This window comes from Lonchura striata, chromosome 9 (assembly GCF_050655825.1).
Source record: "Lonchura striata isolate lonStrDom1 chromosome 9, ASM5065582v1, whole genome shotgun sequence".
In the NCBI taxonomy this organism is placed as follows: Eukaryota; Metazoa; Chordata; class Aves; order Passeriformes; family Estrildidae; genus Lonchura; species Lonchura striata.
The window spans coordinates 18,035,681-18,179,859 of NC_140711.1; the positions used below are offsets into that span (position 1 = coordinate 18,035,681).

At 39.4% G+C, this 144,179-nt stretch overlaps 3 protein-coding genes across 9 annotated transcripts; all 3 read right to left on the reverse strand.

Annotated features, from left to right (window-relative positions):
• Positions 1–17,745: 17,745 nt before the first annotated feature.
• On the reverse strand, positions 17,746–28,112 carry LOC110473889 (phospholipid scramblase 1). Of its 2 annotated transcripts, XM_085587175.1 has the most exons (10): positions 27,966–28,112; positions 26,272–26,387; positions 25,649–25,677; positions 24,825–24,893; positions 23,963–24,120; positions 22,900–22,942; positions 21,747–21,967; positions 20,864–21,025; positions 19,450–19,611; positions 17,746–18,576 (listed from the first exon to the last, which is right to left on the reverse strand). In XM_085587175.1, the coding sequence occupies exons 3-10, from the start codon at positions 25,653–25,655 to the stop codon at positions 18,547–18,549; spliced, it is 852 nt and encodes a 283-aa protein (XP_085443301.1). In that variant the 5' UTR covers positions 25,656–25,677; positions 26,272–26,387; positions 27,966–28,112; the 3' UTR covers positions 17,746–18,546. The 2 variants fall into 2 exon arrangements, with proteins under 2 accessions (XP_085443301.1, XP_077641788.1); XM_077785662.2 differs by lacking the exon at positions 26,272–26,387 and having other exon boundaries at positions 27,966–28,100.
• Positions 28,113–28,186: 74 nt separating this feature from the next.
• LOC110473888 (phospholipid scramblase family member 5) lies at positions 28,187–60,521 on the reverse strand. 6 transcript variants are annotated; one of them, XM_085587174.1, is made up of 10 exons: positions 55,448–57,512; positions 52,326–52,583; positions 51,407–51,609; positions 48,717–48,868; positions 44,619–44,661; positions 43,546–43,766; positions 42,461–42,622; positions 41,681–41,842; positions 40,719–40,801; positions 28,187–29,907 (listed from the first exon to the last, which is right to left on the reverse strand). In XM_085587174.1, the coding sequence occupies exons 3-9, from the start codon at positions 51,417–51,419 to the stop codon at positions 40,763–40,765; spliced, it is 792 nt and encodes a 263-aa protein (XP_085443300.1). In that variant the 5' UTR covers positions 51,420–51,609; positions 52,326–52,583; positions 55,448–57,512; the 3' UTR covers positions 28,187–29,907; positions 40,719–40,762. The 6 variants fall into 6 exon arrangements, 5 of the variants coding, with proteins under 5 accessions (XP_085443300.1, XP_085443298.1, XP_021392489.1 ...); XM_085587172.1 differs by lacking the exon at positions 28,187–29,907 and adding an exon at positions 35,016–39,421 and having other exon boundaries at positions 40,723–40,801; positions 55,448–57,513; XM_021536814.4 differs by lacking the exon at positions 28,187–29,907 and adding an exon at positions 35,016–40,644 and having other exon boundaries at positions 40,723–40,801; positions 55,448–57,511.
• Positions 60,522–60,562: 41 nt separating this feature from the next.
• Positions 60,563–66,355, reverse strand: LOC146766640 (uncharacterized). The gene is made up of 6 exons (XM_085587477.1): positions 66,294–66,355; positions 64,167–64,311; positions 62,878–63,490; positions 62,152–62,520; positions 61,054–61,178; positions 60,563–60,756 (listed from the first exon to the last, which is right to left on the reverse strand). The coding sequence occupies exons 1-6, from the start codon at positions 66,353–66,355 to the stop codon at positions 60,616–60,618; spliced, it is 1,455 nt and encodes a 484-aa protein (XP_085443603.1). The 3' UTR covers positions 60,563–60,615.
• Between the last annotated feature and the right edge of the window lie 77,824 nt (positions 66,356–144,179).

Consider the following 144,179-nt stretch of genomic DNA (forward strand, 5'->3'; position numbering starts at 1 on the left):
ATAGACAGCTCATTTTTTATCCTAAATGTCTCTATGGGCTTAACAGATGTTCTTTTTTGGATCTATAGAGAACAGGGGAAAAAAATAAAAAAGAAGGGGAAAAAAAAAAATTAGAGGGGGAAAGAAAGGGAAAACTTGACCTGGGATCCTACAGTTCTAAATGTGTGCTGTTATTTGGAACCCAGGGCAGAAATCAGAGCCTGCATTATTCTCCCAGATGCCTTTATGGTTAATTGGAAGAGCTCATTCTTTCTGGATCAGGCTGCACAGACAGGAGGGATGGACAGTAAACCAAATAAAAGACTGGGTCCTTGGTCTGGAGGAGCTTCTGCAGCATACAGGCTCATGAAAGCAGCAGCTGGGAACTAAAAATGTAATCATGCAATTGATGGAGAAACAAAAATGATCCTTCAGTTCTTGGGAAATTACTCATTATGTACTTTTTCCTCCCACCTCTTCCAGGCACACAGAAATTCACCAGAGAACAAATATGTTTTGAATGCAGACAATATGACCACATTACTGCTCACATCCATGAACAGCCTCTGTTCACTCCTCCAAGAAGCAGCACCACGGCTGCTGATCACCTCACCACATTCACTGAAAGTGAGCAAATACCATGACTGGGATGATCCTGCAAGTACATCCATCTTTGGTTTTTCAATAAACAAGTTCAAGAAATTTGGCTAATGGAAAATGAAGACAGAAAAAAATATCGCAGCTGTAGTTTTAAAATAGAAAACAGTTTAAACAAGCATTTCAAAAGAGGTCCTCAACAGATCAAACCACACCTCAGATCCAGAACAGCTTATTGGTAACACTTGTACTCTTGAGATAGAAAGTGTAATTGCAAAGCTGAAAAAAAAAACCTCATTGAGAATAAATCACTAAAGACATGTAGAACACACTTAGTACCATAAACCCTGAAGGAAATCACAGATTTCTTCAATAAATTCTGAGAGGAAAAAACAGGACCATTGGGTATAATTTCAGAATACCATGGAGATGATGTCATGGCTCCCAGGGATGGAATGGAAATAAGACAAAGCTTCAGCCCCTAGAATTGAGAATAAAATCAGTGGCTGATGGTCACGTACATACCCAGTGCTTTGAGAAATTACAGCCATAAGCAGCTGCTTTCACCAGAGAAAACACACAGGTCCTAAAACAGTTAGGTGGAAACCAATGGGCATGAAGAGGAGAGAGTGTTCAAGAGGAATCCTAAGAGGCATTTTGTTATCAAAATGTACAAGTAAACAGTAGCAGGGAAGAATGAAAAGAATTGTGAGAGAACTCTGTAAATATGCAACAATGAAAGGAAAGGAAATAGCTGGCAAAAACAGATTTCTAAAGTGGGAGGAAAATGGGTTGAGGGAACTGTGATATAAACACAGCTAACACAGGTCATACCTGTACGTGCAAGCTCAGACTTGGAATAGAAATTTATGCAACTTCTTGTTATTTTCCATGGTCTGTTGAGGGCTAGTTTCAATTTTAGACTGCTCTTAGAAAATGCAAGCTTTGTCCCCAGAGAGAAAACAGAGCTGAAAGCTACCCAAAGTACTGCTTTCAAAGTGACAGATGTGGTCAAGACTTCTCCTACCCCCAGAGGCTTCACTCGGACATTGGCTGATGGAAAGGAAAATGCTTGTGAAACTCCAGAACTGAGCTGCACCAGCTGTGCAGTGCCCAGGGGCTCTGTCTTGCCCTGCTCTCACAGACACTTGGGTTGGAAATGCTGCTTTTGTGCACAAATACCAACTTTAGGCCTGAACTGGCAGCTGGTGGTTAGCAAGGTCTTCAGCTCTCCTGATGCTTTTGCAGGCTGCTTCAGGATGGTATTACTGGTGTAGCAGCTGCAACACTTAAAACACTTCGATATCAGAGCTCCTAAACTGAGACTTACCCTCAAACCAAAACAATTTTAAATAATATAGGCAATATTCAGTGAAATGTCCAAGTATGCCTGCTAAGCTATGGAATTTAATTCCTGAAGCAGCTCCTATGGATGTTCCAAGACACAGGCTCACATTCTTGTGATTCTCACTGTTTGTTCCTTTGATTTTTGGCTTTATTGAGCCTTTTTTCCTTTCCTCTGCAAGAAGGTAATTCTTCATAAGAAATGAATATGTTTTGTTAAGTAGCATGGAGGACAGCAAAATTTTAGTTGTGAGGCCTTGAATGTGGGAGCCTAAGGAGTTTTTTGTCCTAAAACTACATCTGTAGTGGAGAAAACAAGAATGAGAGCATCTGCAAGCAGTCCTCACTTCCAAAAGTAACTGTGTACACTTATTTTCTAACCTCATAACCAGTTACCAAATTTATTTATTTTTCAGACCCTGTGCATTTTCAGCTCAGCAATAATATTTGAATGAATAATAACAAATACAGCTGGCAAGTATTTGGGCAAAATTCTAGAGGACCTCTGCAGAAGACAACAGCTTCCTGAATTCTTTCTAACCATAATTCCTTTGGTAGGTCTTCCTCGATATTTAGAGAGTTCTTTTACAGTCTCAGTAACTCCCTGTCTGTATCTGCCCATCTGTACCTCCTTTTCCCTGTCTCCTAATTGTCTGTAGGAAATTATCATGAGGTTAGAAATCCATCTTACCCAAACCACCACCAATTTTATATTTCAAAATGCATGTAGCCAATGCCACGTGGAATGGAAACAAAGACAGTTCACTGCAGTACCAGCCCACCACTGCAGTCAAAGGGAGAGAGAGGTCCTGTTCCAGAAAGACTTCTAAACCACAGGAACTCCTTATGAGACCTTTTTAACATCCTCTAATTACTCTACATCTTACTGTCCTTAAAACAAAAACCAGTCTGTGCAGTTGCAGTGCTTTTCCTCTCCTTGAATTTACCTCACCTTTCATCTAGGCCTCAAAAACCATTCTGTTATTCTGGACCCCCACTTGATTAGCTTTTCCACAAATGCTAAAATGGAAGAGCATTGCTCACATGAACTTCCTTCCCTAACCTTGTAACACTGAAATTATTCATTATACATTAATTAAAACAAAAGAAAAATAAAAATATTGATGAGTGGAAAGCTACAGACAGAAGATATTTTCAGCAATTCCCCAGCTGCAGCAGTCCAAGAATAAAATAAAATCATCATGCAAGGATCCCAAGTCCCTAACCTCAATAAAGATCATAGATTTCTAACAGACAATAAAGTTTTGTCTGGGCAAAATCAGATATTCCCCATGCATTTTCAATAGCAGGAGTCATTAGTTATTTGTTATAAAGAACAAATTGATTAATCTCCTATTCCAGATTTTCCTCTCAAATGTCATTTTTGTTGCATTAATTTTGTCCTCTTTTTGTGTTACAGCAGTAATTCCATAGCAGCGATTTCACTGCCTGGCTCAAGTAGATATAAACTATAAAATTAAATAAAAGTTTTGGCTTTTTGTTTATATCATGGATCTAATTTATTAATCAGAGTAGTTACATGAGTTTATTTTTGAGATTAGGTTAGTAAAAGATCTTTGAGATAGTAAGCCATACAATTTTTTCCAGTTAAATTATTTACCTAGTGTAATTTCTTAAAAAAAAATACTATTTTTGAATTATAAATTCAACATATATCAGTATTTTATGTGAGTCGGGGGTAGCTGAAAATATATGTTTGCAATTATAGAGTAATACTAATAGAAATTGACATTCCAAATTAATTTAAAAAAATAAAAATCCCTTGTTAGTCATAGGAAAAAGCTTTCTTCATATATATTTAGTTAGATGCCTGAAGTTGTTTAAATTTGACCACAAGCCAATGAAACACTTGCGTTAACTTATAATTAGTTTTTCTTCTTTTTCAAAAAGATATCACTAGGGACATGAAAGTCCATCTGGCAATAACATGGCATTAAATTGTGCATCGCACTGTCTGACTTAGTATGTGTGTGCAAGCCTGTAATAAGGCCTCTTAAGTACTTCAACCCTAATAAGAACTCTTCCACAAACAAATTATTTCCAAAGAATCAGGCTAAATGACACTGAAATTCTAGTCTCGCTCTCTGAAAATAGTTTCTCTTTGGTTGCCTCCCTTTAATTTATCCTGAGTTTCAACCAGAATATTTCTCTGAGCTGCTGCCCCAGTGGTGTGATTATGGGCATGATCCAACCATGGCCAAGAGCTGCCAAGTGCTCCTCAGGGGTGCTGAGCCCCGCTGGTTTCCATGGCTGCTCAGCACCTTTCACTGGGGGAACCTTTTGGCCTGGAGTCACGGCTTCTTTCCCAAACCACCCAATCAGAAATTACTTAATTTCATTCACTCGTTTATAATTTTAGCTATAAACAACCCATATGAGCAAAAGATTAATAGGGCTAGCAAGCATTTCCAGGGTATAATCGGCTGTCATCCCATAATTACTCAAAGAGATTGAACGAGTGGCTTTGAAATTACAAGGAGAGTTGCATTCTTTCACTGAGATGGGAGCAGCAAAACATGAATACCCATGAAAAGCCCTGCTAAGTTTTTGTCTGTGGTCCATCCTTTAGCATTAAGGACATTGTTGCTCCAGCCTCAAGGGCCTGTCCTGTGGTACAGAAGTCAGTGAGCACCATAAGAGTATTAATCCTGCTGATCTGGCCTTAAACCAGATGCATTAGACCCTGGTACTGCTTCTGGTGGACACAAAGGTCTTATCCTCATTTTTCACTTCCATCACATTCATTTTTTATGTGAAAGGAACTGAGAATTAAATCCTGCAGCGTAATCCCTGCTGATCATGGTTGATCTTGTAAAGATTTCACTCCCATCACCCAATAAACTATAAAATGCTTCCCAGAGCCTCAAATGAGAGGTGTTGAAATGCACAATTAATCAACATGACTAAAGTGTTGCTTTTGTTATAGTTTGGGGATGCAGAAAAGAATATAATAGAAAAGGAAGCAACATTCAAGAAAACTGGCAAAAAGAAAAATAATTTTAAACATTTGCTGTGTGGGATTAATAGAAACTAGCAGAAATAATGCCTTTAAGAAATTTTCTGGAGCTGGGAATCGACTGGAGTTTTCTGTCTTTCAAAACTTCCTCACTGTAGAAGTGTTCCACTGAAGTGAGCCTGTGGGATTGAGCAGGCTGAAGGGTGCCACACGTGTGATCAATAAGGGAGGGGAGCTCATGATGTGTTTTACAATAGCTCCCCTAAAGCTGACTATTTTTGTGATTTCAGAAGATCAGGGGAGAGTTCTATAGTGGCAATTTGGGAAAACCACTGGAGCAGAGAACCATGCTCCACAAGTATTCCCCTATGGGAAGACATCAGATTTCATACCCTCTGTTACTGAAATGGTTTTGGTTAAAATTTCTTTTCCTCCTTCCCCTACTCTGGGAGTTTTGTATCTGCTCTGTCTATCCACAATGATCTCATTCTCTCCAGCTGACTTGTTTGAGGTAAATAGAAACTGCTGTCCTAATTTTGACAGGTAGTTTTTTAGCAATTTAGTTTGATTTATAACAAAATTAGTCTTATTCCTACTTCCTGTATGATGCAAATGAGGAATCCCAGATGGCCCAAAAACAACTTCTGGCAGCATTTCTGGAGCACTAGATTCAAGAGAGAAAAGAAAGGAGATGGACTGGATGTTATTTTGCTGCTGCAAAGTCCCTTTCCACAGAGCTTTTCAGCTTCCACTTTTCAGCAGGCAGTGTCTGAAAGAGCAGCCTCAGGAAAGGTGAAGGAAAGCTAAGAACCACAGGTTTTTTTAAATTTAGTGGCTAGTCAAAATATTATATGGTTTTTAAATACCAAACCATTTTGCCTCTTGACAAAAAAACCTTTTGCAGGGAAAAAAGGTGGCAGCCAATAAAAACAAGGAGAGTCAAAATAGCATATTTAAGTGAACAGTTAAATACAGTTACCAGGAAAGCTGAGGTTGTGAGCAGTGTCCCTGGCACAAGAAAGGAAGCAAGAAAATCTCATGACTCAATCAGTAGGGGAGTGTGCTTTCAAACTTAGAAACATTTAGGAGCTTTATACCTTTGAGGGTTTTTCCTCATCCTCTTCTCCAATCTTGCACTGTGTGTGTACATAGCTTTATTTGATAACAAGGGATATGAAGGGATGTTAGGCTCAGATCACTACTAGAAAACTCTCTCTGCAGAGCAGGCATCACAACTGTTAGCTCACACTTGTGTGCTCAGTCACTTCCCTCAGTGCCTGCCAGGGCAAGTGTGAGAACAAAACAGATTCAGAGCTTTAACACTGAAATGGCCAGGAGTTACTGAAGGGGTGAAAAAAAGTGTTAGGTTACAGGCTGTGTACTGTGAAAGGGAAATGCATCCACTCTGAATGGTTCTTCTCAATTGCATTTTTTAGGCCAGTGAGCAAAAGCACATATCCTTTTTTAAGGCTGAGAGCTTGACTGTTCTCAGCTTACACAGAAAGGGGCACAGAGGATGCAAACTTTGAATAGCACACAGTTTTGATGAATGTTATCCACTCTGTGTTCAAGATAACTCACCTGTCTACTATTCATAGAGAGACTGAAATAAATAGAGACCCTCCAACAGAACCTCAAAAGAACTCTTTTCAAAAGATTTTGAAATTGAATTATTTTTTAGCACATCACTCTACAGAAGCCAGGAGGATGGCTACTTTGAATTCAGAGACTGCAATTTGTGCTTATTTAGTTTAGATGCTCAAGAAGATGAAGTCTCTAACTAAAATAATTCTGATGACTTGTCAATGTTGATAAAACCTGACATTGGGAGTGCATTTGGTTCTGGCTTTAGGAGGGTAGTTTCAGGGGTGATCTGGCTCTTCACATCCAGACAATCCTAAGCCTCTGGAGTTCAAGGCAACATACAGATTGATTCTGCATTAGGGAATATGATGGAAAGAAACCCCTTTCTATTTAAAGAAAACTAAACAAACTTTGTGTATTGGAAGGCAGCAATATCCTGCAGAGTGGGGAGAAAATTGTGATGGATAGACAGCAGAAATCCCAGGTAGGCCTGCAGTACCCCAGCACTCTGAATGGCTGCTCATAAAGTTCCAGGCAGAATTAAGCAAGTGGTCAAAATGGCACATAAACTGAATATCAGGTGCTGATGAACCTGAGTCTTTGTCTTCTTCTGCTTTTCCCTCTTCCTCAGTCTTTTTTTTACTCCATCAAAAGAATATGTGTAGTATAAAATGCTGCAGCCAAAATCACTTTTGTAGAGTTTAGAAGATTGAAAATTACAGTACTAAACCTAACTAGCCTCAGACAAACTGTGCAGGCAGCCTCTGCTCCAAGGTACCTCGAGGAGGAGAGACACTTGGTAGGCACAGAGCACACATCCCCAGGAGGCTCCTACTAAATGGCCAGGAAAAAGCCAAATTGTTGCCATGGCAAAGAAAAGGGGTTGACACAAGTTCCTTTTCCTTGTATCCCTGTACCAATGTAAGGCTATATTTGCCTTTGAGACAGTTATACATTAACAATGTTCTTTGATACAGCCAGAATGAAATAAGGAAAAACCCCTAGCCCCTATATCTAACTCTGGCAGGCAGCTACCTAGCAAATTATCACCTTTGCAAAACCCTGACATACAGGAAAGTCTTATTTATGTGGCTGTCCCATTGTGCTTACATTCTGCCTGCTACAATTGAGAATTTAGATGAAAATATGACTGGAGAATTCACTGTGGCTCAGCTATAATGCTCCCCACATGTAGTGAGAATACTGATTATTACTTGCATTCAGGTTCTTGGAGTGGGATTTATACATGTGATTCAGGAAATACTGAGGTCAGTAATACTACTTTTGCTACTCTGATTGGAAAAGCTACATAAACATTTGTGTTAACCTACTAAATTCTTCCTAACCAGAGATATGTGATACAAACTATAAACAAAAAATAAAAAAAAAAACTATATATCAGTTATTATCATATTATTTCCCTTTCATGTATCCTCGTTTTCAAGATGCTTCTTGACAGAAGATTTTCAAAGATAAAAAGTTTTTAGTAAACATCTTTCCTCAGCAGGAACATTAAGTAATCTTAGCAGATTATTACTAATTAGATTTTACTATGGGCATCAGTTTGGTAAATATGGTATTGTTTGACTCCAGAGAGGGGTCAGACACATTGTGCACAGTATTGTAGTGACAGCCCAAAAAGCCTACTGAGCACTACCTGGGCTAGCAGGGGGCTAGCAGTTTGAATGATAGTGTTGAAACTGATACTAAATATTTACTGAGCCATCAGGACTCCTCAAATCACTGTATAAAGCTATTGTGAGCTATTATTATTGCCACAGGCTATTCATATTACCCAATTTAAAGGTTCACCCCCCACGAGGTAATAGTGACAACCTCCCCAGATTTCCAGTCTAAAGAATAGAAATCACTTGCTTCCAAAACAAAATATAATCTTTAAATTGGACCCTGCTCAAATAGTACCAAAGCCAGAGAGAGCACTATCACAAAATTTCCAACACCTAGCGAAGACAATATAAAAGCAGGAAAAAAAATCACCTCTAAATTACAGATACTCAAGAAAATTTATGCACTGCTAAAGTCAGGCTTCTACAAAATCTCAGCGACAGCCTCTTTCTGTTCCTGATAACTCATGTGTCTTTTTCCAAATGAGTATTAGAGAGAATGAAGACTCTTGTTGTTTTAGTAAGACCAGGCCATTTAATCCTGCTCTTCATCTCTTCCTTCTGCTGTTCATGAGCAGCCCAGATTGCTGTTTATCAATACACATTTGTTCTGTTGAGTTATTACAAATAATTCTCCAGTTCTCAAACATAATTCTAGCTTTTTATTCCCTCTGTGCTGTAACTGAGACAGCTGATGATGTATGTAGCTGAATATAAACTTCCATAAACAGACACTGTGAGCTGGAGCTCAGCTGCACGTAGGCCATCCACACACTTTTTCCACTCTGACTCTTTCTCCCTGCATCCAGTTGGGGAAGATGTTTTGGCTGTGACTCCCCTGTGGCTTATTCCACGTCACACCAATGACCAGCTGAAGTGAGGAAAAAGCTTCTGGTTAAATGTCCACAGTTCTCAGTCAGCACACCAAGAATCTCAGGTGAGATTAAGTCCTTTTCTCTTCTGAAAGGGATCTGCACTCTCCAGGCAACCTTCAAAGCCTTGCAGCTCTGCTTGTGGAGCCTGTCCTCTTCACCTCTCCAAAGACAAGGAACTTACTGCACCAATCAAAACTTTACTGGCTGTGTTTGTTTTTCATATAGTGCAGACAGGGGATATTAGGCAGGAATTTTCTTTACAGTCTCCGTTTATATCATTTACTCTTATTCTTTTCATCCCAGAGAAAGCCTAACCTTTTCCCATGGTTTCTGTAAAGTGAGTCACAAAAGTCAACTGCTGCCCAGGCACTCACAGGAAAGGAGGATTTACATTTCATATGTGTTTTTAGGAACACTCTCCTGTCACACCATTCATCTCCATGACTAAATTAGGTCATTCTTTTGCTTTTTCCCTCTTTGTATTGTAGAGGAAAACAGATGTGATTTATCAGTCTGTCATTATGGTGGAGGCTTCATTCTGAGTTTGTCCATTCACTTCTAACTCCACGCAAACTTCAGCCTGTGATTCCCATCATTTTGGGGCTCCATAACCAGAGAGCATGACTGGGCAAAGACTTGGATACTTTGGTGATTAAATATTTATAAAACACCTAATTTAGATGGTGGGTGGATGAGAGCAAGGAAGCAACACTTCTCAGTGACGTGGTCTCCCCACAACCCACTGGAAAATATTTAGCAGTAAGCAAAGATGCAGAAAGCAGGTACCAGCAAATATGCTTTGTTTCTCCATGTGTGCTGTGCCTGTTCATGGCAGGTCCCTGGGGGACAGCAGCTGTCACTGGCAATGGGACCTCAGCCCCCCTGCACAGCACCTGGGTCCTCCTGCAGTGCCCTAGAGCAGTGCTCTAGGGGATCCTGTGCCTTTCCAGTAGTGATGAGGAAAAGAATACTACTCTTAGGGATGTGAATGCTTCTACAGCTTTTAAATTTATTGAAAAAATTCTTATTCTTGCACCAAAACTCCTTTGGGAATTGCATATGTAAATTTTTAAACCAAAGTAATCTTTTGCACTTGTGATCTACTCCATTATTAGTATGGAACTGATGGGACTTGGAAGAAAGTCAGTTACAGCTCCACAGTCACAGAAATCTCCAACAAACACAGCACTGTCTAACTAAATCTAATTTAATAATTAATTCAAGGATCATTACTTAGAGAATTTCATCATATACAAAACCTTTAAACACAAAATTGCTAGATTAACAGGACCACCCTCATTGTTCTACCTTGCCACTTTTCTTCTTTCTTTTGGGAGAAAAAAAAATTATAGTTCTTATATTTTGACATAAGAGGAGACACTTGATCAGGTGTTCTGACCAGAATGTCACACTCACTGCATTTCTCTTTCACACACTCATATTACAGCCCAAAAAGAACATGTGTTAGATTAAAACATTTTGGTCCTCAGCAGAGTAAACTGTTGATGCCATGCTGACAGCCTGTTAACAGCCATCAGCTATTACTAGAATTGCTGTGGGAGTTTGTAGGAAGGCATTTGCAAATGCTTTATCAATACAGATTTACCTCAGCAGCAAAAGGACAGACAGCATCACTTGTTGCAGCAGTGGAAAATGCCTTATTCTTCCTCCTAGCCAAAGAAAAAGCACCTGAATCAAAACGAATTGCAGGGAGACAGCTCATGAGCTGTCTGGAGTGGAAGCTAAAAATCTCAGGGAAGGAATGAAGCTTCAGGAATTGCAACAGTTTTCCAATATTTACCTGTAATCAGGCAGCACACCTCCAAAGAAAGCTCTCATCATGCTCTTTTATCCAGTCACTCCAGACTGCAGCTTGATTATTCAGCTCCCATTTCAAGCCCTGATATTTCTAGCATCATTCTCTTGCTTTTTTGCCTTTGTCAGCAGGTATATTTGCATTTTTAAATAGTCAAATTCTAACCATAAATGTAGATTAATGAAAAATCCCCCAATCTATAGCTAGATATAAATACTGCCCTGGCTGGATCTGAGCTGGGATGCAGAGATTTATCAGTGGTGTTAGGTGCCCTCTGGACCAGGGAACTCCTTGCCTTTGACTTTGTCCATCTTGGTTCAAAGGATTTTGAAGTCAAATGTGTTTTGTAGATGTTTACACCTCATTACCTCATTCTGAAAATATAAAAACTTCACTTGTGTACGCTTCTCTTTGCACATTTGGTTTGAGTTCCTCTGATAGTGAGAGTTTTTGCTAAATTTTGCCACATAATTACTGAAGTGCAAATCCCTAGGAAAAATAATTTGCTGAAAATATTTCATATTTGCAGCTTAAGAGATGCTGATTAGTTGGTGTTTTACTTTGGCATCAAATTGTAGTATCCTCCTTAGGGCATGCATAACCATTTATTCCTTGAAATTTATTTTTCATTCCTTTTCATTAATATGCAATTTTGCACAAATATTTCCTTCAGCCAGGCATATTGGTTAAAAAGTTGAATTCCATAAATGGAGCACAATGTACAAAAATTTATTTGATTTAATGAAGAGATTTTGCTTTCCTCTTTCTTGCTCTCTTCTCTACCATTATGTCAACTAATTCTCTTTTCCTTTTTTTTTTCCTTTTTTTTATGTTCTGCAACACATAGGTAAGTTCTTGTTCATTTCAATGACTGCCTTTAATTCTTGGTGCAATTTAATATTAGCTTGCCACCTCTAATAGCCCTTCCAAAGTTTGTTCAGTGGAAAGGACAGGGCACAGTGAGCCCTTGTCTGTGTTGAACAACTTTGCTTGTATTTCTTTTCTGTCCCAGTCTGGCACCAAGCAGAATACAGGCATAAACAGTGTCAGCAAGCTCAGCCTCAGTCTGCTGAAAGACCTGTATTTTCCACGAGCCACAAATTCTGCTCTCAGAAAAACTAGATAATAAAACAGTGTGCCTCAGTCCCTTCATACTGTCATATGCAAGGGAATAAAAAAAAAAAAGTTTTATACCAGTTAAAAAGCGAGATTGGCTGCAGGAGAAAAGAAGGCAGGATTTAGGTGTTAATATGTAGGTCTTTGCCAAACATACACACTCTTGCAGTATTAGGATTCATTTTGTTCAAATTCCCCAGAGCAAGTGCTGCTCCTTGTGGTTATGTGTGGCTGGAGAGAGCCACAGTAGGAACAGGAGACTGAACTTGGGCTGAAATATTGCCTGAGCTTGGAAAATATCATAAAGAACCAAAGGAACAACTTGCAGCCTGTAAAGACTGCTGGAGGGAGCTCCTCAATGGTGCACATGACAGCTCAGTTGTACAGCAAGGTATAACTAAACACAAAGCAGACCAGCACAAAGAAATGCTTGTGCAAGGTCAGGTACCCTGGGAGATTGTGCTGTTCAAATTGTGCCAAAAAACAATCCCCACATTCAGGAGAAACAGTACACTTTCACAAGAGCAGGACTACAGAGCAGGAACGTGCAGCCAGAACCTAAATTAGAAAACACTATTGTACTGATGTGCTGGTCATACACAGTACCAGAAAAATGCTGCTGTAAACCCCAAGGTCAAGGCAGCTCCAAAGTCTTGAGCATCTTCAGGGTCATAACATATCTCAGGGTCATTTAAATTAGCAAGTTACCTGCTGTTTATACTTCTCTTCTTATGGACAGCTTTAGTTCTAGCCTTCAGCACAAGCCTCAGCTGGCCTGGGAGTTTCCCCGCAGCATCGGCTGCCCGCAGCTCGCTCCTGGGGCTCTGCCAGCTCCTTAAGCACATGGTGCCAGCCCTGGCCCCAGCCTCCCTGGCAGTGCCTGGCAGCCCTGCAGGGCCTGCACACTTCCCTTTGAGCTGCACCTTTGTCCACGTGGTGATGTGCAGCTGCATGGGAATTTGCCTGTGGCTGAACATCTCCATGGCACTCCCTCTCTGCAGCACACGCAGCAAGGAACTGGAGGCTCCTGACCAGTGGTACCTGTGCTGCACCAGCCCACTGCCCCATGGTTTTTTTGGCATGCTTTTGCCCTCAGGAACTAACTTGTGCATCAGGGGCAGTGGGAGCTGCGAGGTCCTGGCACACACAGCTCTGTGCTTGCTGCTCAGCCTCCCATCACTGTCTGCCTGCTCCTTGGAAAAGGCAAGCAACAAAGGAGAAATATCGACTGCCTCAGATGCTACCAGCTGCCCTGGTTCAATAACTAGGTCAGCTAAAGGTTAAACCAGCTGAGGCATAAGCAGCAAGTTTAAATTTAACCAAAAAAAAAAAAAAAAAAAAAGGGAGAGAGGAAAAAACAAAACTGAAGTTGAGTTGGGGGGTGGCAGTCCAGTCCATGTCACATCCATTCACACTGAGCCATCTCATGTCTAAATGCACCTAAGACAAAAATCAATGAATTAAACCAGCAATGAAATCAGCCTGTTTGCTTGATATACCCTGCTGTGATATATTAATAACTTTTTGCTTTCTGTAGTAAATTCTGTCAGAGATTGTAGTCTAATTCCAAATTATACCATTTACCAAGCCTAATGCAACTTTAAGTACATTACACAGTATTCTATCTAAGTATTTTAAATCAATCATGGTTTAACATGCACGTACACATTTTTTAATTTTCCTAGTGGTGTGTAATTGCATTTGAAGTGTAAGATTTTGCTGCTTTGGTGGGAAAGACACATCTAGCTTTTCACACTCATGTAGGGAATACATACTTTGGAGATAGTGTAATGTGAAATTCCTCCAATGAGAAAAGCAGAATGACATCTAAGGAAACTGCCTGTAGATATCAGAGCCAGGTTTAAGCAGTGGAAAGATAATTTCTGTGCTAACACTGCCACCCATCGAAAAATAAGAGGCACAGCCATTGTATGTCCCTGTTTTCCCCTTTGGTGTGCTGCAGTGCTTTCATGAGTATTTTCTCCTCATTGCTGTCTTTAATAATGTAATGTTACCAGGTAAAAAATACAAATAAACTGAACATAGGTGGTAGGTCAAATATAGCTATAAACCAGATGATAAATTCTCTTCAGAACAAAATCAGTAACGTATGGAAGTCTCCCCGTGAATGGTGACAGGGACCAAACCCTCGGCACAAAAACACGGCATATATAAACACACACATCATGAAAGTACACGTAGAGCCCTGATACAACAGAATTCCACCAGCTGGGCTCTTCCTTCCACCCTGGGAGAACTGCACTTTTCCTTTGTCAGAGGGAGAATCTCCCTCTGACCCCTTGTCATTTTCTCTGATGTTCTTATGCCTTTTTTATCTCCTGCCTCACTAATGTTAAGATCAAACCACCTGGTTGCTTTTTGCTTAACATGGAACCTTTACCTGTGGTGAAGAAGCAATCACGATGCAAGCCAGATTGTGGGTTTCTTCCTTATCTTCAAGTGTCTCTGATTTCACAACTTCTACCCTGAATCATGCTTTTACCATTTCCTCTCACAAATTATTAACATCCATATCACACAATGGCTATCAGCAGTGAAACACTTGAACCATGCAATTTTACCATAAATTCCCTTGCACAAAGATTTTATGTACTTTATTATCACTTGTATTTCCCAAGAGTTACCCCTGCACCTACAGCAGAGGGAGTTAATTTAGCTCAGGAAACCAGCTGCTCTCTCCTTCCCTAACTCACCTTTGCTGTGCAGTCCTGCTCCCACTCAGCTTTTGGTCAAAGTTATTCTTGTTAGTAAAGCCAGCATGAGGTACATGAGGGATGTAAAGGATGTCCTTGGGTCAACAAAAAGACCCAAGGAGACCTTTTTATGAACTTTGCAAATATGATCTGAAATGTTTTTAAAAGGCAAACTCTTATACTTTAATCCTTTAAAACAATGCTCTCTTTTCCAATTAGAAAGGTTATTAGCAAAGCCCCATCTTGTTTATGAGTAAAGTAGGAAATCACTTCTTTTTAACACTTACATCTTTGTTTTTGGAAAATGGAATTAATTATGCTTTTCTATTGAGAAGCATCATATAGATTACATTTTTGTGTGCTATATGGACCCCAGGGTTTTATTAAGTGACCCTATCTCCTGTGCAACTGGAGATGAAAAACTTATCAGGACAGCACAGATGGAAAGGTCATTAACAGAAGTAGAGAAATCCATCTGCAAATCTCACTCTGTAAAGAGTTTTATGTAACAGCTCGATCTCACTGAGATGCTATTGAATAAAAGGAGGCATGATGGAAATTTTTGAATGCTTTACACAGCCTGGAATTATGGGCAGGGGGTTAAATCACTGTATTGCTTATTGTCTGAAGAATGAAGAGTGGAGAGTTCTAGACCGATGAATTATTAAAAATGGATGCTGTTACGATCCTTTAAAAAAAAAAAAAAGAAAAAGCTCAAAGAATGGTTTATTCTTCATTTAACACAGTTTCAGAAATGAGAAAATCTCCAGAAGTTCTTGAAAAACTTAAGGACTAACCATTTTTCAATTAAATAGCAACAGAAAAAAGAAGTGAGGTGACAAAGGCAATAAGATATTGTTTGGGTAGCTAGAGAGTTAGCCCTGGACAGCTTTAGTTAGGACTTCCTAATATTTTTACCTTCATGAGAGAATGTGAACTGTTTCACAAGACAAAAGTTTATGGGGTGCGTAACCAGTGTCAGAGTTATCCAGTTCCCCAGCTGATGGAAAGTTCCTCCAAGTCCAAAGCTCTCTCTATTGTTTTATGATCTGAGATTGCAGAACTTCTTTCCAGTTCTTACCACAATTCTGGCAAATCCAAGATGCTTAGCTGCCACTTCTTCCTTAGCTGGATTCACTTATTCTCCCAGGTTATCTAAATTTTCACCTTATTTACTAATTTTGCTAAATACATGTTAAAGGAATAAACTGCAGTAATCTGACCACTAAACTTGAGCAGCACAAAATCAAAAAATCTAAATGGGCAACAGCAAAACTTACACAACTTCACTGTTGGATTTCACTGCATTTGAGAAACCTGTGTGTAAGCACAGATTGCTTGGAGTAGGTTTCACTCAATTGTTACTGCTTGCAACTGAAATTCTCCTCATGATACAAGAATTGCAACATTGTTTTCCTACACATCTTGATGTGAATTTGATCATTCTTAATGATTTGCATTCTCCCATTCTTCCCTTACTGCCCTACAGAGATTAATTTTTCTATGCAATTTTGTATAAAAGGTTATTGGAACAATGGAGCTTCCAGGACTTAGGATGAATAACTAAGAAAAAAATTTGAATGAAAAAATTTTAACTACTTGGAAGAATGAAAACAAGGTCTCCTGGTTATGTCCTATAAGGCCAACCTCCTAACACACCTCACTCAAATTTACATACCCTCCCCAGTTTATTGTCAGCAGATGAATTTATGATACAAGAGCCTTTTCATCAAAGGCAAAGGTTGTAGCTGTTTTGTCTACTTGAAAAACATGATTCCATCCAGTCCTCAAACAGTCATGGACCTCAGTCTAATGCAAATTGTAAATTTAAATTCTATGCAGCACCTGCCATGGAAATAAATAGATAATTTCAAATACCTCCCAAAGAATGTTTATGAAATATTTGAATAACTGCTGAAGTGCATGGATCAAATGTGCTTGAACCTGGGACTTCAGAGCTACAGACAGAAATGAAGCTGTGTGCCAGCCCTTGCAGGAAAAATAATAATAATGGACTTAGTCACATGAATCCCTAGAAGGCAGGTCTGGTTTCTAATACATGAAGCTTCTATTCCTAACTCAAGTAGCCAGAAACTTTTGGCAGATTTTAGTAAGATTGGATTTCTGGTATCTCATTAATAGATGGTCAATAAAGCACAAAATATTTTTTAAAGTTATAATATTATGTTAATTCCCTAAGACCAGTGCTGATGAATCAAAAATGCACCTCCAGCAAGTCCATATACAAGGAAATTTAGCAGCAGAAGCTAATTTAACAATGAACAAGATACAATTTAAAGACTTTCAGAACAATCTGGACTGTTGTCCCAAATTTGCACAATTATTCCAACATTAAAAAGAATCCAAGTACACAGGAGCAATGGTATTTCTCTTTTCTTTTGCTTTTTGACTGACCAGAAGAAACCAATAAATTTAAAATACTGAACAAAAGGACTCTTCAGCAAGAAGAGAATGCAACTGAAAATACTGATAAGGACTTGGCTGGATCCCAAGAACCATTCTGTGCATGTGCTTGTATACTGGGGTAAGAAATTGCAACTTATCCATTGCTTGGACATTTAAATAAAATATTTAAATAATTTAAATAAATCTATAAATGCTAAGAAGTTGACCTGCTGTTTCATGTGTCTGCTTTTGAAGTGAAACTGTTCTGTTTATGCAGAACACTCGTTCTGTTTACTCTGTGGCCTCCAAACAACAGACAGACTCACAATCTGTGCAAACTATGGACTGAATGAGGAGCAAAAAGCACTGGAGAAACTGAGAAGTAACTAACAGTTTTTTCCTTGCCTCAGGTCACAATTGTGCACAAAGAAGTACTAAAGGATTATTAAATAGAAGCAGGCACAGACAGTGTTATTTCCTGTCACCTCTACCCTTCTGTTGACAAACATGCAACAGATATATGTTTCAGATATATGTTTCAGAACAGCCCAAATAAGAAAATTAGGTCATGCTCAGGAGGAGTCATATTTGAGAACATATTCATCACTAGATGTGGTGGGTTGACCTTAGCTGGGAGCCAGGTGCCCACCAAACCACTCTATGCCTCCCCTTCCTAGAGGGACAGGGGAAATAAAACAAGACACAAAACAACTTGTAGGTTAAGATAAAGCAGTTTACTAAAACAAAAAGCAAAAGTTTGTGTGTGCACAAAGTAAAAAAAAGAGAAATTTTATTCTGTACTTCCCACCAGCAGGCAATGCCCAGCCACTTCCTGGAAAGCAGGGCTTCAGCATGGAAGTGATTCTTTGGGACAGTAAACACTATAAAAATGAATGCAACACCTTCCTCCTCCTTTTCTCATCTTTGATATCCAAGCTGATGTCACATGGTATGGAATGCCCCTTTGGGTCAGCTGGCCTGGTTGTGTCCCCTGCCAGGACCTTGCCCTCCCCAGCCAAATCAAGGCAGGTGGGAAGATGGAAACAACAGAATGTGAACAACAAGGCAAAACTACCAAAGAAGAATACCCAGTAAAACATCAGTGTCTCCTTATTTGGCTTAGGTTATTATTAATATTGAATATAGAAGTAGTCCTCTTTTTTAGGAATAAAAGTGTTAGTATAGTATTTGTTTATAACTACTATACTAGTTACTTTAAAATTACAGAGTTCTTGGGGGGGAAAAAAAGGCTGCTATAAATTTCTCTAGTTTATATTATTGATCTGTACAGATAAAAAGTACTTATTTGAATACTACAGATTATTTCACCAGATTAAACAAATAATAGAAAAGATCATAAAGCTTTTAGCTTACAGAAACGTAACTATAACATTTACATTTCTCATATTCTTACTGGAGGTCTGCAATTCATTGGAAAGTTGGGAGATTCATGTTCTTCTTTCTTCCATAGAGAATATCTAGACTTCATTACTAAACTCCTGCTCGTTGATGCTTATTTACTATGCTCAAAAAACATGAAATCCTAAGGACAAAGCAAACAAAACAAATAGTTACAGTTCTTAAATGTGGTTCTTAGTTCTGAAATCCCCTGGCTGCATTGCACCTGATGTAAACCTTCCTCTAAGAAACCTGAAAGGGTGAGAAGAAGATGGAGGCACATTTGCCATGCCCTCACCACCTGGGTTTCTCCGAATGGGACATCCACAGACACAGAAAGACGATGAAAGACCAACATGGGGACATTGGCTAATTTATCACTAACCAAAGCTATGCTTCCTTTACTCAAAATTTCTGCCCTGAATTTGTTCAACCTGATTTATTCCCTCTCATTTCACCTCAGACTGGAGTCTTCACAATAATGACTATATTTAGTTTATTGGTGGGAGCCCCATTTCTGTGCCTGAAAGCCCAGGTTGCTCCCACTTGCTAATGCTGCCCTTGATGCACTTGGTAGCACAGAACACACACAGCTAAATAAAACCCTGCTCATGCACAGGGCTGTCAGAGGTTGGAGAGACTTTCCAAACTCAAGGTGCTTCACATGCCCTTTTCCTGCCCCTCAGCAGCCCAGCCAGCACAGAAGCAGTTCTGAAGTGGGACCTTGGTGCAGAAATAAATTTGCCTTCCTCTGCTAATGAGTCTGTAAGAAGTCTTCCCTATTCCTTTTTTCAGTCCCACCAAATATTAAACTCTTCTTAAATACAATTATCACTGCATGTAGTCTATAATAAGCTTATTGTCCAATTCTGTGTTGCTGTTTGTGGTCAGTTTTACACACAGAAGTTGACAAGCTGTAGCCCAATTGAAGGAGCACAAAATTGACTCCTTTACCATCATGATTTAAACATGGAGATGAAAATGTTAGTTTATGGTCATGTATTAGTGAATAACTTACGATAAGGAAGCAAGCACCAATCATGACAGCTTTCATTTTCACATCGAGGTCCATTGGGAATGAGATTCCAAAGTTATCTGAATCCGTAAACAATTCCCGTGCAAGACCAGTCCACTGCTTAGAAATCTTCCCAACAGGACAAGTCTCATCCAGCGATTTCACCTATAGTTTAATATAAAATTTAAAAATGCATCATCAAACCTGTCATTCATAATATTCCCAAATCCATTTTGGAATACATCCCTTGAAAAGCTTCAGACTGTTATTTTAATTAATACAGTATTGAGTGCAAGGGTTTGTACCAAAAGGCAATCAGACAATCAGAAAGTTGGTCTAAAGCATTAGAGGCAGGAACTTGATTCTGAATCTGACTGGGAAGTTCAGTTCCTTGATGGTGCTGGGATAAACACTCTCCTGAAGTGGTGTCTTTTAGCCAAGACAGTGAATTAGTTTCTCCTGCCATGCATCAGGAACCACTCCAGTGAAAATTAAACAAATTACATTCTTCTGTTCAAAGGCAGAGATTAGCCCTCTGGCAACATTAGGTTTTCTAAAGTTAGAGCCAGTCTTCTGGGTCATGTGAAAGATTAGTTTCCAAAATAAAATTATATAAATTTGCTGTAGTAACTATTTGCAATATAATTTCAAATATTAAATTGTAGCTTTGTATATCTTTTACTTAATGTCCACAAAAACAATGTTGCATTAATCAATATTATTTTAAAAGGAAAGTTATAACTCTTCAGTCATTCAACTCTATATTTCATGTCTAAATTATCTTAACTTACTAGTTCAATGAATGATTATTAGGTGATTAAATAAGTGGTTGAAGGAAGTAATTTGAATAAATTCCTGATACACCTGACTATATTTTTCTTAGAGCCTGCCATAACAAATTCAAAAATATTTTGCTGCTAAATATATCAATTAAGTGATTTGTGTGCAGCCACAGGGAATTCTTAGTGATCACTGATGAGTGGCTTTAATATGTAATTTCTGGAAATTTGTCTGGTTTATCTACAGTAATTTAGGTATCTAGAGAAGTAATTTGATTATATCAGCATGAAAAGATGATGTAGAAATTACTTAATATATTCTACAATATATAATATTAATATATAATATATTAATATATACTAGAGTAATTTAGGTATCTAGAGAAGTCATTTGATTATACCAGCATTAAAAGATAATGTAGAAATTACTTAATATATACTACAGTATACTTATTATATACTATTTAATATATACTATACTACAGAAATTACTTAATATATATACAGAAAATACTTAATATATATACTACTACTTAATATATACTATAGTTCAATTGATAGGTAGTAAGTCAAGCAACAAGCTAATACCAAACTACTATCTTAAACAGATACATGCAAACAGTTTTTACATTGCATACCTCAAAATGAATGTCCTCACAACACTGGCACAAAACACATGGGCCAGTAATTTTCAGAATATCCCTTCTTTTCTCATCTTGAATGGTAAACTTTGGCAGGCAGACATGCCAGTTCTGGACAACATAACCAACTGTTGTTCCTGGAGGTGCCTGGACTTCCAGCTTCACAGGGAAGAGAAAATATCCAAGTGAATGATCATGCTTTCATATGCTAGTGAGACAAAAACCATACCAGCAAACAAATAAAAACAACCTGTTTTTCCACAACAATATGGCCTTACAAAGCATTTTGCTGTGAGTGTTTTCAGAAGACCACTCAGATTGCAGAATAAGAGTCTTATTCAGCTTTTGCCTTCAAGAAAACAGTAAGAGACTCCTCAGTCTCTGGAGCACACAAACTATGCATCTACAATATAAAGACCAAAGTCCAGCGAAAGAAAGGTAGTGAATATCCCAATGGCATTCAGTGAAGGCATTATAGGGTACAGCTACTACAAATGCCTCAGCAGGAGCTCTGAGTAGGCTCAGATTTAGAGTTTCAGAAGTTTCATCATCCCAGAATTACGTTAAAGTTTTAAAAACCTCATGATCTCCTATGTTGAATGCCACTGTAGCTTTCAGAGCTGTAAAATGAAAACTAGCTATTATTTTATGAAAGCTGTTGCCTTACTCTTCCATTCCAAGCCCATCCCCAGTGCAGATTACAACACCAGCCACAAGTTCCCCGACATGCTGCTCAATCAGGTTCTTCATTACCACAACCAGAACTGCCCAGTGAGCCCAAGTGTTTCACCTCCCCTCCTGACTCAGGACAACGCCACCATAAAGCTGCACAGGAGGTGCCTGTCCCAGGAGAAGGGAGGCAGTGAGAGGCAGAACTCACCTCCTGCAAACAGCAGGGGCAGCAGCAGGAGCCACAGCGGAGAGGCCTGTGCAGCGTTATCACCTCACGGCCCAGGTTATCAGTGATCTTTATGGTGAAGGGCCGTGTTGGCCCACAGCAGTTCCTGGTCAAGCAGTCAGTGTCCTCTGCTGCAAAGTACACCCTTTGCCCCAGCACGTTCTTCAGTTCGTATTTGTTGTTTTCTTCAAAGCCAGTCACAACTGGAAAATGGGGGAAAACCTGCTAAATTCCTAGGAGAGTCTGGTCAGACTCCCTGCTCACTCTGCAGCTGCTCTTTGGGAAGGTAAAGCCTTTCTCAAAGGCTGTCAGAGGCACCCTCTGGCAAAGGGACACGATAGGAAAGGATCCTCAAGCAGCGAAGCCTGACAGAAATGTTCAAGGGAAGAAGCCACCGTGAGCAAGGACATGTGGGAAGAAACTGAGATTCCCATCTGTCCCCAGTGTCCCCCCTGGCCACAGGCACCTGCTGCCTGAATAAGCACCACCATTACCAATAACAGCAGGGAAGGCTCTCAGAGGAGAATTGAATGGCTAAGAGTTAAAGAGAGCTGTGAATTTAGGGGTGAAGCCAGAAAACAGCACTAATACAATAAGAAAACCACAAAAAAACCCTCTCAGTCAAGATTTACAGCAGCACGCATCAAAAGCAACAAGAGTCAGGAGAGACAGTTTAATTCATTTCTATAACAAATGAGAGCACTCTTAAAAGTTTTAGAAAGTATCGGAAAAAAAAACGCAGCAGCAATGTTAGGGGTCAGCTGGGAAGTATGATCCACTTCATTCCTTCTATTTGAAAGACACTGATGATACAACTTGGATATTCTTAAATCACAGAATGAGGAGAGCAGAAGGAAAGCCATTCAATGTGCTAAAACAGCAAGACTGCCTGTAAAAGGGATCAAAGCTACATGCCAGTCCATGGAATTAGGTGGGATATGACAAGACAGAAAACAAGATCTATAAGTAAGGAAGAGAGAAGAGTAGAAATCATTGTTAACAAATAACATTGGAAATGTGTGACTTCATCTATAAATAGCTATTTATCAACTATATTTACTATAACAAGAGTGACACTCAAAACTCAAAACTTCACTGTTCTTGGGATTGTTAGATTTAAATACTTTGTACTTACTCTCAAGAACCTCAAGTTGCTGATGAATTAATATCTGGTCAATCTGCTCATGGTTGAAAAATTGAAGAGAATAAACAATTAACAAGTTGCAACTAAGAAAAACTGTCATTTTAAGAACTGCTGCTGTTTCATTTTAGAATAAAAGTGTATGGATCAATACACTGTGTAGAGGCAGATAATCTCCCAGGTAACTCTGGGAATAGCTCACTCCTTGGCCTCTCTTCTGTCAGTTTAGCAGGAGAGTGTTCCAGGGCACTGGGGCTGACGGGGGGAGCTGAACCCAAACTGGGCTGGTGACAAGCACACAGGGCTACCACACCTGTGATCCTTTCAGGACTCAGAGCCTGAGAGAGCTCTGGCATCACGTCCCAGAGACTCCACACAGACAAAAGCAGGAAATTGGGGTATTTAGAGTAGAAGCTCAGCTACTGCTCAGTTCTAAAGAAAATTCAGGGGAAAAGAAGCCCCTCCTCACTAGTGCTTTTTTTTTTTTTTCCCTTTTTTTTAAGCACTTTGCAGAAGTGGAAACAATACATCAGTATTAATCTTTTCAGTGCTGAGATGAACTGTATTTTACAGTACAAAGACATATTCAGTAATGTGGAAACAATTCTTATTTTGCTATTAGCATTCCCTATGCTGTGAAGTCTGACTGGCAGCTCTACCAACACTATTAAGAGGTGTGAAGAAAGCATCATATAGAAAATTAAGTGCTCCTAATGTGCTAGAGTTGCCCATATTATAGATATTTATTCTATACACCTTTCCAAAGGACATTACATTTCCCAAAGAGTAACTTCAGAAATGGGAAGGATGTATGCCAGCCCTCTGTCCCTCATCCTTTAGCACCCTACTTGGCAGGAAGGTACTCTATGAACAAGAGCTACATTTCTAACAGGTATCTCTGCATTCAGACATCACAAAAGGCTTCATTTAGCAGCCCACAAGCAGCAACCCTTGCAGCTCAACACAGCCAGATGCTTTATTTAGCTATTTCATGGATGCAGGCTGCTTCCCAGAGCAGAATGCCTCATCTCTGGGGAAGGAGCAAGGGTGCAGGTACCTGTGTGAGGTACTCCAGTCCAGGAGGGCAGTTGGGAACAGAAGGAGGGATAGGCATCCAGATTGTCCCATCCATGGTGGGCTGGTTCTGCACAGGTGGAGCGACAAATCCACCTGGGAACCCCATGGGCTGTGGCTGGAATCCATAGTTTCCTGCACCTGTGACATTTGGCATGGTAGGAGAGATACAGTTATGAAAGTTAAATGTTGGAAAATAATTGCCCTGTGCATCTTCAAAAGAGTAATTTATCGCTATTTGGAACTATGGAGACCCTTATACCTTATTTATTTCAGTTATGAATACAATAACACTCATGAAGGGAGTTACACTGCTTTGGGAGGTTCTGATGCCTCACACAAAACCAAACCAAATAAATTTTCAAAATGCATCATTCTTGAATACAGAAGAAATTTAATTCACATAGAAACAGGCGATTCAAAAAACAGAGTAAATAAATTAAGGTTATTTCTAAGTAGAGAAGAAAGAATACTTTAAATTACATGAAAAGCATTGGTACTTATATGCTGTCAGTTGAGCAAATGAGAAATTTTAAGACAAAGTTTTCCTGGAACTATACCTTCTACTTTTGTGAAAGGAAATGTCCTTTTAGCAAAGTTCATCTACATTTTTCAAACCAGATGACTTGTAGACCTTCAGGCCACACCAGCTCAGCACCAAATTTCACATTACATTACAACACATGAACCATTACACGTGAACCACAAAGGAAAGAAATGTCTTTTCAGACATTCTATAGAATTAATAGCAGAAAATTAAATTGGAGATGATCACCCTTTTCCAACCCCATATTCCCCATGCCTATTTCCTAATGGTCTCACAGATCTGTAATCAAGCCACCCACCTTGGTAAGTCCCAGGGACTGACTGAGGGGAGCCATAGGGCATTCCAGGTGCTGTGGCAGGTTGAGGTCCTGGAAAAATTAAAATATGCTCTGAGTATGGATCATTTCCTTCTGCCCTGGGTGAAGGATCCCCAGCACTGACTCCCTTTCCAGAGTAAACATAGAAAAAAATCTAGGGAGCTGTTTCCTGTATAGCAAAAATATGCATCAAGATCATATTTATGAACAATGCATGCATCAGCAAAATTTAATGGAGTTCTGCACAGGATGTCACAGAATCACAGAATCATTGAAAGGGACCTCCTGAGATCAGCTAGTCCAAGCCCTGCCCAAGCAGGGTCAGGTCACTCTGCCTGGGGCAAAGATGCCTTTGTTCATTGATATTTAGAAAGTGGCTGGAATTCAAAGCATTGCCAGGAACTGACAGGCTGCCCTCCAATAGGATGACAGTGAGCCATTCCCCTCTGTGAAAAAACCTTTTCTCCCAGCTCCTTCAAGTTCAGACTATACTAATGCCTCACCAGCAGATGAAGAGTGTTAGGGATTTAAAAACATTTACCAGCTTTAGTTTATAACCAGAAATAACTTGAATTTCAAGATTTCTAAATTATTTATTATTTTTACTTAACTTCAGAAATCAAGATCTGAAATATAAGCTCTGCATTTTGTAAAATATTCCATTTTAAAATGTAAATAATTTCAAGTTAAAACATTCATACATATTTCATATAATTAGAAGGTAAGCTAATAGCTAAGCTAATATTGCTTGAATGTGCTGTCTTTGATGTTAGCAAAAGTTGGCATTTTGGTTATATTTTACTCACCTTGCATTGTCACAGATCTGCTTGCAGTTCTGCAAAACAAAATTTTTGTTTCATGATTTTTTAAATATATGATTTCATACAAGAGCTATTCAGAGTTCTCTATTATTGATAAAAGATATTTGCCTCTCTAAACTGTATGGGAAGGCAAAATTACAAATACTAGCAAAAGTAAACTTCAATATGTCAGCTTCCTTCTAGGCTATGTCTGAACTACTACTTAAGTCTGAGCTTTCTATGCCTACAGTCATGCCTTGAGTACCCTGAAATCATCCTCAACTCAGAAAAGCATTGGGATGTGCAAGACTCCATTTTGCAGCCATTCAGAAATATCCTGTAATTCATATGAACAATTTACTGCAGTAATTTTAGGCACCTGGCTCAGTGTATTGATGTTGACAAAATCTGCTCAGGTAAGCCCTGCAGCAGCCATTCTACCACCTATTCAGCTCTTTAAGCTACTCCATTTCTCTAGTTGTACTACAAAATAACACATATCCAGTATTTGGATAACAAAGTGTAGTTGCCAAAAGGAATTAAAAAAAAAAAAAAAAAAAAAAAAACCAAACACAAAAACAACCTAACCTAAAACAAAACAAAGCAAAAGCATACAAAACCCCACTTACTGGTATGAGCTTAAACCTTGAGAGTTATCTCTTTCTCTGGGATAATGAGTGAAGCAAGACAACAGCAGCAACTATTACAGACAGATCCAAAACACTCAGGAGGTCCAAACATAGAACTGCATAAAAGAATAGTACAGGCACTCATTCTTAATAGGATTGAAAGATTTAAAATTAAAAAATCAGTCTAGTTGTTCTCTAAAAATAATCCAGTTCAAGTGAAACCATGAATATAATTTGTTGTTTCTTTCAATGAAGATGGTTGCTCAAAGCTGGGAAGCGAAACTGAAAGCAATTCCTTCTTGCTTTTCTTTCCACTTTTAATGCAGATCTCACACGGTGATGTCTAATGCAGATTCAGTTGCTCTTAAAACATTCCTTTTTAATATACTTTTTCTTCTACTTCACGAACTCTTCTTTACTAACAAAACCCCATCCTCTTACACATACTTTAATTGGGTTCTGGTCATAGGGTAGATTGGAATGTAGTCACTGTATGAATGTAGGAACATCACAAATTATAGAAGAATAAAACTAGCAAAAGATCAGTTTAAGCTGTGAGATAGTCCAGCTACATGAACATCAGTGAAATACTGAGAATTACAACTAAACCCTTTGGTAAAGGGAGAATAGAGACAGACTCACACAATTTATTTAAAAGAAGGGCTTTGTAGTCATCCAGAATCTTTCATTGTCCCTACAACTACACACACAAGCCATTGTACAATCAAGTATTTAGAAAAGGTTATTATGCTCTGTAGTAGGAAGCAATAAAAATTTTACAAAGCTCAGCCCTCATTTCATCCCTGGATCCTTTTTTATGAATGTCCATGTTTCTTTTCGGTCACTTTCTCATTTTCAGAACTACACAACACAGCTACAGGTCCCTTAGCCTGATGCATGTCACTAGATATACTGCAAGTAATTTAGACATGTCATAATTATGTTAACTATAGGGGGCTTCTGCTCTTCATCAGAAAAACAAAATACTAGGCATGACAAGTAGTTTCATTTCTTATCCAGCTCACTAAAACAATGGAAGGAGCACGTTAATGTAATGTAAGGTCCCAGGAACAAACATGCTTAGTTATATAACAAACCAGGCCCGGCCCTTTCCAAGTTGTAATATTCAAAAGCAAGGACGCTGAATAGCCAGGAGGTATGCAATAATTCTGCTTTTGAAGTTTTGTTTGTTTGTTTTGGTTTTTTTTTTTTTTTTTTATGTTGCATTATATTAGACTGGATTTGAACCCTGACTGCTGAAGTATGCTTAAAAATCATCTCAGCAATCCAATTAAATTAGTTCGTTTTGTCCAATGCTAACAAAATATTATTCAGAGAAGGAATTACTCTTTTTTTTGGCTCTGATGCAGTTGGGTGCCCTCTCAAATTACAGTGACTTTTCTCCTGGGAGCGCCTGGGAGCGGCGGCCGGGTCGGGCGCGGGGCTCAGCCGGGCGCGCACCAGCGGCTGCGGGAGCGGCGGGCGCAGCCCTGCCTCGCCCCGGGGGCTCTCCGGGACACCGGAGCTGCACCGCCCCTCAACGCCGTCCTTGCCAGCCAGATCCTCCTCTAAAGCGATAAATTCCAGCTCAACCCGCACTGCCCAGCCGCACGAGCGCGGGGCTTCTCCTCGTCAAGCCCCTGCCCCAGCCCTGCGGATCACTGAGCATCCCTGAGAGGAAAACGCCGGGATACCTGAGAGGAGCGCCTGCAAGGAACCCCGCTCGGCAAGGAGCTCCGCTGTCCCCGTGTCCCGCTGTCCCCGTGTCCCGCTGTCCCCGTGTCCGTCCTGTGCCGCTGGGGAACTCCCACCGCTGCAGGGGTGGGAGCGAGGGCAGGGCTGGGCTCGGGGCAGGAAATCGCTGCCAGCCCTGCCGAGAAACTCCGGTAATTCAACAGTTTCGCTATTCGTGGCATTTACTTTTTTTTTTTTTTTTTTTTTTTTTTTTTTTTTTTTTTTTTTGTCCATTTCTATCAACAGCAAAGCCGATTCAGTCCTTTTAAAATTAATTAATTAATGTACTTAATTTCTGCCCTTTAGTCAGAGGACAGCAGGTTGCATACAGGTAATAACACCAAGTTCTATGTCCACCCTGAAAGGAGAACAAATGTTTTTGGAACAATTTTACCTTGTTTATAAGGCAGGCCCTCAGGAGGAAAAATATATTTGTGTGGACTTCATAGTTACAGGAAGAAGAATATACAATACTAAATTGTTTGGGAAACAAAGGACTTGGAGAAAGCTGGCCCTGATTACAAGCTCTGATGAACAGATCTTCTGCATCCTCTTTTGTACATTCATGTACAACAGATTGGAGCTGCTGGTGTCCACGTATGGCAAAGGAAAGTTTCTTCAAAGAAAACTGTATTTCATGTAAGGCACATAAATCTGATCACAGTAATTGGTGCATGCATAAAACCCAAGATTGGGGATTCAGTAAGTGCAGCTCACCTTCTACATCCTCAGTAGTCTTTGTATTCTACTTCCCAAAATAAGGCCTCCATTTCAATACTGAACTTTCCACTTAAAACAAACAAAGAAACAAACAAAGAAACAACCCAAACCTAAACCCCAAGCTATTGTTCTAGCCCCTGCACTGGATTTCACCTAAGCACCAGATTTGACAGGGATTTGGGGATTTTATTTTGCTTTTTTCCTCAGGTACATAAGAATCTAACCTAAAGCTGACTAGCATTTTCCCACACATCTACACTGAGTCCACTAAGAGGATTAATAGCAGACACCAAGAAATAGGTTTTAAACATCTCTTAAGAAATAGGTATAGAATTATTTTGACATGGTTGGGAAATTAGAAATACATGGTAGCTTTTGATACTACCCTTCTTTTTTACAGGAATATAGCATAGTTATATTTAGCTTGGTTCAGACTTATACACTGAAATTCAAATTGTATTGCTGAGCAAACATGACTTTTTGACCTAGAGATGAACACTGTTTCTTAGATGAGACTATCATTGTCCTATCAGAAAGAACAAAGACAGCAGCATGTCTCTTCATTTCACACATCTATAAGTATGGAAGAAACCTGTTCACCTGCAGTGGCCGAAAAAAAGATGCCATGATTCACAAAATACAGAGTAATTTATCAGTCTTTCCCATATCAAATAATGTCTTTTCTTATCTCGCTAGGATCATTGATATAACTGACAGTCAGTACTTTTTTGTTAGATCAGGGGGTTGAAATGGTCAGTACCTTTTTATTTTGTCCAGTGAGCAGATTTAATCATCAGGTGAATGCCTAAAACAGTAAGAAAGGAATTGTTTCAAGAGAATAAGAAAATGACCATGCTCCTAGTAATTTAGTCTTTTAGGTTTAAGCATGTTTACCTAATAATAAACATTCTTTGTAGATTCTTGATCCCGATTTCTAGGATTTCTATGTTGTTTATGGTCTGGATATTCAGAATATTACTTTCTACTGCTTTAAGTTCTGATGCTCCTGATGTTGGCTCCTCATCTGATCCTGTGGTGCCCAGCACCAGAAGTGGGACCAATTCCTCCACCCGTTTCTCATGCAGAGGTCTCCAGTAACCTGGAGCTGGGTTGATGAAAGCAGCTCTCATCTTTCTTGCTAACATCCCCTAAACAGCTTCTTTTCTCTCTTCTCTCTTCTTTCTACCTGTGTGGGGGGACACAGGAGGAAGTTCACTCAGGGCTGAACACGAGAGCAAACAGCCTTTGTACAGCTCAAACTCAGGCATTTAACCTCATTTAACCTCAGGCATGGCATTGTTTGCACTGCTAAAGGAAACAAAAGTGGTTACCAGGGGGTTTGCCTTCTGTGCCTGTGGACACAATCCCACAGAAAATTCACTTCTCCAGGAAAGCAAACCTAGAACAGCAACAGACGTGGGAGATGAAGAGAATGATAAGTGGAGAGTAGTTGTTGTCTTTATAGAAAGGACATAGGATGTGAAGTTTGAGGCACAAACTTGAGGGGGCTACCAGGAAATAAAAGAAAGAACAAAAGAAAAAGAAGTAATAGAGGCGAAAGAAAGAGGGAACAAAGAAAAAGATTCCTCCCAGTGGCAGGACAGGAAAAGCTCCTGAGCTGCACTGGTTGGAGCACCAGCCATGGGGTACTGCTGTTTTTCTGCTGTTTGCCATCCCTCACATATGCACATTTTGGGAAAACCTTTAATTTTATCGAACAGTGATAATTCCTTTAGCTTACAGTGCTTAGGCCTCTATTCATGTGTGCAAATGGTTATCTTAGCCTTAGAAACTGTGGGCCTCAGCAATTCTTCTGGAAGGTGATTTAAATATGCAGAAGAATTGGCAGGAACATTTAGCACGTCTGTATGAGTTTTGGGGAGATGTCGTAAGTCTGAATCAGTTACACAGATTTAAACTCATCTGTTCTCCCCTGCTACAGTGCAGGGGTCAGAAAAAGACATCCCCCTCATGCCCTGTGCTGAAAATAAAAATTATTCCACTTTCTCATACTGAAATTACAGTGTTAGTTTTATTCCCGACTTTTGATGACAAAATGATAATGACCTGATACAATTCGCACAATATTTAGAACTTGCTTGGAAAGTTTAGATTTAAAAGATTGCCTCCAACCTAACTATTCACATTTAAGTAATCTTCTCCAGAATAAGTTATTTACCTTTTTTCCATTTATAGTACAGGTTACATCCAAACTAGTAGTGGTTTTGAAAGCAGGTAGGCAAATAATTCCAATAGGTGAAATCTACATTTTTATACAGCGTGATGAGTCTAGCATGAGCACACCACCAATGTGACAGACATGATGTATACACAGTAAAAAGCAGTTTAAATCCAAGCATTTAAAAAACACATAAATTTCTATTCTTGGTATTAATATTACTATTTCTTTGATGTGGAACTGGAGAAATTGAGTCCATCCTGCTAACATTTGATAGACATCTGACATCCCCTGAATCTCAGTGTAGCTCTCCTTTTGTCTTGGTAGTTGGGCCTTTGATAAAATATGTATTCATGAAGCCAGAAGAAGCAGCTAACACATCATCTCACTATTAAAGATTTGTAAATATGTGAAATTGTAAACAGGCCTGTTTGCTTATTTGATTTCATTTAACAATGTCAAGTCAGTCATCAAGTCTGCAGTCTAACAAATGAGGGTTAGGTTTTCCTTCAAGAGGGAAACTGGGTGAAAATGGGTTTAGTTGTTGTAATGTCTTAGTTAATTCAACATCCAGAAAACATCAGTGGACAGTTATGAGTTCCAAACCACATAAAGTAGCATCCCTTATATTTTTATGTATCCTGAGGAGCAGCATGTCCCCCTGTGCTGTCACTAACAATCGTAATAATCACTCACAGGGGAAAAGCAATTCCTGCAGAGAGCTGTCAGCCATCACCATCAGTCCTTCCTCGAGATACTCAAACACAAGGAGAAAACAACAACTGAACAACAATGGAAGCAATACCACACATTTGGTTTTGCTACTAAATGTTTTTGTGCCACAGCAATTTCTTTCTCAGACTGAAAAGGGAGCCAAATAAAGTTTTACTGCTGCCAATCATGCAAGGTTTTGAATGTCAGCACTGTAGCTGAAGCAGCATAAGCTGCTTTGCAGACAGAAAATGGGATATTGGGAGGAAAAGAGCAACTCGACATAAAGAAATAGGCCATTACAGTTTACAGCATTTAGGATTAACTGTGGTACCAACAGTTTAAAATGCAGCTTGTGTAAATCCTGTTTTCTGCTAAAGGGATATTGCTACTGCAAATAGGTACTTACAGGGAACATTTTCCTAGGCATGGCTTTGTTCCTAAAAAGTAAAAATAATACCAGCCTAATTAATGAAATACACCAAAAAATCAAGTCAGGACAATCCCATCCTGGGCAGACATCCAGCTCTGTATGTCAAAGCTGGCACTCTGAGCTCCCAGGATGCTCAGTTACCTTTGTAGTTTTTGGGGAGAATGGAATCCAAGTTCTTTTGTTTAAGCAGGTTGAATCATACAGTAGCAGTGACGTGTTAGTGATCCTTGAACTCTCCCTCCCTGCCTCCCTCCAATGCCTTTTCTCACAAGCACACACCACGTGTGGGTGGGATTCATTGGCCAAACTACTCTAGACCCAGACTGCTGCCCCACTGTGGAGCTGGAATCATATAAAGCAGTTATGTCAGGAGACTCCCCTTGGAAAATGAACATAAAACAAGGAAGCCTGTAAGGAGCAGCCCTTTGCCATGGTGCACAGGGTACCTCTGGCCTGAGGCCAGGAGTCCCTCTGCTCCCCTTGCCCATCCTCTGGAGCCGCTGCTCACCAGTCACACCTCTCTGCAAAGAATGTAATGCAGCACCCAGGCCCATGTTTGTTTTCATTTATAGTATCTTAATCTTTTGAACACTAGCACTGCATTTGAATTCAGCGTTATGGAAAAAATAACACCTTTTAACCTTATGCTCTTGATTAGGCACCCCTGGCTTGTTCAGGAGCTGCTGATAAAGGAGAATCTGGGTTTGTTGTGCTGTGATATACACTGGCACTTTCATCAACATGAAGAGAAATAGAGCAATGCTGATGCACAGAACCAGGCTGAGGGGAGGATGTTATTAAAACCAGTGAAATCCAAGTTAATGTGTTTCATAACAGACTCATCTGACAAAAATGTACTGGGACCTTGAGGCTTCTGTTAATTAAGAAGATAATTAAAAAGTTGTAAATGTAGGACCACTAGATCTGCAAGAGTTTATGAGGTGAATTTACAGCTCAATTAAGAATGAAAATTGAGGAAGCCCAACACCAGGCACTGCTTCTTACACAGAGAGCTGGGAGATTTCGGGAGGTTTGGAAACTGGAGAGGGGAAAACATAGGAAAAGGAAAATGGAAAATATTTACATCAGATATAAATCCTGTTCACTATTAAGACTTAGTCACCCATGTCAGGTACTATAAACTCTTTCCTCACACTGATTACCTGGTATGTGGAATAATCACACATGAAGAAATTGCTCATCAAAGCAGTGGGCCCCATGCTCAGGCCAGAGCCATTTCCCAGAAATTCTGAGCAGAGCTTTCAGGAGGTTCACATTTAGTCCTATTATTTCCCAAATCAAGTTTGCCAGATTTGTTACTCCCAGCCCAGAAGGTTTTTCTCCGTGGCTGCTGTATCATGCGGTATTATAAATTGTATTTGCCATCCAATCTCTGATTCAATTTTTTAGTGTAATTGAGCTGCTGGTTGTTACTGATCAGGTTGTTACAGATGTCCTCTCCTCTCTTCTCCTCTCCCTTTAACCATGTCTCTGCTGGCAAGGCAGCAGCAGGATGATCCACGCTGCCTGTGCTGATGGGAGGGAGCTCCTGGCCAGGCTGGCAGCCCCTTGCAGCTGTGACAGCTGTGACAGCTGTGACAGATGTGCTGTGTGCTGCAGAGGGCACCGAGCCACGGACACGCCAGCAGCCAGCCCTGCCCAGACGCTCCTGCACCGCTGCAGGACCAGGTCTTGGGACCCACAGTCCCCCTGATTCTGAGGTCCAACACCCTGCGCTTGCTGGATGGGATAAGGTGGCCTACAAAGTCTGTGCAGGCAGGCTCTGCAAGTTTCTGGAAACAGTATGTTCCTGAAAAAAATTTCAAAATTGAAGTAAATTTCAAAATTGAAGTCTTTTTCACACTGGTATTTACAATTATTCTATATGGTTCTCTTTCAGTGATCTTTCCCAGAATTTCAGAGCATGTGATTTCTGCCCAGTTAGATCTATATTAGCATTAATCAGTATTCTCTACGGCTTTACAATAAATGTTTTACACCATTTCTAGTTATTCTCTCTGAAATAATAATATAAAATACTTCTGTTGGAGCTGTCTACAGTTGCACTGGACTCATCTGACAGAAGGCCTTATGACCTGATCCAGACCCTAACATTTGTTTTATCAGGCTTTCATCAAAAATCTTTTTGCTTGCTTTCATCAAAACCCTTGTCTTAATGCTTCACTGAGGTGCTGAAACTCTAAACTTTACTACATCAACCATGACTGCAGTTAAGATGATAGTTTTGCTTTATAAATTAGACACTGAACAAAGCTATTTAAAAAATTTACTTTCTGGGACATCATGGGAAAATAAAAAAATCTGAAAATTTTTATTTTTAATACTAGCTCTGCAATGATATATCTGCTTCAGGAATGGCTTCTATTTCAGTTTATTATAATGGTTTTATATTAAAAAGTTCACCAAGAAGGCTAACATATATTTGTAGTAATAAATACGTATGGTGCTGAGCACATCAATGCTGCATGAGGCATTTTGCATCTCTGCAGATTTTCTTAAACATTTTTTCTCTCTTAATCATCTCTGATCAGTTATATTCCTGAAGTACAATATAAAAGAATATTTTAGCTTGAACAGATCAGCAATGCAGTAAAGAATTATGACTTAACCAAGCTTATTTTTAGCAAAGATCCGTGATTCTTTTCCACTGAGAATGTATTTGTAAAGACCATATTAGACTTCACTTCTGACTGAAAACATTAATTTATTCTTAGAAATATCTTATTCCCATTGTGTTCTCCTCCACCTCCTGCTGATTTTTGTTCCCATACTCTTTCCTTAGTTCATGTTATCCTGTTTCCATCAGACTTCTCCTATTCCCAAGCTCTAAAATCATTTAACCTTCCCATTTGACAGGGCCAAGGGTCTTACCCAGGATGGTGACAGTTCAGCTAAAACCTCTCAAACACAGTACTGGCAGGAGAGAACTGCAAAAGACCACAAGAGTTGAGATAAACCATTTTATGGGGCTGTTTTAAATGAGTGGATCATTCATATAACTTTTTCAAATTAGTTGGGTCATGCATATATCTTTTTTATGCCCCAGCCATAAAACCACACCTCTTCATGACAGCAGAAGGTTGTATGGAAGTCCAAGGCATAAACTTACTGGAGGAGGTGAGTTCATTTGTTGATAAAACACAGATCTTGATCAGAACACCTAGTCCCACTGGTTCCAATCACTGCAGCTAAAAGCAAACAGTTTCACCTTACAGAAGATTTTGTGGATCATATGCATGTGCTTTATAGGTGCCATGCCTGCTGGCACAGATGATCTTGGCATATCAATTGCTGTTTCTGTGTCCTTATTGAACAAAATACTTGCCAAAGACACACCTGCCTGTTTGTACAAGGGCTTCTCTCTACAGCCCTGCCTAGATTTAGTGCCTCTTGTCTTTATTTTATTGCCCTAAAACAGTCATGCCATGTAAGCCGTTATAGAGCAAAGCACGGACTTAAAGCTCATCTTGTTCCAATCCCCTGCCACGGGCAGGGACACCTTCCACTATCCCAGGCTGCTCAGAGCCCCATCCAGCTTGGCCTCGGACACTTCCACAGATGGGGCAGCCACAGCTTCTCTGGGCCACCTGGGACAGGACTTTACCACCCTCACAATAAAGAATTTCTTCCTTGTGTCTAAGGTAAACCTACTCTTTTTCCATTTAAAACCATCCCTCCTTGTCTTGTCACTACATGCTCTTGTCAAAAGTGTCTCTTCAACTTTCACATAGCAATTTTAGGTACTAAAAGGTGCTATAAGGTCTCACTGGGCCCTTCTCTTCTGCAGATTGAACAACCCCAACTCTCTCAACTTATAACAGAAAGTACTCAGGATTATTAATTATTAACAAATTATTTCTAAAATATTTTCTTACTCTTATCTTATTTACTCAGCACACTATCCTATACATAATAGCCAAAATATCTCCCCCAGATTTGCAAAGTAAATAGGATTTTAATTTTTTTAAAATAAAACTGTATTTTGACGCTTTGGGTTCTTCAGGGAGCCCAGAAGAAATATTAAGAAAAAATGCTCAAAATTTTCTCTTGAATTCTAGGAAACTATGAAACATACAAGGTATTTCTACTAGAAATCCTTGTTCTGATCCAAGGCTGCATTTATTTTCTCAATTCTTGTTGCTAAAAATGGGCATTATCATGACAGCTGCTTAAAATGATTCCTGATGGCCAAATAGTTTTTCAAAGGTCTAGAAAAGACATATAGATAGAAAACTAATACAATCATTAGCCTTGTCCAAAATTCACCCAAGATTCTCCAAGCAATCCATAAATGACTAAGAAAATACTTTTGACGCAATACTGGACCTTGACACATGCACTGTGATATTTCCTTTAGAGCCTTGGGCAACGTGGTGTAGTGAAACCTCCCATGGCAGGGAGGTGGAACTAAGTGGTCTTTAAGGTTTCTTCCAATCCAAACCATTCTGTGATTCTATGATCTGGGGGGGATAAGGGAGGGAGCAGAAAGAGAAAATGTCCATGGTCATTTCTAGATAGAAACAAGTATTTCTCACAGAGCAATGTCTGTAACAAAAGCTTGCGGGATGTTTCACGGTTTGGTCGTTGCTGTGTATCGGTTTTTCTAATACAAAACATCAGAAGTGTAAATAGAGCACTTACCTAATGTGACTGAAAACGAGAAAAACAAGTCCTTCAAGTGAGTATCTTAAAGTGGAAAAGCACAACAAGTTAATGAGTCCAGATGAGATGACTTGCAGGTAACTTTTCCTTCAATACTCAACTTGAGTTGGATTAAACTAGGATTTTTGATTCTAACGTAGAACATACCATTCTAATTGAAAAGAAACCAACACAACTGAGGGTGAAGGAGGACCCTCAGGTTTTTGTTTTTTTTCCAAACAGCTTCACTTAGACAACTCTATTAGAAAAGGTGCATTTTGGACCATTTCCAGGTTTATCTAATCCAATAACCAAATCAACAAATTGAGACAAAAATAATTTCTTTTTTTAATGCAGACAGCAAAGTCTATGAAGAGAAGTACTTTTGCATCCACCAAATTATCAGACAACCAAAGAATCTCAGAATTTACAGCAACTCGGTGTCTTCACTCTCATACAGGAGATGTCTGATCTTCCCACGGGTAAAACAGCTCCTCGCCATGTGCTGGTGCCACCTGGGTTTGTGGCACTACAGGGGATTTCCCCCCTCTGTGGCACTACAGGGGATTTCCCCCCTCATGACATGACCTTTTACCATAGAAACCTTCTCCTTTTTAGGTACAGCACCACACAGCATTCTCCTTTACACATGGCACCTTCTGTTTCTGCAGAAGGTGGGGAGTGTCCTCTGTCCAGCTGCAGAAGCTGAAGAGATGCTCCAGATGCAAAAAAACTAGGTTGGGTACTGACCAGAGGTGCTCACTTTGTGGTGGACTGTATTCTGCCCGTGCCCTGACCAGATCTCATTAAATAACCAATAGTCCAGCTGTAAATCGCAGGCAATAAAGATAATCCACTATTGTGCGGCAAAGGTTTAATATCAGACAGAGAAAATAAAATCCTTCGGTTAACGGTAGAACTTAATTAGAGGTTAAAGGTATGCTGAACTTCCATCAGCGTCCTGGGTACAGCTTATGCTGTGTGAAAGGCTAAATACTGTCATAATGAACTGTTGCTGCCATCTACTGAACACAAGGAGTGTGAGCTACACAGACTTACAGTTTGGCTACTGATCAGAAATATTTTCTTGGCTGGATTAACAAAAACTTCTGTTTCTTTAGAGCAATCTCGTTTCTTTCTAGATGATATCCGGGACATAAATTTCCTTTAGAAAAACCTTGTGACCCTTTGGGAGATTCTGAATTCTCCTTTGGGAGCCACTCCTAGTCCATGGGGGAACTGTGAAATGTAGCTCCCATAACATGAAACACACTGCCATTAATAAGAAAGAGCAATTAGTTAGAGCTGCAGGGTATAAAGATCTTAGAACACATTAGCTCTTCTTTAGCAATATCATGCAAAATCCATAAACTCTGCTGAGGATGGATATCTGCCCTGTGTGGCAGCTGTGGTTTAGCTGAGTGACCTCCCATCTGGAAAAGCACTGGCATTGGCACTGCATTTCCACCAGGATGCTGAAGGGTGGCACGGAGGGCAAGCAGGCTGCTGAGGGAGTTGTAAGCAACAAGAGCTATCCCAGCCCCACTGCTTCTTTTATCCAGGGGATGAACCTGCTCTTGTATGTCCCAGAAGCTGCCTCTGAGTGTAAACAGAGGCATTCAACATACTCATATACATACATATTAACAGCAAAAAACCTCTGTATTAAAACAAAAAACAGCAACAAAGTCACTAAAGTGCAAGAAATCCAATGTTATCATCTGGCTGAAATTAACTGAAAATTATATGCACATATTGCTTACCTACAAGGTATATATATGGACACTCACAGCCAAACTCAGCCCTGAGGGTAAATAAAACCTTATTTTGTGTTGAGTTCAATAAGGCTGGACATATTTGCTTAGAGACATCTTTGGCTTGTTAGGGGCCAAGAGAACACTGGAAATTGCAGTGGGAAAAGTGGAATATAGCTGGGGATCTTGCTGATCTTAAGGCACTGAATACAGTCAAATGTTCAGACACACACAGCTCAGTAACAGTGCACGAGAGCCAAGATTATGGGCTACAAGAGCAGTGACTTTGTCTAAGATGGCAAAGGGATTTAAAGAGAAAAAAAAAAAATAATCTGGTTCTTTTCCTAAGCCTACAGTCAGGCACGTGGGAGCCGCATTTGACAGAACGACACCAGTGTGAGATTAGCGAGAAGAGCAAAAAGCATCCCGTATTCATCTGCAAATTCTGTGTTCCTCTGCAAATTCCGGGACTTCCACACGAGGGAGCGTCTTGCCCACGAAGCTCGCAGGGCGCTTCCTCCTGGGAGAGGCGGCAGCCGCGGCTCCCTGCGAGCCCCCAGCTCCTGAGCCTGATTGCACCGCTTCGAGTCACAGCGAGAGCCAGAAGTGAAATGGTTAACAATAATGATGATTGTCAGAGCTTGTTAACCACAATTATTTCCAAGACATATGTAAATCTGTATAAATACCTAAGTGTGGTATATAATCTAAAACATACTGTTTAAATCTATAAGCATTCCTGAGTTAATTTCACTATGGGAACGTTAGTTGCAACTTCCTGACTTCACTGTGTTTGAATTCATATCCATGAACATTAATTTAAAATTAGTCTAAATATTTGTTGAGAAGTAATCACCTGATAAATTTAGCTCTTTTTCATTTTTATGAATTATTCATTATCTCCTCTCTTTCCGTTGATGTGTTGGTTGTTTTCAAGAATTGAATTACTGGTTGGCACTAAAAAAAAAAAAAAAAAAAAAAAAAAAAAAAAAATCCAGCATTTCTAATGATTTGTAAAATATTCCCCTTAGAAACTTGACTGATGACTACGAGTGGAATTGGGTTTGCCACCAATATTTTATGGTACTGGTTTGCCACTTGAAGGGAATTTTTCAGAGGCATAAGCAATCTCATTCAGCAAATAATTTGCAACAAAAAATTCTGTTTCTGTCTTGCATATATATCATTCCTACAAAGGAAGTTTGTATTAGCAAAAGTTGGTGAAAATGTTTGGGAACAGTATGATGAGGTGTGGCTGCAGGAATGAGCAACCATGTGAAAATGCTGAACTGAAAAATGCTCCTTCTGCACAGTCATCATAGAAAATACCTGAGCTTGCCAAAGGAAAAGAATAACTCTATTCTAGGATAGCCTCAGGCAAGTCTGAATGAAAAATTATCAGCCACCAGATATTACAAAGAGGAACAAATCTTTTCTGGAAAGCCTTGAGTAGATGGCAGCAAGGATCCTCAGCACTGGCAAGTACAAAGGGAAGTGATTTGGGAGCCTCTAGCACACAAAAGACCGTCGTTCAAACTTTATTTATGGCCTGCCTTCAGTGCAAATAGTGGAAGACCAGATTTTCAGAATAGAACTTACATTCCCAAGTCTAGGGCTGAAAGCCTAATTTCTGGCTGCCACTCATTAAAACAATCTTTGTCACAACATTAATTTACTATCAAACAAAACTTCCATTCTTCCAACTCACTGAAACAGATAACATCTTGAACTTCCCATTGGGTATGTCTTTATATTTGTTACTTTCAAATCAGTTTGCTACTATTAATTAAATAGCAAATCAGAAAATTACTTCTAAAATTATAAAAAAGCAAAACCCCCAGAACACACCCTCATGTGGTTAGTAACTGGTACCAGCACTTGCAAAACATCAAAGGCTTCTCTAAACATAGACTTTCATCAGTGATGCTGTAAGCCTTCATCTAATCTTTCATGATTTCCCATGCAGGAACATCAAAAGAGAAAGAAGAGAATAGCACTGTTCCAAAGCAACAGTGCTCTGTGTGAAAAGTATGTGTTTAGCTACAGCACATATAAAATATAAGTGAGAAATTATTTACATGAGACATATTTTAATAAACATCATAATTAGCTCCCTGTCTTTTCATATAAGGAACACAGATTTTTACAGTTCAAAATAATGTCCAAAGCTCAAGCGATTTCTGGAAGAAAATGAAAAAGAATTAGAAATGTATAAGCCTTCAAAGCAAGGAGATCAATTTATGTTCATTTTTACCTACCGAAACACATTCTGCATATTTCATTGTTTCTGTCATCTTGTTATAATCCATCCAAAGAATTTTCAAAGAACATTAAGTCCTACAAATAAACAAACTGTGAATTAGATATGAAAGGCACAAAAATGCAAAAATTACTATCAAAAGCCTTACTTGTAGGCTTTTGTCACATAAAGTATTTATATTAGCCAATCACTTTTTAACACTGCCACTGAGAAACAGGGGTTTTGGAGGGGACAATCCAAAAATTTTAACTATCATTTCTATCCTGCTAAAAGCAAAATTTCTAAATTGTTGTTGGAATTTTAAAGCAAACACTTTTCAGTGAATAATTTAAATTGTATTATAATTTTGGTTTATAGTCTCTGATGTAAGTATCACAGATGATTTTGAAACCATTTCATGTTCACACAATTACGTTGGCAAAAGAGTTACACAGCAAATATCAATTTCTAATTCTAGAAACATGCATCTTCACTTCTCTTTACCCCTACTACTGAGTATTCTCCTTCTCATATAGTTCTTATGGTTATCTTCATGGGAGAATTTTTGTAGGAATTTTCATATGACCTGAAGGTCTTACATACAACACTCAATGGAATTGTTGAATTGGTTTGAAATTACCATTAGAAACAACATAACTTTTTTGGGTTTTTTTTGATCCATACACTTGGTCAAACAATAAAGGGTGTGGAGGAGTTTGGCAGGTTTGACATGTATGTTGAGATTTGATTCTGCCCTACAAAACATTGAACTGCATGTGTAATGCTATTCAAACAGTTTAATAAACAAAAATTTAGGAACATTAAAAAAAGAGCAGATATAAAAATTAAAATGTTTTAGCTAATTTATCTTTTAGATATTGGGTTTGCACTTCTGCAGCTCTCAGCTGACAGCAAGGGCCCCTTTGGCCCTGGTCTGCACATCCCCATAGGTCTGCCGGTCCACCTTGCAGACTTACAATGAGGAAACAAGCACCAATCATGACTGCCTTGATCCTCACGTCGAGATCTACAGGGACCTGGATCCCAAAGTTGGCGGTGTTGGTGAAGACGTTGTTGACAAATCCAGACCAATACTTGGAAATTTTGCCGATCGTTGTCATCTCATTGAGAGCTTTTACCTGCACAAAGGAAAAACAGGAACAGACATAAATGTAAACAAATCAAGTGCACACTGATGACATCTCCACAGAATTAATGACTGTGTCCTGACATGCTGAGTATGCTATAGTTGTCAGGTTCTCCTTTTATTCTTATTGCTGCAGTGTTCTATTAGTGTCAAATTTCCCTTTACGAGTGGCACGCAAGAAAGGGTCTCAAGTTTGGAAACATCAGCATCTTTAGAGCGGACAAAAAGTGGGAGAAAGCAATCTTGAATGTTGATTCCAGTTTTGCCTTTCTTTTATAAAGTTGTGGGTTTTTTTCCTCTCTCATGTTTTTTATATTCTCCTAGCCCCACTGCTGTGCACCACTGTCCCCTCAGGGGACAGGCATGTTCTCATCTATCTGCATGTTTCTTACAGCATACTGAACTTTCAGACAATACCCACTGGAGTCTTCTGATTTGGCTAATGAGTTGATAAGTTGATAAACCCTTATGATTCTTAATGAAGTCAAAGCACTGTTCACATCAGAAAACTCTCTTCAGGGTTTCTTCAGCTATCTCCCATTCTCCCTCTCACCTCAGAAATTTATTCATAGTAAAACTTTTAAATTGTTAACACTTGTACAAAACATACCTCAAAGTCAACATCTTCAAAACAGCCACAGGTTGCATATGGGCCAATTATTTTTAGCACATCTTCTTTACTTTCATTCTGTATAGTAAACTTTGGCAGAAAAGGGTCCCAATTCTGTACAACGTACCCAGCTACTGTACCTGGTGGGGACTGAACTTCCAACTAGCAAACAAAAGAAAACAACAAAAAATATTTTAGCTGATTTTATATTAATATATTTTTCCATTAGAGTGTGTTGTTTATATAATGACAAGATATTTATCCACTGAATATAGTAACATATCATTTTACCAAACATGGAATTAGATATTATAGAACTGTCTAATGGTGTTGTTAAATATAGGGGAAAATATGAAAATAAAAAGCTGAACCAGAAACCAGCATCTTACATATAATAAAAGACTTTATAAAAGCTATGAACTGGGGGAAAAAAATATTGTACTCGGGGAGTATCCTACAAGCTTATTTTAAGTAGCTGTGCTACCAAAGGGCCTTTTCTTTAAAAATCCTGACAAGGATAAGTGCTAAGAAGGTAAGTAGATGACCTAACCTGTAAAACATTTTCATAACACAAGAAAGATGTCTGAATAAGGAGAGTCAAAAAATAAGGAGGAAATATCTGATGCTCTACGAGATCCCCATTTTTCACTCCAAGCAGCTTACTTCCACGTTCTGCCATTTCCCAGAGATATATGGCCCCGAAGAGGCAGATCTGTGGAGTGAAGGCTCAGCCTCCTCAGAGATCTGCTTCCAAGTCCCAGCCATAGACCCCAGTGGCCTTCACAGAGTTTCCATCCTTCGCCCTGCTGGAGTTCAGTGGGCGATCTCTGCCTGTGTCACTGCAAGCAATGTTTTGGACTTGATTGGAGAGACATCACCAGCCACCAAAGCTTTGTGTGGGATGTCAGCAAAGCCAGGTCCCATGGAAAGGAGGAAGCACACCGGGAACAGAACTCGTTGTCTGTACCCAAAGGGCTCCCCCAGTTCCTGGGCTGGGGGGCTGTGAATTCCTGAATTCCTCCCTGCCACCCTGGAGGAGCTGCAGAGCGAGATGCTGGGACAAAGGGGGTTTGGGGCTCCCTCACCTGCTGCAGGAAGCAGGGGAAGCAGCAGCTGTTGCACCTCAGGGGTCGGATGACTCGGATCACCTCGCGGCCCGCGTTATCCGCGATCCTGATGGTGAACGCCCTGATGGGCGAGCACAGCTTGCGGTCAAAGCAGCCGTTCTCTTCCACTGCAAAGTAAACTCTTTGTCCCAAGGGGTTTTTTATCTCGTATTTGCTGGAGGTCTCTGTGCCAAGTATGGCTAACAAAGCAAAACAAGTAGAATGCTAACTTAATATAATCTTTGTTATTATTTTAGCGTAATGTTAGTGCACGTATATATGAGCATTTATTCTAGAAGTCTATGACAAAGATTGTTTAAAAAACTGTTTTGAAGTAGTAACACAAAGAAAATATACAAGTGTAAGGAAATAATAGTGCCAGGTCTGTATGTTGAAGGAATTAATTCAGACTTCGATTTGCTGTACACTAAAGTATGTATCACAACAGAGAATCCAGATCCTGAGTTTTTGGTTTGGGCTTTTTCTGGCTTTATCATCTGTGAAAAGTAGCATCCTGAGACTACCCCACCATAGAGACCTGCTGTCACCCAGCAGGTTATTTGACAACCAGGCCAAAACCATTTTGAATAGGAGAAATATATTCTATAGTATTTTACTGGTAGTAAAATTTTACAGTATTTAATATTTGTTCATTACTTTAAAACGCTGAGAAACTTTATAATTAGAAAATCTTTTGCTTCTTATGTTTTCTGACCTTCGTTTCTCCATTTGCTTTGTTTCTCATAGTATGTTAATGATTGTTAGATAAATTTTTCCATGGAAAGATGGTTAAGGTTTAGTAATACTGAGAGGGAGGTGTCTGAGGGAGAGAATTTAGGACTGTTGTAGAGACAACTCATCCCTCAGTGGTTTGCTGCAGAACAGGCAAACAATAAAGTGAGCCTTCCCCACCCTATGACAGCATAACAGCCTGACACAAGGGCAGCAGGAAGGTTCACAGTGACTTCAGTGAGTTGGGGGCAAGACTCGGATGCCTTTTGGAGACACCCATGTACCAGCACTCTTAAAGGGTGACAAAGATTGCACCATACCTTCCAGAAGCTCCACTTGCTGATGAATAATTATCTGGTCCAGCTGCTTAAAAAAAATAAACCAGATGGTGGGTCTTGGATAGGTCTGGGGCTGCCAGTGGTCATGTGTCTATTTTTATTGCTCATCTCCCTGTAATTAAGATTTCTTTCCTTACAGAGGTGCACAGGTTTGGTGCCTGAAGGATATCTCATTGTATCTCAAATTATATCCCATCTCTATAATTTCTCTCTGAAATTATGGCTGAAGAATGTGACATTAGGTGATGTGGCCATGTAATTCACCCACACACTTGGAGAAAAATAATCTTCACTGGGGGAATAAGGAAGACAACAGCAAGAGAAAGCAGAATCCACTCCTGCTCCTGGTGCTCTCTTTGTCAGAAGGGAAGCTCCTTACCCCAAATCCAAGGTTGGTGCTGGGCACTATGGCAGTGCAGGAGTGAATGAGCCTGGGCTCAAGCTCAAAATGTGCAGTGGCCACATCCCAAAGGACCTTGCTGGACCAGCCCAGAAAGGCAATCAGGGGATGCCAACGATGGCACACAGCAGCTTTAATGCTCTGATCTCAGGAACACAAGCCCTGCACCCTGAATCTGGCAAATGGTCATGCCAGGGTAACAGAATGAGCAAAACAATGAAACACTCAACTGGCTGAAAATGTCTTTCCCCACAAGATGGTTATGCAGGAGAAAACCTGCTTGCCATGATACCTAGCTTTGCTGTGCTTTTCGTCCCTCTAAATTATTCTTTCTTGGAGAACACTTGTTAGCATTATAAAACCAACAAGATTTAATTTCAGTCTACCTTTCAGTTTTATGTGACTTTTTATGCCTGTTTTATGTGACAGTTTTAGGCTTTACCAATCTCTTTTCCATAATTTTTCAGTAAATTCCTGATGAGCAAACGCTTGGCACAGGGTTTTGCCATTACTCACAGCTGCAGGCACAAAGCACACAGCAACCTTCTGAGAGCACCATGCCACAGCTCTCCAGAGCCTGGATATTTTAAAATTGATAAATCTTGCCTCGTACGTATTCAAACTGTTGCAGACATTTGTCACTTCTAGTCAGTTCCTGCAGCTAGTTCAGGATGCAAAGAGAAGCTGGTAAAAAGAGAAACTTCCTTATCCCTTTCATTAATCTCAGAAATGTGCATGCCAGTAATTGAAATAATAAAAAATATTTAGACGTAAAAATATTTAGACGTAAAAATATTCTCCCAAGAATCTTTGCTCTTTGTTGTTTGGGTCTCATGAGAGAGCTCTTGGAGGCTCATGGGAAGGGCTCTGCTGATGGAAAGAGAATCAAAAAGTTAAAGATGGTAGAGCTATTTTAATATTTTAGGGTTTTTTTGATATGGATTTCTTTTTCCCATGTAGACTTTCACAGGGAAAAGAAAATTAATGACCCTGAATTGTTAAAAGCATTGAGTGATTTTGGTATATTTGTGTACTGTGCACAATGTATAAACAATGTTGAGACAATACAGCAATACCACTTGTTATCCTTGTTTTGCCTTTCACTGATTTCTGCAGGGCAGTTATTCTGATGCATTTTTATTGGGGTACTTCTGGATTGAGGGAATCCTGCACTTGCATTTGAAAGCACCCAAAGCCCTTTGGCTTAACAAGGGCCTGGTTCCCTTGAGCTCAGATATGTTAAAATTCCTTACACACAGCTAATTCTCAGTATTCAGTTCTGTGGGCATCTGATCAGTCTAACCAACTCTAAACAAAGGAGCTTTTGACTAAAGTAGTTAAACCTGAGTGGTGGCACAACATGCAGCTGAAGAACTCAGAAAATTCTTCTCCAAAATTTCACTTGTGTATTCCTGCTGTGGAAAAAGGTTAATTTGATTTTTGTTATGGACACTGAAGTACTCTTCAAGCTATGGCTGTAATCTGGAAGACAGTAATGAGGTTTAGGTAACTTTTTTCTGCAGGAAGTTATTAAAGAGTGATAGTCATAGAAAGCTGATGTGTTTGCTGAGGCAGCAGCAGTTTTCTGCCCTTCTCTGGTGCACCTCAGCTGATCAGAACCGTTCCTTCACCTGAACTCACCACAGGGTGTGGATCTGCAGAGTGAAATGTTGCTGGCTGGCCTTTACCTACAGGACACAGTTTTCTTTTCTCTCATCCAATACTTGAGTTGTTATTTAGAGTAAGGCTGTAGGGATCTCTCTGAGACTGACTAAATTTGGTTTCTTGTATCAGAGTCAAACATGTCATGGTCTTATTGAGAAATACATTCAGCTTTCTCAAATATAGTCAGTTATCTTGCCCAATCCTGCTGGAGAACGTAATTTCTATTTGTTCTTCTGTATTTATTCACAACCACACATAATCTTTCTTCCAGTGATGTAAGTCTATAAATTAAATATGTCTCTTTCCCACAGTTTGTTTACTCTCCTAGGCACTCAGTATGGTTCCCTCTCCGATAGTGTTGTTTTTATTCTACAGATAAAACAGATGGAGTCTTGTTTTAAAGGAGGTTCTCTATTCTCCATGCACTTCCAGTAGCACCTCTCTGTGCTTGTTTCAGTTTGGACCCACCTTTCCCCAGTGCACACAGCACCAGAATGAAACACAGTCTTTAAGAAATCTTCCCAGTGGCATAAATAATGTCTGAGTTCTGCTAGAAACATCTTCATTCAAGCGTTTAATTATGTGAAAATCTCTTAGTCCATGAGGATAAATCCCAAGGGATTGCCCTAGCAGCTGTGAATCCCACATGCATTCTGCAGGCAGCGCTCTCCCTGCTGGTGGGACCCCCTTTATGCTCCCATCCACCCTGAATGAGCCCCTTTCATTAGCCACACAGCCACTATGGCTTCAGCACCACACACCAGAACGTTCTGCACCACACAGAAACTGGAGCTGTGGGAACGTGCCAACCATCAGCACTTGCACACCTGCTTCCCACTTTTCAGACTGCAGAGAAAACTGAGAATTGTTAGCAAAGGCTGCAGAACAGGCCAAGAATAAACAGGAATGAGCTCTTCAGTTCCAGTTGTAGCTCTGAGAGTGACCTGCTCTTTTGTCTTAACGTCAGATGCAAAGCTTCTATAAAATGGAGTGATAGTATTTGCTTGCTTACATTGTCTGGGTAAATCTGAGGTGCAATTTGTGTTCGTACAGGAGCCTGAATATGTAACCTGCCAAGTACTGACTATCACAATCACTTTTAGATTAAAAAATGTAGCTTCCACGGTCTGTAAGCAAATGCTTGTGTAATTGACAACACATATCATCTTGTGCTCAGGCATCTTAAAATGAAAGACTTGCTTCTGAAGAGTCTCCCAATTTCATCAGCTATCTAGGTAACTCAGTTCAAAGTATAAAATACATTAAATTTCTGCTCCTATACAAAACTAGCAGAAATGTGTGCCTAAATACACATCCTGAGTGCAGTAAATACTTCCCAGCATCACCAAAATGCAAATACAGCAGAGATGTATCAGAATCATGATCTGACTATGCTGAGGGCCCGATTCTGTCCCTGCCCACACCAGGCAGGGCATGTGACACCTTACTCAGCATGTAAGAGTGTCAAAATCCAGCCACATGTAAAATGCAAACCTCAGTCAGTGTCAAAGCAGCAGCAGGGCGTGACCCTCCTGGTAAAAATATTCAGGAGAAGATGAAACTTCTGGAGCAGAGCTGCAGACCATCAGTGCTCTGAGCTCCAGGTGCTGAGAGTTTCACAGAGAAAAAGGCACAGCCACATGTTTAGCAGTAGGATGGAGAAGACTTAAGCATTAATTTTTCTTCCCCATGTATGACCTATTTCTCTGCCTCCATTTTCAAGCATTTTCTTCTCTCAGGCATTAGCACTTTCTTCCTCACACAGAGTTAATGCAAGTTTGTAGCCACTCAGACTTATGCTCATCTAATTTCTATAAAATGAATGGCAGCAGTGAACAAAAAGCTTCTTTATCCTATGTTCCTTATCTCATAGTAGTGTCAAACAACAAAAAAGCCTCTCCATCTCAACCAACCCCTCCCCCAAGAGGAAAAACCCAAACAACCTCATCCTCCAAGGTATCAAAGCAACATAAAAGGAAAACATAACAATTCTAACATTCAAAAAGATTCAGGACCTGGTTCAGGTACTCCAGACCAGGTGGCAAATTATGAGTGCATGATGTTTGCTTCCAGAGACTTGTTGGTTCAACAGGAGTATTCTGTTGAGGAATGTCAGAAGAGCCAGGGAGGTAATCCTTAAAGATTAGTTTGGTTTGTCCCTGAGATTCTGCAGAAAAGAAAAAAAAAAAAAGACAAAAAACCCAGAAACATCAGGACCAAGGAGCTGCTAGCTTCTTGAATCAAAGCTGGCACAATAACATCATTCTGCATGTGACTGTATCAGTACTTCAGGGCAGGAGTGGGGACCCAAAAGGAACCTCCTGGTGTCCCACACATCGAGCACTGATTGTAAAGCTGCCTTAGGATTTGCAAAAGGGAATCACTGCAAAGAGGAATCACTGCAGCTGAAGTTAAATCAGGAGATGTGTCTTGGAGGGCAACTGATCTGCTCTGACAGCTGGTGAGCACAGAGCCTGTGTGGCAAGGCTGGAGCTGGCCTGGACTCACACACAGGGTGGCCAGAAGCCCCTCAGCACAGGTTGCCCAGCTCTGCTCCCTGTGAGCTGCCCTGTGTGCCAGTGTGCCCTGAGCTGCTGAGGGCTGGCTCCCAGCAAGATGATTTCCAGCATCCTGAGGGCACCCATAATTTCTCTTAATTAGGGATAACCTTTCCAGGGATCTCAGATTCCCCAAGCTGGATATTACAACCCTGATATCAAAGTCTACACAGTCTCTTATAGTGTATTATTTATTATTATCTTAATGACTGGATCAGATATCATTATACTGTGTTTTCTGGTTTGCTACCACAAGTCCTTCAGGGCACAGTGATGGTGACTTTGGCCAGTGCTGTGAAGGTAATGAGAGCATTTACCTGTAAACCCACACTGCTCCACAGGCACAGGCACCATCTCCCACAGCACAGTGACCACCTTAATCACTGGGCTGCCAAAAAATTCCTGCTAGTTTTTCCAGGTACATTGTTCCTCAGCCTTCAGCAATACTGGTTCTGCAGGAACCAGGAAGAGCAAACTGAAGCTCTCCTCATCTAAATGGCAAATCCTTGTATTGAGCTGAGCCCCTGTGATTTGGCAGGAAAGCAGTCCCCAAACTGATCATTTTTATCTCATGTGTGACCATATACTTAGACACAATGGGGTTTGAGGTCCAGAAGGAATTTTGGCTCTGAGTCTCTTTTTTGCTGTTGTGGGTTTAAATGAGATTCTTTCATATTATTTGAACTCACTGTGAAAGATTCATCATTCAATCATATTTTGATCTTAATTTGTCTTTGCAGCCACTGCTTTCTTTCAAAGTCTGAGACCACAGGAAGAAGTAACCCCTTTGAATTTGTTGCTGGCTTTTAAAAATGTATAACTAGGTAATAAATATTTTATGTGCTCGTCTGCATCATTTTACCTCACAGGGTTCTGTTACTGCCGTAACTCTTGTTGTTACATGAAATGCCATGAAGTAGCCCAGTGTTAGTGTTATTCTTGAATAATAAAGAGGAAAAAAAGACAACAAATTGCAGTTCTGCCTGTCAAATTTTAAGCTATACAAAAAACAAACAGTAAATACATTAAATATTAATGACAATTTCAGCTAGTCTGACACTGTCTATTTTTGTGTAAGATTCCCATTTCATTACTAGCATGGAGAACCTTAAAAGTTACCATATGATACAGTCAGTATTCTGTACAAACATAATTTGTAGAGTTGCATGTTCCTGAAAGAGGTGAATTGTCAAGTTTCTTCATACTAAAACTATATTCCACACCATTACTATTCAACCATTTGTACTAACTGATAAACATAAAAAGTATGCAAAACTACATTTCTCTTATATGGCTAAAGCTAAACAAAATTTGAAACAAAAACTCCTATATTGCAAGAGTACAATAATGCTGTAAAACCTGCTTGCTCCTGTGCTCTAATGCAGAATGTCTTGAGTGTTTTGAGGGCAAGAAAGAGGGATAAAAACTTTGGCAAACCTAGACAGACATTGCTAAAACTCCCTGGGCCAACACATGCCTCTGCACATGCCAACAGAGTGACCTCCATGGAGTTGCACTCAGGAGAAAAAGAGATTTGTATCCTTCTGCTTAAACATTTGAAAACCTGGAGAAAATGAATGGCAAAGGCTGCTTAGATCAAATGCTGGATGTTTGCCCTCTGCCCTGTGTACTCAATGGCTACTGCTGTAGTCAGTGCATGACAGACACACCCCGAGAGGAGTAATCTGATTAAATTCAGTTATTATTATTCTTCATATGGAGTTATCAGATCTCTGGTCATTTTTGAATGTGAAAAGCATTTGCTGATGTAGTATTTTCAAAGTGAAATAGGGAAGAACTGTGCAAAAATAGTGGCACCTTTGGCTCAGTACACACCCTTGCCAGGCATTCTGTACCGACAGGTTTAAACACCAAGATACCAACATTAAATTTTCTGACTGAATGCAGAGGCAAACATTTTATAATGTATTTTATTCAAATAACATCCTACTATAGATTTTAGTCTCCTTAGGAGACTCTTGGATGCTGGATGCTGAAAAATTAAAGGTAGACAAAACAACTGTGCTTTGACTGATGTGGTTTTATCCTGAAACACTCATTTCATCAGGCTGCTGATTGCTGGAAACACATAAGACTGTAGTTTTCTCTAAACACGATCTAAAAATACCGTCTACAGATGCACTTACCTTGAGAAGCCATGAAGCTTCCTGAGTTACTTCTTCAAAGGAAGCCGGGTTAAAAGAAAAGGCTTTTCTTGTTGCAGCAAATAAAAAAAGGCGCACAGCATGCACCAAACTTCAGAAGGTGTCTGTGTCCTCGCTGTCGGCCGGCAGAGCGCGGAGGAGCGGCGCTGTCCGCCCCGCGGGAGCGCTGCGCCGCCCGCGGAGCGCTGCGGACCCGGCGCCGATCCGCCGGGGGAAAGAGGGAAAAGAGTTCAGCCAGCGCAGAGACAAAGCGGCAGCGAACCCACCGCCTAAACGAACATGTTGGACCTCAAACCCTGCTTTATTGCGTCTGTGTTTATTCGGAGAATACAAAGATTCTGGATTTGGTTTTGTGTTTCCACTTCTTCAGGCTATCCAGAGGAGCTAATGAAGTTGTGGACAGCTCATCCCTAAAAGTGTTTAAAACCCGGCTGGATGGAGCTCTGAGCCTGGTTTTAGGATCTAGGGAAAGTTGTGCCTGTCTACATCAGGGGGTTTGGAACTAGATTTAAAGGTCCCTTCCAACCCGTTCTATGCTTTCCCTACAGCTGACCCCAGTCAACATTTTCCACACACAAAGCAGAAAAAGCTGTCTTGGGTTTCTCACTGTATTCCATCCCTGTAACATTAGCCAGATGATGTCCTCCAAGGGATGTCATGCCTACACCCAGTCCCATAAAATCATCCTGTACATTCATTCCCACACCACCATGCCCCCTACCACTCACACCACGCAGGGTTCTGCTGATCCCAGTGAGGTGTTTGAACTGGGTTTGGAGAACTAAAACAGTCTGGCAGTGCTTTGCCCCAGACAAGCACTGTCCAAAACTGTGACATATATAATCACCCCCACTACACTGGGATGAAAAGATGAGAAGAAAGGAGAGTAACCTTCACTTACCAGCTCATATTCCTGTCTTGAGTGCCCAAGTTGCTGTGGGAATCATCAGGCAGATGTGATCTGCAGGCAGCTGTGATGCATGGCTGCAAGAATGGCAGAGCCTATGCACAGAGTCCAGCAGAGCAGAGGGAGGTGCTGGGGATCATTTTCTGTCCTCTTTGCTACTGCAAGTTGCACTGGTTTGAATCTGTCTTTAAGTATGGTTGAGCAGATTAAATTCCAGAGTTTACAGCACAGGAAGATGCAGATGAGGATTCTCTGAAGGAAGAATACAGAAAACCCCAAATTATAAAGAAGCTGATTTTTATAGACTATAGTAGCAAATGCAAGAGTCTCAGATCTACTTGTGGATTTGGCTACATGAAATTACCCAGGAGTTTATCACTACCTGCTTGAGAACTCCCTGGGTGCAGTGGCAAGCACAGGCCAGCCCAGGAGCCAGACCCTGCTGTGCTCAACCTGGGAACAACCAGAGAAGTGACAGAGACAAAGATTTTGATGACTGAAAAATGGGTACTGAACAAGTCCTTCTGGATTAGGAGGAAGTTTGACATAACTGGAAATAAAAATTAAGAATGACCAAAAGTTTTTCTTCGTTTCTCCCTGTCAAGGATGGGCTTCTTTGGAGCAGAGGCTCTAATCAAGAGAGCAGACACAAAGCCTAAAAAAAGAAAAAGTACAGGGAACTCTCTGGATAAATATAGTGAACCTATATTTTAAAATTATAGATGAGAATTCAAATGAGATGGCACTCATGTATCTATAAAAATTAATAAAGATTTAATTTACCTCCCAGAGAATTACAGGGCAAAAAAAGTCCCAGTAATTCTGTCAATGCATAAAACAATCATAATACATTAAGAAAAGTGCCTCAAACAGACAGAACACACTAAAAAAATATACTGAAAGAAGACATTTCAAACATTTTAAAAGGTTTTTTGAGAAGTCCAAGTGATTCATTTGCTGACCCAGAGGAGGACTCGGGCAGAGCCTGTGCTGCTCTTGGAGCTGCTGCTGCTGCTGCCCTGCACAGGCTCTGCCCAAGAGCTGCCCTGGCAGCACAGGCAGGCTCCCCTCCCTGCAGGAGCCAGGTTTCATTTTCCTACCACTCATGAAATAAACAATTCCTTGAAATAGTTCTGCCTCAAAGAATTAATTTTTCTGACATTATTTGCAAAATTGCAATAAATAGGTAACAGAAAGATATACAACTTGGCTTTAAGTACATTTTGTGGTTTTGGTTTCTTTCACAAATTTTCACATCTTTTACAATGCCCCCTTTTACCCCATTCCTATTGTTTTATTCCAAAGCAATAGTTTTAGTAGATTATATCAGTAGATTTCAGAAAGATTTGCAAATAGTCTTGCATTGCCATAAGTCCTTACAAGTAATACCACATATTTAATAATTTCTTTAATCTGAATTTCTGGTGTGCTAATTTTTTTAAATAAATACTCATATATTGGTCCAAATAGGCCACTGCCATGATTAAAAGCATTCTCACTAAGTCATCAGGCACATAAGACTTAATCATATTTATTCAGGCACAAAGACAGCCATTCTTTGGTGTCCTTTAGGTATGCACAGAAGGAACACTCAAGAAATGAGGACAAACATGTAAAGAATTGTGTACTGTACTTCTAACCATATTTTAAGGCCTTCAGGAAACAGAGCAGCAGCACTCAAAAGAGAATTTCACCAAGGCACTGAATTGGCCTTGAAGAAGGCCCAGGAAAGTGGTATCACTACACTGATCTACAGTCAGAGTGTCAGCACTAAAACAGAGTACACTGCCTTCCTCTGCATGAATATGCTGGGCATCTGAAACACAGTCACAGCTATTAAAAAAAAAAAAAAATAAAAGAAAAAGAGGAAAAAAAGAAGAAATTGAGTCTATATACATATATTCCTGCTACCTCTAAAATATTCTTACTCCATCCCAAGCTGTAAAGCTGATCAAAATTGATGGGCAAACCCTTAGAAGGCACAAGTTAGCATGGATCCATCAAAATCAATGAGCCTATCCAGATCAGGGCAAGCAGTTCTTGGCTGAAGGAGTTTATACATCTAAGACCTTCCTTTTTTCCTTAAAGAAAAATTGCATCTTTTCTATAACTACCATGTCCACAAAGGCCCAGAGATCCATCCCTGCTGAGCTGAGGTACAAGCATCACTGCAGTTAATGGTTATTACATAAATTACTGCAGGAAATGTATCCATGGACTAAGGCATCCTTGTCCTCAGCACGAAAACAGAACACGGATTTTCCTCCAGAAAGCTTGTAGCAATAGTCAACCAGGTGGATCAAGAGAGCAAAAATGTCATATGGCTCAGCATAGGTGCCATTTCTCTGGGGCCTAATCATTCTTCCATTTTCTACAGGCACCACAGGAGGAGTATGGCAATGGTTTCACAAAAAAACACCTTCACAAGAGAAAAACAGAAGACAGTAACAAATTTCAAAGAATTAGGAAAAGCTGTTTGATTTCTCATCCTGCTCCCTGCTGTTCAGAAAACTGCTCTGTGAACCTGTTGTGAAGTATTTGTCCCTGTACTCAGCAGGAGAAGATGGCACTCCCCTTTCCCCACTGTACCACTACGGACTCCTCCAGAAACTGCATCTCCCCTTGTCCCCACGATCTCCATAAGTTCAGGAAAGCCAGCTCAGCCCCTCCACAGCTGCCCTTCCTGAGCCCCATGCATCCAGGGACGCCCTGTGCCATGCAGCAGCAGGCTAAGAGCAGCACACAGCCATCAGGAAACGCACCTGAGCATCACAGGCAGAGCTGAGCTTCCCTGCTGCTGAGAGGGGTCATCACCAATCACTGTTTGCATCCTAGATTTCCTTTCCTCGAAATATCAATTGTGACCAGCATTAAAATTCATTGTTATTGCCATTTTTTAAAATAGGAAATATTATAGCCTTCTTTCTTCCTTTTCCTTGTCTTCCCTTTAGCCCAGGGAGAAACGTTGAGAGTGGTCGTAACTATCAGACTGTGACCCCGTGCAATTACAAGCCCCAGGTTACATTATTTCACCCAGTATTGCTTCCTGCACTGGAGAGGAAAAAATAAAAGCCAAACAATTTCTTAAATCAGCCAGCACCTAGTAGGGTTCTCACCTTGAACTTTTGTTTGTGAGGCGTCTTGCTCCAGCGGGTGCCTCCAGGAGCTCCTCCCCTGCAGTGCCGCTGGAATTCCGCAGGCAGGTCCCGCTGCCGCTGCGGAGCCGCCTCCCGAGGCAGCGCTGCCAGCCAGCTGCCACACGAGGTGCCTGTCGCGCACCAATTAGCAGCAAAACGCAATCTTCCACAAAGCAGCTCTCCAGCACCCTGATCTTTATTTCTCATTCAACTCCGCTGCGAGAAATGGGATCAAAATAGCAATCTCAAAGTGGTTGTGTAAGGGGAGAAACCTTTCGAGCTTGTGTGGTTAGAGATGGCACATGGTACTGAATACATATCAGGGGTTTTAATGCTAGCCCAGCAAGTATTGATGTGGATCAGAAACTAAATATAGATGTCAGCAAAATACAACAATCCGCCGGAAATTCATAAAGCAGTTTCCGTACCAAATCTTCACACAGGAGAAAGAGAAGGCTTTGGCATGGGATTTGTCCCTTTGAGGTGTTTTAGGGGAACAGGTGTGTTTGCTTTTTGGTTTTGTCAAGGTTGGATGTTTTTTTTTGTTTGTTTGTTTTGGTTTTTTTTTTTTGTTTTGTTTTGTTTTTTTTTTTTTTTTTGGAACGACATTTCTGTTGCACTGAGTTTTAAAGTTTTTATTAATAATATCTAAAATCCTATTATGAAAATAGAGCCTTCAAGTCACTCTGGGCACTGTCACTAAGCTCATGCATGTCCTGGTTTCCTACCAGTTCTGAAACAGCTGCACAAAGCAATTAGTACAAAAAACTGAACTCATCCCCAGACCCAAGTGTTTCAATTTTAATCACATTAAGCAGGTTTTAGAATAAAAAGCAGAGGAAGTGTGGCCATTAAGATTTATGTAAGCAGAATGTGATTTAAGCAAAAAATAAGGCCAGGAAGGAGCAGCATAAAAGACCTGAATATGTCTTGCAACAAAACCTGTACCAAAACTCTCCACTGGTCATGAAGAAATTTCCAAATCGGTCTCTCACTTCTGAGTGATTTTGTTCTAAACAATGGACACTTCGAGGGAATCTGTTATATCTATCCTGAAGGTGACTCTATCCTGAAGATCTATTCTGCTCCAGATAAATATCCTTTAATATTAATTGGGTTTGAGTGTGAGAAAGAATAACATTCTCTGTGGCAAGGGCACACCGGAGGTCCACAGTTTACTTGATTTGACTGTACATTGGAAACAAAGATATTTTAGGATACTTTTCTGCTTACTTTAGTAAACTCCCATTAATCTATTTTGAGAAGCTGAAATTAATTTCATCTGTTATTATTTTTACTTTTGCCTGAAACCAGCTGCCACGTTCAACTGAAATTTGCAAAATATCTCAGATTCTGTCTGCTGATTAAAAACAAACTGAATAGTAACAGAACTGCATCTTGCCTGTCCTTACATGCAGCCAATGCCTCTGAACACTTCACAGGCTGAAAGCAAACAGCAGACATTCTTCCTGGGGAGTCAGAAGCTTTCACAGGACTCACCAAACTGCAACAGCTCAGCAGTCCCTAACAATTAGATGTAGTGCCTGTCTCTAATTAAATTTTACACATTTAAGCCTATGATAAAATGGGATAAAGTGATCAGTATACACTGGTATATTAGTAAGATTATTTCTGTCTTCTAGTACGTTGAATGACAGAAGTCTTGTATACAAATTGCAATTAACACTCTTGGTGATGATGGAGAACTTTTTTGCTGGCTTTGAAAATTCATCAAGCAAAATTAGAAGAATTGTGCTTTGCTGTAGAAGAAAAATGCTTCTCTCACACTTCCCCCTCTCCTTTTCCCTTTCTCTTTGAAATGTCTAAATTGGAAGCAAGAGTACTGAAAAGCCACAGTATCAGAAAACACGAGGATATGTCAGGTGCTTTTCCTTCTGTAAAAAAGTAAAAAACTTTGAAATTGAGGTTGGCACCCACTGGCAGGTCAGCAGTGTGAGCTCCTGCCAAGGCAGGTCCAGGTGAGGTCTGGCCAGCCCAAGCTCCACCCAAGAGCACAGCACAGCAGCTGCAAACCTGCACAAAGAGGAGACACCCAGGGCTCCCCGGGCTCAGGAGTTCTGGGCTTTGGCTCTTGGGTGGCTCTGCAGCCAAACTCCCCTGGCAGCTTTTGGTGTGCTCCTGGAGCACAGCTTGGTCCCAGCAGCAGGAATCAGTCTGCACACCCCAGGACTGAGCCAAAACTACTCTCAAGCACAGCAAGTGAGGATGACCAGGGGACTCCCCTAAATCACTCTCTGTGAACTAAATCACCAGCATGGACACACCCTGCCCACCACAGGATCTGCTGTCAGATCCCACCTTCCCTCCATCAAAGACATTCAATTTAGATTTTTAGCAGTCATTACAATGCCTGCCCAATGGTTCAGTTTTACTAGTACCATCTCTGGAAAATATAAGCCAACACGACCCTAGCAAGCTGCTGGAATGACTCTCCACAGCTTACACAGAGCAGCTCAGACCTCGTGAACAGTTCTGTGCTCATTTAGAGCACAAGGGGATCATTCCTGACACTCACATGCAGGCCACATTCTAAGATTTTTAGAAATCCAAGTTTATTCATTGATCTCCATATTTTCAGAAAACCATCATTGAATATTCTGATTCTAAATTCAAATTAAATAAAACAATTTTTTTTTACTTTTTGAGGGAAGGAAAAAAAGAGAAGTAGATAAGACATCCATGAGGTTTAATGGCATAATGGTAATTCTATTAGGACAGCAAAATTAATTTCAGTTTCCCTGAGGTATCTTATTTTAATTAACAAATCCACAATCCTGCTCTATTAATTAGCATACTCAAAGAATAATAAGTTTTAGATGAGCTTAGTTCTGATAAAGCTTTTCATCCCCTAAAAAATAACAAAAGGAATTAAGAATCTCAATCCAATTTGTCTTCTACATTTAGTATCAATGTCTTGAAATTCTACCCAATAATACAGCACAACTATTAGTGATTTATTTTAATTTTGAAAATGCATTTACTGCATTTAAGACACTCTACCTACTGAAGGGGTGGTAGTGACCCACTAAGTAATCCTTGCAGGATTCCAGGTAATTTTATTTTTCATATTACTTCCTATTGATAACTAATACGGGAAACATGGAATTTAGTACAATCCTTATCTACTGTGCATTTTCCAGAAAAATCATACAGTAAGAGTTATCCATTAACATCCCAACTGGGTCAAATAGAATTCTAGGGACTTATCTGGGACACCAAGCTACACAGCAAGTGTTTTGTGCCTCAGTTTGCCTGGACCAATCAGTGGGCACTGAGCAGCCTCTTTACTACTGGTCCAATCACTCATTTTTATAGACATGTTCATGCATTAGTCTGCTTAAAGCAGACCTGGAAACCTGATTCTTTTTTCCCTGGTTTGTTTTATATTCCTCTCTTCCTGTATCACAGGTCAATTATTGGCAAAATTTTAAAAAGTAAAAAACCAACCAAAATCACAAGTTTTTCCATTTGTTCTTGATCCTGAAAGCAACAAATTTGTACTTTTGATTCCTGCAAATCACTTTGCAGATTGCCTGTTATATGAATTAAGAGAGACAAGGGAAATACTAGCAAATCACCAATGTGATTAGGTAAGCAAAAAAAGCTAAGGAGAAAACTTGTGCATACATGAAAATGTAGAGATACTCAACTTCAGAATTGCTTGTCCTGCAAAGACAGGCTGCTTCTTTGACCTAGCACCATCTGTAAAACAAATGAGAGCAAAAGTGAACACTAGGAGGTTGTATGTGCACAATTTTTCTAATTAGTATGTCTTGACAGCATTTTGCTTTCAAACTCCCAGGCTGAACATTTTCAATGTTTTACAGATGTACAGAAGCCAAGACAGTTACTGTGTAACAGAAAGACAATTATCAAGAATAAGATCTGTAGAAATAGGTGAACAACTTAAAAGTATGTGCTGTAATGGAAAAACCATGTGAACTTCTCTAACCCATCTGCCATGGCTCTCCTCAGCACTCACAGAGATGGGAATGGCAGGAGCTGCTCTCTTCCCATAACAAGATGCTCTGGTAGAGATTTGGTCCTGCTGTCTCCCCATCTCAGCTCCCTTAGGATTGATCAGTGCTGTCGTATATCCCATGAGATCCCAAAGTGACACTCTGGTGCTACCCTGCCTCTGATGTATGCAGGAAAATGACAGCTACTGTCTCAGATGTTGTCTCTAAGGACTTTGCAACCATGGACAGTTCATTGTCATAGACAACAACTTCTTGCAAGGCTGTCTAAATACTTCAGCTTTGCTTGCTTTATTTTGATTTTCATCTCCTTTTCATCTCCATGTGGTCCATCGAGGAAGCCTAATTAGCATGTCCCTCTCATATCTTTGTTTTTTCTTCAGGTACCTAATAGCAATTATTGACTGTGTTTATTTCCTACTGTTTATGTCCCAGGCATGAAGGATGATTGTCAGCAGAATTATTAACATGCCTTATCATCACTTTATTATGCATCCTTTTGAAAGGCTTTGTAATGTGTTTGTTAGTTTACTCAGAAAAATATAGAAGTTTAGAGAAACTTTCCCCTCTACAGAAGAAAACAGGGCAGTGCTTTCAGAGACCACAGAAGCAGGGAATATCCTTATTTAATATTTTATGTTTTTTAATTAGGGTTTCAATATCTCAGGATTGATATTTTTGCTCTAGTGGGGACTGGTACAGATAGATTTTTTTTAAGTAATTTTTCATTAATAGGAGTACTAAATTAATGCTTAATAATAGATTCACCAGCTCTCCTATTTCTTGAGTATCAGGTAACCAAATACAGAACTCCAAGTTTCAAATTTGTTCAAAAGAATGGGAAGTTACAAAAAGAATCCCCTTCCTGCTAAACACACACACACCATTTTTATGTAGCAATTATACTATTTGAATACAGGCAGGGAGAAAGCCAGGGAGAGACTTAGCATGTCAAAAACAGAAAATGTATTAATTATAGCACCAAGAAATGAGAATAATGAAATACTGGGAGACATTCTACTCTTGTTTATTCCAGCACAATAGTTTGTTCTGGTGACTAGTGTATGAGTGTGGCATATATATATATATATATATATATATATGTATATACAGAACTATAGATTTCATTTTATGAACGCCAACATTTGGTTAATGGTTACTAAATCTGGCATTTACAGAGACATTAGGAAGGATGGTATTTATTTGCAATTTTATTTCCCTCAGAGTGAAACATGGAATCCATACAGCTGTACAATGAAGATGATTAGAATTGCCAGAAATGAAGGCCTCCTGGGAAAAAAAAATATCAGTAGCATAGTTTAACTACATGAACCATAATTGCATTATTAGCTCTGCTGCGCTCTACCACAGGAAAGCTAATGACATGATTCTGAAGAAGCTTTATAGATTATGGAAAACTATATAACCTCTTGCTCTCCCATTGACAACACAACTCATTTGAGATCCCTGTTATTAAGGGAAGGAAAACTGTCTCATTTTTCACAAACCCTGTGAATATGTCTTTTCATGGATTTTGAACTTTAACTGTATATGTCCATGGACCCAGTAGCTGAAATAAGAAATAACCATTTGTACAACCTTAGCTATCCCAATTTTAGCTGTGAAATGTATTTTCAGTCCCAGTCCAACACATAAATTCAGAAGGAGGGAGGAAGAGGCATTCCCTGATCCAGGTATGGACTTGGCGGCACCTGGAAGGTAGCAAGAGGATTGTTATCATAATAATCACTGTATTATATAATTATATATTATTATTATCATCATCATATTATCATAAGCTGACAGCAAAACAAAATGTCTGGGGTTTTTCAGAGTTCTAATTGTACTTACTGTTTAATCAGTCTGCCTACAGTTTACTAGCAGGTGTCCATCTTAAAAGCACAAGACCAAAGTAATTTTCATTATGTTCTGAAAATGTGCAAGTTATTGCCAGCGAGTGACTCCCTCTTTGTCCCTCCCAGCCTCCAGGTTGCAAAGACATAAATATATGATAACCACGACTTTTTCAGTAACTACTGAAATAGAAATGTGTAATCAAGGTTATTAAGTCTTAAAACACAAAACGATCCAAGACACAATTTTCAAACACTGGGCATGGGAGGAATCTCCTCCATCACATGACACAAAGCCAACTTGCTTGATGTTTCACTAGAGCACATTTGCTCCAGGACTCCTTGGAAACCTGCAACAACCCTCAGGGATTTTTTTCTCACTTTGTGTGCACTGATAGGCACCTGTGGGTCTCCCCCGAGTTCTCCACCATACAAGGATCAGTTGGTTTTTTTTCACTGGGGAGGCTTAAAAGTGAATTTATGAGCTCTGTGGGAACTGAAAGAGAACCAGCCTTGGGGCTTTTCCCAATCCACAGTTCAAAGGTGGGCATAATTCATTTAATCCGGTTTTGGTCTTGGATCGCTTCACCACTCTCCAGGACGGGGCTCAGACGGGCACGTTTGCTCTCTCCGGCTCTGGGGCGCTGCTCCTGCCCTCACCGGCACCGTGAGACCATCAAGGCACCCAGGGCCTTTAATGGGACCTAGGCTAGCAGGGTAAAAAACGAGCCCTCATTTATCAGCAAAGTGTCCTGTCATTATTTACACATGATCTCCTGCATAATTGCCTGCTGGGGTGATCCCCACTCTGAAAACCTGTTGTGCCCAGCGCCGGCGGAAAGGGCTCCTGAAGGAGCCCCAGGAGGCCAAAGGAGACCCTGCAGTGAGGGAACTGTACTGCAGCGAGGGAACTGTCCTGCAGCGAGGGAACTGTCCCGCAGCGAGGGAATTGTCCTGCAGCGAGGGAATTGTCCTGCAGCCAGGGAACTGCCCTGCAGCGAGGGAACTGCCCTGCAGCGAGGGAACTGTCCTGCAGCGAGGGAATTGTCCTGCAGCGAGGGAACTGTCCTGCAGCGAGGGAACTGTCCCGCAGCGAGGGAATTGTCCTGCAGCCAGGGAACTGCCCTGCAGCGAGGGAACTGTCCCGCAGCGAGGGAATTGTCCTGCAGCGAGGGAATTGTCCTGCAGCGAGGGAACTGCCCTGCAGCCAGGGAATTGCCCTGCAGCCAGGGAACTGCCCTGCAGCCAGGGAACTGCCCTGCAGCCAGGGAACTGCCCTGCAGCCAGGGAATTGCCCTGCAGCCAGGGAATTGCCCTGCAGCCAGGGAATTGTCCTGCAGCCAGGGAATTGTCCTGCAGCGAGGGAATTGTCCTGCAGCGAGGGAACTGCCCTGCAGCGAGGGAACTGCCCTGCAGCGAGGGAACTGCCCTGCAGCGAGGGAACTGCCCTGCAGCCAGGGAATTGTCCTGCAGCCAGGGAACTGCCCTGCAGCCAGGGAATTGTCCTGCAGCGAGGGAACTGCCCTGCAGCGAGGGAACTGCCCTGCAGCGAGGGAACTGCCCTGCAGCGAGGGAACTGTCCTGCAGCGAGGGAATTGTCCTGCAGCGAGGGAACTGTCCTGCAGCGAGGGAACTGTCCTGCAGCGAGGGAACTGCCCTGCAGCGAGGGAACTGCCCTGCAGCCAGGGAACTGTCCTGCAGCGAGGGAATTGTCCTGCAGCGAGGGAACTGCCCTGCAGCGAGGGAACTGCCCTGCAGCGAGGGAACTGTCCTGCAGCGAGGGAACTGCCCTGCAGCCAGGGAATTGTCCTGCAGCGAGGGAACTGCTCTGCAGCGAGGGAATTCCCCAGCGGGCATTCGGCCGCATCCCCCCACACGGCCGGGGAGAGCCTGAAGTGCACAAGTCCCGGAGCCGTGCCCGAGATGTGCGTGTCCCCCGTGCCCGGCCCTGGCCCCGGTTCCCGGCCCCGTCCCGGCTCCCTGTCCCGGTCCCCGGCCCCGTCCCGGTTCCCTGTCCCGGTCCCCGGCCCCGTCCCGGGCCGTGCGCGGGAGGATGTTGCCATCCAGCGGCCGCTCCCTCCATTACAGAGCGCTCCCCTCCGGGCCGCCTCTCCCGGGGCCATTCCCCAGCCGGAGCCGGCTGCTGAGCCGGGGCAGCAGCTCAGCTGCTTCTGCACCGCTCAGAAACACTCCTGATCCCAAGTGCTTTCAATCTCCAGAAAGGAGGAGATTTAAAGCATCTAAATTAAAGGTATCTGACCTATTTATTAATAAAATCCAACCAGGCATTTTTTCCTCTCTAGCTCAGGAGCATAACATATAATTCTGATTCTACAAAGAGAAGGTATGTAGGAAAGTGTTGCCCTCAAATCTGTTGTACATACTGCCTTACAAACCATAGGGGGCATTATGTTACCATGGTTTGTTCTTCTCATTTATCAATTTAAAATTATGTTCTGCTATTGTGGTATTCATCCCGCTCTCAAAATCCCTGTCTTTACACCAATGTAAGAAATAACTGCAGAAAAATATGTTCTACGTAGTCTGCTGTTTCAAAAGTCCTTTTCAGGACATTCAAAGCATGAGATACACATGTTTTTATCTGTAACTTCATTTAGATCCATTCACATGCTCTGAAATGTGCAAGTTAATGTGTAAAGTGTCATAACTCTGTTACTGAGTGAATGTATAAAGTAAGGGACTAACCTCCAGAAAGAGATGAAAAAGGTCATTTAACTCTCCTGGGCTCTGCACAGCATGAAAATATTCCCTCACTGTTTACTTGAAAAGAAATGCAACTACAGGTTGCACAAATTACCAGGTCTCTAAACAGTGCCTTCCACAAACCTTTCCCAGTCTGTGCCCCAGTTCAGCTCCCACAGCCAGTGCCAGGTGTCCACAGAGGAAGGGTAAAGTTCTCATGGCTACAGTTGCTCCCAAAGCACGATTTATAACCTTTGCATGCTTGCTGCAGTAGGAAGGTTTGAGGATCCTGTAAACAGCAGAAAAGAAAGGTAAATTCAAAACTGGCTCATAATTTTTGCTTACAGGAATTATCTTTCAGGAAGCAAGAAGGAAGCCTTTAAAGCATAGAAATCACTGTGATTTAGCCCAAATTTAGGTTAAAAAGGCAGGTATTCATTAGCAGATTTTGCGTTGAATCTAAATTTATTTTAAACTTTAGTCTGACAGGAAAAAGTTAATTGAAGAACAGATTCTCTTCTTGTTCCCTTTATAAAGAAATATAGAAAAAAAGAGGCAAATTTTGTAGGTTGTTTTAACAAACAATATTTAGACCACTTCAGAATAAATACCAGCCTCTCAGGGTGAGATTTGATACCCTCTTGTATCAAGAGATCTGACCAGTTCCTTGTTCAAAGAAAGACTTGCCAAAACAAAAATCAGGAGCAATGGACAAAACCTAAAGTATTAGATTGTAAAATGGCACTGAAGCTTGGGTGGGTTTTGCAAGGAAAAAATGAAATATCAGCCACTATCATTAAGAATCTTCAGAAAATTTCAAGTTTTTAGTATTCATAAATTCACTGCTTATTGTAGATTGTGATCCAGAGAAGAAGGATAATATAATGAGAAAGACAGGAACATTTTGTGGTGAAATTTAATTTTCTGAACCACTTCTAGGAACAAACTAACAATTTGATTCTAAGGTAGTTCTCCATAACTCAACTGTGTGATTAATTTTGAAAGAGTTGGCATTCCATCATGCCATCCAGTTTCTCTCACATCTTTCAGCAGAGATCCCTCAGATGCAGAAAGAATGCACTGATACTTCTTGGTCTCACATCACATCTCAGCCACTAAATGCTACCAAAAAACTTCTGCTGAAGAGAACAAAGCCAGCTGCACCTGTCTAACAGCAAACAGTGCCTGAAATCTCTAATAGAAGGAAGGTGTGGGTGCGTGCTGACAGCAGTCACCATGGGTTTGGATAGCTCACAACACAGAACAATGATGCAGGACTGAGCAGGCAGCAGAAGACAACCTTTAGTGCAGGAAGGGTGCAGCTCCAGGAGCACTGGGAAAATGCTGCTTGTGCTGCACACAGTGGTTGAACAAGGGGAGAGTTCAGTGCTCCTGACACCTACAGAAACACTGCCCAGAGAGAGAAAGGGAGATGGGGCCATCTGTTTTTTACAATATTAGTAGAATACTTGCCTAATTACAGAGAGCCTGTGGCAGCTGCAGGAGGAGATTTATCCTTAGGTTTCCCATTCCTCTGAATGGAAAGTAGCAGGGGCAGCAGGGTTTCTTTGCATCCCATGCAATGGCACACACTTCAAGCAAGTACCATGCCTTAGGCCCCAGTTTCAATTTTGGGGAAAGGATATGGACTCACCTAGTGCCAGTTTTAGAGCTGTATTCTTTATTTTCAGAGAGGTCATGGGAGAAAGAGGAGATGAGCAAGGAACTCAAAGTTCCTAGGACTGTGGCTATACAGACCTGGTTTCTGGAATTTTCCCTTATGATGTATTCCCTATTGAGTGTTTTTTGCATGAGATGGTAAAAGAGAGCTGTGCCATTTAAAATTCAGGACTCTAAAATACCAGCAAGTGCAAAGACAACTGTTGGTAGTTTGAAATAATAATACATGTCTACAAAAGCCTTCTTTGTTGTTTTATTTATGCCTCAATTATAACACTTCTAAAAACACAGTTTGGAAAGAAGGGCACAACTCAGTGCATATCCTTTCACCTCCTTCATGCATATGAGTACACAAAATTCACCTCAGGGTCAGAAATCAAATGGTTATTATGGCTTCAGAAGGAACATCACACATGCCGTGCTCTGTGGTATCTCACAATACAGTCTCTTCATCTCCTCAGTTACCATCCACTCTTTATTAATAAGCAGTGAGCTCAAACAGAACAAAGCTTTAATCCTATACTTCTTCTGAGCAGGATGGTGTGCTATCCTCTCACTTGTTACAGCCTTCTCTTATTGGTATCCACATACCATATACTTACAGTGATATTTACTTTCTTTTCATTTCCATTTAAGAGTAGATTTTGCCACATTTTCCCTAGTGTATTTTAATCACTTGTTGAGCAATGCTATCACAGTCTGACTGCCTTGGTCTTCCCATGCTTGGTGAGCTGCCAGAGCTTCTAGCAATAACAAAAGCCAGTTGAAGCCATTGCTATTATTCTGGCTGCCACTAGGAAAAGCTGGCAGACTGTCACTTTTGCAGCTGGGTGGCATTTTATGAGGTGTGTTTCATGTTTTCACAGTGCTAACTTGGATCACAGAAAAGCACAAAACTTTAATTTTAATTGGAATGATCATAGGTATCATTCTTGCCACTGTGTGTATTACATTAAGTTAATGAACTCTGGGCGACACACTTGAACACAACGTTGCCATCAGCCCAATTCATTACCAACCTTATGCCTCATTTACATGGGTTCCTGGGTTATTTTACTGGGGATGGGGAATATGCATCCACTGTTAGCAGCTCAACTTTTTTTCTCCACTCACAAATTATTGCTTCTGACAGACAGTCTGAGGTGACAGGAGAAGCAAAGAAGCATAAGAAGAATATACAGTACCCTAAATCAGTACTGTACATTCAGGATCGGATGCTAAATATGAAGGAGCACGCAATAAAGTTTTGCAAAGTTGTTTGTCTGTTTTGTTTTGGGGGGTGGTTGCAGGGGATTTGGTTTTGTTTTGGGGTTTCTAATCCTTTTACTTGTATATTTGTCATGGCAGAGTGAGGCAGCTTTTCCTACCATTCAACAGGACTCTGCAATTGTGCTTTCTGGTAGATTCCATGCACAGGAAGGAGGGAGGGCTCCTACCTTGCAGCTTGTGGTTCTTGTTTCTCTGGCCCCCCTTCTCCTTAAAGCTCAACTTGATTTAAAAAGAAAATAATCACAGCTGGTTTAGAGTTAAAATTAGCTTGAAGGAAAATGGAGCATCTCAAGAAAAAAGGAAAAGCTGCAGAAAAGTCACGCTCCCTACAGCTTTGGCTGAACAATCACTTCTGTGAGTTGACTTAGGAATTCTCCCATCTCATTTTACTGTTGTGCCATATACAGGAAGCTACTTCTGAATGAGAACACACCTGTGTGTCTTTATTTACTGTAGCTGAGGCTGTTAATGTTTTAGAGCTTGGTGTAAGGCCATTCCAGGGACAGGAGCAATGCTCTTTCTCTACCCGCTGCTTTTCCTTGGAGTTGTCAAACAGTCCTCCTAGAAACTCTTTGCTCTTGCGTAACTTATTTCTTTACTTCATGCATTTTTCTTTGCTGTTTTCTGAAGCCAAAAAAAACAACAAAGATTTTGCAGCTTTCATAATTTTTACATATGCTTGTAAAAAACTGAGCATTTAAAAAATACAAGTGTGGAGGAACTCAAAGCCCCAAGAGCAATTTTTTCGAAAGAGCGGTTCTAGGGAAGCATATAGTATAAGCATAAGCATAAAGTATAAAAACCTCAAGTTTCAAGGTCTCTTTCATCAGAATAATAAAGCTGATTTCATCATTTCATCATTTAATAAAGCTGGCAACTGCAAATCAGCCAAATAATATTTTGTTCCCAAAAACCAAGAATTTTCTTCCTAATTTAGTCAACTCAGGCATTGTCTTCTCATTTGCTCATAGCCATGTGATATCACTTTCTCCTCATTATCCATTAATACATTAAAAAGGACAATTGTAATTAGGATCATCAAAATTCCCCTTACAGTACGGATCACATCTCTCTGATGTAAGGATGAACAAACTGCAAAACTCAGAAGCATTAAAAGACCTCAAGCTCTTATCACAACTCCCAGGCTATATGAAAGCTGAAAAATTTGTTGTGGGAGAAATATATATTCTCTGGTGGAAAGCAGTGCAGCCTGTAACACTGCAGTGTTGAGAGCACAGATCTGTGCCCATGCAGGAGGAACATTCCTGGTGCCCATTCCAGGGGTGCAAGGACTGATGCAGGAGGTGAGTGCTGTACCTTAAGATTCACATATCTGTGTGAATGAACACCAGAGACAGTGTACCAATATCCAAGTCTCAGCTGTTGTCAAGTGCTCTGTCATTCTGAAGGTGATTCAGGCAATGTTGAAGGATGAGATTTCAGCGTATTTTGACTTCTGCTAATCTCACCAGTGAGGAAATACCAACATTTAAGTCTCAAAAATTTCTTATCTATCTGCCCACTCTTGTCCCCTCTGCCAGTTTTCTACAAGGAGAGGACAAGAATATTACTTGGTTGTAAGAGAGTGGGTGGATAAGAGTAAAAAAAATATTAAAATGGATGATGTGAATAATTAAAACCACTTTTCTATCTACTGAAGGAACAGAAAGCACAAAGATGAAAGTGAAGTCGCTTGTTTTATGAGTCGCCTGGCCAATCAATACCATCCGTCAGCAGCAACTGTATAAACACATCCCCTCAGCAAAGCCTTTGTAGAGCCACCTGCACCCTGATCCAGACTGAACCTCAGTGACATTTCAAACGTTCTCACGAGAAGTTTTCTTCATTCAGCGAGTACAACATACTGCATGGCTGAGCAAATTACTGCAACATATGCAGTGATAGTTTAGGATTTTCAAGCAGTTATTTGAGTTGTTGGGAGCTTTTCTAACTAGTGTTGCTTTTTAACATTTGAAACCCCATATTCATTTCCATCCATGTCCCAGACAGATTTGACAAAACTTCTGCACATTTTGCAGCTTGGCTCACAACTGCCAAATTCCCCAACCACTGTAAATCAGTTTAGCAGCACTGAACTTAATGGAGAGAGGTGAATTCAATCTAGCTGAGGATTTAGCTATTGCATTTTATAGCATAAAAAAAAAAAAGGGCATCTTGAGAAGTTATTTATTATTGGTCTACCAGGTTTATTTGTTTTTACAATGTTTGACAGAATCATAGGAGTGAATTGTCACTGCAGTAAGCAGGGGGTTATGCATACAATTCTCATTAACAGTAGTATTTTTCTGGGTATTTTGCAATGCCAATGCCACCTAATCAGTCCTAGCTTTCATGCTTCTGCATGCACAAAGCAGAAGGAATAGGACTTAAGGAAGGTGAAGTGAAATTACTATGCCAAAAAAAATCCCATCCTGATTTCATTACTGAACTTCACAATCCCCAAGCAATGTGAACCATGATACTTAATGACATTTTACACTGAATTCAAGGCAGTCATTACCTTAACCAGTCTGCTCTCAGTGTCCAGGTTTGCTCTATGGAATGTTTCCTTAATACAGACTTTAATATAAAAGGTCTATTTTGAAATTCTATTAAAAAGTCCATCTTTACATTAAAGTTCTGCCAAAAGAAAATTTATTTATTAAAGATACTGTTTACTCTTTGTTTAGGCCTGAAATCAGCAGGTGTTTTTCGAGTTCTTCAATGATCAAAAAACATAACACACAACTGCTTTACTGCATGTGAATAAAACGGGAAAATAACATTGCTTCAGTCTCCTCTTCAAATTTTTTTCAGGGTTCTATTTAATTTTGTTGCTCCATTCTCAAATTGTGTAGTCTAGAATCAGGGTAATTCAGTGTACAAAGGAAGAACAGAAATGAGAGCTGTGGCAGGAGTGATGTAAGAAGTGTTTCCTGCTAGCATTTTTACTTTCCTCTCTGCCCAGTTGTATACATGGATAGTGGTGCTGTGGATTCACTAACATTTAACTACTTCTTTTTACACAGTATTGGCAAATTCCTTACCAAAACTTTTCAATTAATTGATTCTCAGGTACTAAATAGCATTGTCATTGATGGATCCTCAAAGGAGGTGACATTACAATACCAACAGTGACACTGAAAGATAAAGGGGACAGAAACACAAGGAAAGAACACAGGCAGATCTACCAAGTTCTCATGTGAAACTTCCAGTAATTCTTTATCTCATCATGAGACAGCATTCATTAGTCAGTTCTCTCTCTGCCATCAAGACCAGAAGGAAAAAAACAAGTACAACCAAATTGTGAAAACAGTAATTCAGAATCAATTTTGGCATAGGAAAAGGGAAAATTTCTTCACCTGCCCTGAAAATGAAATAAGCAATGAAGTATGGCATTAAATTCTTTAAATAAGCTCTGTTACTGTGATAGAAATTGCTGTAGTTTCATAAACAGACAGAATATTTGATAACATATCTTCTGCCTCCTAAGTGTAGTTTCACTGAAATTGAAATATTCCAAACAATAGCTTGCACAAAATGGTATCTCATATTTCCATGGGAAATATTGATGGAGTAAAAGGGGTTGAAGCATAAACAGCATGACAGAAAATTTGTTTTTTCCAGAAAAAGCCAAATGAATTAATTGTCAATACAGTGAGGTTATGAAGCTCCACACAGACTAGTTAGGCAACCCTATGTGCCTTGCCTACACAAAACTTTTAGTGCAGTAACCACCTAATAATTCATTGATAGATGTGTCAAAAAACAACCAAACCAACCCAAAACAACTCCCTTATAGGCAGAATATGTTAAGTCTCCTCATAAATCAGTAATTATCTTTCTCAGTGCACTTCCCAGAATAGAACAGCATTACTGGAAGCAGTGGCTAAGCAAATACTTCTCATTCCAGCCTCTTTCTGACCTTACCAAAAGTATCACACAGCATAACAGCTTGTTTGCTTTTTTTTTTTTTTAGAATTTTTTGCTTGCAAAAATATTGTGAAAATATTGTGGCTTATTCAAGTTTAGACAGCTTGTATTTTAGCTTGAGAGTGTTTGAGCAGGGGGCATCTCTTTATCCAGGGCTTAGTGTTCACCTGTGCCAGGTCACAGCAGCACACATGGAGAGCCTGGATTGTTCTGCTGTGGGCTTGGATGGCAGAAACAGCACTGGCTTCAGAGGAATATTTTCTTCCAAAACCTCTTCTTAAGATTCCACTGCAGAGCTGAGGAGTGCTCAAATCTTATGTTCTTCTAATGAAATAAAATAAGCATCAGGGAAAAGCGCTGAAATATATTTTTAAACTGGAATGAATTCAAAGGTGCTGCTGTCAAGATCATACACCACACAATACAGAAATGTGTCTTAGCTGATCACATCCCACTGTAGAAGAAAATAATTTTGAAAACACACCTTTTTCTGTCACCTTGTCTGACAAGCTTTATGTATTTTATTTGTATGCAAGTGAATGGCAGTTTATTGTGTCCCAGGGGATGAAGTATTAATGATCATTTGTTCCCTGCTGTGTGGCCTGTCATAATTTTGAAGAAAGACTGACAGAAGTAACAACCAATCAGTCTGGCAATACTCACCTAACAGTGGCCACTCAGTCCCTTTTAACCAAGGTCCTTTGCCAAATCCTTAGGTAATTTTCATTTTAAAAACACAATTTTTGATAGCATCTGCCAATTGCTAGATAGAAGCAGACTAAACAAACTGAATATTTCTTTTGTGCAGCTGTCAGACTTCTATCTCAGCAGGTGTTTTCTGGAAAAAAAGACTTCCAATCTGAAAGCCCATTTTGGTCAGCAAGAATCAATCTCTAAAACATTTGGCAATTTGTTATATCAATATCTTAACATGGTGAATTCCTTGCAGCATATAAGAATTAAATCCAGTTCTGACAAGTAAATAGAAGGCAGAATTTTTTAAAATGATACTACAAAGTCAAGTGTCAAAAAATCCTACAGATTTATACAATGTGTTGTCATTCATTTCCCTCTTCTCTGCAATGCTGCCTGCTTCATTTTACCTCGAGGCTCATGGAAAAACCCAGATAAAGACAGTTGTTACCAACTCTGACATGGAAATAACCCTACATTTTATTAGTCATTTTATATCCTCCAGCCTCACAGTAGATGCACTCTGAGCTATTAAAAAAAGTTTCAAGGAAATTATTTCTGAGTGTTTGCCGAGAACAAGGTACAGATGATTATGGAGAAGATTAGCAGATGTTGGTATCGACAGGCAGTTGCCACGTCCCCCACAAAAAGAGCTGTGCTCTTTTCCAAGCAACTGCTTTTCATTCCTGTTCACACTGAAACAATATGGAGTCCCAATACCCCTGCAATCTGTCTGAAAGCTAAATACTGATATAACTGATCTTGGTGAAAACTGATTGGGGAGGAGGGAAATTAAAAATGTGTGTGTGTGTGTGTGTGTGTGTGTGTGTGTGTGTGTGTGTGTGTGTGTCAGTGACAGGTGCACATCAGCTTGAGGCAAACCCTGTCTCCTGGGTGACAGATAGGTTGTGACAAGGTGTGACACGGCTGATGGACCCTACCTGGAGGAAGCAGCATCACCTACTCCCATCCCAGGGAGTGCTTCTGAGACCTAACGACAGCCAATATCACTCAGGTGTTGCAGCAATAACATTTTGATGGAAATTAAATAGATACATTGAATCAAAGGCATTTGTATAAATGGCATAAGAAAGGGAAAGAGACTTGTTTGCTGCCTGCTGTTCTTTATATGCAAATCTTAATATATTACATGGCAGCATACTTGCCTTCCATAGCCACATAAATGTTTTACTGTTTTATGAGATGTTTGCAATAAATGTGATTGATGATGATTTTTTTTTCATAATTGCCTATTAGAAATACACTATTTTGGTGACAAATCCTTAAGGGATATCTCAGTTTCAAAACTGAAGAGAATGAGAAGTACCTGTGCTAGGAATGGGGTGGTGCTGCTAACAAATGTCAAAAGGCACATTCAATCTGCTGGTTAATTTTACTCATACATTTCTTTAAGCTTGTTAGCATCCTTTCCAGGTTTACTGAGTTTTGCATTTCAATCAGATACAAAGATGTATAAAAATACTGTTACCGTACCTTAGGGCAGGCAAATAGCTTTAAGCTACGCACACAAATAGTCACAAGGGTGAATAGCTATAATTATATTGGAGTGCATCCAAGAAACCAGCTATTCTGTTTATACTTCTTGCCTCTTTGAATTTATGTGCACTTCAAGCAAACATACTGTAAACTGATTTTAATACTAAAAATGTTGACCTTAGTATTACATCTTCTTGACTATTTTTCACAAGATTGCTCTTGTACTGGAAAAGATGCAAATGTCTAGATAAAAATTTATAGCAGGAAAACTGGACCATTTGTAAAATAATCTTGGATATCACTAATAGTCACTTTAAATGCAGGAATGTTAAAGATCTTTGCCCTACAGATTTGAAGCCAAATCCTGTCCTGTGCAATTCTGAAATTGATCGAGGCGCACAAACAGAAAGAAACCAACTCTATTATGCTGAGATACACAGGCATTTTGAAATCCTGGGTATCCGTAGGATTCTTCCAGCACAAGCCACATCAGAGCATGGAGACAGCTGCACGAATGCTCTAAAGGTCATACATGGATTTGCACTCATTAGTGGCCCTTGTAATTTATTTGTCAGAGGTTTGGCTCCATTGTTTACATTAGACCTCTCACATACATTAAGGAAGTGGCAGGAAAGCAGGACTATAGCTGTTGGCATGAAAAATATGAATTATCTTCCCAGAGTATATGCAATTATATCCCTCTTATCCATATCCTGTCCACATAAAATCAAAGTAGCAGCATAGGCGAGCTTATGTTTGTGTGGTGCTGCTGAATCCACTCCCAGCCACAGCTTTGCTTTGGTTTCTGTGGGGACTTAGGGCTTTGGTTTTTGCAGCATTAAGACATGAACAATGTCTTTTTGTACCACTATGAGTTCCAGCAAAATTGCCAGGGATAGACTGTTGCTGATGAAAATGCATCATCCACTCATTACCAGTGCCCACAAAATATAAGTAACATATCAAGGAAATCAACTGGTAAATATAATACTCAATAAGTATGCAAATAATCATTTAGGACAGGAAAATCTTCTGCAACATTAACTGACAAAAAATTAATTTGTTATAATTTATCAAGTTTTTAGATACATACATGATACAATGGACTTTTTTGAGTTAAATTATAGGAAACAAAAATAGCAATTTTAAGCTAGTAAATGAATGGAACCAAACCCGAGACTTTCACATCTGTGAATTATTAGTCCCAGATTTCCATAACAATACATTTTTTTCTTCTAGGTTAATTGAATTAAGAGAAAATTTGTCCAATTTTTTGCCAAATAAATTAGATTTAATATATTAACTTGGGAAGACATCAGAGGAAATTTACTGGGTTCATTAGGCTTAGGAAATTAAGTTACAGAAAATTGTGCTTCCTTGTAATGGACTTAAGCAGTAATATTTAGCAGTCTGCCAAAGATACACATTTCTCATACAAAATAGATATCTTATAATCTGAAAGACCCACTACTTCACAGCACCTGCAGTCATGATTTGTAATGGAAAGATTATTCCTACTTCTAAAACATCTAGAGAACTCTACAGAATGGAAAACAATGTTAATTACAACCACAAAAAATGAACCACTTACCCATTATTAGGAGTAATGGCAAGGGGATATTACTCTGAATAACCAAAATACTTGGGTAACCTGCTGAAGATATCACAGACGCTCCAGACTGGGCAGTGGCTGCATTATCCCCTGCTCAGCTGTGCTCACCCTCAGCACCACCCAGGGAGGGCAGGGAGCTCCTAGTCCAGTGCCCAGCCTGGCCTCTCTGTGGCTTTTCCAAATTCACAGGAAGATTAATCTACAGCCCAGACAGAGCTTCCGTGATAACAGTATATACTGAGGTACAGAGGTGCAAATTCATTGCTTGGGAGGCTTGGGATATATTCTAGTGGAATGCAGGTGTATATGCAGGAAATATAGGATAACACACACAACCCTTCAAGGATGTGCTCCTACAACACCACCTTGAAGCATTTTTCAGTGACAAGTTAAACAAGGTGTTCACTCCATAATTCCACACAGAGAGAATCCCAGGCAGAACTATTTTATAGAAATTCCTTTGTGAATACATTATCTCCTATTAAAAAACAACCATGTGAAAGAAACTAGAACAGGTTGGAAAAAATCTTCATGTCTTGTAAGGAGGGAAGGACCAAACCCTTTTCCAAATTAGCTGAAGAAGGAACTCCTCCACTCCTGTGGTTGTATCCATGGCTGTGACAGCCCAGAGCTATTCCTGATCTGGATCAGGCCAAGGAATAGACTATCCTGTGTGGTTACAGCCATTTCTGACAGCTCAGAGGGTAACAGGAGAGACATTAAAACCTCCCAGTCTAATCCCCAACCTGAATAGGAAGAGAATGTAAGATGCTGAGTTCTCCTCCTGAGCAAGATGACAAAACCACCTGGGTTGTGACCTTTTAGGAGAGCACTGTCAAGTCTCATTAAATTCCATCCTAGAGGTACAAAGGTTTTCCAAAAAGTATCGGCACAACTGTACCACATTCCTACATGGTACAGTTGTGCTTGATGTTTGAAAAAGTTACCTCTATGGCATGAAATTTTAAAAAGGATTTAAAAATTCTGAAATAGAACAGCCTTCGTATGAAATAGAAACTAAAAAGGTTTGTCATGATCACCCTTAATTCTAACAGGAAGGATATTGCTCAATATGAGATCCTCCTCCCTACCAAAGCAATTTATTCTGAACTATTTGCCTGCCCTAAGGTACGGTAACAGTATGAAGATTGATCTGAGTGAGAGAATAAAGTGTGAGCCTCCTCATGATATCACATGTATTGTTAAAACTCATGTGAAATATAGTCTAGTTTGTAAGTAAGTTTGGCCAAAATACCACAAATTAAAAACTTCTATTGGCAAATAAAGCACCAAGGGTTACAACAGTATTTTCCTAATCTAAACACTTAGATAAATTGGGATCACACAATCACTAAAAATCTATCCAGAAAGAGCACTGCAGACTCCACAGAAAATCCTCAGTGGCTACTGCCTAAATCCACCCAACCAACTTCAGTAACCAGTGTTGGTTCAAAAGAAGAGAAAGACATAACTTTTTCAGAGGGAAAAATAAAACTAACTCCCAGTAATTGAGAGGCCTTATAGCAGACTTCTCAGTGGCCCTTGAATAACTGATAGCAGGGCTGTTCTGGAGCACTGTTGCAGAGATTGCAGCAAAAAGGAATTGAGCAAGACAGACCTGTACCACCACACTTGGCTCAGTCTTTGTGGGCAAACACCCCTTTCTTCCAGAAATGTAAGTGAAGTAACTGGAGTTGATACTACTTCCCTGCTCTTTGCTTTCCTTTCTTCACACAAACTGTCTTTTGCAACCATACTATTCTACTAGGATATGCTAGGATATTTGACCATCCTAGGGTAAGGATGCTGCTGCTGATTTCCTCCACTTCTTTTCCTGTGTCTAATGATTCCCTACCCCACTTCAAAAGGACAAGGGTCTCAAACAAGTATCTGGACCACAAATAAGCACCAGGAGGCTTTGTGTGATTCCTTAGTGTCTTGTGCTCAGATAACAATAACTGGCAAAGAAAAGCCCAAAAAAGAAAAAGGAAAACCAATACAGGGTGGCATTTTATAATGGGCTGTATTTTGGAACAAGGCAGGTACAAACTCTTAAACTGGAAGACTGCTTAAGTAAATTATGATGTGCATGGAACTGGCTCTTTGAAGAATATTTCCTGTCCCATCTACCACAGAAGGAACAGGTCCCTTCCTGCTTCTCTGATCCCAGCTGAGAGGCAAAGTTTTGTACCTTGCTCAAGACACTCAGTAAAGAACTCTGTTATTTTTTCAGCTAAAATCTCAAAAGAAGGTGCATGCTTACAAGTGCCAGTTGCACTGCTGAACTTTGTGAAAGGCTTGCTTGAAACAACTTAAAACACCAACTTCATCCCATATAAAATATCAGCTCTTCAGCATTTACTCCTAAAGCTTGTACAGCTGGGACTTTGACCTTAGTGGAGCAGATGGTGTACATGGCTTAGCATATATTTCCAGGATCCACAAAAATGAAAAGCGCACTATCATATGAACTTTTTTATTATTACTCCATGTGGCATCAATAGTTGGTTAAGGAGAAAAACAAGACCTAAAGATTCAAATTTTCTAGATGTTTTAGGGGTGTCCTAGAATATATACTACAGACTGTAAAACCATTCTTCACATTTGATGAATACACTTAGAAGTGACCATCTGGAAATTATCAAAATTCACAGGAACTAGAAAATATATACACAGTGTGGTTTCATTATTCCCCACACTCCCACATTAACTCCCATATTTAAAAAGACAGAATTGCCCATTTATTTATTTTTAAAATTCTTGAGCAGATTAACCTCTTAGAGAGGATGACTAGAAGAAGAATATAATGAACCAAACTGGACAATGGGGCTTTTCTACTCTTAGCCATCTCCTCCCCCTCCTGTACCGTGTCCCTGTTACACAAACAAATGCCACTGCCCTCGTGCCCTGGGTACAGGCTATCCCCAAATGCCACTGTCCCCGTGCCCTGGACACAGGCTATCCCCAAATGCCACTGTCCCCATGCCCTGGACACAGGCTATCCCCAGATGCCACTGCCCCCATGCCCTGGGTACAGGCTGTCTCACAAGACATCATCATCCTTGGTGAGCTCAGTCTGACACTGCCTATGCAACTCCAGCAATCTGTGGCCTAATGAAGGCTCTGCTGTTTCTCCCTCTAATTATCTCATCTTTATTGACATGTAATGGGAGGCATGACTCAAACTCCCCACTCCAGCACTCTCCTAAATCTTTTTTCTTTCTTCTGAGGTTTACAAAATGCCTGGCACTATTGCAAAACATCAGCTAAACCAGTGAAAAGTATAATTTCAGTTTGAGGCTGTCTTTTACTGGAATGAAAAAAGACCAACAGTTTTCACACAATTACCTTAGGCCTGTGGGGATTGATTCATTAAAAAATAACTTTGTGGCTTCCATGGTTTGATGCCAGCAGAATCATTAAAATAATGTGTCTTATATTTCTTAATATGAGAATTCTCATTAACATGATACATCCACTATTACCATATTCATCTCAAATTCAGTGCCAACAATTTCCAGAGTGACTTCCCATATAAAAAGGGTGATTGGAGAACTAATAATTGAAACAGACATTAACAAAGACAGTTTGATTATTAATTACCAACATGGGCACCTTCCTATGGTACTTTAAGCAGGAATTGATTTTCTACCTGTAAATTTTTTTTCTATAAAACTTTGAAAATAAATCAAGAGAAGCCAAAACAGCTACTGTGGGTCAAAGTGTATGAAAAAAGTTTTTTCCTACTTTTATATTACTCTTTAAAGGAAGACTGAGTATTTCAGGTAGTGTACACAGAGTAGCTTTGCTTAAGACACTGTCTCAAGGTTCTGTAAATTTTTAACAGTGCCCTTTATAAATGTTTCAGGGCTATAGAAATGAGACAGGCCTATAAGAAGTTTAATGGGTCCCTGTTTAGCTATTTGTAATGGGGATTTAACTGCTTTGTTTGTGAGCTTCAGCCAAGAAAACAGATTACCTTCATCAAGTACTAATACTCCAGAGTCAATCTAAACTCTGCTCAGCTATGGAAAGGTATCATGGGATGTCAGTAAGTGTTATAAACACTAATCCAGCAAACCTGTCAGCTGCTTTATAAAAAAATATTATATCTAAATTCAAGCTCCAAGTTCAATACTGCTCTTCCATGTCCAAAGCCTTTAAAACATTGTGATGGATCATCAGAGGCACATTTCAAAACATTCCAGTCATAATTTAAACCCTTGCAGGGAAAGTGATGTTCTCTCAGCAGTAGCAAGATAAAGGCATGCATTAAAGATTAACTAAAATAACAATTTTAAGGCCTCAGAAATGACATCATATCCACCATTTCCATCAGAACAACTTCCTCCCCATATTTGTTGTGTCCAGCTCACAGGAATGAAGCTGTTGCCAGCAGAGTGTAGAACCACTGCTCAGCCCAGCCAGAGTATCCATGGACAAGTCTATCCAGGACTTATGAACACCACTCCCTGTGAGTCCCCTTGATGTTGCTACAATCAAATCTTAGCCACAGTACTTGGGAATTAAGAACAAAACTCTGCCTCAGCCTCCTCTCCAGATCTACTCACACAAGGAAAAAGAGATTTTGCTTTGCTTCTCCACACCCTGGCAAAGCCAGAGCAGGCTGCAAGGAAAGCTGGTGCAGGATTTGCTCAGAGCCTGTGCTCCAGAGGGGAGAGTGGGACAAAAACCCAGGATCAGCACAAGCCAAGCCAATTTTATCCACAGGACCCTTCCAGCAGCAATCATGTCACCCCTGCTTTTGCCTTGTGGACTACAAATTCCCATTTCTCCTTCAAGAGTTGTTTTTCCATAAACCAAGCAGAGCAATGGTTCATAGCCATCAATCTCACCTCTTACTAGCACAGCTAATCCATCTGGGAGGAGAGAGGAGCTCGGGGCAGGGCAGCTGCAGCACCTCTGCAGCCAGGACTGCTCCTGGCAGAAGGCACCTGGGCAGCCTCTGCTGAGGTGCTGCTGGGGCACGGGCTCAGCCTCTCGGGGAGCTGAGCCAGCAAAACTCCTGAGGGTCTGCTCAGCTCACCTTGTTTTCTCATTGACTTCAGACAGACAGCAAATGTGTCCTAGCAGTCTTCTAGACCAGGGACAGAATCACTGTGTTTTGGCAGATGGAGCCCAGCCAAAGAAATTCTGCAGTGCTGCTGCACAAATATCCTTTCTTCAGAGCTTTCAATCTAGTACATTTTGTGACCATTAAAGGTAAAAAAAAAAGAAAAGGAAAAAAAAAGAAAAATAGGGAAGTAACATCTCAAGGCTTTATCCTTCAGTTCCACCTCTTTGCCAAAAAAAATTTTTTATTAAATATTTGTAATGACATTGTCATTTTCCTAAAAGAAGCTCTGTTCTCAAAAAAGTTTGGGAAGATATAGCAAGCTGCTGTAATATAACTGTCATACTTACTACATATTGTGTGCTTGGTAGTAAATTTTCCTATGAAGAGGAATGTTTAATGAAGAAAAATCATAAGAGTTATACATGATTGGCATATGGAAAATATAAACAGAACACCATTTGCATAAGAGTACATTAGAAGAATTTCTTTTATGTTTATTCAACAAATGTTTCCTAAAAGGTTTTCCTCCAAACCAAGCAATTTAATTTTCTTTTTAATGTTATTCTCAGTGGTTATAAACTTAATTAGCTTCTTAAGCTTCACATTTATTTGCATTTGAGATAAATGTAATCTCTTCTTGGTATAACTTTTTGAAATCAAAATATGGACTAAAAAGGTGCAAGTTTGATTAGTGGAACAGATACTGTAGCAAGTAATCATAGCAATGAGATGTTAATTGGTGTCTGGGTGGTTCTATTCATAGCAACAATAGGCCATAATAACACCCGGTGTCCTCTACTGTTCAACAGTATTTTGCCTTCTCATTTATCATACTGACAATTATATTGTTCTCGAATTTCCTGCCTGTCTTAACAACAGAAAGGTATATAAAATGAGTCAGGCATCTGTGATTTTTTTGAGGCAGATGAAGTCAGAAGGAATGTGCTGTAGTTTAAGTCCTCTTTCTTTCTGGAAGTTAGCAGCCTGGAACAAGTCTATTATTTTTTTCCAGAAATAAATTCTAAAATAATTCTTTTAAAGCTGCATTTGGGTGCAGTTTTTTCCTCTCTTGAAAATTGTGCTCCATTATTATTTTGCTCTGTATATCCCCTAACAGACCTAGGGATTGCAGCAGTACTTCACCCAAGAGAAAAGGGATCAGGGATAGTCCTACTCCCCTTCAAAATAAGAACAGTGAGGGACAACATTTAGGGCATGACACAAAATCTCCATCCACCAGCCTAATTGCTACTACTTTTTCTTCTCTCTGGCTGTATTTTCTTTATTTGAGCAGAAGGATTTTCACTGTTGAATTTCTCTGGTTAGAAACTCAATTAGTAGGACTCCTACATTTAGTTGATTTTGAGTTAGACATCAAACCATCATTTGTGCCTTAAAGTGTAAGCACATGGGCAGAACAGGTATCCATGCTTGATTTCTGCCAGTTTTGTGGGTCCAACAGCAACATCATTCATTCCCAGTAGTCCCAGGAGCATAGGAGGAGCCATTTGTCCATGGGTTCATGGGAGCAGACAGGTCAAATCATAGACAGGGCTCTGAGAGGGACAGAAAGATCAGGATGAAGAAATTCAAGGGTCCAGGAAAGAAGCACCCATGCTGCAGTTGCTCCTTCATTGATATTGTATACTTTAAATTTTCACTCATTATTTTAAACTGAATGTTACTTTCTTTTCCTCCATTTCCATCTGCAAAATTTCCAATTATATGGAAATTACTTTAATTCCTAGTTCCCCTTGCCTGATATTTGTACTATTTATCTCAAAAATGCAGATTTCTTCGTATAGGTAATTTCACTTCATTGACAGTTCTGATTTTTTCTTCCTAGCAGAAGTCTGGGATTCACATTAACTTACCTTCCTTGAAATTTTCTGCTAATAGCATTTCCTTCAGTAAGCCACCCATACTTCTGGGTCAGGAGCCTTTTCTACTTCCCTTCAGAATTTTGCTATTTAATTCATCTGAACATCTGCTAATTTTGAGTGGTACTTTATAGATAGCAATGGGGAAAAACAGCAATTCCTGAAACCCAGAAAAATACACATTTGGGAGAGAAGAACAATCTTGCAGCCTATTTCAATTTCATGAAACAAAAGTCAACTTCACATTTAAGAAAAGAATCACCCACCTTATGCTCTAATGTGCAGAGTGTTTGCTTAAGACATGCAGACCATGAAATCATACTATGGGCTGTGTAGGAACTCAGTGATGAAACCACAAGTTCCTTCTTTTTAATGGGACACGTGATTTTGCTGGATTTAAATGTTTCCTTTCATTCTGAAAGTTCTGCTTTCATTCTATACACAGTAAGATACATTCAAAGCATTAACTGGCCCATTAGACAATGTACCTTATTTGGCTGCCAGACAGGGAAAATGAAATTGTAATAGAAATGTAGGAGAGGACAGAATTAATCTCAAAAAGTTTAGAGTAGATGAAGTCTGCCCATCAAGAATTCTGTAAGTTGCCCTTGCAGTTCATTGCATGGCCATACTTCACAAACTCTTCCCACAAATACTTTGAAGTACTGTCCTTAATAAATAAACAACCCTATGTGGATAAATGAGGGTTCCTGCACAGAAATCCAGTGTCAAGACGCTGATGCTCTATCAGAAAAGCAACCTTCAGTGCTGCTGGAAGTATCAAGCTCAGAGACAATTCCTCTCTTTGACACTTTTATTTCTCTTCAATTAAAAAAAAAAAAAATGGTGGGGGATGAACAGGTTTTAGATATTTTTGTCCAGCTTGTATATGAAGGATCCATACTCTCCTCACAGCTGCTCAGCTCTAACATATTCCAAACCCAGTGTCACCTGGAACATATAAAATCCTAAATCTCCTAAATAAAGGAACAATTGACCTAAGGTAGTTTTCATCACTTCTGTGAACTGCCTGGAAGCAAACAACTCCAGCATGTAAAACAGGTTCCTGATCCTCTGAAACTGATTAACTAAAACAATTACAATCAATTAACACTCTTCAAAGTGCTGCTGCAATCCAAAGAATGAAATCAGCCAGATGACCTTTAGCATTAAGACACGCCAGAACATTTACATATTAAGTTCATATTTAAAAAAAGAAAATAACCTTCTATTACTCCAAGCCCTGATTCTAAGCTGATGTGAATAAATAAACATGAATATATTGAAACAACAGGGAGTTCAGAAGCTTCAACCAGCTGAGAATGGAGCACTCCAAATGCTTCAAGAGAAAAGTGTCTCAAAGGAATAACTAAGTATTTAATATCAAAAAAGTGAAAAACAAAACACTGAACTAAAATTGCACTATGTAAAAATGTGGGGAAAATATTATGGAAATATTGCAAGACAGACAACAGATTCAGCTTCTATACACCCAACATTCCTCATCAGAAGCCCTTAAGAATAGGCAGAGTTCCTTCATTTTAAGGACTGTGAATTAACTTTTAACTTTTTCCATATAAGCAATTTCTCGAATAGTTTCTCACACACACGTTCAGACTAAAGTAATCAGTTTGATTACAGCTGCTCCCAAGAACTTACTGCTCTTCTGTGATGATCTCTGTTGATAAATGTGCTGACTAAATTTAATCTTTTTTCTTTTTGTTTACTAAAATCAGATTTCTTAATAGTTTAATTTAGCATAAACTTTTCTCAATATCAAAAAGTTAACTTTCTAAACTTTTTTCAAAAATACCTCCTTTCAAAATACTATAGACAATTTCTTTAGAAATTTAACAATCATTCTGTTGTCTTAAATATTATCCAACAAATACTATTTCCACTTGCTTCCACATTTTGTATACACTGTACAAGAGATTATAAAGGAGACAGTGAATTATTTCAAGGTTACCGAGGCCCTCATATCCATCCCATCATTGCAGAGTAAAAATTCCCACATAATTTATATTTCTGTGACTGATTATACAAGCCATCAGCACCTAAAAGTTATTCAGTTATTAACAATTTAAAAGTCTGGCTTAACTCACTAATGAGAGGCCAAAGCAGAGACACCCGCCAGTACAGAAAGTGTTTTACATGGAAATTTCTGTGTCATTTTCAGCATTAAAGTGAAAAAAACAAAACATGGAATTTTTTTCATTCATGCATGGAAAGATAGTGTCTATGTCTAAATCTTGCAGAGCCACACCAGGGAATTTTACCACAGATGTTGCATTGCTTGTCATTTACAGCAGTGAATAATGCAGATTCTTTAGAAAGAAGATTAAAGAAAAAATTGAAAATAATAACATCTCACTAGTTGGGTCAGAATGACCAATTTTACTTGCATGTCTGGTAACATCCAGATACAAGTGTCAGCATTCATTAGCTATTTCTGAAAAAAGACTGTTTCTCCATTATAACATCATGGAACACATTTCATTGCTTCCTTGGAGAAAAGGGCATTCTTAGTCTTGCAATGTTAACAGTAGGGATGACTTGCATAACTCAATCTTGCTTTATTTAAGAGGATGCTGGAGTTGAGAGATACTGGGTAACATAGGAAGAGTGATTCTGATTGCACACTGTCTCCAAAAATTCAGTATTTCACTCTGGATTAGATATATAATCTCATCCAACTCATGAGAGTGATTGTGAAGAGGCAGGGCTGAATCAATACTGTTTCACTGGAGGCTTCTGTATTTGTAGGTTGGACAATGCATGTTCACAGTATAGTGGCAAAAATACCATTATTGCTCATAGGATGTATATGCCAGTGCTGGCTGAAAAGATGCTTATTTCTGTTCCATTCCTACATTCAAAACTGAGAGCCTCACAAGTAGTATCTGCTGCTTTCCAGTTGTTTTCTTTCTTTGGGCACATATTAAGGATGTATCCAAGGTGTGTCTCACATTTCATACACACCTACATAAGCATATTACCCACCTACAGGCCAGTGCTGCCTTACAGCAGCAGCACTTATCTGTGTGATAGCAGGAACCAGTGCATCCCCCTAAAGGCTCCAGCTGTTCTAGAGAGATGATTGCTGGTGCCTTCTCTCACCCAGCAGCTGACAGCTCCAGCCCAGTAAGGACATCCCACAGTGCTAGTCTGGGCCTTCTCAAGGCAGCCAGGAAGAGGGATCACTTTCCTAGGAGCACAGAGAAGAATCTGTCCCTGCTGCAGGGTGCAGGAGGAGGTGGAGGACGCTGGGCTCTGCACGCAGAGTGGCTCCAGGCAGGCAGCATGGGTCCCAGCCACAGAAAGGCACTCAAAGTTCAGGAGTCAACTGAGGGCCAATGCAGAGAGCATAAAATATATTACACTTTGCAAGAATCAGTTTCTATGTCGGAGCCAAAGAGGAGAACAAAGCTACAGCAACCAAGATCAATTTACTCTGAGTGAAGGACTCACAAGGGAGTATCACTAGATGCTGCAAGTATCCTATTAAACTAAGCCTTCCCCAGTTGTCCCTTTGTAGTCACACCACCCAGCTCTTGTGCTTAACACTGAGTTGCCTTAATATGACCTTTTATTAGTTTAAAATCTCTTTCAAAGTATCACAAATACAAGAGAAATACACAGGCTGCCAAGCAGGGCTGAGCAAGGGGAAGGGTGGATCTGCCAAAGTATGTGACATAATTGGTAAACCCAGTGTTTACAGATCCAAGCTGCAAAATGCCAGCTCTCTTCTCCTCCTTAAGATATAGGAGTGTCATCTGCTGAAAGACCAATTGATCCAGTGTTTGGATATGATCAATGCATTGTGCAAAGGCACCATGGATACACGTGCATGAAGGTCATGGAGAGAAAACTTATGAAGCAATCTTCAAGTGCTACAAAAGGTTTTGGCCATGTGAAGAAGACTGATTATGTGCACTATAATATTTCTCCATATCTCAGCAGAGATGTTGTAAAGGCACCACTTGGAACTTTTCACACTTACAAAGTAAGCTCTTAAAAACATTTTCCATAAGATTTAAAATGTACAAAAATTACTTATCCCACAGGAAAAAAAAAGTATTTATGCCATTGCCTGCATATTTGGTATTGTTCCAAACAGTTTGACAATTTTATTGATTTTAGTGACATATGATCTAGTAACCCTTACTCTATAAGGAGATAAAAAGTAAATAATGATCCAAAAAAACATCTTTGAAGATTCATGTCTCTTGGAGCTTTTAAAATTACTGATAAAATTTTGTATAGAAAGAGCATCCCCTTCTATTACAGAAGGATCTCTATTAAAGAAAATATAAGTCCATATATTTCCAATATTAGCTTAAATTTGTGATGAAACAAGAAAATGTTCCTGAACTCTCCTCAGAGTTAAAATTACTTGTGCTGAAGTTCAAACTTCACCCAATTAGAAGAAATATTTCAATTAGTGTACAAAAAAAATGTAATCAAGATTAATGACAAGCAAGTACTAAATATTTGTTATCTGGTTATCACTGCTCACAGTGCCCGTGCCTCCACATCTCTTGTCACCAACTGTTCAGTTTGCATCTTAAACTGTCCCTGCCCTTTTCAGTAAGTTAAGGACACTTGCATGGTAAATTTTTTTCTGTCATTATCTTATTTAATAATTATTGAAGTTAATCTTACTCTATAGACATGTGCACACTTTTTGCACTTGTGTTAACCTGAAAAGAATAAGGTGCAAAGCCCTGTGTGTGCCTTGCTGTTTGCATAGTATCACTTTCAATAAGGCCAAAAAATTATTTCCAGAGGGAAAATTCTACTACATATGACACATCTGTTGTAAGCTAAGTTTTCTGTGTAAGCTGCAACTACGACAATGAGGTTTCTTGAATTGCAATAAAAATTCCTGTCATTATAGACACTTCACGTGATGCAATTCAATGCAGTGCACACTTCTTCTGTCCTAAACATGTACATGCTTAAGTTGCACTAAATACTTTACAGCCTCACTGTGGTAACAGATAAATTCTGCACTTCAGCACTGAGCTGGGAATTACCCACAGGCCTGCTGCTCCAACCTCAGGTCTTGGAGGCTGCATTATATTCCCTCGTGCCTTCCAGCACTTGCCCTTGCTACTGCCTCATTTCAAAATAAACAATGCCATCTAGAAAGGCAGTACACCCAAATTGTTTTCTCACACTGGTAATTCTCAGTACCAGCTCCTGGGGAAAAGAAACCTTCAGTGGAGAGAAGTAAAGAAGTCATCTTTGGGATGAGGAACCTGCAGAGAAGTTGCAGAGCTGTACTCTCTTCCCCTCTCTAGGCAGTTCATGTTCTAGGCCACTCCTCTATCTCCTCCAAAATCACCACAACAGCTCGTGACAGATGAGACACTAAAATATTTATTTATAGTTTTAACTAATTTATAGTCTGCAGTTGCATATGCCATATTATATTTTATGCAGTAAGGCACTTTGAACTGAAAATTAACATTTGACAGGGCCAGAGCTGCTGAAGTGACATGAATTAAAGCACAGTTTCCTCAGCAAATCTAATTCAAGCTTCCACAAAGTTTAGACAAAGACTTCTCAAACTGCTGGTACATTCCAGTACCCTAAAACACAGAGCACTTCAAGAAAAATTAATCATTATAAAAGGCATTTACGTGGTATAAAAACACATTACTTTTGCTGGTATAAGAGCATAGTCAGCTGCTTCACCTCCAAGCACTTCACTAAGGAAGACATCTTACAGCGTTTGAAGCCCTTACAACAAAACACTCTGCCAACACAGAATGTCCCAATTTTCACCTTCTGGAGAGAAAATCAGGTCATCAAATCAACTTCTGAAGACGATCTCAGCTGAGGGAAAGCCAACCCTCATACCCTATAGAGTGGAAAAGAAAGGACCTGGAGCCACGGGATTTTAGGGAAGCTCCATCCCGAAGGATGCAGCAGCACAGCCCGGGGGCTCCTGCAGCCACCTCCCCTCGCTGACCCTGCAGCCGGCAGCAGGGACAGGGCAGCAGGAGAGATCCCACCTGGTCTCCTCTGAGGCTGCTCCTCTGGAAAAGCTGCTGCACAGGGGGTTTGTATCTTTGATGGAGGAGGAGAGAGCAGAGTGTGGCGTACGTTGTCAGAGGTCTGTGTTTGCGCACTTAATTCAGCTGTTTAGCACACTACTGAATCTGCCCAAAACAGTCATGCTTATGGAAAGTAAAAGAAACCTATAGCACTTTACATCTCCTGGTTCATGCAACTGAGATCACTGAGTGAGCTAGAAAAACAAAACCTGAACGATTGCTTTGCATCTATAAAAAACTTTCTTATTTCATAATAGATAAACTAAATGCTTCTTGAGTAAAGAAAAATATGATAAAAACAATCTATTGCTAATTAAACCCACTATATAAAATTATGTTGGAATAAAGGCTATCGCTTTTTTAATAAACTAAGAATAGCTGTAATAAGCACACATATTTCTGATCATCTCAATGAATGAATAAAATGCAATAAAAATTTTAAGGAATGTGTTTTTCTATAGAAAGCTCTACACTCTTTTCTACCAATTACTCAGTTAATTCAGATAAGTCAAAGAAGTTTTCATTATATTTATAAATTGACACTTTTTTCAGCACCTGTATAATAATGCCATGTAAATTACAGGCACTAAATAGAAAATAGTACAAGGAACAGTGATGGTATCATATACCATAATTCCAACAGCTCCTAAATTGGGAAACAAAGGATAATCTATATTTTCTGGATTCCAATCTACTAAGATCATAATGTTATAAAGGTTTTGCAACTATTGCCTAAGATACAATTTTAAATTCTAAACTGCTCACATATTTACTTCGGAATTCACCTCATTCATTGAAATGTTACCTCAGCATCTATTACGGCTTTGCCTTGAGCAAGGAATTATTGGGCTTTTTGTTTTATTTTGTTTTTCATTTTTACATTTAAAAGCTGTCTGCTACTAAAATGAAGCTATTTAATCCCTTGTCATCACATGGTCATAAAAATTGCAGGCAGACAGAAGTTAGCAGTGGCTGCTTCACAGGCCCCACAGCAATGCATGGTAACAGATTTTCAAAGCAGTTCAAAGAGTCCAGTTTCCATCTGTGTTTGGTGAAGGGTGCAAAAACCTTGGGGCCATCTGAAAACTCTGCTTCATCTCTAACACTTGGAATAACAAAGGTGTTATTTTTCAAAGCCACAGTCTCCCCTCCTGGGGTGGCTCTGGAGATACAGTTCAGGGAAGGTGGGAAACTTCAGAGTAGATATTCTCCTTCTAGACTTTGCCTCCTTCAGGGAGTTCTTTTGAGGATGGCACAATGGTGGCCTATATAACATGGGTTACTGCCAGCAGAGGCCAACAGTTAATGAACCCTATAGACAAATTCTTTCTTCTGATTTCAGTACAAAAATCTACAGGAAAACAGCCTCAACATTCCCCCTACACACCCTTCTCTTCAAGCCCAGGAGTGTTATTTGAACAAAAGAAAGTAGAGGGTGCTCTACACCCATTGTACAACCCAAAATCGTGCAGTGCAACACAGGTATCCATTACACCCAGCTAAGCCAGCTCACTAAACAAAACTAAACAATAGGAAAGCAGCAAGGAAGAGGATGATCAGTTTGCTTTCCTCATGATAAATAACCAGTTGCTAGTCTGCACTTCATTGTCATACACAGGACAAGTTCTTCTCTAATGTTTATTTCCATTATGCAGCTGTACAAATTCTAATAAAAAAATGAAAAGAAATGAAAAAACAAAATCCCCAACAACTTGCAAGCTATTTGCTAGGCATTGTGTATAATAATCCTCTATTAACCATTTGCTATTGCATTTCTTGTGAGCTGGTATTGCACAAACACACACCAGAGCAGAGATAAGGAGAAAAAGTTGTTCAGATAACATCAGTATAACCATAGGGCAAAAGGCCCTATCAGGCAAAAGAGCCTGATAATCTCTTGAATTCTCCCTAAAATAAGGTTTGGACAATAAAGGCTTTTGAACTAAAAAATTCTGTCTAGATGCTCACTTATATTCAAATCAAATTTTCACTATATTCACATTAATTTTAATGGGCATTGATCCAGTTCACTTCCAGACTAGCCAATGTGTTTGTGGCCAGGTAATTTCATGACACTGACAGAAGTGTACTCTTACTTAATGCAAAATTTCTCTTAGAATCAGAGAGATGTTTTATATGGAATGTGAATGGTTTTGAATTCTGTAGTCCTCTGGTATGCATGTCTTAAAACATACATCCTCAAGAGAAATTGCTTGGTTTTCAAAGATGCATTTACCCCTAGGTAACTTACTTGGTGCTATCTACTACAGCAAGACTTTCTGACAGTTTTGAAGTTAACCTTCTTGACTGGCTCAGCTTCTGAAACTGGATATAGCTTCAATATGCCCTCCTATACTTCCCCCGAGACTCTTCCCTCTCCTAAAGACAACATGATCATTTTCTAGCCCTTTCACATTAGTGTTATGCAAATCATTTCAGTGGAAATAAACCAACACAAAATCAGCATGAAGGAGCTCTGTTCCAAGGTCCCTGCCTCTTCTGCAGCGCTGGGATTGGTGGGTGGGAGTGCAGAGGATGGTTCCTTTTGGGGAGGAGGTGTAATGCACCATCTGTTCCCACTGCTGGTAGGCATCCAAGTGGTAGAGAGCACAACCACTGTACACTCACACCACCTTTTCAAGAGCTCACTGCTTATTTTCCCCATTTTAATGAAATTCCATGCCTACCACTACCCACAGGGTTCCACATTTATTCACAGGCATTTCTTTCTTTGTTGCAAGGCTCCAGGCCCCCTCTCTTTGTTCAAAGCTTCTCTCTCAGGGCAATCTCTACCCTGGCTCCCATCATGTTGCTTCCTCTTTGACGTCATCGTAGGCAAGAGTCAAGAAAAAGGTTAGTCTCAAATCTTATAGTAAAGATATATTCTTTTGAGATCAAGCATTATTTCTTCATAGTTTTATCATTACCTCTATGCTTTGATTAATGTTTAAATCAGAGTCAGAAGGGTCAAATTCCAATTAAAAAAAATAGTTTCTTCCTTTTGGTTTGTGCTTTGTTGCCTTTATATTAATTATTCTATTGTTCTGAGTAATTTAAAATTGAAATGCAGTGAGCAGTGGCTTACATTAATGATGATCTCTGAATAAAAATGGTTGGTTTTGGCAGAAGGCTTTCCAAGGCACTGGAAGTTTTAGAAGGCACATGGAGGATGGCACGACTTGGCTTAGCAGAAGGCAGGGCTATCCTTTCTGCTTTTTTAGAACTCCTTGGTGTTATGGCACGCAATATTTGATCTATAGGAATTGCTGGGGAATGGGAAGGAGAGACATTTTTGGTGGGATGGGGAGCACTTTGAAGTCATGCATTGTTCTGTCTCTTCTAGCTCCTGCACACTTCCCATCACCATGGTAACTGCCTGCTTTAGAGAAAGAGGAAATCTGCCTGGAATTTGGTTTTGAGAGTCACGCATGTACTGTTACAACGATGATTTCTGATTAAATTTTTAATCTCATGACATGATCAAGTTAAGGTAAACTATGCAAACTTGCAGCAGCTGAGGAGTGAACCCCTGACAAAGATTTTTGCACTATGTACAGGTTGAAAAGAAGTCATTGTTTCAAACATCACAATAAAATAATATGTATTAACCTAGAGAAACTTTCCGTAGATTTTTTTTATCTTGTGCTGTTAGCTACCAACAATAGCCAGGCCTGAAAATTGGCATTTAAAGTTTAAATCTATAGTTTGTCAAAAAATATTACTATGGCATTGCAATCATTGCTTTCTTTGATTGTAATATATTCTCCAATGTTATCTATTATATTATATATTTGAACCCACAGACTCCAGACATGCTTTGTAGTTGTAAATAAATTGTTAAATCACATGAAAGTGCTAAGTGAAGACAAAACAGCATTTTCTAGGAAGTGTGTAAAGTACAAGGTGACCAAGAACTGTTATTTTCAAAAGGGAAAGATTATAAAAATCAAATTATCAGGGCTACATTGGCATGGGAACACCTTAAACTGATTGCAAAAATACTAATCCCTGCCCAGTGGCACTGCATAGTCTTAGAGTTGATACTGTAAACTCATTTTTCACCAGATGCTACACCTAAAATTCAGCTCAGTTGAAAAATGTTTCTGTCCCTAACACAGTGCTTCATGTAACACAGAAAACTTGGGCCAAAAAACTTTTTACCAAGTCCAGACTAGGACATGAATAAAAATACAACTCACACTACATATTTTAGAAAGTCCTAGTGCAGGGAGATGACCCTTCTGTATTTTTATGGTACAGCTACTCTAATGCACTGAGTTAGCAGGCAAAATAAAAAAATCACACCAGTTTAAGCTTTCTTTCACATTGTGTTACTAGGTATAACCATAAAAGTATGAAACCAACTTTTATTTAATGTAAGGTATGTCATCTACAAGGCAAATAATTTTATGTTGCAGCAGCTGTACATATGATAGTAAATTGTCTCCACTCATTAAGCCTTTAGACATTTCTGTTAAAGCAAACAGAACCAAACCACCATGCTCCACATTCCTCTTGGTGCCTCCTACACCATGAAAGGTGAAACTTCTGAAGTGGATTTCTCACAATCCATCCCTGTGCATATGTAACCAAACATTTACCCAAGCAAAAAGGAGCATCCATACCTTGCACTGAGCCATTATCTATCATAGGGGCAACACCAATCTAAGAAACACTACAGAGCAAATTGGAAATTCATAAATTGAGAAGTCAGATCTTCACCCTTTATAGAAAATCACAAAATTTCTTACGCAAAATTACACATGCTTTAGCTTAATTCAGATGTCTGCCCAGAAACTGGCTTGAGGCTGAAGCTGACACAGACAAATGCTTCCATAAAATCCAATGAGTGTTTTCCAGCTTCTCTGGCTGCTGTGGCTGCAGCTCACACAGGCTGGGCTGAGCTGGGCTGACACCACCTGGATGGGGACAGTCATCAGCAAACTCTCTCTGTGATGCCAAGTCCTCAAACTGCTGGTCCATATTGAGCTTAACACCAAAGATTCTCAGCTGGTAACACTAAGGAATTTACCTATTGGAACCTCAGTCATGTATATAAAATTAGTTCATAGTAGGCATCACTTTAACTTCATTACCCGTGTTAAGGCGAAAAGGCCAAGACAGCACTACTGAAAACTTTTCTCCCCTTTAAACCCAACTCCCAATTACTAGAGAGCAAACTAAAGATTTTTCATTAGTAAGAAAGGCAGCTACACATTAATAACTACTTAAATAGTCTCTTGAAGAAGATAGGTCTCACCACAATGCAGAAAAAAAAAAGTAAGTATTTAGCCAGTATTCACATTTCCTCCTTAGTGCATTTCCTCACAATTTGCAATGTACAAAGCAGGAAAACAAATCATAGTAAAATTTGACCTTAATAACTAAGCATAGGGAAAACATTCAGAGCAATTTAAAGTCAGACTACTGGTTGCAACACAAACATAAGCCCATTCATTCATTACAAAATATTAATACAGCAATATAAGTAGGTAATTTATAATCAAATGAATTACAAAGAAATATTTTCACAGCTTTTTTACCTAGATAACCTCCTTGCATAGCCATGTGTGGCATAATTTGATCAGAATGGATTAAAGTGCATAGTGTGTTTATTTATTACTCTTTCTTTTCTTCATGGATTACAACTTCATCACTCAATAAAGGGCAATCCCTTTAAAACAGACTACTTACATGTCTTAAGAACATTTCCATCAGAAACATAAATTAGGATCTAGGTATAGCTTAGTCTTTGTGACAAGGCACACAGACTCAGACCTAGAGATTCAGATGAACCAATTATACTTCAATTTCAATCTCCAGACATCCTCGGACGCATGGTTTGGGGAATTTTCTCAATGGTTTTGTACCCAGTGTGCAGGGCACAGAGAGGAGCAAGGATTTCCTCCCCTGCTGCCAGGTGAGTGGTGGTGCCCTGTGTCCTGCCTGAGCTGCAGGAGCACAGGGCAGCCCAGCTGTGCCCGTGGCCAGGCTGAGCAGCTCCTCCCAGCCCGGGTCAGCTGCACAGCCCCGTGTCCAGGCACACAAATGTCCAGGCAGGGCACAGAGTGCAGGGCACTGCCTGCAGGGACTGCAGAGAGCAAGAGACTTCACCAGTCCTCACTCAGAACCACCTCCACATTTAAATGTTTTCACAAAGGGGGCCACCCTGCCCATCACATATGATTTTGGCTGCAAGGATGATTATTGCAGCCTTTCAGCAAGTATTCTGGAAGCCATCATTATTAGAGATTCATATACAAAGGTGGGAGCTGTTTATACCAGACCACAGTACATTTTAATTGGCTATTGATAGCCCAGATGTGAATGAAAACAATCCTCACAAAAAGGTACACTTACATTTAATGCATCCCTTTGCCTTGATTTGGCAAATAAATTTATCTATTTCCTGTTTCAGCAATGCAGTGTAAAGGGAAGTCTTGTGCTTGGCTGCTAGATATTCCCATCCTGCTCAAATGAACTCAAAAATCTGGTTTCTATCCATGCCATGAGAAGATCAGCTAAAGCAGATTTAAGTGATTAGCAAATCACCCCATCTGGTAGGAGGACTCCATGTGCGTCCTTCGTGCCCCATCTGATGCTCCTCTGGCCCAAACTCCGCAGGGCAGCCGGGGCTGCAGAGGCACTCGCCCTGACCCAAGGCAGAGCCCACACTGAGCTTGCCTCAGCCTGGACGTGTGCCTGCTTCAGTCACTGTGAGCACACTGCTGAAGCTTTGCCTCTGTCTGCCCCAGCCACAGGGAGACAGAACTGATCTGGCCAGCTTGCCTTTATCAAGGGGAGTGCAAGTGGCTGGAACAGTTCGTCACTTAAATAATCTGCACAGACCTCTTCCAGCCACAGGATTCTCAGCTGGATGGACCTGTGGGGTTTCCCAATACATTTAATTCCACTAAAAATAATAATCCCCTGTAATAGGCTCATGTCTTGAGCTAGAGCCATTAATCTGACTCCCCTCTCCCACCCTAATTCTGACCAGCAGTCAGGGAATCTCCATCCTTCCCCATCCTTGAGCTACAGATTGTGTCAACAGGAATTAAGCAGGCACCTGTGATACCACCTGCTGCAATCCATTTAATTCTTTGTCACAAAACCATTTTGGTCTTTTTATAGTTTATTCAGTGCAAGAAGAGGAGGAGGGGAGGACTGGCATTTACTATAAATGTAGTGGATTTCCATTTCCTGGAACATAATATGTGAAAATAATAACAAAAAATTAATAATATATCTTCTTACAGTGGATGGATTTTGTACAAGTTTTTCTAAAGGCACATCATAAAATTCTGAAAATGAAAGGGCATAAGAATGTGCAAGGGCAGATGGGAGTCAAAAAACAGGAGAAAGTATTCTTAATAGAGTTTTATCTCTGTGTTAGCTATCTAAATTCCTAGGCAAAGAAATGGCATTCTACTGAGGAGCAAAACTGGCTGAAAAAAAATGCTTTGCTCATAAAAAGAGGAAGTTTTCCATTTGCAAATGTAATATAAACCTACATTTAACCTGGACCAACACAAGGTCAATGGCCAAAAGGTAGTGTATAGACATTACAGTGCTTTACATACTTTCTAAGGTTTGAATCTCCACTCACACAGTTTTTAGCAGACATTTTAAGACACTAAAATGCTGTATATCAGCATAAAAATTACTGTGAAACAATAGCAGGAAAAAATGAGTGAGGTTTTGCCGAGTGAAAATTCCCTTTGATTTTACTAATCTATTCAAATTCTAAGTAATTTTGTAAAAGGAAAAAAAAAATCAAGTATTACCAGTATTACAATTGCCTGTCAGAATACAGAAGTTGCTAAACCTTTTCATCATAGATAAGGAGATAGAATATTATACTTTCTTGTGTCTACTTCTTGCACTCAGCCCATCTCCACAAAACCTGCACCGTCACAAGCCACCCTCTTATCTCTTAGAGCTCTCGCTGGAGCAGAAGAGAGACTCTTCTGAGATAATCTAAAAGAAAGTAAGACAAAGCTCTGCTTTAGGGTTGCCTCCATAGCTGATCCTCTACATTAATTCCATGAACTCAGATTTTTCCATTTATAAAACTATGGTTGGATGGCTTCCACAAGGCAACAGAGCTTTGGGTGTCCTACTCTGGGACTTCAGAAACAGTTTGCATCCATTTGTACTTTGAGCAAGTTTTCAGTCATCTCACCCCTCACATCTTCAAGGAAGGCTTGCACTGCTTCCCATATTTCTTGTTAAAGAATCTGCAGAAGGGGCCTGGAAGGGACGCAGCAGGAGTGCCCAGGTGATTCTGTGAGTGGCACTGCTCCACTGAGTACAGACCAGGGCTGATTCAGCTCAGCACCTTTCCAAGGAATTGAGATGTTCTGATGAAGAGAGAGGCATTGCTCAAGAATAGGGCCCTGTTCAACACTGCTGCTCTTGGCATGGATCCTTTTGGGGAGTACAAGGCCTGTTTACATGGTCAATCCGAGATGGATAAGCTGTAAATTCCAAGCAGAAATGCTGATTTTTGCTTTTTGGTGCCTGAGAAGGCTGATTTTTGAGGGCAGCCAGGTTGTTCCATCCTGGTTTGTTCCATCTTTGTCTTCAGCAAGTTTTGTTGCCAGGGGGAACACTAAGGCAGTGAAACATCATTTTTGCTGTGTACAATGTGCTTTTTAATGGTTTTATTCCATTTTGCTTATGAAACTCAGAAGCCAACTATTGATTCTACCAAGACCTTGTGAGTGAAGATTAAAGCATTCCAACATGCTTGTCTACAGGTGTGCCATGGTGAATTATGATCTTCGCATAATTCATAGAATGAAAAAGTTGCACCAAGAAACCAACTGTTAATCAGTGGATAGGTACAGGAGATCAATCTTTGATTCGTGTATTCACAAATCCTGTTTACTTGGCCACATTAGAGAACAGACGGGTGTTCTGGAATGGATTCTTAGAAATGATGGATGTAATTGTCAAAACTGCCAAGGTCAATGTATAATGTTCAAAAAAGAACCAACTCATTTCAAGCACCTTCCATTTATCATTCATGCAATTTGACCCCCAGTTCTCTTTGTAATAACATACTATGAGGGAACAACTGCTGTGTTCATTCCTATATACTCCTGTGGACTTTCAAATATCATGCAGGTCACAGCCTTTCCAAAAGACTGAGGACATTTGTATATAACTTTTTTCCACCCTGAAGTATGTGGAAGCTATTACATTAAACCTGACTTTAATAAGAGTATGTTTGTTTCCTATAGAATTTTTATCCTGCAATGCTATACACATTTGAAAGAAACTTGTTCCAGAATTTCATGGTTTTTCCATTTAAAAAGTGTAGATTGATTAATAATAAGTTTTGAAAAACATACCTAAATAATTTGCTTTTCAGAACTGAGATGTCTCTTCCATTGATGATGTATCTTAGTTGCTTAACATCATGCTGTGGAATATAAGCCAAACCTAAATAATGAGGGTTAGAGAAAAACTGTCCCTGTGGACAGTTAACTCCATAACTCAGCCATTTCTTTTAAATACCAGCCTTGATTACAGCCAGGATACTGAGTCAAGGGGAATGGTATGATAGTTTGCATTTGTATCTAGGTCTAAGTGTCTGGAAGTAATTCAAAGTAGTTTAATTTTCAGATTTAAAGGAAAAGAGAAATGTACATTTTAGCTTTTTAGGGTTTAAATGTGGTATTTTAGAATGCCAGAATCTCTGTTTTCTGGTGTCACTTTTCATAAAGACAAGGGGAAGACCCTATGCTTTTGTTGACTTTTGGTTACTAACATGTACATTTTTTTTACTTTTGAAGTTTGCAGCTTTTACCACTCTATTTTCACAAACAGTGGTACAGGTGAATGGAGAGAACCTGAAAATAGATGCCCAGCAGGCCATTTTCGCTCAGAAAAAAAAGAGGATATGACCATGTTTCACTATTGCAGAGGTACACAATTATTTTTTAAATTGAATAGATTCATAACATACATGAATAGTACAACCTTATTTCCCTCCCTCACCCTGGGGCATGATGATAACCACATTAAGTTTACTTCTCAAAAAATCTAACACATAAGACTGGATCATATTCCATTGAACAATTTAGAAACCAATAGAAATCTGAGGATCTGTCTCAAGAATTGTACAAGCCACTAAGCATAACTGAATAGCAAATCAAGATGTGGCACCAAACAGTTTTATGAAGAAGGTGAAGAGGGCTGGGACCAGCAGGCATATGAACAGATTAAATCATATGCTTTAATCCTATTGGTTTTTACAGATTCAATAAGAAAGCTTGTGGATGTGAAGAAATGCCATTTCTGCACTAAGACAGCATTCCTAAAACATAAGCTTAAAGAAAAAATATTTACTAAATTCTCCCTTTTCTTCTTACACCATTATCTTTTCATGTAAAAGTAACAAGCTGCCACACACTTCTGTTGGGTGGCATATTTCTCCCAAATAAACAAGTTAATTTCTCCTCAAGCTCATGACATTGTAATCGAGTGGGGAGGTAATTTGCATAATTTCTTCATTTCTCATATAACAATGAAATAAAGCAGTTACTTGTAGGTGTAAAAACTGTGACATCACCCTGAAGTGCAACAGAAAGGTACACAGAGAAGCAATCATGTCTGAAAAAGTAGAGTAATTTTTGTCTAAGTTTTGCATCTCCAGCTAAACTGTAATCTTAGTAACAGAGCTTTCTACTTAAGGAGCATTCTCCAAAAATACTCTATAAAATAGGGGGGGAAATAATACGTGATATCTAGACCAGAAAATATCCAGAAAAATTAAGTGACGACTTCTGCTTACACGATCAAAATGTTCTTAGTGGTGAGAAAAGAATTAAGTAAAAATAAAATTTAAATATTCTGTTTAGAAGGTACTGCAGAAATATAACGTGGAAGAGTGAGCAGTGCAGAAGAGAGCCACATTCCCTCACAGAAACATATCTGCTGAAGGCTGTAAACCTGCAGACTGGCTGAAAGGCAGGCTGCCATGGACGTCAGCGTGGTCTCCCTGTCAGACTCTGGCATTTCTCAGACTTGATGGAACATGTCCTGTTCCATCCCTTGGCAGAAGAGCTAGCACAGAGCCAGCCGTGCCCGGGAAGGGCAGCTGGGGACCAGCAGTGACACGCTGGCACACGGGGACATCTGCCAGGCAGTCCAGCTCGTGGCTGGGGCTGGCTCAGACACGCACGGTGCCCGCGAGCAGTGGGCTGAACTCGCACCTCCACCCGCTCACTTTTAATAAACTAACGGGATAAAAACTTGCCACTTGGAGGATATATTTCATTTGTGGTCATACAAAGGGAGATTAATTAATCTGATTAGTTTTAAAGTCCTTTGCTCTCCATTGCTTTTTTCAGCCAACTTGATATTCGGGTAATAAATCCACTGCGGAGACAAAAGAACGCTTCGTAAGCAGCATCAGCTTTGAAGTATTACCCCTGCTGCAGGTGGAGTTTGGGTAATGCTGCTTTTGTACATAAATCTCAGTCAACAAGTCAGACACAGATCCTTAAAAATACATATGAAAAAACATACAAATTAGTGCTCCTGAAGAAGCTACTCATTACACACTTCCAGTGCATCATGACATCAGGCTACTGCAAGTCTTCGCCTGTTCGTGTGGAATTTATCAAGAAGAGCCAGTGGCAGCAACTAATCAGTAACCACAAATATCAGGGACACCCAGAGGCAAGATTGCACCCCTGCAGATATGATACAAAACACTGGATAACAGGCACACTAATGATGAAGGCTCATGCTTAGGTACTAGATATGACCCACTTGCTTGCCTTCAAATTAGATCACGTAAGCTTGGGGTGCAAAGCCACAGAGGTATTTCATTAGAAAGGCTGCACGGTTCCAGGTGCCAGCCCTACACCACGAGGACAGAGCTGTGCATTGCTCGGGCCGTCAGCACCCTTCACGCACAGGCAGTGGTGTCAAAAGTTATCACTTGCAGATGAGAGCTGTGAAAGATGTGAACACAAGTGTCAAGTTCTCTCTCTGGAGCACAGTGCTCAACCACTAAATGTGCATATATTGCTTTACCTCAGAGACTCAGTATTTGTGAACAGAAGCTGCTTTCACATCTCACCTTCTCCACATCTGCTGGGGCTTCCATTGAGCAATTACTATGCATTTTTTATAGAAGCAGGGAGTTTTTATTGTTGGTGAACCCTGCCTCAACCAACACAGCACTCAGTCCTTGGAAAAGAGTAGGTGAATTTACAATTGGGATATTAATCTGGGACATGTGAGGGCCCTACCCTGAAATACCTGTTGTACTGTGCAGCTATGAGAGGCTGTGTAGAACCCTGCTTAAAAACTGAAATTTCTGCATCTCACAGGGCTATGGAGTCTTAACAACTCTGAAGAGCTTGGACACTTCCTTTAAGATGAGAGGTTTTACTTCCCAACATAACATACAGCAAAAAATTGTTATTATAGGGCTTCCCTGAATGCTTTGACTGTAAAGATTTTTACAGGACAATGATTACAGCCCAGAGTGAGAATTTAATTCGTGCATTGCCACAGAAAGGTATTGAAGAAGAGTCACTGAAAGAAATAAGGAGGTGACTGTCATTAATGACCTGAGCTCAATGAGCAGAGTGCACACCCTCAGCTGTCTCCCTACCAGCACAGAGCTGACTGCAGCTGCACATCTACATTATTGATGCAATGCAGAAACGCAAGATCATTTTGTTCATCAGAAAGCAAGCTTCTGTCTGATGTCAAACTTGTCCTTTTCACAGCTTAAGTCATCCTACCCTTAAAACACATACAAGATGCTCTAATAATCTGAATGCATGATTCATTTGAGTCTTCTAACATTCCCAGCACTTCTGATTTGCAATAAGAACAGTTTTCAAAATGTAGAAATTACTGTTTTATAACAATCTAGTTATATCACAGTAGTGCATGCTTTTACATTTCTCTTATATAAATACAGTGGATAATATGCCTCTCTTGTATATGCCAGAAGTTAATCCATCTTCACTGTTCTTTCATATCTTGGTTAATAAAGAGAGTAATTATATTTCTGCTTCCATTTTTTCTAACACTGTCAGATAATGAAGTATGTATTACTTTAGGCTTCTGAAAACAAACCAAAGGGACAGTAATGTCAGAATGGAAAATGGAAGAAGAAAGTCAGCTTTGAAGTCTACCTGTACATCTCTGCACTGCCAGCTCCGAGCTCATTTTGAAATCAAAGAACGATCACACAAAATTCGAAGCAATCAGACATATATTGCTACATGGAGACTTCACATCAAGTTCTTTCTTTTTAGCATGGAAAAGTGAAAACCGTGATGTTTTTAGATGAAGAGTACAAGCAAATTAGTCACATCTAGGATATAAATAACGTTTTTGGCGTAACAGTGAAGAAAAACACTTTGAAAACTTATTAAAATGTAGGTTTATTCTCCTGAACATTTAGTAGGAAAACCTGTCATTTTTATGCAGCGATGGTAACCAATTTTAAAATATTCACAGATGTGCTCTAAAGTTATTAATTTCATCAGGATGATTATGAATGCTTTACTCAGCTGTTCCACAAATATTAGAACAACACAAACCAAAACAAGTCCTAAATTATGATACCTGTCCTTCGTGCAGAGATTTTAGCTTTGCCTAGAATGCTTTGAATCTTACTTTGTTAAATGTGACTGAAGCTTGAAGAGCTAAAAGATTTATAGATGTTCAACCAATGGAACAACAAACACCACATTTTTATTTAGTAAGATCTGATATCCTGGGAAGGGGAGACCTTCAGCTGTTTGTAAGCGTCTCGTGAAAATGCCTGGGCATTAACACTTGGGACAGCTGACCCCAATGGAAAGGAAAATAACCTGAATGGGGCACATCTGACAACATGACAGTGTGAACAGAGCCAGTGAAATAGAAGACTGTACAAGTGTCAGACATGTTTGGTTCAATACCTGTTTCCTGGAACACTGAGGATGTTAAAATTTGGCAATCTGTTAATAAAGACAAAAACTCGCTAATGTTATGTAACCCAATAAAATACTGGGTTAACAGCATCCCATTCAGGGCAAGACAAACAAAGCTGCTGTCAATATTCCTTTTAATTAACCCAATAGTATTAGCTGCTTATGACTTCATTCCCCTTGGTCCCAGTGGGCAACCTGAAAGGCAATTCTCACTATTACTTAGCTCCCGTGGCGTAATCCACAAGCGGCTGTCAGCTTGCCATGGCTGGTGACCTCTGACCCAATCACTTGCTTCCTTTTAACATTACTACCTTTGCACATTTAATGAACTTTGTACATGGCTAAAAAGATGTCAGCACAGCGAAACGATGATGCCTGCTGTGAAGGCTCCATTGTTTCTATAAGTCTAATTGACCTTTCACATCACAGAAAACGAGAAAAAAAAAAATCAATATAGTTACTTAGTCACCAGCCCAATGCTATCTTTTATAATTAATATGCTAACCACATTGCTTTTGGAACACTGACACCCAAACATCCCTCTATGTACAAAAATGAATTCTCATTAATAACCATTATATTAATCACTTTTGCCCAGAACTGGAACCTGACTGCGAAATCCCCCGGTGGAAATTGCTATAATCGTTCAAACTACAGGAATGAATTTTTTTCGGCATAATTACTGCTGTCTTCTATTGAAAAATATCCATTAGATGGCAGCTTTTAGTTACGTAAATCGAGCTGATTAATTTTTAATTTTTCCCATTTATATGACTTTGCACAAGTAAAGACAATTTAAACGATTAGCTGAACAATTATTAAAGCAACTTGCAGTGGTTCAAATATTCATTTAGTTACTAGAAAAGCCATACGTCATTAACTTCCAATTAAAAATCTGGGAAATGGTAAATGCTGATACAATAAAAAATATGCTTATCTCCTTGTCAATAAAGCAGTATATTGCTGTAAAAATATTGCTTTCATTTCAGCTGAAAGCAGGAGGTTCATCCAGTACCAGGCTTCTCCAGCTATTTCATGAGCAAGGAAGATGAGATCCTGTTACGTGTCTGAAAATCATTGGGAAGAGGCATCCAATGGCAGAACAGCACTTCTGTGCCATTCACTCCAGTGCTCCTGCCTCTCATCCCACGTCCCAGGCCAGGCTGGCACAGAATGCTGAGCTCAGAATATGCCAGAAGAATTATCTTTCCAATAAAACCACCCTGCAAAAGGCCAGCTACTTCTTTATGTAATAGCCCAGTGGCTAGATTGATTTATTCCAAAATACAAGGGGATTAATTTCAGACTTACTCTCTGCCTCCTTACAATGGCTATGGCTGAGTTGGATATCAGCTGAGCTGCCTAAAAACTTTCATCTGAATAACACCATGAATAGTCAGGACCTGCTTCACTGAAATCAGAGTTAGCAAACAGTGGAAGGAAAAGATCTGTGATGCTAATGCTAAGCAATGAGCCTCATCTTCAACATCAAGTCAGCAGCTGTATTCTATATGGACTTAAAGATATTGTACTGAATTCCAGTACAATATTCTGCCAGTGTGGCAATCAAAATCTTCACATACATACACACACAGTATTGGCCCTATTGCAGCTGCATATGTAATTTTGTACCTTTCTGGGCCCAGCTGTTTCAAATATGCTAATGAGGTATGATTAAAATGTCTTTTTCTGAGGCAATAACAAGTCAGCTTTGTGTGGTATAGTGTTGGATGATCCAATCTAATGATTTTCTTATACCCTACACTAATTTATTAAGAATTCTGCTTTAAAAAGCAGTTTTCACCTAGATTAAGTATAATCAGAAATTGTAATTGATATTATGCTCATGTGAGTGCTTGCTGTATAAAATGTTAAATCTTCTCTAATTGTATTATCACTGATATTAGTTCAGTTGGACTTGTCATAAGACAAGTCAACATTTCCTTCAACTGAAGAGAAAATAGAAATGCTGAAATTTAGAAGTGGTGATTTCCAGCCTATTATCATATCTTCCGAAATATATAGCAGTCTGCATCTATATTCAGCTCCATTTTCCTTCCATACATCCTCAAAACAACACTCTGGATCACTTTATAGATTTTAACACACACTCATATTTGCATTTTTACACAGGTATCGTGAACACCAGTTTGCAAACTGAGCCTGAGGCTGGGGGAGAAAAAAAAAAAAACAGATTTATGTGAATTTTAAAAAGTCTTTCAGAGAAGTCTGCCAGAAAAATTGGAAGAGATTGAATGAAGCACAGGTCTTTAGCATCCCAGTTTCCCATTTTAAACCTACCTATGCCTTCCTCTAGGATATCAGTGTCTCTACAGCAATGATCATTTTAAGGCTATTTTTAACAGTTAACTGTCTCTTCTTGATATAATAACTTATCCTAAACATTCTGCTTTGCTGTTTTAATGTTCAGGATATTTGGCTTTTAGGGAAAAGAATATGACACTTTTTTTTTCCCCTTTTAATAATAATTGGAGGGGTTACAAGTCCATTGAATATGGTTCTTTGGAAGATTATTGTTATCAACATCCAAAGGGGAACATCTCCACAAAGAGAACAGAGAGTATAAGCCACTACTGTGTCAATTAAATCTTGGCATTCATTCATTATGCCTTATGTCCTTTTCCTGCCTCTTTCTTCCTTGGTGGTCTTCTGGTATTTTTCTTAATACCAGCAGCCAAAAAGAAAAAAAGAAAAGATACTAAAGGCAATTTCTTTAGTACAGTACCAGACAGACTTTTTTGTAGTTTAATATTTGAAACTGCAGCCCTTGTAACTTAGAGGGGCCACCATTCCAGTATTTACACAGATGTTAGGGAAGGCAGCCTGGAACCATCCACCTCCGCCCCTGCGGTCACCTTTGCCTCTGAGCAGTCTTTGGGAGGTACATTAATAACATTTGTATTAGATACCCATTTCTGAGCTACAATATTTTTATTTCGCATTGTCTGTGTGGAATGTAACTCAATATATATCCTTGATGCAGGGAGATGTTTACATAGTATTTTATGATTAGTTCAGTTGGAGACCACTGTGTTTCGCAGGTTAGTAACAAAGGCAGAAAGCAGGCAAGATGTAATTATGGAGTTCCAAAAGAACTGCACACAAAAAGTCAGGAATACATTTAAAAGGGATAATAAACAGTCAGCTACAAAGAAGAGATAAAATTGATTCAATCTTTAAATCTTTCTTATTGAAGTTAAAGTAAAATATCTTCAGGAAAGCCTGAGTACAGATAAAGAGGCTGAAATTGCAGAGGCATTTTATTTTTTAAAAGTAAATCATAATTGCTTAGTTATACAATTGAGCAATAAATTGTGTCTCTCCCTGACCATCTTGCTTTTGCTTTTTGAAGTGCTCCAAATAAGCAATAGTACAGTTAGTAAAAAGTATGACAGGGATTTACCTACCATTTCCTTTGATTCTGCCTTTTAATTTGCTCCTCTCCTTCTATGGGACACAGAAGGAAAATGGCAGAGGGTTTATTCCATAGAACCTTCCTGCCTCTTTCATCTCCTGCAGGTGCCCGTGCCCTGCTGGCAGGGCGAGTGCAGGTCTCCCACTGGGAATTTTACTCGGCCAGGTGTCCTGCTGCCCCGCTGAGCCACAAACACTGAGCAGAACCTGCCAGGGGAATGTTTGCATTGTGGCTTTGCCTTCAAATCAAAAGGTGTTAAAGATGTCATTGAAGAGCTTAGAATAGTGACTAAGCAATTTCTATACTTCAGTCTCTCAAGGCCCAACTTAGTCATATGGCCTCCTGCAGGTATGCCTAATAACTCCAGCCCCAGTGCCTACATCTTTTCACACCTTTTTACCAAGAAGGAAGCATTGTCTTTGATTGTCCATCAGCCCTAATCCTTTCTCAGCATGAAGCTTGTTAGCATAATTGGAGAGAAGAAACCAAAAAGGTACATTATGTGCATCTATGTGTTTCTCTTTCAGCGAGGGAGGCTGTTTGGATAAAAGACCACTGTATTTATTGCACTAATCCAGCACCTACAGGTTCTCTTAACAGAAGAAAGTCTGTACCTTTTCAGGTTGTGATTTAATGCAAGTGATGAAAATCACACACACAGTTCTGCAACTGATAGTCACCATCCTCATGAAAGATTAGTACAAGTGTCTGTCTCTAATATTAGGCTCTCTATCCAAAAATAACTGTGGAAAGTGACTGGCATCCCTGAACTCTACCTCAGCTTCCTGGTCAGTTAAACTATAAAACTCATTGCAAAGAAATTACTGAAGACTGTTTTTAGGCTTTTTTCTCCAAGAACAACAAAGATTTTTAATGTCTTACCCAGGACACTGGAGGCTGAGAATAAACAGGAAAGTAATGAGCCATAAAAACTTCCAAAGCAATTTCCCTCTTCTACCATCTTAGTCTTTAATGAGAAGAAGCTAAAGAACTATAAGCAACAATAAGAGAAAGCCAACCATCCATCAAAGGTGCTCGGTATTGGGATTTACTTCGTATTTCAGTCTTCATCTGTCATGAATAACAAGACACAAATGCCAAGATAAGTACAATTTATCACTGATTACACATTCGGTCAAACTAGGAGAAGAATCTTTGTTATTTCTATTTGCATGACCCAGGATTTCCACACAGCAAGATTAGGATGACCAGCAGCAGTGAGGTATTTGCTTCTCTCTCATGTAATACATCCAGTATGACATAATTCACAGTAATTCAGTCTTCATCAGACTTCCCACTTTCCTTTCTATAACACCCAGCCACCCAGTCTTGTCACAGACTTCAGTTACCTTGGTTTTTAATCACTTCTGACTTCATAATCCCAAAGATTTTACTCCATTCCATAGCCATAACACTTGTAACATGCTAAGAGACCACTTTCTTAAGGAAGATGAAAGATAAGCAACAACCTATCCAGATTTTTAGTTATTCCTTTTATCAGAAGACACTGGTAGCCCTAGCATTCAAGAATCAGGAAAGGGGAAGGTGAAGCAGATAGAACTCAAGACCAAAAAAAAAAAAAAATGAAACTAAGCAACAATAAAAATCCACGCACCATAAAATGATGCAAAATAAACATTTTTTTAACTCTGAACATAAAAGGGAGAACATGATGAAATGAAAAACAGGATTCCTTCCATACATTGAGTAATCTCTTTGCTATTTTTGATACCAGAAACATAGGATTTAAAGGATTTTGAAGCACAGACACAGATTGCTCAGTTTTCAGCCACAATATCAGTCAGTTTTCCATAGCTGTAGATACAGACATGTACAGAAAATGAAACCTTGGTCTTATCCTGACAAATGAGCCCAGCACAATTACCCAGGTAACCTGGCCATCTACAGTGGGAGCAGAATTCCTGTCCTAGATCCTTCATAAATCATTGCCAAAGTCTGCTTGGGGATTAAACATTTACTGAAATAAGTGATGTGATTGCAAACCACCTCGAGCAGTGTCCTCAGGTGAACGCACTTTTCCCACAAAGGAGTACCTTAGACTCCAGGAGAATAGCCCACTACACATTTTTGCAGAGCCAGAAGATGCATTTCCTTAATGGTTTTCCAGGACACTATCAATATTAAATAAATATCAGTCATTACATGTAAATACATATAACAGTTTTAGCATAACAGTTTCTTCCCTCTGCAGGAAAGAAAAGGAAAATCCATCAAAGAACGGTGCATGGGGAAATCAAATATCAAATGCTTCCTGCTTCCAAGAAGAGATGTAATATTCTGTGAATGACTGACCTGGCTCTGACCTTGATCATGGTAAGAGATTTGTTTTGGTAGTCTGCTGTAGCCAGCAACCTGCAGAGCAGTTTGGGAATCCTACCAGAGGGAGTTCTCAATGCTGTAGTTAAGAAGCACATTTGTTTATGTGGAGATACTACTACAGATATGGTATTGCAATAATATATTTCAAATTGTTTGAAAAATACATTAAAAGAATGCTAGATAATTAAATACATAAGCATGAAAGGTTTTGCTTGAAGATAACATAAGGTGAGATGTAGCACTCACCACAGTGATTTCTGTAACAAATGCAGCATTAGAACAATGTTAGTGGATTTAATTATGGCCAGACAACAAACTCAAATAAATTTTCTCACTTAATTTATGCACTACTGACTCTGGGTATCACAAAAGATTTGAGAAAAGTTCAGACCTCTGTATAAAGCAGCAAGTACAGCTATTACCTCCATATAAAGCATATGAAAATACAGAGAAACTGAACAAAGCACCAACACTTTCATGTTTATCACAGACACAAGCCTTTTTTTTTTCTGCATTTAACTTGGTTTTTCTTGCCATAAAAAAAGTCAAAGAATGTTCAAACTCCTAGCGCTTTTTATCTGAATAAATATGAAACTTACTAATTAGACACTGAAAACTGCCACCTAAGCGTGTTTCTTCATACCTAAATCTTTGTGTAATTTGAATAAATATGGAACTTACTAATTAGACACTGAAAACTGTCGCACCTAAGCAGCTTTCAGGCCACCTAAGCGTGTTACTTCATACCTAAATCTTTGTGTAATTTGTTTCCTTCTCAAACACAGCCTTTTTTTAGGTGGCCTGACATAAATAAAAGTTGAAAGAAAGATAAAAGTGCATCTTCCAGTAATTGTCCACCCAAGATTTACTGCTTATTATTCCATATTGCTGCAGCCTTCCTGTTCTTAGAGAGGGCTTACAAAAAAGAGGGAGAACTACTTTTTTCCTCAGGCAGATAGTGATAGGACAAAGGGGATGGTTTTAAATTAAGAATGTAGATTTAGATTGTATATCAGGAAGAAATTCTTTAGTGGTGAGGCCATCCCTTTAGTGATGCCACATCCCTGGAAGTGTTTTAGGGCAGGATGGATGGGGATTTGAGCAACATGATCTAGTAGAATGTTCCCTGACCATGGTAGTGGGTTAAAACTGAATGACTTTTAAGGTTCCTTCCAACACAGACCATTCTAGAATTATATATATATATATATATATATATATATATATATATATATGTTTATATGTTTATATGTTTATATATATATATATATATTATACATAGACTTATAGATCATTTAGGTTGGAAGAGACCTCTAAGATTGAGTCCAACCACTGAGTCAGCATTGCCAAGTCTACCACTGAACCCTGTCCCTAATCATCATATCCACACAAATGTCTATTTATTTATTACAGGGAGGCAAAACTCACAGCTGGGTAACACATGGTGGCTTCAACAGACTAGAGAACCAAGAACAAAAAAATACCCAAAAATTATGCTTCTTGGAAAACTAGAGAGGAGACAGGTAGCCAAGAGTAAATATCTGTGGAAAGCTGTGAGTCTGAACAGGTGAAAGACCAGTAAATTCAAGGACTCTCAGGTAAATTCCAGTAATTAAACAGAACATCCAGCCTACAAGGCCAGTTTGAGTCCATGGTGCCATGGGATGTTCAGTGCTTTAGCAGAAGCCCTCTGCCCTGCAAGCACCCTGCTGCACAGGGTGCAAACACTGTCCCAACAGCACTGAAGAGTTGTCTCTAAAAATGCTCTGCCAAGCCTACAATGGGGTCTTTTCTCACCACCAAAATCACCAAATTGTACAGGGAGCCAACAAAGGCAGGGACTGCCAGGTAGGATGAGCACAGGGCACAAACTGCTGGCTGGGCAAGGGATATTCCCTGTGGAACAGGAGGAGCCTCCAGCAGTGCTTTTACATGGTGAAGACATAGGACACACCCTGAATGCTTCCAGCAGCCAAAGGCAGCACATCCCTAATTGGCAAATTCCACTTCCAGACGTGGCACAAAGCAGCTAACTAGAAAGCTGAACATGAAATGAAAAAATATTTCCCTGAATAGAAAGAAACCAGGAGAAAAAGAACATTTTGCATTTTTTTGTACAGGTATGAAAGGGCTCTGCTAACCATAAAAGCTTCTGTGGTATCAGAAAATAAAGGTGTGAACCTTACCTCAGCATGAAAGTAATTATGGATAAGTCATAATATGTTCACAACTCCAGTGTGATGGTGTTTATATCTCAGGTGTAGCGCGAGTTTAACTTTAGTGGCTTGGTGATTAAATTTAAGGTATATATGAATAATACATGGGGAATAAAGTGGGGCATTTTATAGACAAAAGAACTGAAATAACCAGTTGGAGATGTTGTTACAGGACTCTGAAAGTGCAAGCTTCCAGATGTTTATGTTCCCCAGCTTAAAAGATTAATGAGAACACTAAAGATTTATACGCAGCCCCTGGAGCAGAATACAAGTGGGGTTTTCTAGGCATGAATCTCACCACTTCCTGAACGAGGCAATTTTCCAGGTTCAGTGTGGTTGAAGCTAATTTGCCTGGAATTACCTGGACTCAAAGCCATTTAAATTCAGTCTTGACAGAACCTCAAGGGAAACTTGCTGTGCTGGCACATAAGACATTTGAACCTTTGGAGCAAATTCATGGCATAAATAACAGTTTTCTGTGTTTTGAATTCTTGGTTTAGCAATGATTAAATAGACTGCACTGCCCTTCGAGCTCTAAAGCTGCTTCCAGAGCAGAGAGAAAACACAGAGAAGACAGTATCTCAACACATGACCTATTAGTGCTTGTACTTCACAAACTTTGTTTTGATGTTATTTTGTCATCTGTCACAACTTGGTCTTGAAGGAGAAAATTAAGAAAATCAACCCAGCTCCATCATCCAATACTAGAAAACTAGCCTCTCATCATGGTAACTCCACTTGATTTGGAACACTGTGCAGCATTTATCCAAAGTTGTGTCAAAATGCAGGAACTGATGCATTCCTACCCTTGCCAGACTTGAAGCATTCATTTCCACATCTCCATTACTTTTACAGTAGCCACATAAAACATTTTACAGCAATTTTTTTTTTTTCTTGCCTGAGTGTTTCATCTTCCAATAATATAGGGCTTTTTGCTTTTGGAAAACTGGTTTCAGGGAATCAGCCAGCAAAATTTTGAAGGTCCACACTTGCCTGTTCTTAGTCATGATGAATACCCTCCACTCTGCCAAACAGCCTTCTCACTAAACCAGCTTATAGCTCCTCAGAATCCCTGAGGTGAGGGAATTTGGGAAGCACAGGGATAACCACTTCAATGGGCTAACCTGGCAACAGGAACTGTCTCCTTCACAAACATGTCTTCCTTATTTCCAACTCGCTTTGAAACAGAACCATTTTCATTTACCCAAGCATGAGTTTGTGACCATAAAATCCATGTAAATCACTTACCACTTCCAGGCAGCACCCCCAGTTCCTAAGCCAAAGGAATACAAGGAAAGCCTTCAGATCAGCAGTTTTCCCACTAATACCTAGAATTGCCTTCTTCCTTTGCTCCTGCAACTAGTCAGGAAAGCCCAGCATCCAGAACTTAGTAGGCCCAGCCAGGGTGGGGGTGCCCCTCAGCTGCACAGGGTTAGTGCTGCTGTTAATCCTTCACAGGTGGCACAGTGACAACCCAAACCTTCTCCATCCAGGTTCATAAATAAATAAATTTCATTCTGAACATGAAATGTGGTATGGATTACCTGAGAATTTTTTGGGCACTGCCATACCTGACTGTCATTAGTCTATTAACTTAAAGTTAATTGGAAAAAAGCCCTATTGTAAATTCAATGCCCTGAATTTATTTTTGCCTACATAAGGATTCCTTGCTGAGAAGTAGCAGTAAGTTTTGATAGCCAAAAGACCTGATCAGAGCACTAAGGTCAAAACTGTGTGTGAATGATTTTTGTAGTGCAGAGATGTAGTAGTGGTCTCTCAGAAAACTCTTATGACATTGCACAGATTGGCAGAACTTGTATAAGTGTAGGGGAATTTATGGATCAGAATCAGAGTTTGGCATGCATGACATTTTTGAAAGCTCTCTTTGCCCCAGACATGTTTTAAACATTCCTGTTCTCCAAGGAGTACAGATTTTGGATGGTGCTTTTCGTAAGAAGCAGTAGATAAGTATTTTTACTAAACATGGTGCTTGCAAAAGCTATTCCAGACCCTCTGCTTTTACTCAGCTCGGAGGCACTGCTACCCCAGTTTGTGTTGGCTGGAGCAGGGCAGCAGCAGCCCCAGTGGGTTGCCTGTCGTGTGTGCGTGCCAGCAGCTCTCCACAGTCCCCTCCTCACTGGGACCGAGGGGCTCCGTGACATTTGATGCAAATGCTCAGAGAAGCAGAGAAGTGTTACAGAGTTCAAATCCAGCACAGTACACATATATCTCACAGCACCTCTGTGAGAAATCAGGCTTGGCTCACTTAGACTAACCAAGTAGCTCCAAAACAGGATGAGTTTTGCTGTATCAAAGCTGTCTCCTGCAGAGCTTTTTGGTATACCCACATTATGCTCTAAACACCTGGTTCCATTGACTTTATTATATTAAGGAGACCAAAATAGCCCTTTGGAAATCTGACTGCTGCCAAAAAAAGTATTTCCATGTGTTCAGTTCAATGGGCACAACCTGAGTTGACTGAGAAGACCCCAGCTGCAGCAGACTGGCTTTAAGATAACTTATGTCTTTAAGATAACTTATCTGTCCTCTACCTCTTGCCATGGAAACACAGCCAGGCAAGCCAGGAGGTGAGCACACACACAGCCATCATAGATCTGGATGGTTTATTGGCTCAGGCCCTGTGTGACAGGAGACCAGCTGTACTTGCCTGCTCCTGAGAGCAGTGTCAGTGTTGCTGCAGCTGGGCAGTTGGTCCTGAGCCGTCCCTGCACCCATGGCACAAATAACTCAAATTTGTCTGACTGAAACCTGACCACATCAGCCTTTAAACCCCCTTTCTCCTTATATGAACAGAAAAAATGCAGCAGCCAAAAGATAAAGGAATAATTTCCTGCAGGTCTCCTTTCTACTTACTAACATCATCTATTCTTTCACAATGCAAATAGAATAATAGTATTTCTTACTTTTATGTTAATAACGTTTAACTTACTAACTTCTTCTGAAGTTATTTGCTGCCAAGCACCAGGAAATGAGATGAAGCCCATCATATAAAATGAGTCTAACATGATTCTTAAAAGCAGGCTTACTAAAGATACAGTGTGGAATCAGTGAATGAATGTATAGATGTACACACGTGCACAAAGTCAAGTTAGATTACCACTGAAGTGGTTCATCTGGTTTTATAGAGCACAGATTAATTCACTAGTTATTTCTTCTTGGAATATGGTCCTACCTTACACCCCCCACTCCCAATGTAGAGACTTCTTTTACAAACTTTGTGACAAATCCTGAATGAATAATTTCTCTGCCTGGAGTGGATGGCCGTGGCAGCAGCGAGGAGTCCCAGGGCACAGCCTGTGCTGGCACAGCTCTGGGTGCCAGCTGCCGTGGGCTCCTGGGTCCAGTGCCAGCCAGAGCCTGCCCAGGGCAGCAGCAAACCCTGCCTGGGTTTGGGCAGCAGCAAACCCTGCCTGGGTTTGGGCAGCAGCAAACCCTCCTGGGTTTGGGCAGCAGCAAACCCTCCTGGGTTTGGGCAGCAGCAAACCCTCCTGGGTTTGGGCAGCAGCAAACCCTCCTGGGTTTGGGCAGCAGCAAACCCTGCCTGGGCTTGGGCAGCCAAGGGGAGCTCTTCTCAGGCAGCCCCACAGCCCTGCCAGCCCCATCCTCACAGCTCCTTCCCACTGCCCTCCCACAGCACAGACATTCTCTGGGGTCACAGCCTGGCCTGAGAGATGTCAGTCATTGGCTTTACAGCATTAAACTCAGGGACTAACTTAGGAAGTGGGAAATAGATTAGTCCCTGGGAAAATGTTTGATAATATTTTAGCTATATTAAAACAGTAGTCCAATGCTTAAGTTTAAGAAGTGATAAGGTAATTTTAGAAGCCACTCAAACCCCTGGCACAGGCTGAGTGTGTCTGAGTTCCTTCATATCTCTCATGAAGTGGATATAGTAACTCCCTGATTTTAAAACACCAGTTACATGGTCAATATAATATAAACTTTAAAGACATTCCCCTGTAAGCTTGATCTCCACCTTTCATATGCTGCATTTATGTTCTCATTTGCAAACTATTAGCAGCAGTTTTATCTGATAGGCTGGATTACATTTGGAAAATCACCCTGGTGATTAAGTTGCTCTTACTTAAGTATTCAGAACCAAAACATGCTTGTGATTATCATGGTAATTTTTTTCTCTCTGTGCTGCTAATTTGTGACAGGATGATACTGATATTTGTTAAAATTGATTAAAAATAGTAATTATGTGAAAAAATCTGAATATTGTTTGCCTGGAAAAATGAGAACAATGTAAGGCTTTTCTTTGCCTATCTAAAAAAAAATTTAGCAGTTGTTAATATTTGAATTTTTCAGTTCTGTGTAGTTTGGGTCTACTTGATAAAGCATACTTGAGATTGTTATGGGATTTTAGTTTATAAGCAGGACATCTATGATTAAAATATATTCTTTAAAAGGTTTTTTTTCTTTTAGTTAGCTTTCACTTTCATCTGATGAAGGATAAGAGATAAAACAGGCTTTTGTTGTTTACTGTACATCTGGAGTATAAAAAAAGTGTTATATGAGGAAAGGATATTCCATGAAACACTGTGTCAGACACATTTGCAGTCAAAATTCCAGAAATAGCAAGATGTTGGATAATTAAAATGTCTTCTCAGTCTAAACCATAGGGAGCTGGAGTTTTAATCATGTAGAGTATATTCATGAGAAGTTCCCTCTTTTATCTACATGATCAGATTTTGATGCTTTCTTTTAGGAAGAAATAAGATCCTGCTCTGGAGCACAAACGTTGTTACATTCCCTTCGTATTGGCAGCACTCATGGAATCAAACGCTTCTGTAGAAATCCGGTTTTTTGTTTACCTTTGCCTTAAGAAGGATGTGCAAAAAAAGTTCAAGCTCAGTTTGTGCTCAGCCATCCCTTTGGGTTTGACCCACCTGGGAAGCAGCTGAGCAGGGAAGCCCTTCTGCAAACAGCTGCTGCCCCTGCCAGAACAGCCCTGGAGAGCAGCAGCCAAGGACCCGAGCCTTGCTTTACTGGGAACCCCAGATCATCCTTTAAAGGCTTAATAAAGTGCCTGCTGCAATAACAAGGTAAATGTAAAGGGGACATTTCTGCTGTGAGGCCTTCACTGGGCTGCAGGAAAACTGAAATGAGCTTAGTGGGGGAAAAATAAGATTAGCCATTTTTTCATAGCTAGGATACTTTCACGGCTAAAGCACTTCACTAATCTTATTTTCTAATTCTACCACACCTTTTATTAACTTATTTTTCATCTTATAGCCCCCCCACAACCATAACATTTAAATAATGATACACTGGTATCTGTACCATCTCAGTCTACCCCTAGTCAAATCTACTTATTGAGCAGTATTTTAACAGCTACGGTAATTTTAAGGAACAATTTAGATCTAGGCTACGTTAAGAGAAAGGAAAACACATCAGTGCCAAATTAGGCTCTGATGAGGCTCTTGATCACTTTCCTTTCTCCTGACAAAAACAGAAGGTGCTAGTAATGCTGTGAAGGTCTGTGTCCCTGATGAACAGATGTTAATAACAAAGAGCATCTTCCCCATGTTAAATAGCCAAAAGAAGAGATATTGCAGCCATTGATAATGATGCCCATATATCATGCATGCTAAATCATGACTAAATAATTAAAATCTGTGCATGATACTTGTTTCAGGCAAGTAAAGCAGATCACAGTTTTAGTGGTCAGAGGAAATGAAATGCAGCTTTGCAGAAGTGATTGTCACTGAGCACACAGAGCACCATAAAATGCACAAAGAAAATTAAACTAGGGAAAAGGCAATTGACTGTGAGCAGCTTATTCAGGACTGATGGCTGGCAAATCACTGACTGTTCGCCTTCTGGTTATTTTGACGAATTGTTTGAATATGCATTAACGTGGAGAGAGTGAAAAGAGAGAGGTGATGAGCAGAAAGTTCTCCCAGGGTAAGGCTGGTGGCTGGGTGCTCCCTCTTGCTGGTGGCAGGGCCTCCTCTTGTCACTGCACAGGCTCTCCACCCTTCTTGGCCACAGGAAATCATGGGTGGCTGGACTGAGGATATTTCCTGCAGTGGGGGAAATAGCTGACTAGAGGCACCCCTAGCCTGTTAGCAAGCACTACACGCTGTATTCTCTGTGGTCTCCACTTTACCAGCTCTGCTTGTGCTGGCAGCACTGAACGATGGTATTGCCCCAAACCCACCCACGAGCACGTCACCCTTCCTGTGCTGTGCCTGTGACCTGCAGGGCCCTTCCCCAGCAGATCTCTCCCCTGCACACATCTGGGTGCAGAAGTGGGGGGAAAACTCCATTTCCTGAGGCCTGCCCATGTGCTGTGGCCAGCTGAACTCCTGGAGACCCATGCAGAGAGCAGCTTATCTCACGTCTCATAAAATGAGGGCTACAAAGCCACTGCAGCTTTGGTAGCTGCCACGCAGACCTTTCCTTCAAAGCACAGAGAAGAAAAAAACCCAAAACAACCTATTATTCAAAACATGAAAGAAGAATTGGTTGAAATTAAATTTTTCCTCCTACCCATTTATAGAAACAGATTAAGAGACTTTGGAGGAATAAGAGAAAGTATCTGTTTCATGGAAGGTATATTTACCAGAAGTATTAAAATTGAAGTTAAGTGTAGCTTTTTGCACAAATTAATTTAAAACAGATTTCACTCAATAAATTTGCATAAGCACATACACAAAATTTTGAGAATAATGCTGTATTCCTATAGCAATTGGAATACTTTTGAGAATGAATTAGCAACTCAGCTAACAATCACTAGCAATAATTAGCAACTTAGCATACAATAAATGGATATTCCCAAGGAGGACCATGAACTCACCCATGCTGCTTTACTAAGACTGGTGCTCTTTGACAATCCAAATTCAGAGGGGTGGAGGGAACCAAACACACTTGTCTGTCATGATATCATGACAATCTATCCCTGTTTTCTACCAGTTATAAATTTTATTAGCATCTACATTACATGAAACTTTATTTTCAAATTTAAAAGTGTAGAGAAGTGTTTCCCTCATTTTCCAATCAGCTGCTAATATAGCAATACTGAGAAGAGTAAGTTGTCTTTTCCAGGTGTAATTTTGGTGTCCTGATATTAATTACAGAATAAAGACAATGATACAAACAACTTACTTTCCATAATCCTAATTTTCATATTCTATTTTTCTATTATACCCATTATTTTAATATTAAAGAGCCACAGTAGCAAACAACATATACATACATACTTTATTTTGATGCCTTTAAGCACGGCACTCTTTTCTTTGCACATGGACCCCAAAGACCTTGTGCTGATCAATGTCAATGTATTTCAGTTAGCAAAGGAAAGTTTTAATTTTGCAATTGTTTTAGTAAGTGTAAATTTTGTCTAAGGCATGGACACGTAGGCATTTGTTGGAGTCTTTTGGGAATGTGCTCTTTATTCTGTTTCTTGCTCCATCTCCTGTAATCTTACATGGTTTGGAGTGCTGCAGGTTAATGATGTAATTTAATCAAAGATTATTCTTTCTAAGCAGCCATGGTAATAGTCAAAGATTATGGCAATGGAGTTGTTAAAAGGATTTGAAATAATGGCAAGAGATCAACATCACTTCAAAAGTGCTCCTACGTGTTCTGACTCTGAAAGTGGAGATCCACTGTTTGCATCTTTGTGAAAAGCCAAAAACGGTTTTTAAAAATTTGAATTGAGATACACCTGTGGCAATTCAGGCAGCCCTTGGTGACAGGAGATACAAATGGGACATGGTTTAGATCTCTTTTATGTCACTGAAAGTACATCCTTTGGCTTGGAGAGCAATCCTAACCAAGTGACATCAGGAATCTTCCAGCCAAAATGAAACAATAGAAATAACAGAGTCTATTCTTCATCTCTGTTATGGTGGGTTTTTTATATTCTAGACTTATACTTTCCTTAATCCTGGTAGGTTTTTTCGGTTTGGCTTGGTACTTTTTTTTCCCCCTTTTAATGAGCAATAATTATTGTGAATTTTAGTTAGTAGTACAAGATGGAGGCTCCGCTTTATATTCTGGCCAAGATCTGAAGTTATTTCCTTTAGATGTATTTTTGTAGTTTCCTCTGTAAAATAAACACTTGAAAAATGAAGTGTATTAACTTTATATTTCTTCTTGGAAGCCTGAAGAATGACTCTCGTGTTGGACTGACTGTTGAAGGTGAATCTGGAAAGCACAGAGGATAAAAGTAAACCAAAATCCATATATTTCAGATTGCAGTTCTAAGCAGTTATCTTTTTGTTCTAGAGGTTTCTGTATGGGAGCTAAAAGTGGGGGAAATGCACCAAATAAAAACCTCTATAACACATTTTAGCATCATAAAGCAGTTGTTTAGGGGACAATAACAACTGTAAATCTCCAAACATAGTAAATAAAGTGGTGAAAAGTATTTTAGCAAAAGGCTATTTTAACAACTAGGAAAATGCTCTTAATTGTAGCAAAAGGAATCTCTTAAACTAACATGACAAGGTACAGGCAAAAATTAATATTGTACACTAATGTTCTTTTTAGTGAGTAGCTTAGGTTGATTTATTCATTTAGGTAATTATGTACCATAATATTAGTAATTCAGAGTGAAATTGAATTAGGAAACACAGAATAAATTGAAACTGTAGTCATATTTCTTTCTCACTGTGTAAGGAACAGAGATGTATTGATGTAAGTTCTAAGTGTACAGCATAAGTTAAATTCCCTAGACTACAATTTGATCAAAAAGCATTAGACATTTACTTAGGCTATAATAGGTCCTTGCCATTGGATGGCAGTAAAATTCTACATCAATCACTAGAACCAAAGTGAACCTAGGAAAACAATGGGATTTTTCCTTTTTTATTTAATAGTAGAAAGCTGAGGGGGATGGTGTTGCCTTAAATGCTGTGATAAGCACTAATATTGAAATATGTTCCTTTTCCTATGTTAGGAGCATTTTAGAAATACTAAACTCAGTTTTCTATTATGTGGAAAATCATTTATTTCTTCTTGAAAAGTAAATCTGAGCATATTGAAAAGACAATGCAAATTTATTCTGTTTATTGCTACCAATCTATCAGAGGTTTATAAATATATATATATAGTGTACTTTTTTTTACTCAACAAGATTTGTTATATTTCGCACGCTGTGGAAATTATTTTATAAATAATCGGCCTTCTGTGGTAGCATTGTAGAAGATTAATTCTTTTCTTTTGCATCTGTTATTTCTGAAAATGCTATGACCAGAAGAATTCCCTTTTTTAATAAGGAGGAGATCCATCCTTTCTGTGTGCACATGATGCCAGTGCCTGCACTGGAATCCCTCTGCACAGAGCCCTTGGTGCAGTACTTTCCCAGCACGGGCCCTGTCTCAGCACCTTTGTTCAGACCACACCAGCACCAGCAGCCATGCAGGTGCCTGCAAATCTGCTCTGCCAAGCAATTAACTTTCTACAAGGTGATCAGCACCCAACATTCACAAGCCATTACAACAAAAGGAATCAATTTAGCTCTATGCCTTGTCCTTGACTAGTAATGTCAAGATTTAGACCAACAATAAGCACTTTTTTTAAAAATTAATATTATAACAAACAACGAATAAGATGCAGCTACCATGTTCTTAAAATATTGTTTATATAAACTGCACATTAAGCAAGGAGAAAAAAAATTATTATCAGGCAAATCATCCTGCAATGTTCATTTTCCACTTCCTATTTTGGGAAGCTCCACATGTAAATTAGTTTCACTTTTAAATGTGCAAGTCCTGATCAGTGAAAATCAATAGGAATATTACAAATACAGTGACTATCACAGTAATTACACTGGTTTTTTATTGGACCTCTTTCATTCCAAAAATAGATTTCATGTGTTTAGCAAATATAGAGAATTATATTTTAACAGGACTGAACTAAATAGAGCAAGAAATGTGTTCAGCATATGGTCTCAAATGAAAAAATACAAATTCTTATGTCTTCATTTAATGTTTTCTAAAAAAAGTTATAAATTTAGTAGCTTGAATTACAGTCTAAATAGCAATAAAATAAGTCAACTGTTTTTCACAGCGTAGTCAGGGTGGTCTAAAAGAAGCTAAAGGCTATTAATCAGGATTTCCTGGGATCAAACCACAGACTCCATAGCAATTTATTCACTCACTTTATATTTAGAGTCTGTTAAAACTTTATAGCTTTTCAAAGATTATATTTGGCATTAAAATTTGGAAATCATTTAACAAAAACTGTTATGGGGGAAAGAGAAAAGAGAGAAACTAGCTTATCACAAACTCATTCTTTGGAAAGAATGTGTGAAATATACTCAATGGACCCATACTAATCTGGGGTTTATGACAGCGCCTGTGAAGTGAAGCAGTGCCATAAACCTGGTGGTACAGTCAGTTCACTCACAAGGACTTGTAATTACAATGCTCCTGAACTGAAATAAGAAATCCCCCACAGAAATATTTCTCCCCCATGTTAAGGCCATGATCCTGCAGCTATGCCATCAGCTTTGGGGACTGAGCAGTACCAGCTAAGACAGCTGAATTACTCATGTATTTAAGATAATCATATACTGGCAGGATCAAAAGTGTAAGGTTTTGTAGTTGAAATCCCCCAAGACTTAGTGCTTGGGACTAAATCTTCTGAGGTCCAGACACTATAAATTCACATATATTTAGTGAGCCTGAACAGCCAGCAATTGGCTGTTGTATTCTCACATCTGTATTTAGCCCAAGCATCATTAAGACTCATAAGCAGAATTTCTTGAGGTGTTCAGAATTCTTAATCTATCAGAATTTGAGATTTTCATCATCTGCCAGTGGGATTGGTGCAATATAGGATCAGACTGCAACTGAAATAAAATTTACAGTGCTGTGATATGTAAAACAAATCTGTCAGAAGGTCATGTTCTTCTAGAGTCATGTGTTAAGTCTACAATTCCATATGAGGAAGAAACTAAAAAAATTGCTGCACTATAACCACATTTGGTGACACAAATGAAGCCCATGCAATATCTAAAAGCCTTTCTACTGCCATGCAGACACTGCTACCCACAATCTGGCCTTACTTCAACCATACACCAAACTAATTCCACTCTTCTTTTGAGCTCCTAATTTGCTATGATGTAAAAAGGCCTGTGGTGTTGGTGTGAACATTCCAGGAAGTTTTACCCTAATCTTTGGAAGTGTGCTTTAGATTTTGAAATAGGAAATTACTCAATTTGTGCTTTTATAAATTTTAAACAAAAGTGGATCACCAGATATGCACAAGTGGATTAAAAAATAATAGTAGCACAAATTAAGAAAAAAACAACTTCTAAGGTCGTTTTTTTTACACAGTGAGCAACTGCACATAATTGTGCTGAACTTGATAACAGAATCCGCTTTTTGGTGAAAAACTATATCATATAGACTTCAATTTCAAAAATATAAGGATCTTTATTAAATATAAAGGCTCAAGTAACTCAAGAAACACTAAGATTAGACCCATGGTCAAACAGCAACAGGTTTAGACTGGCTGATGTTAATGACTGGTGTGGCAGCTTGTTGATTAGTTACCATTCTGCTTTACAAGAATTTGGGGCAATGTCCAGACATTCAAACCACTCTGTGTGTTCTGTGGACAGGAGTTGTGGGGAAGAAAAAAGGTGTTGGGGGAGTCATAGAAAAACAATAGTAGGATAGACATCCTATTAACCAAATGAAAGAGTCAGAGTCAGATGAGCTGTGGACATCTGACTAATAAAGGGTGGGTAGAGTGGGACTGGGGAAATGGGCAGAGAATAAAGCAGTAAGGCAGAAGTTGTAGAGTCAATAAAGTGGACAAGCAGAGTGTTGAAATGTCAGTGAGTCAATGCAGTGGGAGGCAGCTGGATTCAGGTGCTGAGCTCAGGGAACTGTGGCAACACCAGAGAAAAATGTTCTGAATGCCAGAATTCAGTGGGCAGGGCTGCTGTTAGGGGGGTGCTGAGGGTTTCTGCTGGCACTCCAGCCTCTCCCAGGCCCTGGCAGACCTTCCTCCCAGAGAAAGGGAGATAATATCTGAATTTTCACAAATTCTCAAACATTGCCTTCCTACCAAAAAAACAGCCTATTTGTTACTCAAAACCTTCTTATTCTAAGTAATTTCAGATCAACATCCCTGTTCTAATGACAAACTTCAACTAAGGACATTAGATCTTCAGTTATGCTTCTTAAGTCTTAGATCTTTAAAAAGGTAACAAATGTAAAGCCTATTTTCCTATGAAAATAGGAAGACCCATAGCTGGATCCAGTAGACACTTTTCAAGGAGACCCAGAGAACTGAAACCTACACTTCATGATTACTAAATTGCTATATTGATTTATAACATACCACTTTTATTCCCTGATGAGTAACCTGTAATGTCAGCAGCTCAAACTTCAGGCACATCAAAATAGAAAGATCTTGTAGGTGACAAATATCTGAAGAGGAAATTGAGTAAGCAATAACCAGCAGAAAAAGTCTGTTCCTTGCTCCTAATTTTTCCTTTTGTGGGAGTCATTAATACAGTTCTAGTGCCCAGAACTGGTCTTAGTCTTACAGATCTCTGTTGTCTATGTGAGATGCAAGTTGAGAATGCACAGAAATGTACACAAGCAGAAGGACTGAAGTGCTGGCCCAACTCTGACACTGCAATCAGCTGCTCTTCCCACATAATGAGATATCCATCAGACTGAAGCAATTTGCAATTTTTTGCACAAATTGAAATAATTTCCTAGTCTCTTTTATACTTGCTCATACCCTAAACATTCCCCTGAGGGAATCAAGAGGCTGAAACTTTAATCTTATATTATTTAGTTGAGTTGTACAGTTGATGTGACTTGATAAATGTTAATTATTAGTATCTCATTTTATCTGTTGCAGCATTTGTGCATGCAGAAGACTTCCAAAACACAGACAATTTTTGTTGACTCTTAGAGGGGAAGTATGAAGGATCTGTACTTCCAAACGGATTGCTCCGTGCTCCTGCAGGATGTACATTCCTTCTGTCAAGTAACAGGCACAAAATTATGCCAAGAAGTCATTAGCTGTAAAACAAGTAGCAGGAACCATGAGCTAAAAATAGATTTTGAAGACAATCAAGTAATTTAGAAACTATGATACTTTTATTTGATACAACTCATTACAAATATTAAAAAAAACTTGTCAGGAATCCAGTAACTCAAGAATCAACAACTCTGCCCAGAAACATGAAAATGCAAATTGTCTACAAGAGCACTCACTAGAAGCATTTCTCTCAGCTATTAACTAGAATCAGCTACAGGTTGTCTCCAAAGGATGTCTCCAGTGGAGCTGTGGTGGGGAGGAACAGAGCCCAGCTCTTTGCCCTGCCAGGCTGCCCCTGGCTGGGTGTGCCCCAAAGCACCAGGTGTGACTGCAGATACCTGCAGATACCTGCAGCACCACACAGCCCTCTTAGAGGGGATTAAGCACATCTATTAGACCTCTGGTTGCCAATGGATGTTTTAGTTTCCTGAGCACAGACTTTCACACATAGACAAGCCCCAAGTTAATTTCAAGTCATGATTAGTTTTTGACAACATTTAAGATCTCTGAATTGGTGTTTATTTTGAGGCTCTTGATATGCAAATAATTTATGCTAAATTCTGCAGCTTTGACTCTGTTTAGATTATCAGCGTTTACCTGCAAACATTTGAATAAACACAAGTGAGACCATCCTTTAACAACCCTTTTAAGATCAAAGAGTCAGTATTCTGCCTTTGAGGCTTGTCAGTTTAAAACCTACACTAACAATTAAAGGATTCCTCCCCCTCCTCTCTGCTGTCTTCCTCCCTCCCAAAACCAGGAATGAAAAGATTCCACCCTGCAAGAAATGTCCAGTGTTATATGAGAACTTCTCATTAATGAGTAAACATGCACGGTTCTGAAATATTATTTCACTGCTCTTCTGCTTAATGGGCTCCATCCTGCATGGCTAAAATCTCAGGATTAAAAAAAAAAGAGCTCTGGTGAGATCTGAGCTTCCATCAAGAATTCCATTTATTTTGTGCTATTTCATTAGGAATACCATAAGATTTTTTCCACCATAGTTAATGTCAGAATGCCATAGGAGAAACACAGTGAATAAGTATTAACGTGTTTACTACTAACATCCCTCAATCAATAAAATGGAGTTTTGTGCTTCTTGGCTAAGCAGAATAGGGCATTGTATTTTTCATAGGCATATAAAACATCTGTAAATCTGTGGAAAAATAACTAAAGAAAGACTGAGTGTCTTGAAACACATTTTTATTACTCAACAGTGGCATTTCTGAGCTAACATTCGTGTCCTCACTAGGACGGAGAGATTGAAAGAGGACAAGAGTAGCCATCTGCTCTGTAGGAGAAATTATCTTTTGGTTGTTTTCAGAAACAAGATTACACTAAACATTGATTTTGAAGAATTTATGTTTTCTATTTTTAAAAAAAATTAGGTTTTCTATCTGAAAATATTTTAGAGCAGAATAGGGTTGTTGGCTGCTCCACAGTCTGACAGTGTCTTGACTGACAGGCATCTTCAGCCACATTCAGCAACTGGAATAGCTGCAGAACACTTCAGAGTATTCAGTGTGTCTTACAAAAACTGTGCTGTTTTTCTCTTCAAAAAGTAGCCCTGCCACCTATGGGGTAGGTGGAGCTACAAATGCTCCTGGTCCTGAGGCTGTGCTTCAGCAGCAGCAGCCTGAGGCCACCTGCACCACCAACCTCCTCTCCTTCTGAAAGAATAACTCTGAAGGATCACGACCATACAATGATTTTTTTTTTTGCAGCCACAAAGACAGAAAATAGTATTTTCTGTATTATTTCCATTATTCTGGATAGGTGGGGTTAAGCATAAAAACCAGGCCATCATCTAGATGTCCTAAAGCAAAAACTATAAGTTTGCATGTAGAGAAGGCTATAAGAAGTATAAAAATGAGGAATAACCTGCATGAATGAATACAACTTGAACTCATAATGGATTCTGATTCACACTAGGTTTGACTTGTGGTTCACTGCTTTGCACAGTCCTATCACAGGACTTTTCATAATTTCTCCCATTGTTCTGATAATAGGCAAAGCCAAAAATCTGTTGATAAAGCATAAATATACTTATATATCTACGTTTTCTGACAATTTTTTTGTGAAAACATCAGTATTTTGACTAGTTATCATTATTTCTTGTATACACACAAACGAATTTTCATTTGAGGATGTGTTCTATAGTGATTAGTCAGAAGTCAGACAGCAGCTAGTGTCTCTGTTGTTATGGACAGCTAAGATAAAAGTCTGATAATTGATCTGGGAAAACCAGTACATGAGTAGTTGCAAACTAAATTAAAATTTAAAAAACATAGATAGTATATCTCCTGACTGTATAAACTTGGTTTGTTGTCTCTGTCTGCTTCTCTTCCCCCCTTGCACTAAGGTCTTTCCACAGACTCTTTAGTGTGCTCTGTAGTACTCAGTGTGCTACTTCTGTGAAAATCCAGTCAGTATTGGATTTTTTAAACACTGTAATCTCGATTAGTTATACCAGCAACTGTAGTGTCATGAAGTAAATTAAAGCCCCCTACCTTAGTTGCCAAAAAGTACCTTGGTATTTTCAGACCTCTGTGATGAAGAATGTTTGTAAATAAAACAGTTCTGTCTTTGAAAGAGAAGTTACATAGTCCAGTTGCTTCCACAGTTTTTACTGGAGGAACTGAAAACTACAAAGCTAGATTTCCTCCTGCAAAGTAAACATTTGTTTGAGAAAAACTTGTAATTGCATAAGTGGGATGTTATTAAAATATCACAAAATATGTGAACTAGAGAGATATTGGATATTAGCAAAACACATCAAAATATTCCACCTGTGATCAAAAGTTCAAAACAACCTCTATCTAAACAATAACTGCATTTATTATATGCATCATTCTGTAGACTGAAAAAGATAAGACTATGTGAAATGGATTGACATTTTTATAGGAAGGAAAAAATATCCAGAGAGAGGCAAAAATTCATGTCTTAGAAATAAAGCAGAAAGTCATATAATTCTCAAGCAGTCTTTGCAATCCTTGCCCAGAATGGCAGTGATGGACCCCTTGAGAAGAAATAATAGGAGCTGAATCTTGGAAAGGCTTTATAACTCCTGTGTTTCCCTGTTGCATAATGTTCATTAGGACTTAACACATTTTCTAGAGAAGGCAGCTCAACCATTTCTCTTCATTTTGGCTAAGGAAATGAGGGGTAGCTCAAGTGAATACAAGAGCTACATTTTCATGGGATTCTTCCATTTTTGTTTTAATAGAATTGCCAAATATATCAGGTGTTTCCTGCCTTCACATGGTAAAGAGGACAAGATCCTAGTATGAAGTAATATAAGCAAAAAGCGAAAGAAAAAAAGGCAATAGGAAAGGTTAGGAGAAAAAGATGTCACAGTAAGTCTTGCAGTTACCATGAGGCCTCTTTATTCATGCCTTTACACAGTTATTTATATACATATTTATTCATACATGATATCCAGTAAGTTATCCAAAGAACAAAGTTGAGGAAATGTGAAATTATATCTGAAACAGATTGTTACAAAAGAAAAGAAAACTGAAGACAAGATGCTCACACAAGAGAAATGAGAGTGTGTGGGGAGGAGAAAGTGGAAGATCAGAGGGTAGAAGACAATTGGCCTAGTGACAAGGGACAGAGACATCAGGTGTTTGCTGCTGAGAGAGTTTGGTCACAGAATGAAAAAGCTCTCTGAGAAGGCAGGGTGTAGGCTCAGCAAATCAAAAACTCCTAAATGGTTGGTAAAACACTGGTGCTGAAGCTTTTGTGGAAACCTGAGGTTTGGAGAAATCAAGAAAAATGTGGGGATTTTTCTTGGAACACCCTCTGGGGAGATGCAGAAGGAATAGGTAGCATATTGTCTCAGGAGTCATATTCTAATCATTCCATCCCCACTGCATCTGCAGCCCCACACAGGGTATCTACAGAGTTCTTGGAGATGGCCAAGAGAAACACTTTTGTAAGCCATGGCCTTTTCCTTATTGGGCAGACCTAGAAATGATCCTGCCTTTGAAAGGTATAAATGGGACAGAATGAGATAAAAGTCGTTACAACTCGTGCATTCTCTTGTAATTTTTTGTCACAGCAAAATAACATTTATTTAATAAATATATATAATAAATATATTCCATTATAAAATGGAAATAAAACAGCTACTTAAAAAATAAAATATTACAGTAATTCATAAAATTATGCAGAAATTAATTCACAGAATAATCTGCACAGTAAGAAATCCAACATTTTATTTATAGAACTGGTATATTGATATCTCTGCTATCATTATTGGCACTGGTTCTACTGACAAATGTTTATCATGATTAAGGAACAAGTAATAAACTTATTGCTTCAATAAGATTTTTTTAACACTATAACAATATATATCAAAAATATAAAAATCATCATATTAGTACTGCCCTAGCATCCAAAATATGCTAATGCTGCCCAGAAATCCCCTTTAGAGCATTCAGTGGAGAAAAATTAAGTAGATATGAATGTGGATTGCCTAAGATATACTTTTGAAAGCAAAAGACTTAATTAATGGGGCTGTGACATAGAAAAAAAAAAAAAAAACAGAAGTTGCTCTTGTTTGTGTGTTCCTACTTGGAAAGCTGTTGGGAAATTTTTGACATTATCCTAAAGGGAATACAAATGTGTCTGTTTTAATGTTTATAACTATGTCTGCTTTGTGAAACAAAGATGTCTATGTAGCAGCAAAGTGAATTCCAAACAGAAAAGACAAACTTCTACTGAGAGCTGACATTAAAAAATAATGGATAGAAATATTTCCATGAAGCTTGGCAGGAATATGTACACTGTAGATGAACAACTGTTTTAGCAAATGTTCAATAGAAGTATCCAGAATCCAAGCAGGAAATAGCATAACTGCTGATGTCTGATTCCATTAGGATCAGAACCAATGCACTGCTAAATTATCACAGGATATTTTATGAACTGTTATTGATGATTTAGTGGCAGGCTAGGTTATGTAGCTTACAAGCTGTCACCTTTAAGGTGAAGCCAAAAGTGAGCCCAAGGATGTATTCTAAAGGAAAATGTAACAATTATTACAGCATGTGTGTCAGCAAAGTTCATTGTCCTTCTGGTAATAGGAAAGCTGTCAGTGGGTGCTCTTGGGCATGGTTCAGCTAACTATATAAAGAATGTTCTCTTAAACATTCACCTACGGCTTGGGATTCAGAGGTTGCTTGTCTGATTAAATGGAAAGGAGGTAATTTAAAAGCATCTTCCTTTCCAAATATGTTACTGTCAATTGGCTTTGGTTCAGAGGTTTCCAATCTGAAGTGCATGAGGCAGCTGCAGAAGAACTCTATTAATATTCCTGCATAAAATGCTTTCTTAGCCCAGGTCAGCTCCCCTATGCACTTTTGATGTATTAGAATTTTAATGTTCAACTGAATTGACAAGTGATGGGTTTTACAATCAATGTGCACAAAGGACATGCCATTCCCAAGCAAGCTCAAGATTTATTAAATATAATGATAAAGAGGAGCATGTCAGGTGGAGGCTACTGTGCAGTGCTTTGCTCCTCTGTAGTTCATATATTGTGCAAGTTACATCTGTGATATCTGGTTTAAAACTGGGCTGCAGCTCAGCTCTGTTTCAGTAAATGAAAACTTTGAATCGTTAAAATGCAGAGTGTCAACCTGAGTGCTTAAGAGAGGGAAAAAATAAATCTGTGGCACATTTTCCTTAATGTTTTGCCACAGGTTCATTTCTGAACTCACAGCACAGATGTTTTAAATATGATACAACCTATTTGTTCCAATGTTCAATGCTAATTCTTTGGGAAATATGTACTAAATTAGGGAAGCTATGTTTTCTTGTGATGAAGTAGCTCAGTCCCACCAGTGTTTGCAGGAACTTTCTCACTACTTTGTGCTGGTGTTTTTTCCTTAATGGGTAATGTTGGAATGAAGTGGCAGGGCCTTTCAGAGAAAGGCTAACTTACAGTAGTTTTTGTATAATGCTCTACAGATGTAGATGTTCCCCAGATGTGAACAGACTAGAAACTTAGTTTTGTCTCTGGGTGTTCATTCACCATATAAATCTCCCAACACATTCTTATCTGCTATGTAAATAAGATGTGGAATTCCAATAGTGTCTCAGCCTTCTACAGCAGATGGTATAGTGAGATTTACCACACCATTACATTTAATGGGATTGAATTCATTTGGATTTCTTGATGTTCACTCTGTCCTTCTCTGAGCAGCAGTGTTGCCAATGTTCCTGATTATATATGATTTGAGAGAGTGCTTAAAGATGAAAAAACCCTTTATCTTAGAAATACGAGTATTTTCTGTCAAATTTTAAAGTGTGTATATATTGCATTTCAGAGGATTTATAAGCCCTATGAGAACAGGATATTTAATGAATATTCAACAAAGAACTTGAAGTCATTACATTTGAAGATTTTTGTAAATATCAGCTATCCAGTTAACTGTTTTAGTACTAGCATCATTATATATTCATTTGGAAAGAAATGAGCTTTTTACCTCATCACATCATCAGTGCAGACAGAGAGAAAACAACAAGAAAGAATCTGTGTTAAGAAAAATAATAATATTTTAAGAACAGATTTGAAATGGAAGTTTTTGATTTTCATTTCAAAGTAAAATTGGCTCACCATATGCAATAATGACACTAAATTAATAAATAATATTCAAAATTGAAGTGCAAACTGACACTGCTAAAACATAATTAAAAATGACAGTGTAAAACACTGTCAAATTCTTGTAGTGCATTTTATTTTCAAAAAATGCTATTGCAAGTGCCTTGATCTGCTTGTTCCACAAATTGCTGTGTACCCAAAATGACATTTAAATGTATACAGATATCATATGTAGTCAGCCATTAGATGATGCTTTATTTTGTCTCCTTAGCATTCTATCATTTCTGCAATATGTTATGTGGCCTAAAAATTTACTCAAACCACTTATGAATTTTGTCATGCTATTTCTATCATTCCTCCCAATAGTCATAGACCACCAAGATAACAGGGCATTCAAATAAGAAAAAAATACATTTTTTTTATAATGTGACCTGAAGATTTCAGAGTTTTTCTGCCTTGAAAGCACCCAGCCATTCTATTACATTAAAGTTATTTCTAACACCAGGCTTCAGGCTCAAGAGATCTGAACTGTTTCATAAATTATTTTATGAATTGTAAACCAGTCATCTGATTAGCAATAACACACTCTATACTACAGTGCCAAGCAAGGGTAGCAATAATGCTGAATCTACATGCATGAATGAAAAAGCTTTAATTAGCACAGTGAATGGAAAATATCTCACTTTTCTCAATAGAGGCAATACCAGCTCTACAGCTGATCTGATTGACACCCAGAATTCCTATCCCATTGGGCACTAAACTTCTACTTTTATTTAGAAGATAGATGAAAAATACAGCGTCAAACTTCTGAAACTATTGGACCAATGTGGAAAGCTCTGAAATACTGATTTTTTTTATCTAAATAATATAGAATCATGGGATAAAGAGGTGTTTCCACAAAGCCACCAAGCTCAAAGTGAACAGAGCTATAACCACACAGGTGCTCTGGGCTGGAGCTCCCAGGAAGAGGCTGGAGGGGACTGGAGGTGCCTTTGCCCAGCTCCCCCCATCTGCACACTTACAGACAAAACCAAAGTGCAAAATCCAAACTCTCCTCTTAAATGCTGGGTTTATGAAAGACAGAGTTTCAATGGAGAAATATTCTGCTGGAGACCTAAGCAAGCTGCAGTTTATGGCAGACCATCCTCCCCCAACATCCCCTCACAGGTGGGCAGGATTTCCCAACACACAGGTTTTGCTGGCAGTCATGGGAAGGCACAGCAAGAGATGTTCCAGCTGTTGCACAGACACCACACATTGCTTGCTGGCTCTGAACACTAACAAAATTTAAAAATTAGGAAATAATTTTGCTCTACTGTGACTTTCTGTACAATAAAAACAATAAAGAATCTAAAAGAAAATCGTGGAATACACAGTATGGCAGCCCTGATTCATCTCTGCCATAGTTTGTAATTGGAGTGAAAGTAAGAGCATCATAGATCATTCACTTCAGTGAGACTTCACTGACAAACCTTTTCCCCCTTCAAAGACAGTACCTTCTGATGCAGCAGCCCTACCTTTCCACACAGTCTGTGAATTGCTTCTTCTCTCCCTGGCTTTGATGGCAATTAGATCAGACTGTCAGGATATCTCATTTTTCTATTCCTCAGCCATAGCTCTTGTTGCTTCTACCAAGGCTATTAATGCTACACAATATATTAATGATAGATCTACATTGGTGTTAGGGAAATGAGCTACAGGAGGGTGCTGTAGGCCCTGAGGATTTTTCCTACTTTCTTTGATTTATTAATGATAAAGAGTGGCTTTAAGGCTGGTTCTGTTTGAGAGAAAAATAAAATAACAAAAAGTCTTGTGGTTGGCTTCTCATGTTTTAAAAACAAAACAAAAAGAGCCCTAAAAATGCTAAAGCACCTGTTGTTTTCCAAGTATTTTTATAGGCAAGGTGAAAAAGTTAAGGGGAGAAGCAATTGCCATGCAAAACCCCCAAACTCATCCATACACTAATCCTGTTATTTGCATGTGTATGAACTACAAAGCCTTCTGAAGCATTTTTAAGAGTTTTTAGACAAAGTCCCCAAAAAGAAAATTGTCCCAATTTAATTCAATTTTTCTTTAATATTGAACGTCTAATGACTCAAACTCATGAGATGGACCAAGAAATCATTGTTTCATTCTGAATAAACACTCATGGTTTAAACTTGTATTTAGATCAGGTTATTTGAAAGCCTGTAAGAATAGATTTTATGTAAGATAATGGTGGTGCTTTTGGACTATCAGAGGAACTCTGTTATTTAATGTGTCCTTTCCAGTCCTAGTAATATGAAAAGCACAGGAGAAAAAAGTTCATGGTGTGTCCAGACATCAAAGTATTTGAGTTCTGACTTTTACTAAAAGAGTAACAAATTCATCTCTAAAAGCTCTTTATTTTTTTTTTTTATCTCCCAAGCAGGGGTGAGGCAATGACAGCAGAGAATTAAAGAGTAAACTTAGGTAAAAGAGTGATAGATGAGAATTCCTTTTCTATCTAGCCAATGCATCATTTATTCACTTAGATGTGTCAAATAGAGGAATGTCTCCACTTTTTTTTTGTAAAGCACTACAAGATATATTAATGAGCCAGGGCAGGACAAACATTACATGAAAAATACTGATACTCAGGTGAATTATGAAATAGTAAATGAAATGGCTTTCATTTACTTGCTTGGGGGTTGTTCCTAGAGAAGTAAACAAAAAAAAAAAAAAGATCTGTCTACACAGCCAGCAAAACCAGCCCAAGGAGCAGAAGGGAATTCACCAGCAAAGTACCCCAGATATAGAAAAATAGTTATTCTCCCTTCTCTATGCAATCCTAGGATAAAATAAACATATCCAGGCTTCCTGAAGTGCCTTCCTGACTCCCCACCAGTGGTTATTCATACTAGCCAAGTTACCTGTGTAACTTGGAGTTGTCTAGACAATTTTTTATTTTAAAAAATATATCCCAAATGAAAATTTAATCTCCTCTTTCCATGTTCTCTATTTCCTTTAAAGTTTGGCATGCATTTTCACTGAAATTATTCTGAAAAAAAAACCCACATTATTTAATGTAGCACTTAATTTAAAATTTTATATTATCTCTGTGTATTTTTAATTTCTCATTTAGGTTATTCTAGAATTGTATAGGTTTTGGGTGTAATAAAATGATGCAATTAACTTAAGTGAGTTTTTTATGCACTGGGCATATCTTCAGCAGCCATCACAGAATTGCTACCCCAGTCCAGCTTCACTATTACACAAGACTTGAAGACTCCCCACTTTGGGTAGGAAAAACTACCAGAGTCTTCCACTAGAGTACTTATGACAGCAACTCCAGATGGGAAAACATTCTGAAATTATGGAGAGCTTGTTTCTACATCTTTGATCACACTGAGTAACTTCTTGCTCTACAGATGGTGCCACTGACATCAGCAGCTCCTGCTGTAGAGTCAGGTGCTAGACAATATGAAATTGAGGCCTAAACCTGGCCCTAAACACAGTTCTAGCACCTGAAGAAGACTATTCTTTTATAACACAAAAGGAAACACATGCATTATTCCTTTTTTTTATTTGATAGTCACAATTTTTATATTAATTTTGTTTTAATGTTATCACTAAAGGGAAAATTTCAGCTATTTCTATTATACATTTGTGATAGCAACTCTAAATTTCACATTGCTCATACAGTTATGAACAAGATAAATTTGAGTCATGGACCAAACCTAGAAGCTTGTAAATCAAAAAGCACCACAGGTACTCTGTGTTCTTGTTAGTCAGTCCCTAGGATTTAGATAGGAAAAAATTTTAAAACATGAAAATAATATACTGTTAAAGTTGATTAGCTGGCTGTAGTCTCCTAGATACAGAAGATTTCCTCCTTTTGCACAGCAGGTGTATGCATGACTTATGCAGGCAAAGCTCAATTTTATAAAGGTTAAATTTGATCAAATTGATTAAATATAGATCTTTCTTCCATTCTATCAGTATCACATTTATGCTTACTGGTTTCCAAAAGCCATAGTCATTTCCTGTTTTCCAAAAGCCATAGTCATTTCCTTACTTTACAGGGTCTGATTGTTAAGTATCTAAAATTTCAAATAAAGAAACAATCCTTTTACATGTAACTTGAAAGTGCCTTAAATAACCCCCTGTAAAACTGTTCCTGTTCACCTGAGACAAAGAAATTAAGTAAAAATTTCTTCCAGCCTCTGTGTTTGGCACGCTAGTGGGTCAGACCAGACAAAATGATTACTTCAAGTAAAAGTATTTTTATCAAGACAGAAGAACAAAGTTTCCAAAATTGTCACACACTAAGAGAAATAAATTCAATTATTGTTTTTGGGCAAAACTGAAAACACAATTCTGGTTGGGCAAAAGTTTAAAAATCAAGCTAGGAGCTACGTGTATGATTAGTAACATTGATTTTGACAGGGTTTCTTATAAAGCTGGCAAATGCTTAAAAACCCTGCTAAGCACACATTCATGAGTGTTGCACACAACTAGGAAAAAACTAGCCCCGTTTCTGGGAAAATTAATGCATTAAATTCCCATTTCAAATATCTGGTGGTCAATAATGTTCAACACCTTGTTGAAGTTATTCAGTCTAGGGACAAGAGTGCTCATTTACACCTGGGCTGCTGGCTGGTGGTGGGCAGGGTTTCAGTTTCTGACCATGAAAAACCTTTGCATCTCCAGGAATTATAATGGAATTTATTCAGGGTCATTAACTACGCAGAGACAGCTGTGAGCAGTAGTAAGATTTACATAGCAGGAGTATATAAAAATTAACCAATCTCCTAGATTATAGATACAAATCTGTGCTTTGAATCTGTACAGATCAATGCTAAATTAATCATTACTATTCTGCATGGAGCAGAAAAAAGAAGTCAGTGAAAGCTGATCCTGCTACCTCGTCATTACACTCTCTATTAACACAAGTTCATCCAAAATTGCAAATCATTACAGCTTTTCCAGCATCTGCCACACTCCACTACTGTCCCTGGAGCACTCAGAGAGTCAAATATGTTTACTAAAGCATAAAACTACTAGCACCACTCATCCATGGCTACACAGACACATCTGAACGTTACTTTAAAAGTGTCATAGACCTTATATTTATTGTTCTGAATAAACATTAGTCTCATGAGCAGGGAAACACCAAAGACCAGAGCCTGGTAATTACTTGCAGGATAGGTACACTGCCATTAGCTGCAATGAAAGCTTCTCTGTCTTTCCATGTCACTGGATTTTGGTGCTAGGAAACATTTTCTTACATCAGACAGGAGAATTTAACTCCCTGCCTCTTCAGTCTCATGTACTTAGGCAATAAGGCCAGAATGTTGCTGGATGTTTGACTGGCTTTTGACACAAATTGCACCAGACACACTACATGGATAATTAGCAGTGCATACAGACTCTGGTTTTAATCCAAGCCTTTTAACGTCTCAAAAACCAATATTAGGATTACCTGAAATATTTCATGATATTTTAATTTTTTACAAAAACTGTGACCTCTCCTACATTGTGTATAAAATCTTGATTATTTTTTCAATGAAATTTTGGGAGTTTAACATGTTTTGTTATTTTGATTTTAAAAGCTAAATATTTTAACATTTACAAGATTAATATTGTTGTATTAACCATTTTTATTAAAATTGAGCACATTTTTAAAGACAAGAAAAAAAATAGGCACTGAGCTCTAGCAGTGCAATTTTCTGTGAATAAAGGTTCAACTGTGTATTTAATATCAATACCCTATAAACAACAAGAAAATGCAAAATTGTTATTTATATTATCATATTTCTAATTAGAAGGGACAGGAATCTTTTCAAAGGGACTTTCATACATTATAAACTAAAAATTGTATCAGAAGCAGCATAAGGTCAAGGAAATCAGAATGAAGTGTGACACTGAGATGTTTCTGTAAAATGCTGTTTGAAGGGCTGTGACCCAGGGAGAAGGATACATGTTCACCCAAGACACTAAAATGTGCCCATGCTCCCTGTACTGACTAGACAACAGAGGAGTTTGTTCCGTAACACAAACCAAACAACTTACTAACCCACAGCCTTTATGACTGCCAAGAATTGGAGCTACTTCTACTGCTATTCAAAATTTAAGTGAAGTCATTCCAGTCTTTCATTGATGTGCTACAGTAAATTGAGAGAGAGATGAAGAAAAGCAAAACTGGCAATATCAGAATTTTCCACTATTTTTCTAAAAGCCCCAGAACCAGAAGCCAATGTGTGCTTTGGCAGAGTAAAACTTCCAGGCTGACGGGAATTGGGATTATTCTGGTTTACATCAGCTACTGGCCTGACCCAGGCCTTTGGCAGTGTCCTGGTTGGATGGGCTGGGAGCTGGGGAGCAGCTCCATCCCCTGCAAGGAGCTCTGGGATGGAAGGTGGGGCTGGAGGCTCCACATGCTGACAGAGATCGAGGCATTGTGCCAGAAGGCTTTTTACAACTCATCTCAGCCTCACTGAAGGTAATAGGCAGCCTTTTTTTCTTCAGTAAAAATCTGCCTTTATGCATTGCTCATATTCAGTTCACAATCAGATGCTATGCAGATCAGTGCCCAAAATATCAATCCAGCCAAATGTTTGCCAGAGCTTTAGGGAAACCTTACGGTCTCAGAACTATTTGCATTCTGAGTTGAATGTGCTTTAATTTCTATCTACTAGCATCTGCTATTGTTTTCACAGTCTTTTAGATGGGTTACTTGGATTATTAGCAAGTAAAAACTGTGATTTGACTCTTTTTTTCCACTTTTTCCTCCTCCAGTATGGAAAGGCAGCAGACTTTGGATGAAACTGCTACAAATTGGTCCATCCTGTTCATCTGACTTGATATTTTGTTTTTTAAGTCTGAGGTTTGCTTTCTAGTGTCCACCCATGCCTCAGAATATAATCTAAATGCCACAGAGGTAATGGCTCTTAAATTATATTCCAGCTATATTTGATCTTAGCCTGTGTTGACACCTTCCTTCCCAGTCTGTGTTCATGTCCTTAGTCACTCAGAGCCTTTTCTTCCCAGCCCACAAGCACATTATTCTGTAAAAGACCTTTCACTGATATATCCTCCTTGCTCTGCAACTTTTATTGCCCAAGCCTTTCATTATCAAATACCAATCTCTCCTATTTATCAACTGGAACCATAGAAAATTGCTAGATTTTCTCTTTTTCTTTCCAGACCTGTACTTCAGATCCTCCTGGGCAGACCAAGCTGGGAAAAGAGGTGATGGCCAAAACAGTCATGGTGAATTGCATTCAACTACAAAAGCAGCAGGCAACAGCTGTGGTCCTTGAACAACAAAGAGCTTAGAACATTCACCTTTTTAATTTATCTAATAAAAATGGATTATACTGGTGTGGGATGGATTCTAGCTGCTTTAGGCTGGTATTTGGATGAGCAACAACTCAAAGATCCTCAGGAGTCCTCGCCTAAGAGAGTGCTGATTCTCCCTCTGGTTTGCTTTCCAATACTTGGGAAGCACTAATGAGTGTTTTAAATCAAAGAGCATCTCAAATATTAATGATGTTTCAGTGTGCCTCCTATTTAACGTAAAGCTGCACATAGCACTTTTCAGCTGATTCTATTTTTAAATAGATTTTGCTCTCTAACTGGCCTTAGCAGGAGACCTCCGAGTGGCATTAACATATTAAGGGTGCTTAGCTCCCTGCCTGCATCCCAGCCACCCAACAAGGAACAGTTATGGCTGAGCTTGGGCAAATTCCTTTCAGGACTCATATACAAACACCTTTTACATCCTTTGGTTCAGCACATCTTTGCATTTTATATTTTTATAGGGATTGGCTGTCAGAAGAGACATATCACATCTCATTGTTTATATATAGCACCATTACAAAGGCTTCATGTTTAGCTGCAGTTCACTAGGCCTGTTTTCCTTTTGGGGAGTAGTTTGTGCCAAAATGAGAGGAAATAGCATTTCCTCTGAGAGTAATGAGCAGCTGGTGCTTTTGCCCTGGTGTTTATGGGATGTAATAGGCACAGTGGCACATTTGGAACTGGTTGGAGAGAAAACTAAATGCTGCTTTCTTTTATCTTTATCACCCCCTCTCCCAAGAAGGCTTTTCAGTTTCTGTGGTTTATACCAGTTTTAGAAAAGGCAATAAAAATAAAGCTGCAGCATTTTGCCACAACGTAGTCAGATATTACAATGTACTCTTCGTAAAGATGGACTGGTTTTATCTACTGGAACCAGAAAAACTAAGATAATAAAATATTTTTAAAACTTCTCCAAATAGCTCTTGGAAGAATAAAAGCAAAGGGGGTACATCTGGAAATCATATTTGGAGAAGAACCAGTGAAATTGCCAAAACCTTTACATCTGCTCTTCTGGCCATTGTCTGACCTTAACTTGCATATTCATGGCTGACATTCTCATACCAAGAAATTTTAAGCCAGTGTCAGGAGAACAGTAGAAGAACTTTAAAGCACCTATTTCTCCTCCATCGCATTCACAAGTTCTTCAACCAGTGTAAATTGGTATAGCTCCATTAACGTGATAGTGCTATGCAACTCTCTGAAAACAACACAAACCCATTGAAACAGAACCAGGATCTGCTCCTTTATTCACAGCACTTCAGACTGACTGATTAGACCATTATGGATTGTGAATAGGGGTAGCAAACACTGTTCCACAGATAATGTCCTCTTCATCAGCCATACTAATTGGTATTTGTGGTGATCACATAAACACTGCATAAACTAATGATCCACACTTGATAGCATTTCAGTAGCCAAAAAGTATTTGTTTGTGTTGGTATAATGCAATGAAACAGATAATTATCTACCCTTCTGGTAACAGTGCTCTTTGTGGATCACCATTAATCCAAAGACTTATATCATTCTCAAGTAGTGATGTCACACTAGTGATTTTAGCAGTGAGGTTATGGGCAAGCAAGGAGCAGCAGTCTTGCAAGGAGACTTTAGAAGAGTTCTACTTAGGTATCATTTGGCTAAAAAGTCTAAACACAAGCTTATGGAACTATCTTTTTAAAGAGTTCAAGGTCACATTAAGCTTTAAAACTGGTTAATAACTCAGCATTGTCTAAAATTTGCCACCTAAATACAGATTTAAGCAGCTTCTTTGGTTAACTTTAATTTTTATCAAAATACAACCTTCCACAAAAGCAAGTTAGAACTGGGATATGGACCCAGGACACTCAGATGTGAATTTAAAATACTACTGAAAGAACCTAGTCTGAAAAAAACCCCAAGTTTTCTCAGGGGAAATATATCATGGTCAGAATCTTGGTCATGGGAACTTCCAAATGGGTTACAGCCTCTCTGAATGTTCACAGCATCCCTGAGACAAGAAAACTCCACACAAGCCAGGAGGTTTTTTACTTGGGTCATATTAAACTCTGACAGGCATTAAACGTGGTTTCAGGTTGTGCTGCCAACTGAAGGCTCAGACTGAGCATACTGGACTCAAGACATATGAAACACTTTAGGCACAGTCCAACACTTCTGAGAGGCTTCTAAAAGGAAGGAGATGATGTGAGGAGGTGCCATGGACATGCCATGGAACATAAAGCTCCTTTGTCAGTGACACACAAGAGAGGAGCTCCTCTCTGTAGCTTGGATCCCTGTCAGCCTCACCACAGGCCAGCTCAGTTAGCTCACAAGGCAGTTCTGGTATTTTCCTCACATTCCTCACATCTCCCACACATTCCTCTTCTGGACACAGCCCCCAGGGTAAACTACCTGACTTTGAAATAGCACTGCCCTTTTTCCTTTCTTTTTCTTGCTGCTCTGACACCAAACTTCCTGTATTATCCCAAAATTACTCTCTCTCACCTTGCCTTGCTGTCACCAACATCCTTCTTGGACATCTGCTTAACCTCCTATTGCATTTACCTTGGCTCCTTCATTGCAGGATGTGATGATCTGCTTTCAAAAAGCTCTGCTGCTGAAGGGCTGTGAGGAAAACCTCATTCAATGTCTGAAGAACATACAGAACCATATTTACAGCCATATATCTCAACTATATTCTGATGAGGCAGGAATATATTGTGCACAGATTGCTGAAAAGAGAATTTTTCTTACTTATCAGCATGAGACTGAGTGCATTACAACCTTTCTTTTCCTTTTTTCTTTCCTTTGCATTTGAATGTTTTAAGTAAACTAAAATAAAATTCAAATCAAGTCTGGATCACCAAACTCAGTCCTGAAAAACACTGTATGCTGCAAAACTGGATCAATTTTGAAATTGTCTGCTATTTTAACATTCACTTTAGGAGCAATCTGGGTTGTATTTACTTTTTACAAAGTCTCTTATCAGAGAAAAAGAGGCTACAGTATAATTTGCCTTTTTTATCTGAGCTATGACTATTACACAAATTTCCAGAAAAGGCCAGGTGCTCCATCTTTTCTACTTTGCACCGTTCTAGGAGCTAAGAAGCTCCAGAGGTCTTCTTCCTTGCAACAAGGAATGTATCTCTGGAAAAGCATCCCAGAGAAAAATGCAACACATAAGGCTTGCAGTCCCCAGACTGCGTGGTTAAATAGCATTTAGGAATCAAAACAGACAAGCAACTAGTATGAACATTTGTACAATCCCTCTGAGACTGCAGAGAGGTTTTCTAACATTAGCAACCTCCTTAGGAGATTTTCTGCTTCATAAATGCTTTTCACACAATTCTGCCCCTTCCCTCAAGCTCCTTCCATTTTAGTGAGCCCTTGTTCTGCTGCTCAGAAGCTCCAAGATGGTCACAAGATTTGTGTTATCTGACACAGGACTAAGAGGCTGTGACAGCACATTTAAAACTATTGGTAATTCATATTAAATATTATTCAGTTGAGCTGATGGAATCTGTCAAATTCCCACTTATTGTCATTAAAATCTACATCTTCTAGCACAATCAGTAGTTTGGGGTTTCTTGTTCCATCCCATTATTTGTCCATGTTTGGCATAGCTTCAGTGGGGTGAAAAGGGAAAGGTGCTTATTAAGCTACTGAAAAAAATACTGTGCAAATCTTGCCACCAGTAACCTCTGCCAATTTTCCCTGCCCGGGAACAGATTACTGACTTCTTACAGCAAAGACATAGGAATTCATCTTGTTGGAGTGAAAATACAGCACACCTCAAAACCTCTGCCATTTTGCTCCATTTGAGGTAGAATTTTTTTAATAGTGTAAAATCTGGAGCTTTATTTTACATATAATAAATCATCCTGACCTACTGCATCAACCACCCAGAAGGTGGTGGACCCAGCAGGTTCTCCTGGAAGAACTCAGCACATGCCTCGGTATTCTCATGAATACAGCGTGGTCAGTTTGAGCTCTGGAGCCAGGTTTAAAATGTTCAGCCATATTTCAAGCTGCACGTTTGGGCTGCCCTGGCCTGCGTGCCTGCCCTGCTGCAGTCCCCTCCCTGCTTCAGACCAGCTGCTGAGTTTTTCCCTCCTTACTTCACAGAGGCTCTCTTATGTCTTACAGCAAGCATTGAGAAAACTCATTTTCAGCCTGGTAGGGTGTTGATCCTGACTAACAGTAAATGTTTTATACTTCTGGGTTGTGCTTATCCTGATAGTGGAGTTTCCATGCTCATGGAAAAGTATGTTCAAAGCAACCACCAGAGGAGGGTTAAACAGCCAGCAGCTCATTCTGAGGTGCACATCAGATTTGTCCCAAAACCCCAGAGGCCATTTCAGCTACCTGGGAATAGAGGAAAACAGGAGCTTCTCACCAGCCTGGCCACAGCCTTGCTGAAACAGCTGAAGAGGAAGGTGCATAAGCTAAAGTTGTTCAAAAGTTGATTTTTTACTTGATGTGTGGAGAGACCTATGAAAGGCCTGCCAGTGTGGTGTACATGGAAAGGCTACCCTGATGGAAGTTGTGCTGTTCATGTCCAGAGTTCTCCAAATGGCTGGCAGTGAGTTGGCTGCAGCCCCACAGCACAGATCTCTGTCTCTGGGACACCTGGGTTACAGTCTGTACTGGTTGCACATATGGTTTCACATACAATGACAAACCAAGCCCCAGTAACTCCCAAGAAGATTCCTAAATGGCACATGCTTATAAGCTCATTCCTGTCTCATTTCTAATCTTTTTAAAACCAAAAATAACCTTTCCCCTGATTCACCAGCCATAAACTCACTGGAATGTTCTACAGTGAGTCAATCAGTTTGTCATGCCAAGATCAGTAAGAAGTGATATTTTATAATTACACATTTAAGGACTGGAATGATCTTTTGCATCTTTATTTACTTCTATTAGAAAATGTCTCAGCAGACTTAGCCATTAACATTTTCTGCTTTCTCAAGGAAAAGATAATTTATCCTCTTAAGGATATTAGACTCCTGTGTATTGTTTTTCCCCATTTGGTATCCTTGATTCCCCCTTCTGAACACTTGAGTGCTTGCAATCAGCACACAATGACACTTACTAATAACAACTGAACTACAACACCCCCCATAATGTTGTTCTAATACCATATATAACACCATGTAACACCAGTGATGTGGAGCAGCTTCACTGTGCAGAGATTTGAGTCTCTCCATACCTACATCTGTTTTCTTTTCCCTCTGGTACGTCTGCTGTGGAGCGTGACCCCTGCTGAGCACAATGAGACCCAAAATCATGTCTTTTGCTGTAGGTTTGAGCCCAAATTCAAATTCTGGTGCTTGGCTTTAATTTCTCAGAAACTGACAGATGCTGGATCTGCACAACGGCGTGCAGAAAGCTGTGTGCCATGTTCTGCTGTCTTTGTTATGCTTATTATGTTCTCCTGGAGGTGGCAAACAAACAAATTCTGTAGCACACCTCCTTGTTACATTATATGCCACATGACCAGCAACAAGAAATACATGAGGCACATATGGGAAAAGGGAGAAGAAATGTTATCTGGTTAATCTGTATAACAGACCTCTAAATTTCAGTGCTGCTTTACTTTCTTCAGACAGCAACAGATAGAAAAACATTCACTGATCGAGTTATCCTTTCTTTTTTTCCTGCTACATTTTGAAGTTATTAGTAACAGACATATACATAAATACAATCATAGAGAGGAATAGGTTCTTCATCAATTCAAACCTTGTGCACTCCTGGGATCCCTGAGCTCTGCAATTCCTTCTTCTCTGCACCTTCCCAGAGCAGAAGAAAGTCCAAGCAAACTTTCCCCAAGAAGAAGATAAATATATAAATCCTTATCCCTCAGAGAGAGGATATTTTGCATTCATGACAATTATTTTTTCTTCTCTATTTAATTTACAGGTCTACTTAATAAGCCTTGAAGCCCTCTGTTGGCATTGTAGAGCTCTGTAGGCCATTCCATAACAGACCACTGATGCAATCCTTAGGCTCCTTCTTTCTCCTCACTGTTGTTTATGAACAGCTGATCAACATCTCCATAACGAAAAGTGAGAGAAATCTATTGCTGTTGCTGGGGAAAATAAGGATTAGAGGCATCTGCATGCATGTTCCTTCAGACAAGCACTGTCCACCAGTGTTAGAGATACACTAGTGAGCTAAACAAACTTTTGACACCCAGAATGACCGTGCCATATATCTCCAGAGAGACACAACAGATGTTTTACAAGTATTGGACCTGCCCAGCCACGCACCTGAAGAGTAAATCCTCAGTGATGTGGCTCAGTGCCCCTTCCCCATGCACAGAGGCAGCTGAGCACTTCACCAAGTCAAGCATCAAGGCATCTCAGACCTTCACTCTTTCATTATGGGCTTGGAATTCCTGAGGCTGGGGGCAGAGCAAGCCCTGCCCTGAGCCCCATTCTATGCCCCATTCACCAGATCTCAATCCTTCCTTGCTTAAGAGGAAACAATTTGCTTTTGTGTAGGTTGCCTTCATAAAGGGCAGGCTGGGGAAAAGACCTGGGGAAAGCCTAGAAGGTCTTTGATAGATTTAGCTAAATGCCCTTCATAAGAAAAACTTAATATTGTTAAAAGTATAACTAACAGTAACCACTTATGTGCAATGTGCAATCGCATTATATGCAATGAAAAACTATGCTATGGTGATGTGTAAGGTTTATTCAGTTTGCTTAGAAAAATAGAAAAATGCCATGAATAACAGTATTAAAGCTTCTGCTCTCTTTATTTTCTAAAGAGTTTGATTAGCTGGCTTTTTTCCAAGATTCTAAAATGAGAATTCTTACTTTTCTGGTGCGGTAACCTTCATCACTTTTTCTCTACTCCACCCTCTACTCCCAACATCCTTTGCTTCTGAAGAAGTTTAGACAGGAAATAAATCTTAAAGCGTAACTGTTTTTCTTTGTTTGGTAAAAGAAAAATTTTGGGGAAAAAAAAATTTATTAAGGTGATTTTTGACTATAAATGTTCAAAACATTTTGACAGCTCTATTTTTATTTATGTAGCATTGGATAGATGTGTGATTTTTTTTTCAATGCTGTTTTACAGTCTAAGCATTTGGGGGAAAATACCCATACAGCATACTTGTGTTTCAACCATTGCTACATCCACAGGGGACAGAGTAGCCCAGCACACAGCTTTGCAGTGCTAAACAAATGAAAGGCCAACTGTGTTTCCCTGTAATATTTCATCCATCAGAAAATCACATATGAAAAGACAATGATAAGGAGACTAGCATGCTCCCAGATTACTGGGCTAACAGAAGCTCATCCCAGCAGTTTTCACATCTACAAACACTGACAAGTTATCAAAATAGCACCAGGAAAGCAGCTCTGGTTTAGATTTGACCATAATATTTTTATGATGTGGGATTTGACAACATTGGTTAAGCAGCCCCAAGTGCCTCCAGCCTACAGAGTCTTGCTGATAGTTGTCCCAATACTTGCTAGCACTTGCAAGAAACTATGTGAAAACATGATATAGTAACAATGAACCTGAGGTTTTGTTAATGCTGAA

Excerpts from the sequence above, each read along its gene's own strand:
- LOC110473889 (XM_085587175.1), bottom strand. Across the intron at positions 19,612-20,863 it reads GTGAGGACATTCATTTTGAG|GTGAAATCGCTGGATGAGAC; the intron begins GTATGCAATGTA and ends ATTAAACTATAG. Across the intron at positions 18,577-19,449 it reads TTGGTGCTTGCTTCCTTATC|GATTTCATGTTTTTTGAGCA; the intron begins GTAAGTTATTCA and ends CTTTGTCCTTAG.
- LOC110473888 (XM_085587170.1), bottom strand. Across the intron at positions 44,662-48,716 it reads GTCTGGAGTACCTGAACCAG|CTGGACCAGATAATTATTCA; the intron begins GTCCTGAATCTT and ends TTTTTTAAGCAG. Across the intron at positions 42,623-43,545 it reads TCCCCTGCTTCCTGCAGCAG|TTGGAAGTTCAGTCCCCACC; the intron begins GTGAGGGAGCCC and ends TTTGTTTGCTAG.
- LOC146766640 (XM_085587477.1), bottom strand. The coding sequence starts at position 66,355 with ATGTGGCAAAATCTACTCTTAAATGGAAATGAAAAGAAAGTAAATATC. Across the intron at positions 63,491-64,166 it reads TGGGGCACAGACTGGGAAAG|AAGCAGCTGAGCTGCTGCCC; the intron begins GTTTGTGGAAGG and ends TGAGCGGTGCAG. Across the intron at positions 62,521-62,877 it reads AGTTCCCTCGCTGCAGGGCA|GGCAGTTCCCTCGCTGCAGG; the intron begins GTTCCCTCGCTG and ends CCCTGGCTGCAG.